This window comes from Ziziphus jujuba, chromosome 10, assembly GCF_031755915.1.
Source record: "Ziziphus jujuba cultivar Dongzao chromosome 10, ASM3175591v1".
NCBI lineage: Eukaryota > Viridiplantae > Streptophyta > Magnoliopsida > Rosales > Rhamnaceae > Ziziphus > Ziziphus jujuba.
Window position 1 is genome coordinate 6,175,066 of NC_083388.1, and position 130,865 is coordinate 6,305,930.

The window sequence follows — 130,865 nt, forward strand, 5'->3', positions numbered from 1 at the left end:
GCTTTCCTACTTGACCGATGCCTTGAAAGTTGAAACCAAATTCAGAAACGACCAATTTGATGAACAATCGGTTGCTTGGCCTTCAAGGTATTTCTCTGTCTCTTCACTGATTTCACATACTCTATTCAGCCACTTTCAAACTTGAGTTTCAATTCCATCAATTGGTTGCTTGCCCTTCAAGGCATTTCTCTGTCTCTTCACTGATTCCACATACTCTACTCAGCCACTTTCAAACTTGATGAACCATTGGTTGCTTGGCCTTCAAGGCATTTCTCTGTCTCTTCACTGAGACCACATACTCTATTCAGCCACTTTCAAACTTGAGTTTCAATTCCATCACCTTTATTCTTCTACCATCATCAACAGAATGCCGAAACCTGTCTTTCAAATGTCTCAAATGCCGGGTCTGGCTTCTGAGGCTATCAAGGTTATTTGCTCTTTCCTCTCTCAGTCTCACTTGTCTCTCATAGGATCTCATACAACAAACATTTGCACTTCTAATCAAAAAACGATAATTTATTGTTGATTTAAAAAACTATTTTACATCAAAATATACTAGAGGTTCACTAACACACACAAAAAATTGACATATAGCCAAATTCACAACATACATACAATGGGAACTGTTCAAATCCACCACGCACAACTGAGTCAAAATATAATAAAGAACTACAAATTAATAAAGAAAGGTCAACCATATCAGAATTGTTGGCCATGATGTCTAGAGTAAGTATTCTGAGCCTGTATCAACGTTAAACAAAGTTTTACACTAAAATGTGATCTTCGAAAGTACAACTTCATATAGATTAATCCGCTTTATTACCGGTTTCAAATCTAACCAATAAAAGCCCAAATTGAGATCTGGGTCTTCCTCTTTTAATTACAACCATACGCTACCACTCAGCAAACCAGCTCAGCCTCTCTGTGACAGCCAATCTTGTACCCTAATATAAAACAGAATAGACAGCAAGAGCACCTTTAGCTTAGGAAACTTATGCATCACGTAAGAGCAGCTAGCTAAATAAAATCTCTTACATTCTTAGGTTTTTTTTTTTTTTTTTTTATCCTTCTAACACAACGTGTTTTTTTCACAAAAGGAATCACTGCATAAAATATAAATCTGTGTCTACTCTGTAGCTTAGGGAATTTGCACTTGTAGCCTTTATTTTTAAAATGTTGCAATGAAATTGAGATCTTCTATTTACAATTTGTTATGAATAGTTCCAATCCAAATAATTCAAATTGCCTAACAATATGGGGATAATGTTCCAAAAAATGAAGGTCTAAAGTCCAACTTCTCCCAACCTGTGGGCACGAAAAATGCAATTACAAAATGATAATAATAGTGATAAACAAATTGGCAGATAGAGATACGTGAACATGTGGAAATATATTGTACACTCGATAGCCTACAAATTACATGAACTGGCCCTCGACTGTCTCTGCTTATTCATTCAGGGATAGAGAATTTTGGTCCAAACACCTTCACCTTTCTTTATGTGATTCTTTTCCTTTAATTAAGTTGGCTCATGGTGCGTACGTGTGTTTGCGTGTGTGTGTGTATGTACATATATATATATATATATGTGTGTGTGTGTGTGTGTGTATATTTCCAGCAGTTATAAGTACTATAATTTTTCTCAGATTAATAGAGCAAGGAACACTAAATAAAAAACAAGCTCCATGCTCATATACTCATATTTAATTAATTATTTTGAAACACTATTAATGGTGATGAACTGAATTAATAAGATTGCATTTTCTCTCTGACCCAATCCCTCTTATCAAATGCATGCCTCGTTGATATATCTCCACCACCACAAACATCAAATTTGTTTTCTTCAAGAAATTAATCAATAAATCATCATCATCATCATCAAAAGAGATAATACATACCATGTAATGTTGTGTTGTGATGGGGTAGCAGCAGCTCGATGTTCCTCCCAAAGCTTTTTTAGAGTTGTATTAACATCACCCTCCAAAAGCTTCTGGTATTCCACTTCATCACGCGTAAACCAACCATGTTTAATCGTTATTCTATACAGCCTTGGGGTGTATACAGTACCATGAGAAAAAGTCCTCATCTCAGGGCATTTATTCACAATTAATTCTTCCAAATTCGGAAGTCTTATTATGTTATTTCCAGAGTAGAACTTTCCGAGGCTGCACAAGGCATCAAAATGTAAAATCTGCAGGTTGTCAAACGCAATCTCGTTTTGGTCTGTTTCAACATCACATTCTGCTTCATGATTATTCCCAATTATTTGTGTCATTCTTCTGCAATTGCGTACTGTTATTTCTGTAAGTTGTTGCAGACTTTTAGCCGCTGCTGCCGAAGCCATTAAATTTTCCAATGCATCGCAGTCTGATACACTCAAAGTTGTCAAATTTTGGAAACTCATTGAAGAAGTCATTAGGCTCTTTAATCTCTCACACCTTGACACTTTCAGAACTTCCACAACCCGAAAGGTTTTGCATGTTTGGACACTTTCGTCACACAGATGCATCAACTTTGGAAGTGCAATCAAATCCAATTTTCTTGAAGGCATGAGTATGTCATGTGCTTCATCAGAACTAATTAGTGATTCCATGAATAGAATGCCAATACGAACATGCTCAAGATGTTCAAGTCCTTGAATGAATTTGAATGAAAACTTAAATGAGTCAGAGATTATGGAAACCAACTCTATCTTCTTTAGCTTCGGAAAAGGCAATGTTGAAGACTGATCACCATGCCATATCTCACTAATGACTTCCTTATTGCGAATCTTCAGTACTTCTAAGTTTGGGAATTTAACCTGATTATTAAGATATTTAATATTAAATAAATAAAAATAATTAAAAAAGAAAGGAAAGAAAGAGAGGAAACTACCTTATCTTTGATGAAGAGATGTTCTTTATTGACTGATTCTATTTCTTCATTTTCATTGTCAATGTGACATGGAAGAGAGTTGCTAACGAAAGTCTCCATTTCTCCACAATTTTGCATATCTAGTTCTTCTAATGATGGAAATTCAATACAATCTCCAGCACAAAACCTCTTAAGTTTTGGAAGGAAACATAGCTTAAGAGATTTAAGTTGAGGGAACAAAATCTTTCCCAACTTTTCGTGTCCTGCTGATTCTACGGAAACAACCTCTCTTATGTTTTCACATCCACCTATCTCCAGCCAGTTTAAATGCACGAGACTTCCACACAAAGATGAAGGCATTAGACTTTTCAAATTATGACAGCCATTCAGAGTCACTCTTGTTAAATTATTATCAAACTTTTCAAGAAGTCGCATGTCCCATATTGTTTGCAAACTATTAAGTGATCGCAAATCCAATTCCTTCATGTTGGGGAACTCAACCTGTGGAATAAATAATAACCAATCGCTTATTGTTTGAAATAACAATCAATCACTTAATTAGCATGGCACATGGGCTTAATTATTTAATTAAGACAATGCAATGAATTAAAAACGACATTGATAACTAATTCATATAAACTATACATGTGGGGAAGTTTGCATTGCTTAAAGGTTAATATTTGGTGTTGCTACTCCAAATAATAACAATTCTATAATAACTATAACTCATTATAATAAATAAATTATCAAAATAAATTTATCTTTTGGCCAAATCAATTTCCTAATTTTTGTTTGCTAAGAAAATAAATTTCCTAATTAAAAGCATAGTTTAAAGCAAATATATTTTCAATGAAACTAAAGTACCTTTTAGTCAAAATTTACTTTGTGATAAAAATTTACAACGTATAGCATTAGGTTATAAAACATTTTGTTATCTAGATCTACGCTTGCCTTCGGTAAAAGTGTAGCCAAACATAGCATTTCATATTTGGCCCCTAAAAAAATAAAACAACATAACATTTTATCACCAAATTATGGTTGTGATATCAAATATATAACATCTTGTCACAACATATATATGACTGCAAAATATACTTTGCATTGGCAGCAATTCCACTCCATAAATGATTAGACAAATATTAAGATCAAGTATAAAAAAAGGAAAAAGAGAAAATTAATTAAAAAAAAAAAGTAAACAGGACTATAAACACTTATAAAAACAAGTAATACAAATATGAATAAAGACGATATTTGCGCTCACTAAAATCTATTTGCACTCACTAAAATCTTACACACTTCACTTTTAGCTTTTATAAAAGTTTTTTGAATCGACTAATTTGACCTCACCTAAAAATGGAAGTTATATATTTAAATATATACATCCCAGTTCAAATAAGGTTAATCTTAACTTATTAAACTAAGGATAGAAAACTTAATCTGAGGGGTGATTCAAAAAAAAAGCCATAAATTAAATACAGAAGACAAAACCATAAATTAAATATAGAAGATACACACACATACATATACACTACACATACATACATATATATATATATATATATACACACAATGAACTACCAACATAGATAACATAGCTTGTCGTATGTCCTTATCATAAAGTTTTAAGGGCATATTTACTATATCAAAATTATATATATATATATATATATATATCAATTAGCTATACAAATTAAGAAGATTAATCATTTGATTGAAGAGAAATTGGCTAGGTTGACAAATATTAATTACTTCCAATTTCATCCTTGAATGCTTATAATTTGGTAGCAATAGCATAAATTAATTAAGTTTGAATAGGAGTTTTGTCATTACTCTACACTAGAAGAAACCATGATGTGTCTAGTCTTCGTTAACTCTAATTAATTAACATCCAATACCATTCATAATAGAAATGTTAATAATTGTTAATGGGAGATAAAACAAAACATCTTGTAATCTATATCTATGCTTGCCTTTGGTAAAAGTTTAACCAAACATAGCATTTTATATTTCGCCCAAAACAATATAGCATTTTATCACCAAATTATGGTTTTTTTTTTTCTTTTTGTTTTATTCAATCACCAAATTATGGTTGTGATCAAATATATAGATTCTTGTCACAACATCTGTATTAGTGCAAAATATACTGAATTGGCAATTCCACGTCAAAAAATGGTTGGTCATATATTTATGTAAGTATAAAAAAAAAAAAAAAGGAGGAGGTGGCAAGAAAATTAATAACAAATATAAACAAGAATATAAAAGCATCTTCAATGACTTTGTTTTCTATATGCCACATAGGCTGAGAGAACTTCTAATCTATGTGGTATAAATGTTTATTTGATAGATGTTCAATTCAAAAATAATTCACCAATAGTTTTTTTTTTTCTAAATCTCAACTAATTAATCATATATATATATATATATATATACGTATTTCCTTAAAAAAGAATAATAATTAATAATGATTTATCTATCTATTTTTTCTTATCTAAAAACATCTTAATAAAGAATATTTTGATAGGTCAGACTGTCTAACAGATGGTCTAAAATAGATAATCTCTTTTACAGTGTTAATTTTATTTTTTACCACATCAGTTTGATAAAGTTCATACACAAAACTATTGGGGATTTTTTTGTTTTTTTAAATCTACGTCTATATTTATCATGTGGCAACAAAATATAACAATTCACAGAACCACGGGAGATACTCTAAACACTTACAAAAGAACAAGTAATAAATATTGATATAGATGATATTTGCACTCCACTAAAAGTTTCCACAATTTACTTCTAACTTTTATAAAAGTTTTTTGAATCAACCAATTTGATCCCACTTAAAAATGAAAGTGATATATATACATATATAGCTTTAATCTAGTGAATTATTTAGCTTACCTTATGGTCTATGATATGATATGGTACAATATTAAATGGAGGCAAAAAAGAAATTGCATAAAATTTTCATTTTTTTAAGAAAAATTTAGTATGAGACACAATTTAATTAGCTGCTACTAAGGGATTCACTTTTCCCTATTAGATTTTTAATATTAAAAATAATAAATAAAAAGATGTTGAAAATTAATATTATTATTTATGATTTACCAATTATACTCCTATACAACTAACCATAAGGTAAGCTAAGTACTTGACTAGTTCATAATTGGATATATATATATATATATATACGGACAGGGTTCCTATATAAAGCTTTTGGACAAAAGTATTTAACAAATTATCTAATCTTTTTAATTTATCAAATCTAAAGGTTTATATTTGTCTTTCTAAAATTCTTAAATAAGTCATATTCATATCCAAACAACATTTATTTTTAACCTAAATTATTGATTGCTTCCAAAATAATATTTCCCTTTCCTTAATCTTAATCATCTATCTCTCTCCTTAATCCCCCATTTCTTCTTCTTTTTTTCCATTTTTATTTGTATTATTAGTATTATTTTTTGAAACAGATCCTTACATCCTTGAAACCTCTTTACAATATACTATTGAAATAATTAAATGATGAAGTCGAACAATCCTTTATATTGTCAACCAAAGAAACACTTCTGATATATATATATATATATATTAAACTCTTTTTTTGAAGAAAAAACATGTAATTTTTTGTGCCAAAAATCACAAAAGCCATGAAACTCTTCTCCTATCTTCATATTACACACACACACACACACACACACACACACACATACATATATACATATATATATATATATATACGGAAATTCTATGGTGAGGACGGTCCGCATGAGGACGGCAGTATTAGTGACGGTTTTTCATAATATTAATGACGGTTTTTTAGAAAATCGTCACCAATACTATGAAAAACTGTCACCAATACTATGGTCCGCATGAGGACCGTCCGCACCATAGACGGACTATATATATATATATATATATTGTTCTTAATGAATAAAAGGAAATATTTATGTGTTAAAATTAGAGATTAGAAATCAAATAAGAGACTAGAAAAAGATTAAGCGAGAATGGAAAGTGATTTTAGCAATAATAAATAATTTAGGTAAATAATGAGTAATGTTTGAATATGAATATAAAATATTTAAAAATTTTAAAAAGATAAATATGAACCTTTAGTTAAACTTAATTTAAAAACTTAGATTATTTGCAAATACCTTTGTCGAAAAATTTTGTAGGGAAACGTTACTTTATATATATGTGCAGCACTTCTTGTACCAAAGTTTTTGACCAAATTTATGACAAAATAATAACCATTGAAATGGTCTAACTTAATGTTAGATAAAACATGGGAAGTTATACATATATATATATATATATATCTATGTGTGTGTGTACATCAAGGGATAATTTTAAAACTTGCCTTTTAGTTTTAAACTTTTGCACATTAACCAATCTATTTTCTTTTTTTTCTTTTTTTTTCACAAACTTCCTTATGTAGTTCGATTTTTTTTTTTTTTTTTGGCATACTTCACTATTTTTGGTACAATTGATTCATTTTTTCAGAATAAAATATAAATTGAATTATAAAGTGGAAAAACATAATAAAAAATAAAAAAATCATCATCCCATTGATAGACTAAAACAAAACAATTAGATTATATAATGACAATATTTAAATTATAACACCTTTGGAAATTTAATTTTTGAGCCATTAGTTATTACATTTTTTTATTATTAAATCTGAAAATATACACTCTAAATTAATAAAACCAGAAATAAAAAATAGATATGATAAAAAGGCAGTTGATATTTTAATAAAGTAACAATTAGTATTTGTTCACAAGTAATAATTAATATAATTTTGTTTTTCAAGTGAGAGCAAAATTAGTTTATTTTAAAATTTAAAAAAAAAAAAAAAGTGGGAATGCAGTATAAAAATATATAACAAACACAAAGCAAGAAGGAAAGGAAAAAAGAAGAAATTACCTTAGAATTGAAAAGAGGTTGTTTATATGCCACCGTGCCAATTCCTTCAGCTTCATTGTCAATGCTTGTTGACTTGGAGTCCCTGATGATTGTTCCAAGCTTTGGAATCGAGCTTAGAGAAAGAAATTCAAGTTTAGGGAACAAAATATTTTCCAGCCTAATTTCTTCCTCTGATTCCTCTGTACTGCAAACTATCTCTTCCATGACCTTACAACTTCCAACATTTAGGTCTTCAAGATGCAAAAGACTTGTAGCCAAAGATAATGGTATTAAAGCCTTCAAATTATCACACCCAGACACTCTAATTTTTGTTAAATTACCAAATGCTCCTTGGTCAACCAATGTTTTCTGATAATATTTAAGTTGACCACTCCATGCTTTTCCGATATTGAGGCTCAACAATTCGAGGGACTTTAAGTTGGAAAACTCAACCTGAGGATTCAATATTCCACAAACAAAACCATAAATTAAATACAGAAGAGACACACACACACACACATATCAACTAGCTATACAAATTAAGAAGATTATAATTTTGTTGAAGAGAAATTGATTTACTCAACAAATTCTTACTTTGAATTTCATTCTTGAACACTTATAATTTGGTAGCAATAGCATAAACTAATTAAGTTGAATAGGAGTGTTGGCAGTCTACACTTGACTAGAAGAAACGAAGGTGTGTCTAGTCTTCATTAACTCTAATTAATTAACAAACGATGCCATTCATTATAGAATAATGTTAATAATCGTTACATGGGACATAAAACAAAACATATTAATTACTTCTGAGCTAGCCTAAGCAATAATTATTTTGACATGCTTGTTATAAAGAATACGAATAGAAAATAATGTGTATGTAGATAGAGCTTGGGATATGGTGAGCACTCAATGGTAATTAAGCACCACTTATTACTTAACCTAGAAGAATATGATTTCTATTATATTATTACTTGACCTAGAAGAATATGATTTCTATTATATACATTTTTTTCTCAGTATTTTATCATCCTTGCTCTTATATTCCAGTCCCTCTCTCATGTAACATGAAAAACAACCCTGAACATGGAAAAACACACCATAATCTGGAAATTTTAAATGTGCAAGATTGTTTTTACATGATGAATGACAGATCACCAAGAATAATATTAGAGTAGAGATGAGAAAATACAGTAGAACAATACAAGATAAATCTTTTTTCTTTCGGGGTTAAAAAGGCGCATACCATAAGCATTTGTTGTTTAGTATAGAATGCTCACCATATCAAAGTTCCATTTATGTATGAGAAAATTTACAGCAATTATCTAAAAGGGTATAAAATATATATATATATATATATACCCAATTGATTAGACAGATACCATGTATACATGTATACAACTTTGCTGTAGTGGACTGCACACATTCTATTAATGTTGGTTGGATGTAAAAAAATAATTCAGCATGATGGATACATCCCACCAAAATTTGTGGGATGTGTGTTATCCAGTGTCACAAAATTGCACATACACATTTGAAATTGGGTATTGTTAAACGACACACCGCGTGCCTAGTTGGAATTATATTTTTCCAAGAGAGTTAAGGTATGCTTTGGTAGTATTTTTCTATAAGTACTTCTATAGTAATATTTTCTTTAGTGGTACTTTTGTCAAATAGCACTTAAAAAAAATGAAAACAAAAACAAAATGATTAGCGGTTACAAATTGTATAAAGAAATTTCAAAACTCAAATAGGATAATGTTAAACAAAATGTTTTAATTAAAAAAAAATTGTTATTTTTCATCACCATTGGTGACCATTACTAGTAAAATCTATACTTACGTGTCAATTAGTAATAGAGTCACGGTGCTAAGGGTTATTTTCCATTTAGGGTTTTAGTTGTAAAAAATCAAAACTGACTTACATGCATCCAATTACTAATTGATATGTAAGTATGGATGCAGCTAAATATTTACTAATAATAATAAATAGCAATATTGTTTAATTAAAACATGAAAAACCTTTTGTTTTGCCCCTAAAGTGCTTTTATTATCCAAAATGCACTACTTCTTTTCACCAGTACATTGCCAAAATGCTTTTAATTCTTAAAAGGCACATCAATCACATGAACTCAGCAAATGGTCTCTTGCTAGGTGGCCATCTTTTGTACTTTGATATTTTCCAAAAAAGTTAAATGTTGTTAAAAAAATTAAAAAAAAAAGTAAAAAAAGATGGATTCGTTAATAAATGAATAAAACTATAATTTTTATATAAGATAAAACTATAATCGTTGTTTGTAAATAGATTGTTTATATAGATAGATAGATAAGATAAGAGATTAGAAATGTCATTATGATTGTAATATATAACTTGACAAATAGTTTGATTAATATAGGGACTAAGCAACTAAATATGAAATGTAAGAGAGTGGGAAACGTATTTCTATAATAGAAAGGCTACTTAATTTGCCCTTTTATTATTACCATCTTGTTATACTGAATTACAATATTACAAAATGGCAAATAAACCATGTAGGCTTAGAATCTTAAAATACATAACATTCAATAAATTATTGGAGAATATTTTCATCAAGACAAATTCGTAGAAAATATTTATTCAAGCAGGCCAGAATTTTGTTCAACCAATAAAATTAAACTTAAAATTAAGTTAGAATCCCCAGAGCATAGCGCATATATATATATATATATATATATATATGTATAACGTACATTGAAGAGGTATTAATTTTTATTCTTTTTGAGAATTTGAAGAGGTATTAATTAGAGAAAGAAATGAACACCAAAGAAACCATACATGCAGAACCAAACCAATTCCATTTGTAGACCTTGGCAAATAAGAAATATTATGAACATCAAAAAAGAAAAATTAACTATAAATCGAATTTATAGAATAGATACATATTACATACCTTTTCATTAAAAAGAGGAATGGAGCTGGTATTAGTTGTACTCTTCGGTTGACGATCAGTGCAATACTGTAGAAGGTGCGGTAATTTTTCCAACCGTAATGAGCGCAGACGAGGAAACTCAATCTTATCATTAATGGCTTCATCGTTGTCAACTATCTCCTCTATCATCTCGCAATCCATCACTTCAATTTCCTCAAGCAATTTGGCTATGGAGAAACAGAAGATACTCTTCAATCTGTCACATTTAAATACACCAAGTCGCCTCAAATTGCGAAAAGAGTCCGGTGCGAGTCTTCCATGGCAGATCTTTTCCAACTTCACCAATCTTGTAAGTCCCAAAATCTCCAAATTCAGAAAGGCAGTTTGTCCAACCGAGTTTACGATGTACAGAATTCCAGCGTTATTTGCAACTCGAAGATACTTACAATGTGGAAAGCCCTCCTTATCTAATTCATAAGCAACACTATTCATCCCCTCTAATCCCTTTAGTTCTATCGCATCAGACCTTCTTAACAAATTTTCAAGCCCAAGCTCATCTAATTGACTGCTTCTTTCCAGCTCCATCGACAACATTCTGTTATAAGTTCCAAACTCCATTTCGGGATGACGTGTCAGGGAAGGTCTAAAACACGATCCCAAGTTTATGGAATAGGTTTCCAGTTTTTCCCCAAAGATGTCTTTTGGTAGAACATTAACATCGGGAATGCTTAGATTTAACAAAGAGCTAAGTTGAGGTAGATTTTTTAGCTCACTGAGACGGGCATTTCTTCTTTCACGGCCATATACTCCTTCAACCTCCCAGTTTCCAAAGCTGTAACTTAAATTCAGCCATTCTAGATTTCGCAAACTCCCCAGGACATCTGATTGAATAACTTTAAGTTTCTCACATTCTCTTAAATCCAACACCCGCAGTCGAGTCAGTTGTCCGATTTCACTTCCCAACTCCACAACTTGAGAGTATGAAAGGTCAAGAATTTCTAAATTTTTGAGCTCTCCAATTAGAGATATGTTGCCCAATCTGCATCCATACAAACGCAATGTTCGTAGATTCTGAAGAAAAGGAAAAGATGAAGGCAGTGGATCCAAATTAACAGAACTCAGATATAAAACTCTGAGCTCTTTCAATCCTTCCAAAAATGGATCTGCAAGTTGACAATAAGAAGATTCAATCAATAATAACTGAAGCCGTGGACCTTCCAATCTTTCAGCTGGAACCTGCTCAACGACATTTGTGCAGCTAAGGAGTGAAATTGCAATGGCATCTTTGAATTTTTTGTGGTCACTCCTCCTCATGTAGTCATCCAACTCATCAAGATTTCTGATATTATACCAACGCCTCTCTTTGGATGCAATATCTATAGCACCATCACGGATCACATCATGCAATTTTACAGGGTCCTTTTTTGGTTCAAGTAATTCTAGTTGGGACTTGCCATCCAAGAGAAGACTAGAACGTTTAAGATTTTCAACAAGCGTAAACATCCTATTTTTTGCCACTTTCAAATTAGGAATAGGGCCTTGAAACAAGCCCAAACCTAAAGCATATTTCAACAACTCATCAGCACTGTCTATGTTTTCATCTTCTGGAAATAAACTACAGAGCAACAACAATGACTTTGCTTCTTCACTTGGCAGATGATTGTAACTTAACTTGACACTGGAGTACACTCTTTCATGCATTCCTTCGATGTTATTTGGACTTGACATTCGTAACTCATGCAAGGCATTCTCCCAAACATGGCAAGGTTGCTTCTTCAATGCACTTGCTACTACCGTTATCGCAAGCGGTAAACCATTACATTCTTCAATAATCTGAGTTGCCAAATCTGGAAGCTCTGGTTTTACATCTGAATCCTCTGCTGTTTTATTAAATAAATCCATGGATTCACTTGCAGATAATTTTCCAACCTCAAAAGTATTTTCATTTCTCACATCATTCTTTACAGCATTATAAAATCTGGATGTCAAGAGAATCTTGCATTGTTTCTGATCACCCCCAAATGATATACCAACATCTTCATCCAAGTCGATCCTTTTCCACACATCATCTACAATTATGAGGATCATCTTCTCTTGCCTCAATCGACTTCGTAGTCGATCTGCTCTCTCAGATAAGCTTGTCTGATCATCAAACTTAAGACCTAGCTTGCCTGCAAGTTCTTGTTGAATAGTTTTACAATCTGGTTACTGGGATACAGTAACCAGAATAGCCTGAATGAAAAGCTTTTCTTCCATTGCTTTTCTAGCAACTTCTTTAGCCAGCATGGTTTTACCAACGCCTGCCATCCCATACAATCCAATCATATTAACATTAAGATCTCTCAGTGCCTCCATCATCATCCTCAATGTTGGTATTCTCGAACCAAATTCCTCGTAACCTTTGTTTCTGAGCGAACTTTGTGGTTTGGGACGGCAAGAAACCTTCTGACCAAACCCGTCTGCAACTTGAATTTCACTGGTAATGCGCTGTACCATCTTCTTTGCTTTTCTGCTCAGCCGATGTCGCCACATCAGGTTTGGAAATGAAACATTTAAACACCTCGTATTTGCTCGGCATTCGTCTCTTCGAAAATTTTTAGCCTTCTCAGTGACCCCATTTGCTCTGCTAAGCCACTGTTGAACAGCAGTAAAGATTTCTTCATCGTTTCTCATGGCCTCGTCCACAGAACGTTGAAGCTGGTCTTTCGTATTCCCCAACTGTTCAATTTTGGACTTGAGCTTGTCTATCCTGCGTTTATAGGAAAAAACATAGCCAATTTCTCGACCAACTGGTGCCACTGTGTATTCACCAATTGTTGCAAAAATTGCAATCACAACCTCCATTTATAATTCCAAACCTTACTTTTCTTATCTTTTTTCACCTCCCTGACCCTGTCACGTACTGTAGCTCTCTATGTCTCTCTCTATTCGCTTCTTTTTTCTTTTTTCTTTTTTCTTTTTTCTTTTTTTCAATTCCACACAAACAACTAAAAAGATCCAGCATAAGAAATGAAATGACGCTGATCAATACACAGCGTTAATAAAAATATGGAAAAATAAATGAGAATAAATAATACCAACAGAGAAAGAGACTGTTATGGATATTGATGAATTTAGAAAGTTGAAAAAACAAACATAAACTATGCATTATCGACAACTATTTTTTTTTTTTTTTACTTTTTTTTTTAAAACTTTTTCAGGTAGTCTTTAGCAAAACAAAACAGATCTAAGTGCACAAGTGTTACCTTCTTTTTTTCTCTTTTTTTCTTTTTTTGGGTTTTTCATACAAGCAGCAACAAAACCAGGAGATTGGAAATCAAGAAATGAAATGATGCTGATCAACACACAGCGTAGATGAAAATATGGAAAAATAAACAGAGGAAGCTGAAATTACAGGTATGAACCATGGATTACACAACAAATCCACGGCCGCCCCTTTTTTTTTTTTTTTTTTGTAAAAAACTTTTTCAAGTAGTCTTTAGCAAAACAAAACAGATTTAAGTGCACAAGTGCTATCTTCCTTGTTTTTTCTTTTTTTTTCTTTTTTTTTTTTCCTTTTTTTGGGGTTTTTCAAACAAACAACAAATCAACAGCAAGGAGACTGAAAATCAAAAAAAAAAAAGAAAAATAAAAAAGGGAAAAGTGCATACGCTATTTTATAAAATGGGAGAGCCGCTGCTTGCCTGCAAATTAATTCACTCAATTGAATCACAGAGCAACCAAAGATAGTCCACGCAACAATTTGAGATCAATAAAATAATGCTGAGAGTGTGTGGGGACAGCTGACCCCACGCTGACTTTTTTTTTTTTTTTTGAAAAAGGGGTAAAATATCATATATCACATTAAATCATTATACACATCAGCACAAAGCAAATTGAGAAGCCACTGTAGGCCCTCCTCAAGCCATGTTTCTAAATTAGAGATCCCCGTAGCATATTTTCCAATACAGTGGGCTACATTATTTTTTTCCCTGGACTCAAAAGAAAGTGTAAGAGTTGGCCATAATGTTAATAACTTGTGTAGTCTTTCAACCAAAAAACAGTTCTCATCCAAACTAGCTTCTGGTAAACCCACATTGACCGCACAAACTGCCCCCGACAATCACTTATAATTTCACCATGGACGAAACCAGCTTTCATGCAGAAATCTGTTGCCACACGAATAGCTATGAGTTCAGAATACATGACAGACCAGGAAGCTTCAAAAGGTTTTGCCATAGCACCCATCAATTCACCAGAAGAATTCCGCACTACCATGCCAATCCCAACTCTGTTTTGTCTAGCCAGAACAGAGGCATCTACATTTATCTTAAAATTACTTCCATGTGGTGGCTCCCACCGTTGGTGTGCTCAGTTCGGACGTTGGATATTGGTACTCATCATAGCCTCTTTAAACTCCACATGCAATCTCGAAATAGAGTCCAATAATTGAGTATCAGATTTAATACAATTGCCATGTACGAGGTCATTTCGGTTATTCCACAAACACCAACATGCCCATGAAAATTTCTCTAGTTGGAATTCTGGACACTGTGTAAAAACATAGAAACATAAAGCAGTAAAAGAATAATAGACACCATACTTCAGTTCTTTATAGAATTCTAAATGCTTCCAAATATGGGTCACATGCATACAACTCCATAAAGCATGTAATGTAGTTTCCTCAGCTTGGTAACATAATGGACACTCTTTAATATCAGTTATGTGACATGAGGCTAGGGAAGATAGACAAGGAATAGCATCCTGACATGCACGCCATATAAAAACCTTAACCTTGTTTGGAATTGATAATTTCCAGATACCTTTCCACCATATATGAACAGTCGAATCACTGGGGCCACTAATTCGATTTCCAACCCCAAGCTTCCTAGCTTCCCAATAACCAGTTCGAACGGTGTAGACACCCGTACGACTAAATTTCCATGCAAAACGGTCAGCCTTATCAGCACCATCAAATGGGATATTTTTAATGACTTCAACCTCATCAGTAGAGAAAGAAGCTTGTAACAGATTTAAATTCCAAGCTCCAGAATCAGTAAGTAAACATGCCACTATAGCATCCTCTGGTAAGATTCTAGGAGACAATATTCGAGATGGGCCCACCCCTGGCAGCCAAGAATCTTTATATATACGAATGGATTTTCCATCACCAACACGCCATATCCCACCAGTCTCCAGAATTCTTCTCCCCCATACAAGACTACGCCAAGAATGGGATGGTTGGCGACCAATACCTGCTTCCCAAAAGGAGCATCGTGGGAAATACTTTGCCTTCACCACTCTTGCTAGTAAAGAACTGGGATTTCTAACGATTCTCCAACACTGTTTTGCTAGCAAAGCACGGTTGAATTCATCTAGGGATCGGAAGCCTAGTCCACCTTGAGACTTTGGTTGTGTAAGTTGCATCCAATTTTTCCATGGAAGACCTCTCTTTCCAGCATAAGAACCCCACCAGAATCGGGTCATTAGACCAGTTAAATCTTTTATTAACTTCTTTGGAAGTTTGAAACAACTCATTGTATATGTTGGTATAGATTGAATAACAGCCTTAAGATGAATCTCCTTCCCTCCCCTAGAAAATAATTTTCCATTCCAACCCTCCAATTTATGCCACACCTGTTCTTTAATAGACTGAAAAAGCTCAACCTTTCTCCTACCAATAAATGACGGTAAACCAAGATATCTATCATGACCACAATTACGTTGAATTTTGAAACTCTTGAAACACAATATTTCGAATCGATTGTGGTGTGTTAGGACTGAAAGTTGCCATCGTCTTCTGCATATTAATCTTCTGGCCTGAAGCTCTTTCATATAAATGGAGAATTGATAATATTTGCTGACAATCACTTGGGGTAGCATGGGTAAACAAAATAGTATCATCAGCAAAAAATAGATAAGAAATTGGTGGAGAAGACGGTGCAATTGATATCCCAGTAAGTAGGTTGGAAAATAAGGACTTCCGAAGTAAGCAAGAGAGTCCTTCAAAGACAAATAGGAAAAGATAGGGTGATAAAGGGTCACCTTGCCGTAAGCCATAAGTAGGTTCAAAGAAACCCTGCTGTCTGCCATTAATCAAAAGTGAATAAGAAACTCCAGTAACACAAGCCATGACTAGGTTTATCCACCTTGCACTAAAACCCATTTCTTGCATTATCTACCGTAAAAAATCCCATTCCACCCTATCATAGGCCTTACTCATATCTAATTTAAGTGCCATAAGACCGGTTTGACACAAATGTTTTTTGCCAATAAAATGCATGTGTTCAAAGGCCACTAAAACAGTATCTGTGATTTGCCTTCCTGGAACGAAAGCACTCTGTTCTTCCGAAATAAGCTTAGGCAGAAAAGCCTTTAGACGATTCACAAGAGTTTTCGAGATCATTTTATAGATAACATCACATGAACTAATTGGCCGGTAATCAGAAACATTAGAAGGGTCATTAACCTTGGGCACTAAAGCAATTAGAGTGTGGTTAATGTTGCCCATATCTGCTCCATCATTGAGAATCTGTAGACATGCTTCAGTTATGGTTGCTCCAATGGAAGGCCAATAATGTTGATAGAACATTGCAGGAAAACCATCATGTCCTGGAGCCTTTGAAGGATTCATTTTAAACAAACCGGTTCTTAATTCATCTTCTATAAACGGTTTGCAAAGCTCGGCATTCATGAAATCCGTAACGCGTCCCCTTACTCCAAAGCTTAAATCACTCTCAATATGACTTCCTTTAGTAGTAAACAGATCCTAGAAATAAGCCATGAAAGCCCCAACTACATGCTGCGGGCCTTGAAGACCATAACCCATTCAAATCCATTACACCTCTAATCAAATTCCGTCGACGAGGAGAACTCGCATGAACGTGAAAATACCTGGTATTTCGGTCTCCTTCTCGTAACCAACATACTCTGGAACGCTGTTTCCATCGAGATTCCTCCTTATCAAGTAAACAATTTATTTCATCTTCAACCTGATGGAGTTCCCTCATATTATCAATAGTTGGTGATTTATACTGGAGGTCTGATAATGTTTGGTAACAACATGTGAGCCGTTGATTAATATAATTAAATGAATACTTATTCCATCTTCTCAGTTTCTTAGCACAGTTATTTACTTTTTGAATAACATCATGCATAGTGACAGTTCCACTAGGAGTAAAATTCCACTCCTCATCAACAATATTTGCACACTCAAGTTCTCCTAACCAAACCGATTCAAAATGAAATCTATTCCCTGGACGAAGGTCTAGTTGGGCACTACCATCCAAGAGCAAGCATAATGCCTGATGATCAGAAACAGAGTTTGGAAAATGCTGCACAACACCACAAGGGAATAGATTTTGGCCTTCAAAATTGGCAAAACACCTATCAATATATTCTTGAACATTTGCAGTTCCACTCCTTTTATTATTCCAAGTAAATTTATACCCTATATATGGTATTGAACATAAGAAGCAGTAATCCAGTACCTTTCTAAAGCCATCAACCTGCCATTCCATACGTGATCTCCCACCCAACTTATCAGTAGGTTACAAAATCTCATTAAAATCCCCAATTAGGAACCATCCCAAAGTACAGATCAAATTTAATTTTTCCAATAACTGCCAAAAGAATTGCCTCAATCTGGGCTTAGGATTTCCATAGAAGCCCGTTAATCTGAAAGGCCCCTTAGATGGGTGAACAACAATTGAATCAATGTGGCCTGGTGAGAAAGATTTGATTGAAACATTTAAACTTTGTTTCCATAGAAGAGCCAAACCACCATAAACCAACACAGTCAACACCAAACACACCAGCCATACTGCTGTAGAGACGAAGCCTCTCAAGTTGTCAAGAAAAAAGTTTCGTTTCCATCAAGAAAACAATATCGGGGTCTTGAGTTTTGAGCATTTTGGTAAATACTCGGAATGTCCGAGGGTTCCCCAAACCTCGGACATTCCAACTCAAAATTTTCATGACTCGTGGTGGGGCTGTTTCTCAGTCCCCACCACGTTTTCAGAATCAACATTCTTAAGTTTTAGAGCAGGACCTCTTAGTCTCTTCGAATTTCGTGGTCTGCAAAGAGCAAAGCTTCCAGGTCGTTTGACACCCACAAAAATTTTTCCTGCTAGTTGCAACTTAGAAGAGGAAAACACACTCATTTGTTCTTCACTCGAGATTGTCTTCAAGAGCTGTTGTGTAACAAGAGCCACATCTTCATTATTTTGGGTTGAAACAACGTCTATAGGCACAGGCACTAATGTATTCATAACTTTGTGATCAGGTCTCAAATTAGACTTCAACGACCCCGTTTCGGTTAAATCTGCCACATCAGCATATGGATCTGGAAGGAGCAGTTGCATGTTATCACCCTCACAACCACTTTGAACTGCAACCGTCCCAGTAACAGCCCCATGCACCGCCGCCGCCTCTTCCCCACTACCAGGACCAATCTTAGCAATCCTCGACGAAGATACAATTGGTGGATTACATTTTGCACCAGAATTTGATAGAACTAAAGAGTGAGATGAAACTTCATCATTTGAAATAGTTGGAAGAACAGGTTTCCGCCGAGCAGGTTTCCCACCAAAAGACAGAGGCACAGAATGATTTGCACGCAACCATGCTCCATATTGTTCCCCACAACCAGCATCTACCATATCGCAATCTTTTTGGGTGTGTTCCAAAAGTCCACACCGGAAACAAAAATCAGTTAGTTTTTCATATTGAAATTCCACCCATACCTGGTCATGGTCAGGCAAAGAAAGTCTCAGTCCTCGTCGTAGAGGCTTCCGAACATCCAGTCGCACTCGCACTCGCATAAACTTGCCTAAACATAAGCCTTCCTCATCAGAGTTCACCATAATACAGTTACCCAAATGGGAGCCAATCGTTTCACCAAATAACTTTGTCATATAAGGCAGTGGCATATTATGAATTTGAACCCAAAAGAGTGCTCTATGTAATGAAATGTAACGAGGAATGGCAGAATCCACGCTGACTTTGAAAATTTAAAAAAAGTATATATTTTCAAAGTAGTTACACCCGCACTATCCGCTTGTAGTTTTACTTTTCAATTTTTCAAATTGGAACGTTAATGAGCGGTTGGACTAGTTCCCACCAACTTAAAGAGTTCAAAGTCCAATTACAAAGTTGAGGGCCAAGGTAAAGAGACAGAGCTTTACCGTCTCTGTTTATAATTTTTATTATTATTTTTTTAAAAAAATATGTTATTCACACATATACGGTTTGATATAAATATAAAAATATTTTTTAGATTTATAATAATATCATCCAAATTTTGAAGGGGTTTAAATTTCCTTTATACATTTATTTAAGATAAATTACTTTCAAAATTCATTTTTTATTTCTTTTTTTTTTTTGCAATAATTAATTTGAAATTTTCAAAATTTTGTTAATCTATATTTTAATTAATTTTATTTAAACTAAATGATAATATTTCAATATAAAAAATAAAAATAAAAATAAAAACTGTGGTGATTTTAAGAAGACAAGTTTTTTAACCTCTATATTTTAATTAATTTTATTTAAATCAAGTGATAATTTTTCTATATGAAAAAAAATATATATGTGATGATTTTAATAAGACAAGTCTTTTTAACCAAATGATAATTGTCAAATATATTTTACTAAATAAATTATAATTTTTTAAATATATTTAACTAAGTATATTATAATTTTTCAATATATTTGTCAAATATATAATTTACTTAAGAAAGCTTATGTGATTAAAATTATCATATAATTGTTTTTATAAAATATTAAAAAAATATATCACATAATTTAAATAAAAATTAACTCAAAATATTAAAAAGAACTTTAAAGTTTTCAAATAAAAGGAATTTCTATGGATTGACTTCAATTATACTCGGTCTAGGGATTTATGATCCTCTCACACTCTATGTCAACAACCATGAACTGATCATTTAAACCTTGCATTTTACATATTAATTTAAGTCTAAATCCATGCACATGCACGTTAATATATATATATATATATATATTTGAGGGAAAAAAAAAAAAAAAAAAAAAAAAAAAAAAAAAAAAAACACCAGGACGAAGCAAATTGTGATAGTAAGTACTCAAACAACTGCTAACCGCTGCTTATTGTTTCCAGCGTTGTTTTTGCTTTCCTATACAAACTTGCGTAATCAAATCCCTTTTTTAAAGAATCCCTTTAAAGATTTGGACTAATTGCATTCCACAGTCTTATTACTAGAAGAATCATTGAAGTTGACGAAGAACATGCCATTTCAATCTTCATTCTTTTTCCTTTTTTATTTTTTTTTAACCTGACTTTTGTGATCTTTTTGTTTGCTTTCTTATCCCTACTTTCGTTATATTTCTATATATATACACATATAAATATATATATATACACATCAGAGGTGTGTCTACGGTTTTTTATACGGATTTGCATGTGGATTGTACCATAGCAACGGCCCATATCAAGTATATATATATATATATGGGTTTTTTGGAAAACTAGCCACCCCGTAAATTGTTTTTTGAAGAATAGCAAAAAAAAAAATTTTTTTTTTAAAAACTAGCCAACTTAGGACAAAAATACAAAGGGTTGGAGCATGCGTTAGGGGATTTATATCACACATAAGACCCATGTTGGCTGTTGATATGACTACATTGAAAGGAAAATACAAAGGATAGATGTATATTGCATCAGGCATGGATGGCAATAAGCAAATATATCCTTTGGCTTTCGGCATTAGAGATGGAAAGAACAAGCAAGCATATACATGGTTTTTCCAAAACCTCAAGGATGCCACTGGAGACTTCCCGAATTTGGTGTTTGTGAGTGATAAACACCCTGCTATTGAAAAAGTACTATGCAACGTTTTTCCAAATGCATACCATGGGCTATGCACGTACCACATAAGCAGAAATATTAAAGCAAATGGACATGCAAAAGATAAAACAATAATACAATGTTTCATGCTGTAGTGTTGGATATTATAGGCAAAGATGTACAAATCCATTGTCTTATGCTTCGAATTAGAAAGTTTTAATTTAGTATTATGGTTTAATATCTTTTGATAATTATTTTATATTTTGGATATTATATTTTCTACGCGATGGTAATGATTTGTTTATGTTGTGATAATGGTGTAGTATGTATTTAGTCTTTTTTTTTTTTTTTAAGAATTTAATCCCAAATGAAAATAGGCTTTCTGAAGTTAATTTTGAATCTTTAGTTTATATATCATTTTATGAAATGTCCATAAGATTTTGAAAAGAAAAACAAATATATATCATTTTTCTTTTCTTTTAATTGGTTATTGATTTTAAAAGTCAATGCATTTTTTGTTAAATCCATCTTCATCTTATATAATATTTGTCTCCATTCTCAATTTTTTTACTCCAATATTAATTTAAATAATCTATTACAAATTGATTTTTCAAATGGAGGAAATTAGTTTCCGATATGAGAAAATATTTTTCGACAATTTCCAACAGGAGAAAATGTTTTCCGACATGAGGAAAATAATTTCGGCTTGAAGGAAAAATTTTCCGACAGGCAAAAAATTATCCAGAGGCTTGAATTGACCTATATATATTAGAACTAGATTTTCCAACTGGCGGAAATTAGTTTTCGATAGGAGGAAAATGTTTCCGACAGAAGGAAAACATTTTAGACAATAGAAAAATGTTTCCGCTTGAAGGATGCGTTCCTAATCTTAAACTAAAAATGCAATTAAAGGTGAAAATTAACAACTTTAACATTTATGTCTAAAGAATTCTAAATTATTTAATTTATAACGGCATGGACAGTCCATATATCACAAAGAGTTTATAAGTGATGAAAACATCAACATGGAATTACCCATGCAAATATTAGGGGCCATTGAAAACACAAGGCAAATCAGTTTTACTCTTAAAGTTGTCAAAGAAGGTCTCCATTACAGATTAAAGACCATAAAAATAAAATTAGCAGTAAACCATGAAGTTGAAATATAGACTTGTAGAAACTTGCTGAGATTTATAATCACTCTGCAATATAATTGATTTGCTGCTCAAAGAACCATCCCTTTGTAAATCAATGCTTATGGGAGCCCGAGTTGCACCATTTTCACTAGTTGGTTGAAAGTAAATGAGAAATAAAACTTCAGAATAAAGAAGAAACTTCTATGCAGTTCTATCAGATAGAAAAAATAATCAAAAAGGATCCCACTCTTAAAATACAAATTCAACGTACCAAAACAAGATGTCCAATTAGACTATTCAAAACTGCTAATTTACCGGCATCCTGAATATTATGAGCACCAAAAAAGGTTCAAAGAAGATACATAAGGATCTCCAAACAGTTAAGAAAACAACTAGTGTAATAAAATTGTCAAGATTTAACACTTTGCAATATAGACTAATCATCAAATAGCTCCTCACAATCCATAAGGAAAAATAGCTAAAGAAACTTCAATGTTTCAGAGAACCACCAATGCGAGCATTGTACTTCTAAAAGAGGGAAAAGATCATGATATAATGGTTGGACCCATTTGATATCATTTTCCATGCAAAAACCAAGTTTGCAATTCAATAGACGAAACAAGTTGTGCTGTCCAACTATCTCGGAAGGCAACAACATTTAATTCCTGAAAAATTGAAAATTAAAAAAAATAAAATAAACTAAATTAAACTAAACTTAACAAAACTATACTGAAAAAGAACTCTGAAATCAAATGAGTAGGAGAAAATATAAGATGTCCTTAAGTTCGAAGCTATCTTCCACTGCAATGACCCATTTCCTTTCTCAAATCCTCAGTTCCTCGCCAATAAGATAAATTTCGTGAAGAACCAACCTCAAAACCGAAGTAGTTATCAAACCTAACCACATGAACCAACATCGCTAAAGATCCAAACACAAACCAGATTAAAAGATATATACATTAAACAGAGAAAAGCAAATCCAACCAATTTTAATGAATCAATCAGTGCTGTCTGAAAGTATAAAGACCCAACCACCCGAGCTACTATGCTAACACAAAAATGAATCAAAGCTAAGAGCGAAAAAAAATAAAAAAATAAAAAATAGCATCCATAATTTATCGTATAAAAACCAGAAAATCGGTGATAACGTAGAAAAGGACGAGGTTCGCTCACAACATTGCCGAGAACGACAACATTTAGGAAAGTAGAGACATGTTGAGAGGAACCGCTCAAACTGGAATTCTCATCAACTGTGGCGACGATGGTGTTGTGACGATGGTGGCGGCGACAAATGACAGATTGGAGTAGAGCCAACAATGGTGTGTCTCTCCTCTGTCTCAGAGTGGTAACAAAGATCAAGTTTTTGAAAGGGAAAGAAAGGAAAAGTAGAAAGAAACCCTAGATGCGTCGATGGATTCGAAGGTAGAGGAAAGAAAAGAAAACAAAAACAAGAAAAGAAAAAAAGAAGTGTTTTGATAGAAAAAGAAAAAAAAAATAAAGAACAAAAACCATTATGAAAAGGCATTTTCATCCAGATGAGTAAAAAGTGGGCTACTTTTTAAAAAAGCAAAAATTTTTGCTATTTTTAAAAAATGGGTTAATGGGATGGTTATTTTTCAAAAAAACCCTATGTATATTTCATAAGAAATCCTTTTTTGTTTTTTGTTTTGTTTTTGGATTTTTTCGAAAAATAGCAACCCCATTAATCCGTTATTGAAAAATAGCAATTTTTTTCTTTTTTTTTTAAAACTAACCCATTTTTTACGTTTTTGGACGAAAATACCCTTAATGAAGATATTTTTTTCTTTTCTCTATCAAAACGCACGTGTTTTTTTATTTATTTTTTTTTTTTGTTGCTTTTCGTTTTCTTATTACTTTCCCTTTCGACATAGGGCTTCTTTCAACTTTCCCTTTCAACAATTAGGGTTTCTTTCTACTTTCCCTTTTGAAAAGCTCAATCACTGTCACCACCCAGAGGTAGAGGAAAGATACACCATCGTCGTCGTTGATTGCTCTGGTCCAACCTCTCGTTCGCCGTCGTCATCTTCATTGCACTACTGTCATCTTCATCACGCCACCGTCGTCCAACCAAGACAAGTCTTCCAGGGAAGAGATAGAGAGGTAGGCAATTGGCATAACTTAAACCTCGAGCCGATGGGTCTCGCTTTTGGTATTGTGTTTGTTATTGTTAATATGGTTGGGTTTGTAATATGTATTATGCATCTGAGTAAGATTTTTTTTTTCAATTTTTAAAAGGTTGCCAAAATAATTATAAACCTTTGCTTTCTTTGTTTTCTAGATTTTCTTGGGCTTACTTTCTTTCCTTGATTTATAAACCTTTGTCAATATTTAGGCAATGAAGAGCTAGTCTCTTTGGAAATATCTAAATGTTACGTGGAAACAATTTAATCCCATTTTCATATTCATCCATAAAAAAATATAAATAAAAAATGTTACTGGAAATGGAGTAGTATCTTTGAAAGGAACTCTCTCCATTTCAGAACTCCTCTGTTTTATTTATTTATTTATTTTCCTCTGTTCCTCTATTTTCTTTCATTTGTTGCCAAGTGTTTGAAAAGTAATTGAATGTTGCAGTGTAGATAGGTAATGTTACATTTACTATTTAAATATGTAAATTTTGGAGAGCAGATTGAAAAATGGAATGTGATTCAAGAAGGAGGAAAAAAAAAAAAGATTGAAAATTGGAATAGTATTTTTCTTATTATGAATCAGGATGTGGATAAATAATACAATATTCAATAAGTTTGATTTGTTCACGCACTTCCCCATTTATCTAATGTCCACATCTCAATGACAAATTATAATTTCTTGTTATTTTTGTTTTGTTCCTTGTTAAAGAATCTAATGGTTTCTGGCTAGTAGTATTATGGACGTCGAGCTATTGTCTTGTTAACTTGATAATAAAATGCATCATCTAAAATCTTGTTATTGCATCTAGAATTTCTTTTAGTGATTCATTAGTTTTTCAAATTATAACCCATTATTTTGCCTCGTCTTTTGTTTCATGTACCCTGCATTTGATCAAACCACTAAGGAAATGAAATATAACTTGCAGTTTGGATTTAATTCTTGATGGTGATATTTTTGAGTGAGTGAATCTAATAAAAGATCGCCTTCTGCCTTGGAGTCATTTTCTGGTTTTAGCAAGAGATTGTTTTATTCCCTGGTCAATTTTCTGCTGGAAAAGAGGTGGTTTGGTCTAGATGGTCATATATCCTACACTGGGTGGTTAGACTGAATTTACATTTCTTTGTTAATAACCCAACCCTTTTTCTTTTTACTCCCTTATCTTTCACAAATAAAAGTAATAAGCAAACAAATATACAATTTGGCATTGGAATGAAAGCTTGTTTTCATCCATGTGTATACATATATATTTATATATATATATATATATATATGTAGAAAAACTATTGTTTTGAGTTTGAGACCATAATTTAAATAAATTATACAACATCCTAAATTTTGTATTTTTCTTAGTTTTTGCAAAGGTTTGGTTTAATTTATGGATGTTGATTAGTAGGGTCCTCATGATTGGCACCATCTTAGAACTTAGAAACTTTATTGGATCAAAATGTTAAATGTTCAAAGGAGAGAAACTTTAACAGTAGGGTTTTGAAACCAATTTTAGACTTAAAAATATCTTCTACTAAAACTTAAACATCAACCAGTAGGAGGAAAAAGTCATTAAGAAACACAAATTTATAAGGAGTCACAACTTTTTTTTTTTTAAATAAAATATGCTAACACATGGAAAATATTTTGGAAGCTCTAATCATTTGGTTGTTGGGAATATGATCAAGGAAGGAACAAATTAGACAACTCATGAAACTATTAATCTAGATATAATTCTTTTAGTCAATCTAACATAAGACTGGGCAAAACCCGACTAGGACCGACCAACCCATCCGAACCGAACTATTTGGGTCGGTTTGGGTTGGTTTTTAAGTCTTAATCGGGTCGGTTTGGTTACAGATGCATTGGATCCGTGGTTTTCGGTTCGGGTTACAGGTGGGTAGAAAATTTACCCAACCCAAACCGAACCGACCCATACCAATCGTCTCTCGTCTCTTTCATTTCCACCTCTCCAGGAATTTGATGCTTGAAAATTTAAAAGAAAATCTCTTGCTCTCTGCCAATCGAAATCTCTTGCTCTCTGCCAATCTGCCTTCAGGAAATCTCTTGCTCTTTGCCAGTCTGCCTTCGTCTCTCCTCTCTTTCCACCTCTCCAAGAATTGGATGCTTGAAAATTAAAAAGGAAATCTCTTGCTCTCTGCCAGTCTGCCTTCGTCTCTCGTCTCTTTCCACCTCTCCAGGAACTTTTCTAAGGTTAGCCATTTCTCATCTCAGATTGTATTATTGCTTCTCTCTCTCTCTCTGTGGCACCATCGGGCATTGACAACTAATCGGACAGCTTCTTTGTTAGGGTTTTGTTTTCATGCTTTTTTTTCTCATTTGTTTCTCTCTCTTTCTCGCAGATCTAGCCAGTGGTATTTGAAGAGAAGGGTACCATTCGAGCTTCAATGGTAGTTTCTTAACATCACTGTGAGTTTCTCTCTCTCTCTCTCTCTCTAAAAACCCTAATTTTATATCTTTTTGTGAAGCATTTGTATGGCAAAATCAAATTTTTTTTCAGTTTGTAAAGTAGGCATTCAGTGATTTTGTTTTTCAATCTTTGTGTGTTTTGTAATAAAAGTGCGAGATTCTGGAAATGGAAATGTGCGGTTGTGACTGTTTGGTTGCTTAGAATTTCGGATGATGAAAAGAAATACCTTTTTTTTTTATATATATATTAGGATTTTTCTGCCCCTGATTCTTTTCCAGTCATACAATTACCAAATATTTGTTTTTCTTGTGCCTTAGTCTAGTCTGGGGTGATTTGATTTCTTAGATTAAGCATATTATGTTTCTTTAACCTTAAGATATTAGACTTCCATGTAGAACTTTGTTCCTCAACTTATGGGCATCATGCAGTTGTTGTTCTGCATTCGATGCCCTTTCCGAAAGTTTTCCTATTGGAATGCATTTCGAGTGCAATTATATGTTGGCCTAATATAAACCATAGCATCTAGTGCATAAATTTTGTATTAATGTCTCGCAAATCAATTAAATTGGCATACTTTCTAGCTGATTTTCTGTTAACCTGTATGAGCACTGTTCGATTAATGAGTCTTATGTATCATTTCAATTTCAATTTTGGGCAAAATGATTATATGACACCTGCCTACACAATCAATCCGTGGACGTCTATACAGTTCAACAAATCATTAAACATTTGTTTAGATTATATGTATATATATGCTGTTTTCTATTTAGTAGGGAAAGAAAAGACATAAAAAGTTTTATATTTCTTTCTTTTAAAGTAAATATGTAAGGGAAATTCAGATATAAAATGGTTTGCACATGTTTTTTGCAGAGAGGAACAACTTCATTTGTTGTTTTTCTTCCTTACTTGGGTTCTAAATAAGAAAATGGCTATCATTTAAATTTTAATTTTTGCTCTTTGATTACATTCATTGGTAATTAACTAATTGGATACGAGGAAAGATTAAAAAAAAATATATATATATATATATATATATCTATGCATTGTGAGAACTTTCTCCTTTAAATTCATATGAATTCATTTTAGATTTTAATTATTTGTATAATTATCCAGATTTACAACATAGGTTGGTTTGTTAGCTAACTGAGCTACTCACTGTTGGTCTCAACTAGAAAGCATCCTGAGAGGAACAAGAAGGATAGGATTCCAAGTTCCGTTTGATTTTGGTGGTTGAGAAATTTGGAGGTAAGTTATTAGACTTTTTTCTCATTATTTTTGCATCAATTTGTGAAATTTGAAGTTCATTAGAAGTGGGAAGGTGAAAATTAGTTTTGGAAAGTGTAGTGAAGCTTAGGTTGTGAAATTGTTTGCTGTGAAGTTTGGAGATTGTGAAGTGAAATTTGTGTTATTTGATTTCTATGAAGTTATTATGAACAATGTGTGAATCTCATATTGATTGCATCCACAACATCAAAACATCAAACCATTAAATGTGTCATCTGATATGCATCTAAAAACCCTTCACATTTTTCTTCTATTTGATATGGACTTTACTCCTAAATCTTTTAAAACTGATCCTAAATTTATTTTTCATTTTTTCTGTTTTTTTCGATTGAAGGATTTGATTCTAATGTGTCAACAGATTTTTTTTTCTTTTTTTTGTCCTTTTTTGAGTAAACCGATAACCAAAAAAAAAAAACAAACAGCAAGCACCTTAATGTAGTAAATTAAGTAAAACTAATTCTTTTCACATGGATGTGCATGAAATCTTATTATATTTTTTGTTTTCTTGTTTCTTTTTATATGTTTTTCAATAGATTTTTTTGTTTTTAATAGGTTATATATGGATGAGGACCACAATGATTTGTATGATATTAATGAATTGAAAGAATATCTAAATGAATCAGAAAAAGCCGAGTCTCAACCTTCAAAATCGGATAAATCTTATAAGACACAAAAGAGAAAGCCTTTTAGGGCTCCATCTTGGGTTTGGGAACATTTTGAAAAAATTCCAGATAGTGATCCAAGTAATCCTAGATGCAAATGTAAATATTGTGGGGTAGATTATGCATGTGATACTAAGAGGTGTGGAACTAGTACGTTACAGAATCATTTGATGAACCAATGCAAGAAATACCCTAATAGGACAGTGGAGAAAAGCCAACAAGTTCTTTCTTTCGATAGTAGTAGTAGTAATTTGGTGTCTACAAGTACAACATTTAGTAAAGAGGCATGTAGGCTTGCATGTGCTCAAATGATCATCATAGACGAGTTGCCATTTAGCCATGTTGAAGGGGAAGGGTTTAGAAAGTTTTGTAATACTTTGAACCCTAAGTATGAACCTCCATCTCGTAGAACAATTTCTAGAGATGTGTTTCAATTGTACTTAGATGAGAAAAAAATTTTGAAAAGTGTGTTTTCATTGAGGAAGCAAAGGGTTTGTCTTACGACGGATACATGGACTTCCATTCAAAATAACAATTATATGACTCTTACCGCTCATTTCATTGATGATGATTGGAAGTTGCATAAGAGAATTATAAATTTTTGTATTGTCCAAAATCACAAGGGTGAGACAATTGGTAAGGTTATAGAAAATTGTTTAATTGAATGGGGTATTGAAAGGGTTTTCACAATAACGGTTGATAATGCTTCTTCAAATGATGTGCCTATTAATTTTGTGAACAAAAGATTAGATTATTGGAAAGGAAATGTTTTGGATGGTAAGTTTTTGCATGTTCGTTGTGCTGCACATATTGTAAATTTGATTGTGACATTTGGATTAAGGGAAATTCATGATAGTATTGCTGGAATTCGTAATGCTATTAGATATGTTCGATTATCGCCTTCAAGGTTAACCAAATTTAAAGAATGTGTAGAAAAGGAGAAGATGGAATTTAGAGAAACCGTGGTTTTGGATGTGTCTACTAGGTGGAATTCTACCTATTTGATGTTGAATTCGGCTTTGAAGTATCAAAAAGCTTTTGATAGGATGGTAGATGATGATGGTTTTTTTCTTGGATATTTTGAGGAGGATGAAGTTGGAAGGAAGAGAGCTGGGCCACCTCAAAGTAAAGACTGGGATAGTGCAAGGGTTTTTATGAAATTTCTTGCTACTTTTTATGAGATTACCTTAAAATTTAGTGCCTCTTTGACTGTTACTTCTAATATATGTTTTCATAACTTGAGTTTGATGTATAATGCACTTGTTGAATGGAGTAATAGTCAAAACCATTTGATGGCCGATATGGTAAAGAAAATGTTGACAAAGTTCGAGAAATATTGGGGTTCACTTGGAAATGTCAACAAGTTGTTACTTATTACCGTTGTGCTTGATCCACGATATAAGCTAGAATATGTATCATATCTTTTTGAGGATGCTTATGAAAGTGGTATGGTTGAATCTTTGACTAAGGATGTGAAAGATACTTTATATAATCTTTATGACTTTTATAAAGAAGTTGATTCTATGGATGAGAGTTCTAAAGTGTCTAATCCTAATGATAATCAATCAATACAAGCACAACAAAGTGGGATGATGGTGGATTCAATGGATGATGGAAGTATAGATGATCGTCGGTGTTTGAAAGAATCACAATTTAAAAAAAGAAAAATGGAGAAAAATGTATTGGAAATAAAGAATGAGGTTGATAAATTTTTGTTTGATCCATGTGAGGATGTGGAGAATGAGAAATTTGATATTTTGGCTTGGTGGAAAAATAATTGCACAAAATATCGAATTTTATCTCAAATTGCAAGAGATGTATATGCCATTCCAGTTTCTACAGTAGCATCTGAATCTGCATTTAGTACCGGAGGACGTATTCTTGATGCATTTCAAAGTTCATTGGGTCCAAAGATGGTGGAGGCTTTGATTTGTTCACAAACTTGGTTGAAATCAAATCCTATGAGATATGATTATAGAGTTGAAGTACCAATTGAGGATGTTGCATATTATGATTCTATTGAATCAGGTACGATTTTTTTTTAATTATTTGTAATTTTATTTTTATCATGTTTTTTAGAGCTTTTTAAATTTTTTTAGCAATATTTACAACGTCTTTTTAGTATTTATTGATTAATTTAATATTATATTTTAATTTGTTTAGGAGCATCTTGTGTTACAAAACAAAATCTACCTCCATCTAATTGATCTATGATTGCTTGGTAAGTTTGTTGTTAATTCCAATTATTTTTTAAATTAGATAATATTTTAGTAATATACTAAATTGCACTTAAGTTTATTGATTGCTAGTTACATTTAATATTTAATGTGTAATTTTAATGCTTGTTGAAGGATGAATGGAATATGGCTTTGCATGGCATATTGTGATAATGGGATTGTGGTTGATGGTGGTTGCTCGTGGAATGAAGTGTGTGGAATAAGACTATTTAAAATAATTTTTATTTTTATGTATTGTTAGTTTATTAAATTCTAAGTTAATTTTGAAGTTTAAGATATCAAATATGATTGTATTCTATTTTATAACTAATATTGGTTGTAAACTTGTTGGATAATTTATTTGTTGTTGTATGATGTATTTGTATAATTAGGTGATAGCTATAAACTTGTATTGTAGTTGTATAGTTTTATGTTGTATTATTTCACATGTTTGATGCTTAATAGTTAGTTTATTTAGTATTTTTACTTAGGTGAATGTATATTAAAATTATTTAAGTTAGATAATAGTTTGAAAAAGATATTTAATTTAAAATATAATGCATGAATAATAATATAATTAAAGATTGATAATTAAAAAGGTCTAAAAAAGATTTTAAACAATTTTGGCTCAATGTATCAAAATTCATATCTCAAAATAGTAAAAATAAAAAAATTTGGGCCGAAACCCATCATAAGGTCCAAACCGGCCCAAACCAAAAATAAAAAAATTTGGACTGAAAGTGAAGCTCATCATGAGGCCCAAACCAGCCTAAACCAAAAATAAAAAAATTTGGGCCGAAGCCCATCATAAAGCCCAAACCGGCCCAAATCGTGAACCCAACCCAAACCGAACAATGATCATTCAGTTCGGTTTTGTATCCAATCCAAATCGAACCGATCGGTTCCGTTTAAAAAAGTCCACAAAACCGAACTGAACCGAACCGAGCCCACCCCTAATCTAACGTATGTGACCTTTAAGTTGCTTACATTATGGTATAAGCAATTTGTTCTATCCACATGTGAGCATGAGGTCTTTTCTTTTTTCATTTTTTTACATGAAATACGTCAATATCATTAAGATGAAATAGCAGTACATGAATTCAGCAAAATGAAATTAGAGTATTATGAGTTAATCATGATAATGCCTCCTCTGTCCAGGTCTCATACTGAGACATACTGAGAAAATAATGAGTAAGCTCATTGAGTAAAGCTGTATTAGACCCTGTCAATCTTCTTTTTAAATTTGCAATTTTTTCACCTAATTATTTTTTCTGATGCACTCTAAGCCACGTGTTATATTATCTATGGACCATGGTCCACAAAATCTTTTTTCGTTTTATTAATATTTTATTTTTTGGGGGAAATTTGATGAAAGGATCGTAGAATATTTGAAAGTCAATTTCTTGTGAAACTGAACCTTAATTAAAGTATCAGAGTAAAGTAATTTTTGGTAATAGTATATAAGAATAGTTATTGATACATATAATTCTTTTAGCTTATTACTTTGGTCTCATCTTAATGAAATCAGAGAGTAATACCCGAAGATGTGAAAATTTCTGACTTTGAATTATTTTTCTTTCTTTTTTTCCTATCATATTAATAGAAAATTTAAAATATAGTCATTTTAGATCTAACAGATTTAGATTTTTTATTCTATTTTCAATGAATTTAGGTCTTTTCCTACCTCAGTGTTTATTTAACTTTCACACTGATAATAATAATCTGTCGGTTACTTTTTATTTTTTATTTTGCTTGTATGGAGTTGGTTTACTTCTTCTTATTCTTCTTCTTATTATTATTATTTCTGCTCATTCTTTGCTCATGTTGGAAACGTCTATGACAAGCTGATTGCTTTTGTATTATTATTTAAGTATTTGACGCCTTTTATTCTTTCATAGAAGCTAGAATCTATAAATTTCCTTGGCATATATCTATAAAAATTATAAGAGATGTATAGTGATATTATTGTCGTGATTAATAAATTTTTTATTGTAAATTCATTTCAGTTTAGTTAACTAATTTTAGTTAAACTAAGAAATACATAAATTTTTAAGTTTTGTTACTAATATTGATTTCCTATATTTTTCAGCATTGTCGGAGCAAGTGATGGACCGAGCAGAAAATTGAAGCACAAAATTTGTGTTCGTAGAGTTACAAATTATGCTAAGAAAATTACAAACACTTACACAGATAGAGAAAGAGAGAGATATAAATAGATACAGAAGCATTGGTGGATTTTTGTTCCCCATTAATGTAAGTTGCTTCTCTAAACAAAATAGAAAATATTATGCAAACTAATTTCACTTTAATGTAATGAACTTATCATTGAACCTTTACTTGTGCTGCATTAAATGGTGTTTCAAAATTGTTGATAATTTTCATAATGGATTATTTAAAGATGATAAGTCATCTCTTTATAAATTGCTCAATTTTGAACCTTTGTTATTGTGTTACTTGGTGTGACGGAAATGTTTATGTTGCATGGTTGGAATGTGAAATATGAAATTAAAACTAGTATGAAGTTGTGTTTTTGTTGAATTTAATGGGAAATTTGAATGTGAAACCATAATGATTAATATGTGTTAGAACCATAGGTTACCCTTAGGAAGCAATGTCACATGCGCGTGTTTGGTTTGTTGCCTAATGTATAATGTATACTAATATATAGAAGATATTGTAGCTTTTAAATCCACATATGTGCTGGTTCAAAAAGTTTCTTTAGCCATTTTCATTATAATTTTGCACAAACCCCATTAGATGCATGTCATTTGTAGGTTCCGGAAAATTTTTCGCCAAGCGGAAAATTTTTCCTCCAGGAGGAAATGTTTTCCTTCAAGAGGAAATTTTTTCCTTCAAGCGAAAAATTTTCCTCCAGGCGGAAATTTTTTTCCTCCAGGTGGAAATTTGTTTCCTCTAGGCGGAAAAAACATTTTCTCGTGTAGGAAAAAATGTTTCCTCCTATCAGAAAGAAATTCCTCTTGGTGGAAAGCATTTTCCTCCTGTCGAAAAGAAATTTTCTCCTGGCGAAAAGTGTTTTCCTCCTGTTGGAAATTATTTTCTTGCTGTCGGAAAGAAATTTTTCTCTCGTCAGAAAACAGATTCCTCTAGTTCGAAAATTATTTCCAATAGATACATAAATATCTTTTTGTTCTAAACTTTCAAATTGTAATTGCTTGGCGGAATTTTCGTTAGATTTTTCTTTTTTACTATTTAATATGTTTTTGGTCCTTTCGATTTTCCTGTCCATATGCAAGTATATGTTATGATTTATTAGTTGTATTTAATTTGCAGATAAATGGATTCAGAATACCAACGAAGGTTTTGGAACTCGGAGATATCAAGGGAAAAGGTTAATTGTAGATCTAACTTCTGGAAAGCCGTGTCGGATATTAAGTTCAAGCTTACTCTAGATCAAATAAAGAAGTTCAAGGATAACTATTTAGGCAAATTTTTGAAGGCCAACGATATACAATTTAGTGGCCACATTGTGAACAGCATGCTATGTAGGCAATGTGTTTGCGACGATAAGGATTCTATGGTATTCAATTTTGGAGGTCGTGGTGCTAGATTTACACGGAGAGACTTCGCCATAATTACAAGTCTATGGTTTGGTTACGAACGCAATAGGCAGGTTAACATCTCTTCATGTATTAGTGACATGTATTTTGGGGGAAAGCGAAAGGTCTCTAACTCGGAGATAACCGATGTGTTCATGACCACATAGTGTCAAGACAATGATAAAGCCAACGATAATAGATTGAAGTTGGCGTTATTATATTTCCTAGAGACAGTTCTTCTAGGCAAAGAAAGCATGGCCACCGCACCCTATAATCACTTGGAGATGGTGGACGATTTAGAGTACTTCAATAACTATCCATAGGGTACTTTATCATACACCACCACCATTAGATCGTTGAAGAGTACTTTTGAGCATAGAGCGTCCATGGCTTTAAACAAGTCAAAGAGTTATAGTCTTTGTGGGTTTCCTTTGGCTTTCATGGTAAGTTTATTACACTATTATTTCAAGTTTGTTACACTTGTATATATGGTGTGTATTTCTTCACTTATTCATTATTCATTTATTGTTTGACAGATTTGGGGTTTTGAGACAATTCCTTCGTTATGTCAAGCATTTGGAAAAAAGTTGCCGAACATGGCATTCCCTCGAATTCTTAATTGGCATATTTCACAAGTGCCAAGATTTGAGAAGGCCACTAAACTCTTCCATCGTCATGATGTAAGTACATGAGTTCTTCCACTTATATATATATATATATATATATATACATTCCAACTTAGTAATATTATTTATAGACTTTTGCAGTATTTGTAGTAATATTAGTATTACTTAATAATCACTTGATGATAATCCCTTTTGTCTTTTGCAGGATCCCGTTCATGTATGTAACTGAATTTGAGCGTGTATATATTAGCAAAATTCCATGGGACGTACATCATGACACTATTCCATACAATGTTGCACCTACTGTCGAAGATAAACCACCACAAGGAATTCATGGTGAAAGAGATGAAGTTGTTCCACTGACAAGTAGTGGAAGAAGTAAGAAACGAAAACAGGCATCTGTGGAAAGTAAGGGTAAAGGAGGAAGGCGACGAATGGGAGATAAGCCGACAGACCAGCCTTCATCATCGACTATGGGAGTTGCTGCTCATGTTCGTGTTAAACCATCGACTCCATCCCAACCTCCATCGACTCCATCCCATGATGAGGTTTGTATAAATTGTATGAATGTTTATCTTTTTTATTATTGCAACTACTAATCATTATTGTTTCTTTTAGGTACCTTTGAGAGAGAGATTAACTATCCTTGAAGGTGAAGTGGCTAATGTTCGGCAGACGTTAAGGATTTAAGAATCGCCATGCTTAGAGAGTTTGCAAGTTTGGAGACCAAGCTTGATAATTTAATGAAGCACCAAGGAGTGGGAGTTGGTGCTGACGGTTTGGGAGATGGGATGGAAGCAGACGTTGAAAAGGATGAAAAAAAAAGAAGAGTTTGATCCCGATGCGACCCTCGTTGATAGACAGTCACGTCCATCCGTTGTAGGTGATACAGGACCAAGTGTTAAGATTATCGATAAAGTGTCTCCATCAAAGTTTCCGGCCAGGAGATGTGCAAAAAAGGTAGTAGCTGCTAAACAAAGTATAGATATTGGGAGGCGGGATAGGAAGGCGGCAACAGCTATTAAGACTCTTTACAGTGTTGGAGGCTTGCGGAAAAAACTAGAGCGCACTTGACCTGGTCCATCTTCTACTTTAAAGTTTGACCCATACAGATCGGTTCCCACTCGACTTGTAAAAAATTTTGACCAATTTATGAAGTCTGGTCAGGCAGCAAAGGTCGATATGAACATTTTGTCTGCGAGTACAGATTTTTTCCAGTTGTGTATAGCTAGTGAGAGGTGGTTGAATCATGATGTAAGTATTTTTTGATCAAGATTTTTATTTTATAATTTGATAAATTCTATAGATTGTCGTTAAACTGCATGGATGTAATTTAAAACTAACTCGTCTTTCAATGCAGCATATGGAAGTCCTGCCTTTTTTATTTCATGTACATGCCAATCGATTCCCTGATGTTTTTTATCCTAGTTTTGAGGTGATAGATGGAGGATTTTTGGTAAGTGAAGAAGTTTTAAAGGCAGTGTCCCATATGTGGCTATTGTGATTTTGGGTAACTAATAATCTATTTTGTTGTAAGTATACATTGAGCAGTGTTATGGAAAGTTCATCGCCAATCCATCTAATTACCAATTCTTATATGCAATTTAAGAATATATATTGGGGATTCGAATGAAGGAGTCGAAGCCATGGAAATGCGTAAATTATGTACAATATACATATCCAAATTGTGTAATGTTAACTATTCATTTATTTATGTGTCTTCCTTTATTTGTTGTGCTAATTGAAATCCTGTAATGTACTGACAGTTATTGATTCCACTAAACAAGTGCAACATACATTGGCTTCTAGGGCACGTGGACTTGAAAGAGCATCGTATGACTGTATATGACTCAGATAAGGCTGACAACCGAAACAAGGGAGAAACGTATTTTAAGAAATTATGCATTATGTTACCTTATTTACTGCGGTCTGCATCCTTTTATGAGAAATGGATAGATCTTGTAGACTCTATTGATGAGTTTACATATGAATTGGCACAAAATTCCTCTTAGCAAAATAACAAGTAAAGCCCCTTAACACTTACATGTTTGTTGAATAAATATTAACTATTGAATATGGTTCTAATAATGTTATTGTTTCGTTACAATAATTGTTTTTTTGTAGTGGTGACTGTGGCATGTTTACACTCAAGACCATGGAGATTTTACATGCTAAATTACCAGTGACATTCACACAAGATGACATAGAGTTCTTCAGGACGAAGTATGCATATGAGGCTTACAACAAAGAACTAACCATATAAGCTGGATGGTGATGCATTTTTCTTTCCTTTTGTCATATTTATAGATGTATATCCTTTATTATATTAGATTTTTAATTGTAAAGATAATGATAGCTTATAATGTTAATTTAACGAAGATAACGATGTGTTATTGATGTAAAGATAAGTAATTGATCTTATAGAAAATGTGCCATGTTTATTTATTAGAATTCCATTATTTACAAACATCTTACGAGCTCAATTGCATATTTTGAAAATTTTTCTGCTTGTCGAAAAATATTTCCTCCAGTCGGAAATTCCATACGGAGACCAAATGAAGCTTCTGGATAATTTTTTGCCAGGCGAAAAATTTTTCAAAAATTTTCCTCCAGGCGGAAATTGTTTTCCTGCAGTTGGAAAAATTTTTTTCCTCCTGTAGGAAAATATTTCCTCCAAGCGGAAATTGTTAAATAACATTTACTCCTATCAGAAACTAATTTCCTCCACTTAGAAAATCAATTTCTAATAGATTATTTAAGTTAATAGTGGGGTAAAAAAATTGAAAGTGGAGATAAATATTATATAAGATGAAGATGGATTTAACAAAAAATGTATTGACGTTTAAAATCAATAACCATTTTAAAGAAAAGAAAAAATTATATATATATTTTTTTTTTTTCAAAATCATTTGGACATTTCATAAAATGAGATGTAAACGAAAGATTTAAAATCAACTCCAGAAAAGCTTCTTTTCATTTAAGATTAAATTCTAAAAAAAAAATTGCTAACAAATCTTCCACCGTCGAGTAGAAAATATAATATCCAAGATATGAAATAATTATCAAAACATATTAAACCATAACACTAAATTAAAACTTCCTAATTCGAAGCATAAGACAATGAATTCGTACATCTTTGCCTATAATGTCCAATACCACCGCATCGGCTATATCTACGTCCCATAACATCTTCACCTTTGGATGGTATGCATTGCATCCTCGACCTACTGGCTCGCCTATGTTTCCATTTCGATGGAAGAACAATACGACTTGCCACATCATCCGAAGCATGCCACTGTTTTTCATCTAACACAGGGTAAATGGACTCAGTATAAGCTGCATGATATGCATCCGCGGTGTAGTAATGAGAACACATGCCATAAAGAGCAATTTTGCATTCTCTACGAGCGGCAATACAATGATCACAAGGATATTGATCAAGATTGAAGACTTTGCATGAGCATGTTTTTTATTGGAGATTAACTGTATCCTTCAAACTCCCACCTTCCACAAGAAATTCATACATATTAACAGCCTTCACACGTAGTCCGATAGACTCCAAATTTCATAGTTTGAGTTGCTCTTCCATATGGTCACTCACAGGCTTCGTCAATTTTGCACTTGCAGTACGTCGCTCATAAAACCACCTTTGCAGTAAATCTTGTATGTGCTCAATTAATGCTACTATTGGTATCTCTCTAGCATCTAGCAAAATACCATTCAAGCTTTCTGCAATATTGGTGGTCATGATAGTATACCTTCTACATGGAGAAAGAGAACGTGCCCACCTTGTAGGGTCACATGATTGAATGTACTGGACAGCCCTACTCTTTTTTGCCTTAATTTGCCCCATATAAAACTCAAAATCTTCAACCAAATATGCACTAGCTGCGAGCATGAAACATTGTATTATTGTTTCATCTTTCGCATGTCCATTTGCTTTAATATTTCTGCTTATATGGTACGTGCATAGCGCATGGTATGCATTGGGAAAAACTTTGCGTAAAGCCTTTTCAATAGCGGGGTGTCTATCACTCACAAACACTAAATCTGGAAAATCTCCAATGGCATCCTTGAGGTTTTGGAAAAACTATGTATATGCTTGCTCGTTCTCTCCGTCTCCAATTCCGAAAGCCAAATGATATATTTGCTTATTACCATCCATGCCCGATGCAATATACATGTACCTTTTGTATTTCCCTTTCAATGTGGTTGTATCAACAGCCAACACGGATCTTATGTAGGATATAAATCCCCTAATATTTTCTTTAATCTCCATAAAAAAAATATACAAAATTGTTATTATCGTCTTTTTTGATACGTGTAAGAGTTTCAGGGTTTTTCGACGCTAACTCATAACAATAGGCAGGCAACTTAGCAAAATTCTCCTCTGGAGATCCCCTAACACTGTTAAATGCATACTCTTTACCTCTCCATACTTTGTTGTAGCTTATATTCACCCCATATTTCTGCAAAAAATCAAGTTGAATTTCTTTGGGTTTGTAAACACGTGCAATCCCTTCATATTTAAATTTAATACATTGACTAATAACCCAGCTACTGGCCTGCTTATGTTCACGATGCATGATATCTAATGAGCAACTGTGTGCATTATCAAAAATTCTCACAACAAATATTTCTCCATTTTTAGATATGGTTGCAGGTAGTTGCCATTTACAAGTATTTTCCAAGCATACAACCTTATACTGTCGTGTAGTTGATCGTGTCACCTTGAGCTTCTTATTTTCACGCATGCAATAGATACTCGGTTTATTCTATAAGTCATGTTTGTTGCGAAATAATTATCCAACTACAATGCTCTCATAGCGAGTGAACTTTGACGAAAATATGGCCATAGAACCACTTCAGTTGCTCAATGATATATGGTCACTTGTACCACGATGAACCCTAACATCATCAACTCCTTCATCGTTCATTTTAGGATGCATATCATTATCATTGTCCGGCAACTTATGATCAAAATCTACATCATTATGATCAACATCATCCCCTGCTACATTGTAATTCTCATCATGATCAATATTATGCAACTGCTCATACTCCTTATCGTTAGGAAACTGTTCAGCATAGTCACCTCCAACATTAACTCCTTCGTGGATGTTAAATAATATCCAGGCCCCACGAACATCAACTTGATCTCTAAACTAAGTCTCTTAAACCATAACTTCCTGAGATGTAGCCTGAATAGGTTCAATACCGGAAACTTGTGGTAGACGAACGCCAATTGGAGGACAAGCAAAAGAATGAAGATTACTCCTACTATCCGAAGCAAAGGCTGTTTGATGAACATTTCTAGATACATGTTCAACTTTCGAAATCACCTCAACATACAATGAACGCATCATTGTAATCCCTCATTCTTGAAGAAAGCATTGCACATCCCTATCACAGCGTATTTCTATAGGATCCAATTTTTCTGCACATCGTCCATATATCCATTTTAGCTTTAGCAAATATTCATTTCGATCTATCTCAATAGAATTGAAAATCTCATCCTCTAACTCTGATTTTGTGCATCTCTTGCTGACGGAAACCATTATATTTTTACCACTTCGATATTCCCAATTACCACCATCATTTTGTACCAATATTCCATTGTATAAAACCGCAATTACAATATCATCGTCTTCCATTTTACTACAAAATTAAATGGATAACGTTAAACTAAATCAATAAATATATAAAAATTTGAATAATACTAAACAAACATATTAACTGTATTAAAAAAGTCGATCCTGTTTTTTTTTCCGCCAAATATAGCGTTTTTCTACTGGCGGAAAACTAGTGGAAAATTAGCGAAAAACTTGCAAAAACTGACAAACTGAAGGAAAATGACAGAAGTTCATCTTTTTCGCCAAATTTCCTCCATTTTTACTGTTTTTCTCGATTTTCCAGTTTTATACAAATTTTCTCTCATTTTCCAACCATATGTCACCTAAGTATCTTTAAACTCATATATAACAGCTCATAAATTAATTTCTTACATATCCATATTAAATAAAAATCTTAAAAATTCCAAAACTAACAAAAAATACAAGAAAAAAGAGAAAAAAAAAAAAAAAAACATATCCATATTTCCTCAGTTTTATCTAATAAGAAAAAAGATAAAATTTTTACCTGATTTTAGTTTCAGAAATGAGAAAATACAAAAAGATGAGAGTGAGAGTAGATGAGATGCAAAAAGTGTTTGTGGCCTGTTAGAGAAACCCTTGCATAAAATATGAACGGGTGTGTAGAGGAAGAAGGAAAGGATAAGAAAAAACATATTGTGTAATTTTTAATATGATCAAGAGTATTTTTGTCCCAAAATGGCTATTTTTTTTTTTAAAAACAAAATTTGCTATTCTTCAAAAAACGTATTACAGGGTGGCTAGTTTTCGAAAAAAATGTTTTGTGTTTTCCTTGTTTCATCAAAGCCTAAGCCTGAAACCTGGGCTTGTTCTTGGCTTCTTGGCCTTATTCCCCTTTGGGCTGGATATGAAGCCCTGAACTGAATTCGTACGTCCAAGTTGGCTCAGCCCGGCTCAGTCCAATATCTCGCTAAGCTGAAGGATCTGCTCCCACATTGAGGTGCTCAAACTAAAAACAATGTTTCACGACCAAAAAAAAAAATTCCCAAAATTTCATTTTTCTTAGTGATAATTGCTTCACGTTGAATATACGTATGCGATTCAAGTAATATATCAATGAATTTATCATTGATTAGACAGTTATATATGTGTATATGTAACCCTTATACAGCAAAATACATATATTGGAGTACACCTCAAACATTTTTATTTTTATTTTTTTTAGTAAATCATCTCACACATTTTTTAAATTGTTAATTAACAAGTAAATTCTAATGTACTGCTATCTGTCTTCTTTACGAGAGAAAATTCTTACAGTATATGATCATTAGTTTATATTCTTAAACCCGACCAATAACATGCATGTTGCCAATGCCATGTCACTCAGTAAAAATTTCTTTTGTTGTGAAATGACAAAGAGAATTTATCCTGATCAATAAATTATTTATTCAATTTTTCCAGCTATGGTAGCTTGCATGATTGCATTAACAGACTTGTTTAAATCCAAAATCATTCAATAATTAGTTACCACCGACTTTAACTCCTTAACGGCCTCATATATATACTTAATAGGTACTTAAGCTTTGTCAAGTAATTAAACGAGAAAGATAATAGTATTCATCTGCCGAATTAAAACAAACTTGTTAATTGTTTAGTTAAAATATTGTAAAATTCATAGTTAAGTCATACAGGTATTTTTGCATATATATATATATATATATATAACTTTATTATGGTGGCATGGACAATCCTTCCATGCTGAAAAACTATCCATTATGTGTAGTCTATATGAAAAAAAAAAAATGAAAAAAAAAAAGAAACAGTTTTTCCAACGTTGCAAAATTGTTCACGTTCAATAGAATAGTATTTTATATATATATATATATATATTTATCATACAACATAAAATCAAGTAAAAAATTTATTACATCAAAATTGTATATATATATATATAATTTTACTATCAAAGTATCTTAATTTTTTTTTATAGTATGAACATTAATATGGTTTTCTATAATATATTGCGTGAAACACACATCACTGTAAATGTGGAGACATGCGTTTTCGATATCAGAACTTTATATTATACAAATATATACATATATATATATACATTTATATCTATATATATATATCATTTTGTCTGTAATCTGTTGTTTGTTTCTTCAATTCAAATAGTAAACATTTGACGGTTTCAATTCTATAATAATTTTATCGGTTTACTTTACTGTATATCTTATTACAACAAATTCCAAGTTACGATATTTTTTTCTCTTTTCTAACAACACATCCAAAATTATATTACAAGAAATCCCATAAGAACATAAATGAAATGACAGCTTAACCAAAATCACTGTTAAAAAATATTATTAGAGCTGGATCCATAAATTATATATGTTAATTTACAACCACCAAAAACCAAAAAAGTAAAAACTCCACCAACTCTAATAAAAACCTTCCGAATAGTCATACACCAAATGCCAACATCTCCATTTATATATGGGTTTGCAATTTCAGAATAGTTTTCTTCTTCTTTCGGCAATATGTAACATACAATCTCCACTAATTTATATATCTTCCTTAATTCCTCAAAAATCAAAGACTCTTTTGAAGGCAATTAAAGCAATATTGCGTAAAACATTCACATATGGACAATACAGCAGATATTCAGCAATCCCATCTATATATAAAGGAAAAATAAAATAAAATCTCAAAACCTGGGAATGTAGAAAGAACAGAAAAAATCAATATTTTTTTGTTTTTTTTTTTTTCTTTTTCTTTTTCCTATTCTATTCTCTCTGCTTATCTATTATGCAAAGGATTGGGACCAGTGTGGATTCTTCTCTTTTCATCACCGAAAAGAGAACCGTCACCATCTTCAGTATTTCTGTCTCCTCCAAAACCAGCACTAGATTCAGCAGAAGAAGAACTTCTAAGCTGATGATGATGATGATGATGATGATCGGAGGCAGCAGACCCAGTTTTGAAGCTTGAAAATTTAGCGGACCCATCATCAGAAATTGAAGTTTCTAACAATAAAAACACCAAAAGTAGCACTGAAACAGAAAAGAAAACAAACCCTTTTCTCATACCCATCTCTTTCGCTCTGATGCTCCAGAACAAGATGCATGGAATCTTTCTGTATGACTAGCTCAAGACCCTAGAAAAAAGAGAAGAGACAAAGCCGCTCTTTGTTTGGATTGGATCTGATATTATAAACCAAAAGGTTCTCTCCAAAAGAAAACCGTTGGAAAAAGTGGTGCAGCTTGAGACGAGAAAAAGAAATGAAAAAGGATCTGATGGTTTTTTTTTTTTTTTTTTTGTGTAGAAAATATGTTTTGTTTTCCTCCTTTGTCTCTCAGAGAGATGGGGTATGAGCTTCTTGGAGTCCGAGCTCTGACAATGGAGAAAGAGACAGAGTCAATGAGGAGTGAGAGTCAAAATGCATTGGTTGTGGTGCTTGAAAGAAAGAAGAGAAATTTGGCTTAGAAGAAGGTGTGCTACTGCTATTGGAAACCAACTTCAGAGAGCTCTTTTTTTATTTTTCTCTTGGGAAAAAAACCAAGCAGGTGGCAGAACAGAAAGTGAAAGGAACTTCTAGTGATCTATTCTTAGTTTAGGGTGCTTCGTCCTCGTCTTGTTGCTATGTCTAATGAGAGAGAGAGAAGAGAGAGGAAATGTTGGGTATTTGTCTGATGTCAATCTTGGGTCATGGTGTGATATAAAGCATTTTTGGATTTTTCCTTTTTGTTTTCTTTTTTTCTTTTTACCTTTTGTTTTGGCTGTGAGTTAAAGTCGACTGTTGCAATGATTGTGTATGTTTTAATTATAGTTATAAAGTAAGTATGAACAGAAAGCAAAAATGCATATTTGTAGGCATAAAATTAACACTTAATTTGGCCTCTGATTAAGTAGTTATATATGATCTTTTTTTCATGTGCACATTTTTTAGTAAAAAAAATTTCTTTTGCTTTCCATGCAGGTGATATGTTAAAAGAGGATTAACTGACTAATTAAGTTTGTTTGCTAATTGTAGATATAACACAAGTTTTTGCTTTTTTGTGACATTTCATTAATATTTATTCATTTATTTTCGTTAGTAAGATCAAACTTTTTTGTGGTAATTAATAATCTTTAATTCATTTTTTATACATAAGAAATTATATCTAAATCTTATGAAAAATGCATATATATCTCATGTCACCAAAGAAATTTTAAACACTTTACCCAAATAATAGTTGTAGTATTTTACTCATGCAAAACTTCTATCATGTAGTATTCTGGATTTATGATATAAATATTAATTAGACTAGACCATACTAAATAATATATATATTATATAATATTATAGTGTAGATATATAATTTTCGTCAACTAAAGCTGACTCAGTTAGTATTGCCTTCGGTATCTATACATACAAGATGCAACATTTCATTGGGCTTTAGCAGTTTTTCAACTTTGCTTTTTTGTTTTTATCCTTCCTTTTTTTTTCACTTTTTTTTTCTTTTTTTTTTTTTGGGTTAGGTGGATCATATAATTATCAGTTTTTTTGTGCCGAGAGACTACTGCACCGATCATAACTGGGAATTAGAATGAAATTAGATATTCTAATTACCTTTTTGTCTTTCTGAAAATTTGTTTTGGCATATACCTTTAGTATATATCTTTTAAGTTTAGGACCTAGATATATGGCAGAGTACTATCACTTTTAAATTGGTCAAAGAGATAGAAGTTGAGATGTGGGTCAAAAAGTAGAGGACAATATGTATTTGTGGAGTGTCTTTTTTCCTCGGTGAAAATGATGTTGTCTTCACTCACTTCATATATATCACTTTGGAAAAAGCCAATATACATGAAAGTCATGGCTAATTGACTTTAGTACCCAATTAATGATCTGAAAAACTTGGCAGAATGTTGTATATACATTGAAATTTTTTTTTCTCTTTAGAGGATTACTTTTTATTGTTTTCTTCACCATTGTCTTTAATGGTTCATCATAACTAGTATATTTTTGTAATTCTCAAACATATACATCTCAAAAAAAGAAAGAAAAATATTAATGCATAAAAACAGCCCATGGGAAATGAAGGATGCTTTTGCCAGTTGTGTAGGCCACCATAGTTGATTATATATATAGATGGGTTTTGACAGCCAATTCTTTCACTATTCAAAGAGAAGACAAGTCTTTCTTACAATATACAATTACATCAAACTGGGACAAAAAACATGAAAAAGTAGTAGCCTTGTAACATACTCTTCTTTCACACAATTTTCTTTTTCTTTCTCTTTATATAATCTCATGATTTTCAAAAATATATTCTTTTAAAGTTTTTCAGTTTTTAAGATTTAACTATCACTTTCTCCTTTTCTTTTCTTTTTCTTTTTTTTTTTTCTTTCTTTTTCCCCTCTGTTTATTCTATATGCCCTGGAGTAGCCTAGATGTCTGCATGCACTAGATACTTTGTTAGATTCGGTTTAGAGTTGGGAAAAAAAAAAAAAAATTGCTTTCAACCCCAATTTAACAAAACAACAACAACAACAAAACCAAAACTAATGTGCTTGTTTTGGTCAACAAAAATCAAATGCCCTTTTGATCAAGAGCATAAGAAAAGAAGGCCTTAAATAGAAAGTGTGAATCCAACTTCCTCAATCCCATACCCTGATATCCACGCGGATATCAGTTATAACCACGCTTGGTGCCCACATGAGTTTGTGCTCTTTACAACTATATACTACTTATGCTCTTACACATATACACGTTCAAACATTATTTTCCTCTATCTTCTTCAACACAATTCAGAGACATTCAGCATCAACAATATCCTCCAAACAAATTCAATAAGTTTACATATGAACTTTTCAATTGGTCATATGACCCATGAAAATTGAGCTTTATGACCTAACAAAAGGGTTATAGTTGAATGTTGATGATGATGATGATGATGGAGTATTCCCACCACTCTCATCAAAGTTGAGGCAGCAAAGGGAGTGAGTGAACATTTAGTGTGAGAATGGTAGAGAAATAGAGCTTTGACTGACAAACAACCAAAAAGATGAGACAATGTGTTATTGAGTACATTAGGGTTATCATTAAGGGAGAGACTCTCCATTATGAATTGGTGACCAAGCAAAGGTTTTTTTAATCAGCCTGTCCTTTTTTCCTTTTTCTTTTTCCTTTTTTTTTTTTTTTCCTTTTAATATTTGGTCAAAGTCATGGTGCTCTACCATCATTGGGATCTCAACTACTTCCATAAAATGTGACAAGAAAGAGAGACATGGATTTTCCCACATTCATCATAGCTTCCCAAATAAAATTTTCAACACCTTTAATTTTAGGTAACTTGGCTGTGTTTTTAGGGTACCATGCCTTCGGTAGAGTCAGTACGTTTCAGGCCTGAAATGGACCAGCTTGCCTTATTTTTTGTGATAATTAATAAAGATACTAGAAAATAATTTATTTCAAAGTATATTTTTAGACGTTTATGAAATCAATATAAATAGAAGTTATATCTCATGAAAATAGATAACAAAATTAAGTGCTAGAAAACAAAATTAAGAATAAAAAATAAAAAGTGAATTTGTATCAAATCAATGTATTAAAACCAGACAAAAAGTCATTTCAAATAATAATAAGAATAATAATAATAATAGAGGTGATTACATAATAACCCCATGTTAAGTACAGTGTCAACTTTTTATTTGGCGAAAAACATTTGAGTCAATTTAATAAACTTTCATTTGCAATTGTCTACCCCAATACGAAACTTTTCTCTGGAAACAATAATCCCAGGGAAGCCTTTTCCTCTCTCTAAAATCCCTCATGCCCATGCTTTGAATCTGAAATATTTATTTAGATTAAAAAAATAATGACTGTTTAAAACCAATATAGTCTGACCTCGCACTTATACACGTCAGCAAATTCCAAATAGTAACCTCCTTATAATATGAGAAAACAAGGAATACCATTCTTTTTGCACCTTAATCCAACATTCATGCAACGTTAACATTTTAATTATGTAATAAGCAATTATAAGTATTCTCCACCGAAAGAGGAAAACGAAAAGACACGGAGAGAGAGATTCTGGTCATGATTTAAATATTTGCTTATATTATATTGATTTCATTGATTTATATTATTTGTGTGGGACATCAAAACTTAAAAGACTAAATATGGTACACTGATGTTTTGTTAACTGCAATAGGCAGCTAAACAAAATAACTATTCCCCCCTCAAAAAAATAATTACTAGGTTCATGGCTTTGGATTTATTCCTAAAATGAGGGGGTTATTTATGTAGATTTAAACTTATCCACCAGAAACTTCTTATATTTTAGAGGCATCTGCGGTAACTCGGCTCAAGGCAATAGCAGTCTTCGAACCAGATGGACGGCCTAATTGCTTGCTGATGAAATCCCCAGCTTTCATGAGCTTTACCAAATCCACATTTGTTTTCACACCAAGTCCATTGAGCATGTACACCACATCCTCAGTGGAAACATTCCCTGAAGCTCCTTTGGCATATGGACACCCACCTAAGCCTGAAATGGACGAATCCACTACACTTATCCCCATCTGTCAACACACAAAATAAAACTCCGTCAGATATCTCATCCGCTTCACATCTTACAGAAATTAGCTCTGATACTAATTATATTTAAACCAAACCACCACCACCACACCCCCCCCCCCCCCCCCCCCCCCCCAAAAAAAAAAAAAAAAACACCCAAAACCCAAAATAAAATAAATAAATAAAGGTAAAATATGGATCTGACTCTCGTTTCTATATTTGTTTTAGGGATAAGCATACCCTTCCGATAACATATTAGGTATAGGGCAAAGATATGATGCTGAGTTACACAAGTTACGCCCCTACCATTCATTCTATACAAGGCATGATAGCCCAAAAAGTTAAAAGGTAAATGAAAGGGGGTTGATCCAGAGGAATTGTATCATCAATAGCATAACTCCAGAAGGCTTTACGCCTGTGTTTTAGTCACTATGTACGGCATATATTTCACATAGTATAATCTGGAATGGACAGGTTAGGCGTGTAAGAAGGCTTACTTGGAGGGATACCAAAATGTTTGGAAGAGATTGTCCATAAGTGTCATGGAAGTGGACAGCCAGCTTCTCAACAGGAATAACAGCCATGACAGCTTCAAGCATGGGAACAACAGTTCCTGTATGAACAAAAAAGAAAAAAGACAAATAGGGAATTGACTTTAGATAAACTGGGACAAAATTGTACTTGCGAAAGAACAAGATTAAACTCAAACAACAGACGAGAAGCCATCTGTAAAGTTAGCCAAATCTCATGGAAGCAGAACAAACTCTAGGTAAAACATCTGCTACGAGAAGTCTCCATTTAATATACTGTATTGTATTTTACAGGAGAAGGAAGAAAAGAAATCATCTTTTCTGTATGACATTACCAGGCGTAGCAACTCCAATTGTGTCACCCAGAGAAATTTCAAAGCAGCCCATGTCATAAAGTGCTTTTGCCACATATGCCACTTTTGATGGTGGAATTTCTCCTTCAACAGGACATCCAACAACACATGATACATACCTAATCAAAGTTGGTGCCAATTCATTAATCTCAGAGCAGCTTAAAGATAATGTAATTTTCTCCACCATGGGAGCAATAAATCATAATCATTGCGTGATAACATTTGACACGTATACATAGAACCAAACTATAAGCCATAGTAGTTTCATATTATATTATATCATTTTAGAAACTAATACAGATCTCCTGTACCAAATCGCATAATGACAACCAAGTCAGCAAAATTAAAGATTCTAACCATGAAATCATAAAATTATGATAAGATAGAAGCTCTACCACTTCAAATGAGCAAATAAGGACAAATAAATGGCCAAAACCCCAGACAATCATTATATAATCACCTATTGGGATACTGCAAAGGGAATCGAGTGTACATGCTCAAAGAGAGAGAGAGAGAGATACAGAGATGAAATGGGTAACATACCCTCGAACAGGAATTGACAACTCCTTCGCAGCACTAGTAACAGCAGAATAACGAGCAAGACTTTCTTCAATGCTACAATTGATGTTTGACTTTGAAAATGATTCAGAGGCTGATGCAAAAACTGCTACTTCCTTTGCACCGGCTGCAACAGCAGCTTTGAAGCCCTGCAAGAAGTTGATATAGCATGTTAGAGAATCCCATTATATAAACATGGTACTATTTGAATTCTGCTCTCCTCAATATCACTCACTTTTAGATTAGGTGTCAAAACAGGCAATCTGGCACCATCTAAATCACGAACTGCTTCCATCACATCCTTTGCATCCGCTAACTAAATAAAACAAAAGAAAGCAAATTAAGGCAATTTATATTCAAATCAAATTAGTAATATGCTGGTATTTTAACTTAAAAAGTACGCTCTGTGTGTGTGTGTTTGTGAGAGAGAGAGAGAGAGAGAGAGTAAACCATCTGAAAAAATATTGCAACAACTCCAGAAATATGTTTAAATGAAACAAGTCTTAAGTTTCCAAATCATACAAGTGAGCTATACCAGAAAATAATTCATGAACCTCACATTAAACACTCCAGAAATGGGGTTCTTGAGGAAAACAGAGTTCAACCATCTATGATTGTTTGGTAGCACACTCAAAACATAAGCACTCAGAAGTAAGAATTAACTACTTCAACAAGGGTCTCCCATAAAATTACAAGCAACAAAGCTCTTTTCTATAGAGGAATCTTTTAAATGAAGCCTTCTTGATACCACCAACAAAACACTAGTTATTAGTGTTATTACCATTATCACTATCAGTATCAAATTTTGTGTTTCATTAATATTCAATCCATATGGATGCATTTAGATTGAGCTTCATAAATTTTTCAGGTTTACTATTACTAAGATTTTGCACAAAATTGAAAAGACTATAAATTTAGCAAGTTAATTAAGTACATAATATCAAATAATTACCTGAGGAACCCATTTTGGTGATACAAAACTTGTAGCCTCAACAACAGGTAATCCAGTGGATACTAGTCTACGAATCAGCTCAATCTTTACAGCTGTAGGTACAATATTCTTCTCATTTTGTAGTCCATCCCTAGGACCCACTTCAACTATCTTTACAAACTTTGGTACACCTTTCAAAAACTGTTGTGTTCATAAAGATAATTAGAAGATGCATATATGATGTACAAAAATTGATTAGATCAAGAAAACCTATTAAACAGAATATTATAAAAGGAGCCTTGTCTGGAAGACACTAAATACATGGCTTTGTTTCAGTTATTGAATCACCTTATTTGTTATTTTCTGTATTCCTTTGTCATTGCACTTGGAGTTATACTGATGATCTCGGGAATACCATGGATCACAACCATTTCCAAGGACAACGTGGTTCCTGCCTAAGCTCAAAGTCCTTCTGTTGAAGGAGTCACTTTGAGAGAAGTCTCTTGTTTGTCTTATCCAGGGGAATGCCTCTCTTGTACATTCTTCATAATCTTCACTGCAAAAGAACAGATATTTCGGGTTATATAAACAATAAAAGATGGTATTTTAGGCACCAATATAGTGACTAAAATATTAAACATTTAGACAATGAAAATGCGATATTAAAAAAAAAAAAAAAAAAAAAAAAAAAAAAAAGGGAAGAAGCAATTATGACCAACATATTTACCTTAAGAAAGGACTACAAAGAAGTATAACAAATGAAAATGTGATATAAAAATAAATAAAAAATAAAAAAAAAGGCAAGAAGCAATTATGACCAACATATTTACCTTAAGAAAGGACTACAAAGAAGTATAACAAACATTTACCTTTAAACTACAAAGAAAATGAAGGAGGTTACACACACTTTAAATACTTCCTTTTCTTTGATAACTTTCAATGGCGTCATTTTTTATGCTATGACCAGATCAATCAATAACCAATGTTTAACAGATACCAATATACACATGCAAAGGTACCGACACATGCACACAAGTATTAAGACACTCGTAGACGAAGGCAAGGGCATATTTATACAACAAAGCCATGAACACTGTACTGGCACAGATAAGCACATATATCCTCAATAAAGATGGAAACACATGTCAAGATTATTTATGCCATCAATAGACACATAAAACATGCAAATACATATCTGCATGAGAAATTAGCTCCAAAAAATTTAGATTATTATATTACTTACTTGCAACAATTGGATGTGCTGCAACTTCTTCCTTCAATCCAGCGACTCCCTAAACCCATATCATCATCCCTTGGCCGGCAAGCACCTGATGAGAATCTTTGGATCCTTTCCATGGTATTCATGCTAGGCAACTTGTCAAAAGCAAGTGGCTCTTCCAAGCTTGACATGGTGGAATGCAGATGCAAAAGGCTGAGCAAGAATAAATGCAAAACAGCGTAAGTGCTCTCCACAGAGATATATAAAATTATTTCAGGCTTTAGCAGCTGGAATTAGATCAAGGTCAGACCATTAGGCACTGGCTAATCTCCAAACAAATCTTTCTAAATTTATTAAAATGATTGGAAGTTTCGGCCTTTTGTTCGTATTAATTTTTCTTCCAGAAACTAGAATGTACTTTCTAATTCCTTAAGGAAGCATCATGAAAATCACAAAAAGTACAAATGGCCACCCGCTTTACATAATTTAACATGACATTACCACTAACAAGCTCAGCAGATGGAAAGCTTTCAATTCCATAACCTTCACTTACTCATAGCATATCACAGACAAGTAAACATACTACTATTTACCATTTTAAATCTAACATTTTGTTCTAGCTATGTCAATATTCTATAAAATGATAGGCCATCCAGTCAACACCAGCACCTTAATGGAAGTAATTCTTCTCTTCTTCAGCCCTGCCACTATTGTACCTTCACCTTCACCCAAACAATGCTTAACTTCAGTAGCCATTATAATGCTTGCCAAGAAATCTGATGTTAAACCAACTTCTATCTTTTATCATCTAAGATATGCACTTGCTTCTAATATCCTTCCCCGTTTAGGCACTCTATGTCTCATTCTTCATTCAAACAAAAGCGACCAAATATTCATATTTTTCATTAACATTATGCAACGATGATGAAAGATTCATCAGTTACCATACATAACCCTATAGATTCTTCACTTCTTTTCTGAAAGGAGCTTATCAGTCATCAATGCTCCAGAAATAGTTTAAGCCACTGTATCAAAACTTAATATTTTTAAAATGCCAATATACTTCTAGTAATGGGGAATAGAAAATACACTTAGCGAGGTATATTCACTTCCTACGTGAAAAACTGACCTGCTAGTGGACATTTTGTAATAATGAAATATGAGCAGCAAAGTAAAAGTGTTAAATTGAAAAAAAAAAAAAAAAAACAAAAAAACAAAAAAAAGGGGCGATTGTCCCCCTAGATTTACATACATATTCTATTAAACTCGAACAAACTCAATGGCATTGAAATTTAGTTCATATTCCAGAAAAAAGCAATGATCCATAATCAAAATTGTAACACAAATAGAAAGCACTAAAAAAATTAAATACCAAATTGAACTCTTAAGACAACATTAATTTATACTAAATTATGAAACTTTGTGGTCAAAATTCTAATCTTCCAAACAAAGAAAGTAGAAAATAACAGCAAAAAGCAAAAACCAGGGGAAAAAAAATAAATAAATAACCAAATATTTGCAGAAAAAATAATTCCTTTTGCAGCCAAACAGAATAGAAACCAAAACAACTAAATAGAAAAGGAGAAGGAAAACAGACCTGAAATTCCTTCCTTGAGAAAAAAAAAAAAGCTAGGGAGGGCTTCTGACAAATACAAAAGAAACCCTAGAAATTGGGAAACAAATTGGGGAATTCAAAGTTGAATGGAACAAAAAACAAAAAATTGAAAAACTTTGTCTGCAATTGGAAATTAAAAGAGGCGTTTGGAAAATTGGACGGACAGAGGAGGAAGAGAAGGTAACAGAGAAACGTGACGGAGTTGTTCCAGCCGCACCCCACCAAAAAAAAAAAAAAAAAAAGGGGCTTTGTTTGGTTGGTGGAAATTTGGAATGCCCAAATCCCAGAAAACACCTTTTTTTTTTAATTTTATAAATTAAAAAAAAATCTCAGAAAAACGAAATTAAATTGCTGTATTTGAAAATCTGTGATTATTATAAATTGTCCGTCCAATTTCGTTTTCAGAGAAGGAAATTAATTAGAATTCGAAGCACTTCGTGTTTCATACGCTGAACCAAACAGTGGTACTTTGCGTGGAAGGGGTGGTAGGTAGTTTTCAGTTGGGAGTTGGGTTGTTCTCCCATTTCTTTATTATTTTTATTTTTGTATCTGCCTTTTACTTCCTCTCCGATCCAACCAATTCTTTCTCCATCAATCCCGGGAATAGACTCTTCTAGACTTTTTTCACACCATGTCTTTTCTATTTTCTTTTGACTTCTTTGGAAATTTTATATAAATTTTTTTTTTTTAAATAAATAAATAAATCATATCATATCAATTTTCTTTTCTTTTCAATTTTTAATGAGTGTTTTAATAATATATATTTATAATCTTTAATTAAATTGGAATATTTTCCCTTTCATATATAATTTGCAATGAAAATGAAATTCAATGTAAAACTCAAGTTAAAAAAAAAATACAAAAATATTTATCCATTTGTCAATTTCGTTAATGTGTATTTTATTTGTTTGTTTATTGGGTGTGAATTTATATTTTTATAGAATAGTTAAGAGTTTGATTCGACTCATAGATGATATATCCCCATCAAGTCATATTACATTAGGGAACTTATGTTTTTGGATAACTTTCAATCACATGTATTGTTTTTCTGGTTTTCTTAAAACACGTTTTTATTCTTGATAACAGATATTATGCCCTTTTATTCTAAAAACACATCTTTATCTTAATAAAAAAAACATGTTTAACTTTCTTATTTGACTACCTTAGTGGAAAGTTGTCATGGTCAAGTCAGGTGATTCTCATTAAACACTACTTACTTTAGTTTCATTTATTTTTTTAATTTCTTTTAAAAAAATTAAGCCAACAAAACAATTAATATTTCCTGATCTCAAAATTAATTTAGCAAATTCCAAAAAAAAAAAAAGTAAAACAAGACTCGATCTCTGTTTTTATTAATTTTATTTTATTATCTTTTCAAATTTATATCAAACATATTTTTTATATTCTAAAATATCGATTCAATTTAAAAAAAAAAAGAATAAAAACTTATTTTATATCACCAAAAAGTCTTTTTTTTTCTTTTTTTTTTTTGGCTTTTGTTTATAATATTTGCAGGGTGAGAGGGCGGATCTACCATTTAATAACAATTGGTGCATGAAAAAGGTCTATGCTAGCTAGCAAGGTTTAAACGTGTGGTTCTAGAAGTAGAAGGTGCCACGTCAATTCTGCGTTTGGTCAAGTGGTTGGTACAGAGTCCTTCAATATTGAGAACGGCAATAAATGGGGTAAAACGCGTCATAAAAATCTAAGAAGTACACCACACCCAACGATGCCACGTGTACGAACAGAATACAGATTCTATACTTGGACATTATTTTTTCTTGGAGGAAGTTTTTCAGACGTAAATAAATGGTTTTTTTTTTTTTTCCTTAATATGTTACCTGTCATTGAGAATTGCGAATTGAAAGAAACTTGGGGCCATGTTTTATTTATTTATTTATTTATTTTGATGAAAATGAGGCCATGTTTGATGCAAAAGAACAAATAAAAGACAGGTTTTTTTGAATATTGATGAAAATAATATGCAGCTTCTTGGTGCATATTTATAATATCCATATGATATATTATGAGGAAAAAGAGAGGGTTTTATCGTGATAAAAGGAAAAATGCCATAAACACCCCCCAAAAAAAAAAAAAAGGTAATTGGTGATAATCTATTGGGAAGAAAAGAACGGCCAAAAAAAAAAAAAAAAAAAGGTAATTGGTGATTACCTATTGGGAAGAAAAAAATTGAAAAAAAAATGGATGGTTATTTCAAACATAATTTAAATAAGCAACCAAAAATATATATATATATATATTATTGATATTTCCCATTAAATAGGGCTTGAAAATTGATGTATTCATACATTAATGCTACACAATTATAGTATGCCTTGTTGCTATATAGTTACGAAATATATATGTACGTAATTTATAAATATATAGATGGTATTGATAAATGCTATAGACATAAAATTTTACATGCTATTTTATAGACACTAAATTATAATTTAGTGGTATGTTTGTTGAATTGTAGATGAAAATATATAACAAACTCGATTAATTAAAATTTGAAGTGAAAATATTTTATAAGTAAGGTCCATAAATATTTAATTAAATTCATGTGAGGTTAACACAGTCAATATACATTTCATATTTAGATATATTTGAAACATCGAAAATAATATATATATATATAGTTAATTATAAAAAAATACATTTTCAAATAATTTAAATTGTTTCTTTTACTCTTTAAATAATGTTTTTCTATAAATCAAGCTGCATCACTGTTTTTACACGTGCAAATAAAAAGTTAATCTGTAACAGAGAAAAAAAAAAGGAAAAAAAAAAAAGACATTTTAGAAACAAATCGTTTTGATACTCACTATCTGAAACATAAAATTTTAATGAGTATAAATTACTAATTAATAAATATATAATGCTAAAATATTTATAATTAAGTAATTTATGTCATTATCATAATTATTCCGACAAGGACAATCATGTTAACTTTTTTATCTGTTCATAAAAAGCAATAAAAAATGGAAAAATAAACTAATGCTTAAAATAAAAAATTCCTAGTCCCCAAACTAAGAACCAAAAAACGACGAACTGACCAGGGTGATGAATAATTGGGTGGTGGGTGACCCAGGTCCAAGCCGAAACGTCACGTCGTTTCCAGCTGCACCATACTACACCGACTGAGCTATTACAGGAAAGATTGCGTGAGCGGTGACGTAGCCAATTGGGTCCCACAAAAGATTTCAAAGGGGATGTCGCGAGGCGCTCGAGGCAAAAAGATTTGTCGGCGGCAATGTGAACTGAAAGTAACGGCAAGCTTACCACTTGTCGTTACCTACTTTCCACATCCCAATCTCATACTATGCGCACCCCAGAAGAGTTCCTTCCAGAGAAACGACAAAGAAAATGGGTAAAAAGTAAAAACATACGGCTTCATATGTAGCAGAATAAAAAATATGATGTTTCTCCATTGTTTATTCCGTTACTTAAAAGCTAACCTAACCCTCTTGGCTTAGTGATTTGGGTAGTTTAACTATTTCTTTTTATTTGTTTAAATAATTATCATCATCTTTTTGTGTTTGTATTTCTCACCTACTCTATATAGTTTTGTTGACAATAAAAAAATATTTTATTTTCAATTATTTATATCCAATATGATATCAAAGTTAATTGTAATTACTTGTGACATTAGAAAAATAAAAAGCAGGTACATAATTTTAAGTAAAAAAACACTTTTTTGTTTTAAATTAATTTTTCTTATTAAAAAAAAAAAAAAACTACCAACCCCAATTAGAGGCCTTTAAAATTTAGCAACAACTACGAATCCTCTATTTTATTATTATTATTATTATTTTGTCCTTGTCATTTACATGATACAAAAAGAAACATACAAAAGACAAATTAAAACAATATTAAGCCACAATTTTTTATTTTTTTTTTATTGTATGTATGTGCGTCTACGTTCTTGATAAAATATAAAGAATACCAAAAGAACGAAACATATGCTCCTAATTATTCGAAAATAAGACTAAATGTTGCAAGACCACCTTCTGAATTATTACCACACCCCGCCCCCCCCCCCCCCCCCCCCGGGGGAAAAAAAAAAAAAAAGACCATCTTCTAAATTGAACAAGCTTCATAGTTTTTTATTGAATAAAATTAATTTGATTTCTGATTAAGCAAAAAATCAACATAAAAGCAACACCATTAATGTGAATAATATAATAACAATATAATATATATATATATATATACTTACCAGAATTTGGATATCACGAGGCTATTCTACTCTACTCTTTTTTATTATTGGATATATGCGATCTTCAAATATATTATTATCCTTAAGAAGGAAGAATTGAAAGATGAAGTTAAAAATCTAGATTAAATTTATGCATTTATTTTAATGATTCAATGAGAATCAATACTATTAAATAGACTTTCATCTTCATCTTCCAGTTCCCCTTCTTATGAATAGCAAATATCCTCTTTCTTGGATAATTTCTCCACTATTCAGACGCTTTAACCGTTAGAATAACTATATTATCAGCGCCAAGAAAACAACTAATAACATAATAATTGAAGAAAATAAAATAAAATAAAATAATCTGACATGTACAACAAGAAGACAAAAAAGAAAGCACATAAAAAAATAATCCTAAAAAGAGGAACAGAATAAGGAGAGAGGCAGAGGAACACAGAGATTATATAGGCAATGGAAAACTAGTTGCCGTAATTAAGTTGGATTAAGACTCTTTTAAAGTATATCAAATCTTTAAATTTAATATCTGAAAAAAAAAAAAGTTTTTTCGATAAATAGCCACTTTACAATTGCATTTTAGAAAAATAGCAAATTTTTTTATTTTTTTAAAAACTAACCAATATTTTACCCGTTTGGACTAAAGTACCCTTATCTATATTTTTTCTTTTCTTTTTTTTTTTTTGTTCTTTTCTCTATCAAAAAGCCTTTTATTTTTTTTGGTTTCGGTTTTGTTTTTTTTACTTTCCCTTTGAAAACGTTTGAAAACGCAGCTAGGGCATTTCTTTACCATCCCGGCAACCATTTTCACCGACATTCGTCTCCCATTCGCCGGCATCGTCCTCGTCCATTGTTGTGTCGGCAAGAGTCGTTCGATTGAGAGCTACCAGAGACAGAGGAGACACACAAAAGGCAACGCCTTCCATACCGTTTGCCGCCATAATCGTCCTCGCACCACTATAGTGCCGTTCGCCGTCATCGTCCTCCCACCAGGGGCTAGGTCGCTTATCTTTCTCTTTTTAATGTGTTTCATTTCTGTTTTGTTTGTATTGGAGCCATTTGAAACATCAAAGCATGTTCCTGTGTCCAATTGCATAAGCAGATAAATAATTTCATGTGAGCATTATGATGCTTCTGTAGTTTGTTTTCGTCAGGTGAAGAAATAAAATATGGTATTTGTTATAGATAATTGTTTTATAGTTATTTTATCATAGTTCCCAAGGGCATCTTTTGAAATTTTCAGGCAGGGTATTTATGCTACCGCTGGGTAGAGAGAGTTATTATTGACCACGAGCAAATTAGAAATACCAACTGCTAAGTTTTGGGAGAAAAAGAGGATATGTGGTTCCTTTTGCCAGCTTCGAGCTATGAAAGGTGAGCTTCTGTTTCGTACTTTTAACTCTAATTTCTTGAATCTTGAATTGTAAGTTTGATGAATTATTAGGAATGAGAAATCTGATCACTTGAGTGACATACAGCATTGTATCTGATGATTTTTTGCCCTGATCTGTGCTGTCTTGGTTTCTTTTTTGGCATGACAAATTGGGTTCAACAAAACTAAATAGCATGCAGATATAGGAATGATGGATGTGGCTGCAAATGACCTTAATGCCTGTTATAGATCTCATTAACGGTGCTCTACCAATGCCGTACTTCCATTTGTGTCCCCCCTTTGGTTTGGGAAAAGCTTCTTCTACTGTTTTCTGTCATTTTTCCTAGCCTTTCTTTTTTTGTATTCTCAGAGCTCTGAAATTTGATAAAATTTCCAATATGGTCATTCTAGTGTATGGACAACGGTTTATGAAATAAATCATGGAAGGTGTTTCTAGAGTTGCATCTATCTGGACTTCTCAAATTTCTCCTTGCAGGTAGTCTGGACGGTTAACTATTATGCAAGCTAGCACAAGAAAAGTAAAGAACAAATCCCGAGTACCGACTGAACAAAATCACCTCATGTCGGGATGCTATAACAACAGCCAGTAAAAGGAGGTCAATTTTCTTCGTATTTTGGGTCCCTCTTTTATGCTTTACTACTTATGTCATATGTTATCGACTGTTGATTCAATGTCTGAAAATCCTGATATGCACTCTCTCGGTCCAGTAGCTAGAAAAGAAGATTGGCTATTTTCATCTCTGCCATAACTTCCATTTGACTGTTACTTTTTATATTCAAACTCACAAATAGTTGGTGTCTGAGAATTATTCTTGCCTTTTTTGCATGTTATTATGTGATTAGGCCATAGATGGATCATGGATCAGCTTGATGAGTACTTCTGTGAAGTTCACCTTTTTCCTTTTGAGGTTGGACTTGTGTATTGGATTTCTGAAATGTGGCTTCACTTTGCTGTTTGTGGCATAGGAGAAGATTGGAAATCTGCCTACCTAATTGTTTATGTGAACTTACGGGTAGGGAGGTTGATTTTTCTTTCTTGCAAGGCTATTGATTCACTTGTATCTAGGCTGCATTATTGTGATACTGATAGGTCATATTTAGGCAACCAGAACAGAGATTTTAACTGGAGTGTTAGTTGTTTTTCTTGGTGTTCATGTTGAGATCTGGCTTATGACTGGTTAGACATAACTAATTGTATGGATTATATTTGTTTAAAAGGGTTTATGCTTCTTGTGGTTTTTTTCTGTTGGTGGAAAATTTCCAAATTTCTCATATGCTCTTGTTCATAAGCACATCTTACACATATAATATGCTAAATTTGATTGCTGCATGGTTACTAATATTGATTTTCTATTTCTTTCAGCATTGGAGGAGCAACTGATGGACTGAGCAGAAAATTGAAGCACAAAATTTGCGATCGTGGAGTTACAAGTGCAAGCTGATAAAATTACACATACACTCACAGAGATAGATAAAGAGAGAGAGATATATATAAATAGATAGAGAAGCATTGGTGGTGGTTTGTCCCCCATTAATGTAAGTTGCTTCTCTGTACAACATAGAAAATATTTTGCAAACTAATTTCGCTTTAATGTAACGAAATTATCTGAAAACCTTTAGTTGTGCTGTATTGAATGAGTTTTACAATTTTGAACCTTGTCATTATGCGCTATGCTTATAATATTGTTTTATTTGGTGTGACAGAAATGTTTGTGTTGCATGGTTAGAATGTGAAATGTGAAATTAAAACTATTGTGAAGTTGTGTTTTTGTTTGAATTTAATGGGAGGTTTGAATGTGAAACCATAATATATCTATAGGTTATCTTTACGAAGCAATGTATAATGTACACTACTAATGTATAATGTATTATGCGCTGGTTTGAAAATCCCGTTAGGTGTATGTTATTTTGGTTCTGGAAAATTTTCCACCCCGAGGAAAATATTTTCTCTTTTTTTCCTCCTGGCGGGAATTTTTTTACTTCTGGAGGAAAAAATTTCCTCCAGGCGGAAAATGTTTTCCTCCTGGAGGAAATTTTTTCCGCCAGGCGAATTTCCTCCAGGAGGAAATTTTTTCCTCCAGGCGAAAACCTTTTCCTCCTGGAGGAAATGTTTTCCTTCAGGCGGAAAACATTTTCCTCCAGGCGGAAAATTTTTTCCTCCAGGCGGAAAAATTGTCCTTCAGGCTTTTCTCGTGTCGGAAAAAACGTTTCCTCCATCTGTTATGTTTTGTTGTAGACGACCGCCAATTGGAGGACAAGAAAAAGAATGAAGATTACTCCCACTATCCGAAGCAAATGCTGTTTGATGAACATTTCTACATACATGTTCAACTTTTGAAATCACCTCAACATACAATGGAGGCCGCATCATTGTCATCCCTCCATTCCTCACTTCTTGAAGAAAGCATTTCACATCCCTATCACATCGTATTTCTATAGGATCCAACTTTTCTGCACATCGTCCATATATCCATTTTAGCTTTAGCAAATATTCATTTCGATCTATCTCAATAGAATTGAAAATCTCATCCTCTAACTCTGATTTTGTGCATCTCTTGTCGACGGAAACCATTACATTTTTACCATTTCGATATTCCCAATCACCACTATCATTTTGTACCAATATTCCATTGTATAAAACCGCAATTACAATGTCATCATCTTCTATTTTACTACAAAATTAAATGAATAACGTTAAACTAAATCAATAAATATATAAAAATTTGAATAATATTAAACAAACATATTAACTGTATTAAAAAAGTTGATTCTGTTTTTTTTTTCGGGCCAAATATAGCTTTTTCCTACTGGCGGAAAACTGGAGGAAAACTGGCGGAAAATTGGCGGAAAACTGGCAGAAAACTGGCGGATAACTGGCGGAAAACTGGCGGAAAACTGGCAGAAATTTGGCGGAAATTTGCGAAAACTGACAAACTGGAGGAAATTGGCGGAAATTCATCTTTTTCGCCAAATTTCCTCCGTTTTTACTATTTTTCGCGATTTTTCAGTTTTACACAAAAATTTCTCCCATTTTCAAACCATATGTCACCTAAGTATCTTTAAAATCACATATAACATCTCATAAATCAATTTCTTGCATACCCATATCAAATAAAAAGCTTAAAAAACCCTAAACTAATAAAACTTACAAGAAAAAAGAGAAAGAGAAAAAACAAAAAAAACACATATTTCCTTACTTTCATCTAATAAGAAAAAAGATAAAATTTTTACCTGATTTTAGTTTGAGATATGAGAAAATACAAAAAAATGAGAGTGAGAGGCGATGAGATGCAAAGAGTTTAGAGAAACCCCACGAACAGTTTTGTAGAAACCCCATCCCCACGAACGAACGGCTGTGTAGAAGAAATGAAAGGGTGTAAAAAAAACCTTTTGCGTAATTTTCAATATTTTCAAAGATATTTTTGTCCTAAAATGGCTAGTTTTTTTTTTAAAAAAAAAATTTGCTATTTTTTTAAAATGCAATTGTAAAGTGGCTATTTATCGAAAAAACCTAAAAAAAAATTTGAAAATATACAGGAAGATATGGAAGATGAGGCCCAGTCCAGTATTTAATGAGTTCTCAAGCCCATCATGAGGCCCATAACAAAATGTGAGACATTAATGGTTAAAAGTCGCAGGAACAAAAAAGACGCAGACTTCGCACAAACATATTAGCAGATGGAAAGAGAAAAAGAAGAAGAAGAAGAGGAAATAGTGTGCTTAGATGAGTCTTTCTTCATCAATGACAAGTAATATTCTCTCTCTGTCTCTGTCTATGTTTGTATATTTTATATAAATATGTATATATATTGAGGGGACTAAGTATTTGTATGGTATTTGAACTGTGCAGTTACCAGCTGACGACGTTTACATTTGGGTCCCAAGTCATTCAGCTCTTCTGTCTCCACTCTGCTTCTAGTATGTTTCTTCTTCAACCATTTTTTTTTTTTAAATTCGAATATAGTTAAAGTGGTATATGCTCACAATTTCAATTTGCCCATTGAGTTTGATCTAACCGTTATGTTTAATTTTTTTCAACTTTTCGTAAGATTGAGTTACTAGCTGAGTTAATAAGCATCATACAGTTATATATATTTGATTCATTTTGGTCCTGCATATTGATGCTATAACATGGAAAGTATAACAATTTAGAAAAATAGAAGTGGCTTGATAGATAGGGAAAGTCTGGGTAAACTTAATATTAAAGAGAAGCTTATCTAGGTTGGACTTTGGATGGTAAACTCGTACGGCTCTTGAGGTTCTAGAGGGATTTCGAGGGGTGATCAAGGTTGGATTCCTTGCACTGTTGCTATAGAAATAGAATTGGATAGTAAACTTGTACGGGTCTTGAGGCTCTAGAGGGATTTCAAGGGGTGATCAAGGTTGGATTCCTTGCACTGTTGCTATAGAAATAGAAGGAGATTTGATGTCTCATTTTATGAATTTGCAGCAATTTAAAGTTGAGTCTTTTAAATTGAAGAAAACAACAGATACACCAACGATGCTGCTGAGTTTGTTTCGTTGTATGAGTTTCAGCATGTATTCAGCAAATAAATAATAATAATAATAAATCAAAAAAACAAAAAAACCAAAAAAAAAAAAAAAAAAAAAAAAAAGAAAAAAGAAAGAAAGAAAGAAGAAGAAGCTGCCGATTACTTTGCTTCCGTTGGTACATATAGGTCAATTTGGAGCATTTAGTGATATGAAATTGTTGTAAACAAATGATTATGCAATCTATGTGTTTACCGGTGATGATAGAATTTATTGTCTTTATTCTGCATTTAGGATAAATGAAATGACTTTTGATATGTATGTTTTTCCGTTTTCTATGTGTTATGCATTTCCTGTTATAATGGTACTAGCTATATCTTCTGCAGCTGATTTCGATCTGACAGGGCAGTTGGTATGGCCTGGAGCTATGCTTTTGAATGATTACATATCAAAGAACTCTGAACTGCTGCAGGGCCGCTCTGTTATTGAACTGGGCTCTGGTGTTGGTAAGTACTTGTGAAATACGATCTTTTGTTTTTCAGAGGTACATTATACTTATTGCTGAAATGCATGTGATGATCAGAGTGTGGAAAAATTGCACCTGTTACTTTTTTGGTGTTTGAAGAAAGTTAAATCCTTAAATGCATATGAAAATATTTGGTTTTGGTTGCCTAAAAGTGCATGCATGTTATTTACTCTTGCATTAATAAACCTCTGAGCAAAGTATGGCATAAGGTGGCTAAACTTTAGCTGATTTGTAACAACATTTTCTGCATTAAATGGACATTCATCGGAGAACTTAGGTATTAGTTATGCCTGACCTTCTAACATGTGGAAGGTGAGTTTTACAGCTATCAGCGTGCCAAAATTAGATAAAAGAGGATTGGGCTACATTATGTTGGGTAGAATAGGACATATGATTTTCAATCAAATGCCAAAGAGGAGTAATTTAGGGCTGTTAGTAAAGTGGTCGGTGTTCCATCGGAATTAGAGACTATTCAAGCCCCTCTTACCTCCCCCATGTCCATATCTTGACTTATTTCTTCAATAATAATGCCTATACGGCTATATTATCCTCCAAAAACTGCCACTTGCCTCCAACAACAACCAAGGTAAGCCTGAGAGACAATGCAAAGTTGTATGATCACCACTTCTAGGCATCCTCAAGTGTAAAACCTTTTAATCAAACAAATAATGTAGAAATTTTGATTTAAGTGTTGTCTGTTAGACAGAAAAGGATTGGCAAGATTAGAGCAGCAAGGCATCTGGTTGAGTGGCATGTTGTCTCTGTCCTGCTGCATCCTTAAACAACATGCATCAATTTAGAACTTGGACAGTCCTATTCAGTCTTTAATCTGGCTCGGCAAAAACTGCATGGGGTACTAGACTTTACAATATTTAGCAGTGAAGATAGACTCTTACATCCTGGTTCATTATTACATCTATTCAGATTAAGGGTGTATCATTTCATAGCTTCAATTCTATGTTTTATAGTTGCCTTGCCCCTTGCACTTATGCTATGGGTAAAAATGTGTTTCTCTATTATGAGAGGACCCATTTACAGGAAACGTGTCCTTAATTTGTAATATTAGTTGACATAAATTTTTTTTTCTTAGCTTTATGATTGAATGTTTTACTGTAGTACAATTGCTTGATGGGTGCCTTTATATTGCAGGTATTACAGGAATACTTTGTAGCAGATTTTGTCGTGAAGTTGTTTTAACAGACCATAATGAGGAAGTACTCAGGGTAAGGTTGTGATATACTGTATCATTACTAGGAGAGTTTGATAGGTTGATTAAAGTCTTCATAAATTTTGAGTATTTACATAATCTATCTCAGATCCTGAAGAAAAATGTGGAATTGCATTCATCATCTCAGAATCATAATGGTAGTTCTGGTGAGAGAAATACACAAAGGAAAGCAAGTTACAAATGTGAAATTAATCTGATATTTTTTTGATCTCTTATATGCAGGATTAGCCGCTGAAAAACTAGAATGGGGAAATTCTGAGCACATCTACCACATTTTAGAAAAATATTCAAGAGGATTTGATCTTATTCTTGGAGCTGACATTTATATCCAGACCATTTCTTTTTCCTGAAATCATTTTCAAGCAGCGCAAAAAACTATGGAGTTGCTAATTTTCAATAAAGGGTGCATTTTGGGGTCCTGAGATTGGTTGGGCTAGTAATATGTTCTAATTTGAAGCTAAAAACCTTGCTTTCTTGATCTTAGTTATTTGAAATTGAAACGTTACATGGAAATACTTAATTTTATAGTTTGAAAAGATAGGATTAATTGTTTTTTTGACATTTGAATGTGTTATGATTAGATATAGGATTAATTGTTTTTGACATTTGAATGTGTTATGATTAGATCTATTTACAGGTAATAATGTTGTGAGTATAATATTTGTATCTTTCATTGAAATGCTCGAAAAACACATAATTGAAAACAAGAAAAGTTTAATATTTCTATCGTTAGAATTATTGGAATATGTTTATATCTTCATGAGTTCTGTTATGGTCCCCTCACATACTAAGATACTCCTCCATATGTGCATAAAACTATCTTAAGTAGGAAATCAAATACATGCATCCATCAATGCTTTGCACCATTGCATTTGACTCTCTTGTGGAAATAAGAGATCCTTGACAATGCATAAGCTTTCAACAGGCAAGCATTCCTTTGCTTTTTGACACAGTGGAAAAACTCCTCCGATTTAGAGGACAAGGACAATGCAAATTCATACTAGCCTACATATCCCGAGCAAAAGTGTAAGAAGCAACTCATTATTGCCTTGTTATTTTCTTTAAATTTTTCAAACCAAGGTTTGAAAAGGCTTCATTTAACGTGTCTCATTATCATATAGTTATTTTATATTTAACACGGTTCTATGTCCCATTTATGCACTATCAGATGTGTTAAGTAAGACTTGTTACCAAAAGGAACAAGATGCAATAAGTAAGAATAAAGGATCATGAAGATATACTATTAGATCTTCATGATTGCATCACTACTTTATAATATCATGCTTGTCGATGCTGTTGTGAGATACCTTAATTGTGATCTGTTATTCTGGCTCAAAAGTTGTAGCCTGCATCTTTAAATTCTTAATGTTGTAAGATAATGGCATGTCGGCTATGTGTTTCTTCCAGTTTCTAGTGAATTTCTTTTTATTTAATGGAGTTAAAATTTTTCTCATTGAGAAGCATGGATTCAATGGTAATCAATGAAGCTACACGGCATGGGCTGGAGATAAACGAAATAGCTGGGACTCGAAGTGTCGTTGGAAATCTGGGAGGAACTATCTTTGAGGTCACCCTTTGAGAGAACCATGAACTTTTTTTCTGATAAAACACAAATTTTCAGTAAGATAGATAGTGTTAGCTTTGTGCAAGGGAGGTGGAGGGAAACTGATAGTTGGGTGAGCAAGAATAGAGGTATCACATTGTTCAGTGAGAGCCCTACTATGATTTTGGGAAATTGTCTGGCTATCAACAGGATTTATGTATGACTACCCCTTTAATTCATGGAATTTTGTAAGTTTTGGAGATCATTCTTATTTTTAGTTTTAACAGAACAGGTTTTGGTGTCCTTAACTGTATAAAATGGGGTTATTTATTTTATGCAGAAGGCAATGCATAGTAATTTAATTGTTGGATTGTAAGAAAATGTTTGGTTTATTTGATTCGTGAAATTATTGGTTGAATATTTCGATAAAAGGTGAGAGGGGACGCATTTATTGATGAACATGTGAGATTAAATATATAATAAAATATCTTCAGAAAAAAATTGGTTTAAATATATACCTGATTTTTCGATATTGGCCTAGCAAGTAGCAACTCATTTGAATCCTCTACGTGTATAGCGTTTGCCTTGGCCATTTTATTTGCCCTCCAAAAGCTTAGTAAGTTTATAATTTGATTGATTCATTATCAATTGCATGTTCTTTTCCTGATGAAATATCAATTGCTCTTTACAGTTGAGGAATATTCAAGTCATCTTGCTAACATTACTTTAGCTGCCTATAGGTAATAGAGCCTACAACAACTTCCTTACTAACCATGTAGGAACTCCTTTTTCTGTGAAAAATTTCAAGTGGAATTCTGTATGCAGAAATGTATGCTCCCAAAAATAAAATAAAAAAAATCTCACATTTTGATTGGTTTCTAAGATGATGCTTTGCATCTCAAATGTAAGTTTATAGGATGGAATTTTCCTTCTAACAAAATAAATATTCTTATCTACATAAAATTACATCAACAAAGGATATAAGGGTAAAAAAAAAAAAGAAAAAGACGCCCACAAATAAAAACATTCAACTAAGGAAATAATCAACATAATATATATTCCATTTTCCAACTGATTATCTACTACTTCTGTCAGCTAAACCCAAATGAAGGAAAATAATCTGATTTTCGATCCTTTCCAAGTTTCAGTTTTTGTCATCACTTCATTACCACCACTTAGCAAATTCCTTATGTCATGATTGAAATCCTTAGATAGTCCAACATAGATAGTCCAACATTGATCTTTCCCTTAGCTTTCGGAAGAACAAACCTGATTTATCTGAAAATAGCCAAGCCCAGAAAGCATAAGTGTAACAGAGGTTCCTGTAGTTGCTAACATCGGTCACTCATCGTCTGTTAAAAGCTTCAACCATCTTAAACACAATTTGTCTACTACAGCTTTAACACTTGAAACAAATCTCCACAAAATCAGCCAAAGGTACATAATATCTGCAGTTCTAACATGATAACCAGTATTGGCTTAAAAATAAGAACCCTATCTACCAGAGCAATCCTAAAGAGATGCAACTCCAGTTTGGTAGTTTAACCTGCATCAGTTCCAAGATTGCTCTGTTCAAAATAATATAAAGAGACCAAACTCACCAAAGTTTCAACATCATATAAAGAGACCAAATTCACCAAAGTTTCAACATCAATGGTGTACTTTAATAGAACAGACCTCAAAAATCAATAGCTGAGAACACCAAAGACCAACATGCACTGTTGCCATGCAAAACATTTTTATTTGATTCCATAATAACAAACCACCAGAATAGCCTGTATAGAATCCCATTGGCTTTGCTTCAGAACTCCCTCTAAGAAAAAAATTAATTTCCCTGGGTTGAAATCTAGACTATAGCTTAACCTAGAAAGTTTATCCCTTCACCTAGATTGTTCCAGATTAGTTTCCAGCATCATAACTTGATAACCATAACCAGCATAGTCAAATACCATAGTTAATTTTCCAGGGCCCACTATTTTGCTAGTAAGCAGAGGGAAATCGATACAATGAAATCAAGTTTTTTCTCCTTTCTTTTTGTGTTTGTTCTCATCTTAATTTGTAAAAAGGTACAATAACTTCTTTGTGACATATGTGGCTGAAATACAATAACCAACAGGGTCTATAACAAAGGGAAAATGTGAGGTTAGAAGGGAGGAGTGAATCTGTACACAGACATAATCTATATTTTCAATAGAATATTTTACCCAACAAATTCTAAATGGGTTAAGTTACATTGAATGTACACAATTGGAATTTCAATGACATGACATGAAAAATTTATATCGTTAGTGAAAATTGATCATACCAGTCTTATGAATTTAAGAGAAATAGCCAAGCACTAAAGGCTGAAATCTCTGAAAGCCACATCCTTGATCGCCTTATAACTTATCCCATCACACTCAAATGACTGACGCCAGAAGCACAAAAAATTTATATCCTGGAGCGATGTAAAAATAGAGATGCCAGGGTGTTCTCCAACTTTAAGACACTATTTTCTCTAAGGTTAATGAAGAGTCCAACTTCATCTCCATGTCTTTGCCATATGCAGCAATGAGTAGAGCCTCAGCCCTCCCTGACAAAATCAGAAAATATTAAACCAAGATAGAGGCTAATGGAAAATGAATCCATTGAAATGCATAGAAAAGTAGGTGAATAAGTTACAACCTTCTGTAACAAGTTCACAACATTATAGCTTAAAGATATAGAATAAAATCAAACAATTAAGGACAAAAATTGATCTTATTGGCCATGGTTTATGAGGTTATCTTGATGATTAGGGAGTGTTTTTTCTTACAGATTTTGTCTTGCCTCTCAAGCTCACAGAAAGAATACTTCTGGTATACAAACGCAGAGTGATAACTGAGTATGTTAAGTGTGGATTGTGTTAGCTTCATATAAACAGTTGAAACCATTTCCTATGGACTTCTTAAGTATTGGGGTTGACTTTTACTTTTTTTCTTTGCATCTCTTGGACTCTTCAATACTTTATACTAGGTTTTTCCCCCTTGGTGTTTTTTAATGAAATTTTTGTCAGTAATTTATCAAGATAATTATGCTAGAGAATTAAAGAAACATAATTAAAGAGACAAAATGAGTACCGTGATCCTTTTTCCTTTTCAACGAGGAACTCAACAAGGGAAATAATGAAGATGCAACCCTTCTGCTATCATCCTAGCAATCAAAATATTCAGCATTCTGTTATAAAATAGTATTTGAATAAAGCAACATTAGATATCCAAGAGAAAAATTTATCAGAGGACACAATTTCGAAGTAATGCCGTCACCAAGGACGGTAAATCAAACATAAAGGGCAAGGAACTGGCGTTTAAAAAACAATTAAAATATCTTGAACAAAAAGTTCTCCAATGTTCATCACTACATGAATACATCCCTGTGAATGCACATGGATACAGAATACGCATGAAACAAGGTTCAGCAAATTCTCAAACAACATCACATAGAAACAGCAGGAATACGTTGACAGTCAATATATTAGTACCTACTTACACATCTATGAGTAAACAAGCATGGTCGTAGATAATGGATTGTTGAGAGATTGCAGGAGTAGCATTACAGAAAATGAAAGTGTCAATAAACATCTTACCCATCTACTGCCAAGCTGCTGCTAGTTTAACTACAGGAATAAACAAGGCTTCACCACTTACATCAAAGGTTCAGATCAAACAAATATTACCACCTAACTGCAAAAAGATTCTCTACCTCAAATTGTATAAGACATAAAACTTTGAGAAGAGACACAGTCAATGAGAGTTCACAACATTGCATCAGCATATTATTTTTAAGCATATTATTGTTAACACCAAATCTTAAAAAATACACTTGTATTGCAACAAGTTTCCCAATTGTCAGAATAATCTAGTCAAGTGATAAACTTCAACATTAAATTGTTGATCTTCAACTCACTTTCTTTCAGATTTGAAGATTTAATATACTAATGAGTTTGAGTCCTTTAAATAAGCCCAAGGCATAAAGTTAGGACAAACTTACCTTTGAAGATCTGGTTCCAGAGAGTTCAAATTTCCTCTTCCACACAAGAGATGGAACTGGAACAACAGAAAACCCCAATGCAACTAAGATCCCAATCCACATTCCATATCCAAACCCTCCACTCCACCACCCCTTCATTGAAGAAAAAGAAAATACTCTCAGAAGAATATTACAACAGGAACAGTTCTCTTACTCTTATAACTTTTCCAAAAAGAAACTCAAAGTAATATCAAGAATCTGTGAACACTCAATGGAAGACATTACAAGAGGAAAAAGTTGACCTCCTCTTTATTTATATTTTAAAAAAAAAAAAAAAAAAAAAAAAAAAAAGAGAAAAAAAAAGGAAAAAAAAAGAGATGAAAATATCATTAGAAAGCAAGAAATTAAACACTAGCAGCAACAAGATGCAGAAACCCATCCTTTAGATGCATTTCTGAATTACAGAATATCATTTAACTAAGATTTACTATTTGTGGACACGATCTATGAAGTTAAAATTAGCTTGTAAAGAGCTTGACTATATTCTTAGAATCTTAGACATTTGAAGCTTCCGCCATCATGGAAGGCTTGCATACATAATAGGGAAAATCAGCCATATTAAACAACCTTTTGAATATCCTTTTATCTTTAAAGGCTGCTCTGCTACCTAGAGTAGAACAAGAGGTGAAGGTTGTGGACAACTGGAAAAGTTAAGGTAGAGCTGGAGACTGGGATTATGTAAATCTAGTATGGTATTTTAAGAATCTCACACACTCTCCTCTTATTATGGCTTCTTATTCACATCTCAAGGTAGAAAACTTTATTATTTCTCTTCTATTAATAAAAATTCATGTAAACTACCTATTGAAGTAGCAAGAAACAAATGAGCCAGCAACAGCATCCACATAACGATAAGTTACAAGGGAAAAAAAAAAAAAAAAACAAGGCACAATTTAAGAGAGAGATAGTCATTTAAGAGAGCAACATAAAAATCCAAAAACTTTTCTGCTTAGACTAACCTGCTTCCCATCTTTAGGATAAGGAATTGATTGCTCTATATATGCTGTAGTGCCTGAAGGAAAATACAACCAACTAATTCTGAAAGAAATTTAAGCATAAAAGGGATTTCAAGGAAAAAAAAATTGAATATAAACAATAGCTAATATAAATTAAAAATTGAACCCAGTAATTGATGAGGACCAGATGATCATATAAAGCCAAGTATATTAGGTCATAAAGTAATTTTTCGGTATTGATTATTTATCACAAATAAGGTGGCCAACCACCATGGTTTTAAAGCTATATGCCTTGTAAGATCAAATTTATCATCCATCCACTCATATAACTGTAATAAATTACACTACACGGTAGTACATGATATCAGATAATATAAGACAAAAGAGATTACCAGTGTATGTTAATCATTTTCAACCACTGTTTGATAACTGAGTCAAGCCCTCTACATTGTACTTTTTCAAAATTTTCCCCTAGTCCCGCTACCACCGCATTTTTTTTTCCCCCATTTTTCCATCTCAAATTTACAAGAAAACATTCTTTGAGACATGAGATCCTTTTGCCACAATTAAGTACCAATACTTTTCCATGTTTACCATAGCAATCAAGTCAAATGACAAGAAATGCATAGTGTGGCCTGGATTGGGCCAGTTTGAGAAGAATTAGGATGACACACTCAGAACATAAGGGAGGAAGGGAATGCCACAAAAAGTAATTTGAAATATTAACACTAACATATTCAAAGTAACAGTTTTAGGCAATTCGAATGCAAATTTACAACAGAAAATAGGAGGAGACCATGATGATCCACAGATAAACCACAAATATATAAAGGGAGGCTAAATATAAACGCTAAAGTGAAGCAGTTGAAAATGAAATATGAGAGGCGGACAATTTGGCAAAAACATACCAATGGGAGCACCAAAACTGCAAAGCAACTGAACAATTGATTTGGCATCTAAGCGTTTTCGAACTCTTTTACCAACCAATACTTGTAATTGCGGAGAGTCAAAAACCTATAAATTCACCCAAAAAAAAAAAAAGGAAAAAGGAAAGAACACAATCAAAATTCTGTCTGAAATCCATTTGGCACCATTACCAGTTCAAATTTAGAGCACATTTACTTTTTCCAGCAACAATTTGCAATCTTTTATAGTGAATTAGTTGTCTAATATGTTGTCAATACGGAATTTAGTTGCTTGAAGTTCAGTTGATTAACAGCTAAAACTTTCTAGTCTGCTGCCAATGCTAAAAAAAGTAATTTAAAAAAAAAAAAAAAAAAAAAACCTGAGCAGAATCAGCAGAGTCGTCGCCTTTCAAGAGGGCCAAAGCACCGGAAACATCCGGGTCGACCCCAATAACCCAATTGGAAGCCGAATAGGAGCCGTTGGATTCTCCTCCATGGCCAACATAGGTAGCAGTAGAAGTAGAAGTGGAAGTGCCTTGAGGGAAGGGACAAGAGAGAGATGCTAACCAGTTTTCCTTGAGCTGGGCATCAGAGACTCCAACTCTGACTCTCACAGCACGGCTTCTGAGAGTAGATATGGGGTTTGTCGAGGGAGCTGAAGCTGCGGAGAAGAAGGCTCTGAGATGAGGATAGGTGAAGCAAGACTTGGGGTTCGGTCGGAGCCTGGAGGAGAAGAAAAAGGTCATGAATTGGGGTTGGTGGTTTCGCGGACTTGTTACAGTTTGGATTTTGATTTGGAGGGCTTCCATCAAATTACGATTTTTGGAAGCGGGAGACAAAAGGCTTAAGCCACTCTGTTTGTCACTGGCTCACAGTCACACTCTTCTTCTACTTTTTGTTTTTATTTTTATTTATTTCGGGACAAATATTACAGCGTTTGAATTTCTTTATTTATTTTTTGGGGGGTAAATTGTAGGGATATTTTGTAATTTCAAAACAAAAAAAAAATCCTAATTAAAATAGAATATCTAAGGGCAAAGTAGTAACTAAAAAAATAAAATCAGAACCTTATTTTATTTTTCTTTCAAGAGTAAAAAAGAATACAATACAAGTGGCTTTAGGACTGTACCCATATATGATTAAGTGAGCATATATCTGCGAGGATTTAGTATATTTTTTATAATAAATAATATTTTTAAAGATAATTAATAAAATTAGAAAATATTCTTCAATAAAATTTTTTATTTTTATTTTTTTTATAAATATTTATTATTTTATTTATAGTTTTTTATATATAAATTATCTATATTTTAAATATTATAATAATAGTATAGAAACATAATCCTACGTTCAATTAAATTTAAAATAAAAACTAATTTTAATTCTCTATATTTATAAAATCAAATCAATTTTTTATATAAAAAATTAAAATAAAAAATCTATTAATTTTTTTTTAAATATTATATCTCTAAAATAAATAATATCACACATTTAAAAAGTAGTTGAAGATGTTCTTAAATCTTTAAAAATATAAGCCATTGAAAATAGTTATTTTACAAATAAATAAGTGCATTTTCCAATTGAATACTTGGATTAAAAGTTTGCCATGCAAAAGAGACGTTCAAATTCTCGAATTATTCTCTTTTTTTTTTTTTTTTGAAAACTGAAAATTCATAAAAAGCAAAAGTGAGGGCAATAAAACAAAATTTCGATTCAGATAGCTACCTCAGGACGCTTCCCCCGAATCAAATGCAACAAAAAGGAACTGGACAAACAACAAAGAGTCACATAGCCTAAGAAACAATTATTTGCTAGACTACGACAACATTCCAAGATAAAATCATAAATCACACTCATCTAAACCATACTAATTTACCAACAACTCTTTGGCCTAAGTCTCCCAAAGTGCTCCATTTGATAGAATTGAAGCTTACTAAAAACATGTTGTCGAGCATTTGTTGTCCCAATGCAATATTCTTGAACGATTAGAAGTACACGGCTCTTCAAAATTGGTCAATTTGAAAGTTCTTTTTCAAAGCCATCAAGATCCAAGTTCAGTAAAAAAGAATCCCCACGTAGAGATTTGCCCCGTTTACATTACTATTCTTCTCCTATTATACAAAAGGTAGTTTTATTTATTTTTTTTATTAATTTGTTAGAAAAATATATATGTGTATATATATTTTAAATTTTCTTTCTTCTTTCTTCATCACCAAAATATAAAAACAAAAACAAATAATACAACCTGATACCCAAAGCGAAAGACCAAAGCTGCTAAATCTGGTTTCCTCTTTATTTTATTTGTTAATCCTATTTTTCATTTGTTTCTTAGGATTATTGGGTACCATTTTTTTTTTTAAATCTCTATAATATAGGCTTCTTTTGACCCAAAAACCTTTATTTATTTATTTTTTTATATTTCTTTTTTGCAATTTTTTTTTCAACTTCAAATAGATATATATACACACATATATATAAGAATATAATCTTTTGGTTCTAGAATTAATATGGACCAAAATTATATCTTCTTAAACGACAGTATATGCTGACGTAAAATAAATAAAATAAACGACAGCAACATTTTTTTAAGGAAAAAAAAAAAAAACCAGACATAACCGAAAAGACTAAACGGAGTAATCATGTGTTGGACCGGAGATGCTAACGGGGCGTGAATCGAACTGGGCTACCGCCTGTGTTCACGTACAGGGTAGTACTCTGAACGAGAGGGAGGCAAGTGAGGACGTTGCTAAGTCGAAGAACAACAAATCTATTTCATTCGTGGCTTTCAAATATTGTTTTTTGGGGTGTTTTTATTTTTTATTTTTTTTAATTTTTTTGCAGCAATTTGTATCTGTTTGTAAAGCACTAGCATTTCTATGTTTCAGTTTGTTTTCATAGTTTTTGGGTAATTTGTTTTCAAAAGTGACCGGCTCTGAAGATTACCTTCTCAATTGCCCTCTTCCCTTTGGCACATCCATTCGTTTTTCTGGTTAATTAAGCTTGGAAAGAGATTTCTTTATGGGTGATTCTAAAGACCCAGGTTTGGAACTGTATGATATTTACTTTTGCTCTGCGTAAGCTTTAAAGGTATAAGAAGGTAATTTTGTTGCATAAATTGCACTCTTTTCAGCATATAGTACTAACCGATTTAGTATTTTAATAATTTGTTTTGAGTATTTATAAAGTATATATTGAGAGCTAAAAATCTAGGATTTTGTGTGAACTGTGAAGTACTTTCTCTGTTTTCATTTTTGGATATCGTTTTTTGTGGCATGGAATTCCATGTGTGAGAAATTTCCTAGATACTTCTTCCAATTGTTGGGCATATAGGATTTAAATGTTTGCATGCTTTTAAACATATGGAAGCTGATTTCATAAAATTCGAACATATATACCATTTTTATTTTGTTGCTGAATACAAGCATCTCTGTTATTCACTGTGGCATTCTAATAATGTAATGTATTCTAATATTCAGCAGATGGTCATCGATTAATGTTATTAAGTCTGAAAGGGCCGTGTTCTTCAGCTTGGGTTGGTTATTTTAGACATGAAAATAACGAAGTCGATGCCAATTGTGGCATTCATTAAGTAAATGATTTGTGCATGCATCCCTGGCACAGACGATGATTTGGAGAAGGCTATTTATATCATAGGTAAGTAATCATAACTACTCTTTCTTAATTGTTGGGGTTCTCTTATAAATGTTAAACATTTTTTTTTTTTTTCCTGTATGTGGAAGTGCTGTTTTTTTTATTTTTTATTTTCATTACACCTCAATGTAGTTTCCTTGTGGATGTTTTAGTCAGCTTATGCTAACTTATTTCTGTAAAATAAGTTGAACATCAATTTCATAATTTCTTTTTGTTGTTTGATAATGACATGATTTCTTTTCACAGAGCTAATTTGATAAGACTAACGAAACGTTAAAATAGAGGACCTTCCAGCGAGTTTTTTCTGACTAATTTTGTTTATTAATTATTAGCTTTCTTATTTAAGCCACTTTTTGTATTTTTTAACTTGTGGATGCAGTTATTGAGTAAAATTATCATGCATCTTTGATACTAAAAGATGATGATATGATTTTATATATATATATATATATATATATACACATATATCTGTGTATTTCATATTGAATCATGTGGCTTGTGGTTCCACATGACCAATTTGATAGTACTGAAAGGATGTTAAATAACAAAATGCAGAAGATAAAATTTAGGAGAATAGAGTACAAAAACTTCTCTGCACTATCATTATTTGCTTGTTGTTTTGCAAAATTTTTATTATTTCGTTATTTTGTTTCCCAAATAGGCATATCACTCTTTTCCCCCTTACCCTTCTATGTACTTGATGAATGAAGTTAAACAAAATGCAAAAGATAAAATTTAGAATGTAACGGAGAAGACTGCTTGTTACTATTATTGCTTGTTAATTAGTTTGTTTCACCAAAATAAATCAAGGATTTTTTCCTAGGAGGGGTATCATGCTTTTCCTCCTTGTTATCTTTCATGTCTTGCAGGTTATATATAGTTCTTGGAGGAATAATCAAAATTCTATGAGTTCATGTTGAGAGAAAGAAATTTAAGGTATTGATTTCTGTTGCACCTCCCTCTCTTATGCAATTATTAGTCCTCCCAATAAAGCACATCTCAATACTGAATATGTATTTTTTGAGTATTTGTTGAGACATCTTCATTTTCATGCTTTAGTAATATGACTTGAAGCATATAATTGCCAAAATGCTTGCAAGTTGAGTTCTTCATACCATGAAAACTTGATAAATGTATATATGTACACACACACACACACACAATCACATATATATATATATATATATATTTTTTTTTTTTTTCTTTATTATTTCATCAGTACAAGCAGAACTTATTGTCATGCCTGTTCATATTATCTTTTGCAAGTTAATATAGTTGTTCATGCTCCGATGCTCCCAAACATTAAAAAGAATTAGCTCAGTTTTTGTAACGTTAAACAGATGAACAATGCTGTGGTCAAAATGAAAAGATCTTTTGTCAAAAAGGTTTTAGGAAAAAATAAATAATGTTGATTACGAGAGTAAAAATCTTCCGTTACGAATAAAAGTTATGACTAGAATGCGTGATAGACTTGCCTTCCTAGCCTACTCTAATAGAAAATAGAAATTTGTGCACTTTTTGTTTAAAATGTATATCTTTATCCTAGAAATGAATGCTAAAGTCTAGTAAAAGAAAAACAAATCTCTTCGAGCTCACTAATTAGTCATTAGAGATTTCCTGGCAAAATTTATTGTGCATGCTACCGACGTTTTTCCGTTTTTGGGTATCCCACTAAGGTCTTTAATGAATTTCCTTTTTTCAAGCCATTTTTTACCTAATATGCCCGCAAGAGGTAATTTTGCATATTGAGGGATGCTCTAGCAATTCATTATGTTATCTGGCCAGATTTCTTTTATTGCTCATGGTGGCTTTTCATTTATGATTTTTGGACCTGTTTGAGTCCTACTTAAGAAGACCTTGTAAGACCAATTCTTCCCAAGTTCATCCCTTTGGCTTTTCAATTATATCATTCTCCTACCATGGATAGACCTGCATATGCTACTGTCCCCCCCAGTGTACAAGTTCAAAGCGTGGGTAGTAATATGCATAATCAGAACCAACCTTCCTCCCTTGCGAACAATTCTGCAGGGATGAATCATGAGAGTAATTTAGAATTTGCTTCTAACGTAGCTACTCCCCTGCCTTCCTTGTCAAATGACCATATACCTTTTCAATCTCAACCGGCCCCTGGGGTTGGCCAGTTGAGTCTAAACCGATCCGTTGCAGAATACAGAAGAAATCAACTCAGTGCTGATTTGTTGCACGTTTCTCGCACTCAGGGTACTGGGAATGGTTTTCTCATGCATAACCAAGCATTCCCTGCTCCAGATTATGTCAATGAAATAAGGTTTGGAAGAAGTCAACTTTTAAATTCTATTCCAACTAGGGACCTGTCTTCCTTCTTGAATGAGCAAATCTCTATTCAAAATCAGTTGATTTCTGATTTAACGAATGTCCACTGGACCTTGTTTGGGGGAAATCCAGGGACTCATCCATATGTGTCTTCTCATGATCTGTGTTATCAGACTTCATCTCCTAACCAACCTGCAGATCCTATTAATTTTGTTGTTGCGGAGTACATAAGCAATGGAGATGTTGCTCGTTCACCAATTAGCTTGTCTGTTCCAAGAGTTAATAATCCCATTTCCTTCTGGAATCAGCCTAGTATTGGCACGGAACAAAACTTGGCTGAGTTTAGCTTTCAATTGAGCAACCCACTCTTACACCACCAGCCTGCTCAAGGTATGAACAATATGCATTATGGTCCAAACCAATCCAATGCAATAAGGGCCAGAAGGCATATTAACAGGAGGAACTCTGGTCCCTATGCATGTCCTAGGTGCCGGAATGAATTTGCATTCTCTCAAAGCTTGGCTGCTCATTTGAGAGAACACACTATGTTGGATGATCAAACAAACTGGATTACAGGTTCAACATCTAGAATGATGAACTCTGATGCACACGCATTCTTGCTGCCCACTAGATCGCCTTTTCCTCCCATGTCTCTCAATAATACAAACAGGGGAGATCGGAACATAAACTTTTCAGATGGAATGTCTAATAGAAGATTGAATCCATTAATCAGTTTTCGAAGGGAAAGTGATAGCATGGCTGCTCCAGAAAGATCACTTGGAAGGAGTAATGATCATCCAACAGTTGTGGCCCATGTGCATTCTTCATCTGCATTGGACTTGGCTGCCAATGATGGTTGTGGGAAAGAACCAGCGCTTTCAGAGCAAGCATCCCTGGAAAAAAATGCTCCAAATCAAGGGCAGCCAGCATCTGATGTGGCTACAAAAGATAATATCCCCAGGAGTGTCAAGGAAGAGTCCAGTGACTAGGCAGCTGCTTTTTAGATCGACTAAAGTGCATTTCTGCCTCTCTCATGTTTGCTTTTGAAGCTTTTAGTCCCTAATAAAGATCCAGGGTCCTTTTGCTGGATTGCGTCTTTGTCGTTGTAGTCAAGTTTTGTAGTTGTGTCTTTGTTGTTGTTGTTGTTGTTGTTGTTAAGTTGCTTATCTTTCTCTTTTTAATGTGTTTCATTTCTGTTTTGTTTGTATTGGAGCCATTTGAAACATCAAAGCATGTTCCTGTGTCCAATTGCATAAGCAGATAAATAATTTCATGTGAGCATTATGATGCTTCTGTAGTTTGTTTTCGTCAGGTGAAGAAATAAAATATGGTATTTGTTATAGATAATTGTTTTATAGTTATTTTATCATAGTTCCCAAGGGCATCTTTTGAAATTTTCGGGCAGGGTATTTATGCTGCCGCTGGGTAGAGAGAGTTATTATTGACCACGAGCAAATTAGAAATACCAACTGCTAAGTTTTGGGAGAAAAAGAGGATATGTGGTTCCTTTTGCCAGCTTCGAGCTATGAAAGGTGAGCTTCTGTTTCGTACTTTTAACTCTAATTTCTTGAATCTTGAATTGTAAGTTTGATGAATTATTAGGAATGAGAAATCTGATCACTTGAGTGACATACAGCATTGTATCTGATGATTTTTTGCCCTGATCTGTGCTGTCTTGGTTTCTTTTTTGGCATGACAAATTGGGTTCAACAAAACTAAATAGCATGCAGATATAGGAATGATGGATGTGGCTGCAAATGACCTTAATGCCTGTTATAGATCTCATTAACGGTGCTCTACCAATGCCGTACTTCCATTTGTGTCCCCCCTTTGGTTTGGGAAAAGCTTCTTCTACTGTTTTCTGTCATTTTTCCTAGCCTTTCTTTTTTTGTATTCTCAGAGCTCTGAAATTTGATAAAATTTCCAATATGGTCATTCTAGTATATGGACAACGGTTTATGAAATAAATCATGGAAGGTGTTTCTAGAGTTGCATCTATCTGGACTTCTCAAATTTCTCCTTGCAGGTAGTCTGGACGGTTAACTATTATGCAAGCTAGCACAAGAAAAGTAAAGAACAAATCCCGAGTACCGACTGAACAAAATCACCTCATGTCGGGATGCTATAACAACAGCCAGTAAAAGGAGGTCAATTTTCTTCGTATTTTGGGTCCCTCTTTTATGCTTTACTACTTATGTCATATGTTATCGACTGTTGATTCAATGTCTGAAAATCCTGATATGCACTCTCTCGGTCCAGTAGCTAGAAAAGAAGATTGGCTATTTTCATCTCTGCCATAACTTCCATTTGACTGTTACTTTTTATATTCAAACTCACAAATAGTTGGTGTCTGAGAATTATTCTTGCCTTTTTTGCATGTTATTATGTGATTAGGCCATAGATGGATCATGGATCAGCTTGATGAGTACTTCTGTGAAGTTCACCTTTTTCCTTTTGAGGTTGGACTTGTGTATTGGATTTCTGAAATGTGGCTTCACTTTGCTGTTTGTGGCATAGGAGAAGATTGGAAATCTGCCTACCTAATTGTTTATGTGAACTTACGGGTAGGGAGGTTGATTTTTCTTTCTTGCAAGGCTATTGATTCACTTGTATCTAGGTTGCATTATTGTGATACTGATAGGTCATATTTTCTGCCCTTTTTTTTTTATTTTTTTATTTTGTAGATAGTACTAATTAGGTCTATACTTGCGCTTGAACTTTAGTAAGCTGTTTACCTGTGGCAAAAAAAGAACAAGAAAACTTATTACTTGTCGTACCCAAAAATTATTTTTTTTCTTTTATGATTTGTTGTACTCAAAAATTCTTTTTTTCTTTTTCTTTTTCATTTTCATTTTTTTTTTTTTTTGGGCTATTGTTTGACAGATCTCATTAGTTGCTATGCACCTAAAACTTCCTGCTTGGATCAAGATTAAAAAATAATAATAAAAATAACAGATTCCTGCTTGGACAGCAAGTATATGCCAAATATATATGTATTGTACACGAAGGAGGTCTTGGCTTATGGCAAATATGTCTAATAATAATATAATATATTAATAATAATAATAATAGTAAAAAGAATAAATTATTTGTCATGTGGATCAAATTTTGATCTTCTCAAGTGATTAGCAAAAATTTTTGTTCCAAACATCACCATTTTTCAAAAAAAAATTTTTTTTTTTTGGTTGGTAGGGAGCCTAACAGGTTTGCTTTTGTAGGTTCACAGATTTTAATGGAGTTTTGGTGATTTGATTAAATTTAGCGTCTCCGTGACAACTCAACTAATATCTTCAGTCCTTTACCCAAAAAAACTAATATCTTCAGTTCTGAATATGTGGCAAATCTCAATTCTGTTGTGGGTGCAAATTGATTCTCTTCTAAATCGTTTAGCAAATCAAAAAACTTTCAACTCAAAACAAAATACACTACATTTCACAGGCTAGTTTCTTCGTGACTATTAGGTACTTTATGAAAATTACAAAGCTAAGTATCTTAGACCTTTGGCATACATATTCAATTATTTAGATGCAAAAGACAACTATTTGGTCATGGTTTTGCGGCCGAAGAAATATAATATTATCCATAAATTACTCCTGAACTTGTGATAGCAGCTATTAATTTAACGTTATTATTAATACGATTGTGAGCAAGCCTTCTGATGTGGATAGAAAGAGCCATCCCCAAGAATTTCTCATCCATTTCTTAATTTTGCTTTTAAGTTTGAAAATTAGTTTGGAAGAAAGGAAACCCATTTCTGAATATAAGTGACTGAGTCTTCTTTCCTCCAATTCAGGATTAAAAGCCTCTTCACTCTTATCTATTTTTTCACTCCAAAACCGTTCTTGTTTTGAACCAGTTTTTTTCTGCTTTCTGGACAAGCAAAAGCAAAAAGGTTTTAATGGAGACCCCAAATGATGTTTCCTTTGCCAGTGCAGCCAGTAGTCCAAGCAGGTTCAGCCTTGAAGGTATGATATACTACAGTGCCCCAACTAGTCCTAGCAGAAAGGTGTCACCAAATCCAAATTTATTTTTTGGAAGCCTAACTGAACCAACAACACCAAGGACTTATGAAGACGCCAATTCCAATCTCGATGACTTCGAATTCGATACCAGTCATCGTTTGGATCATATCAGCATCAATATGGTATCGAAGCAGGAGTTCCACAGCATGTTCAATAGAGAAAAGCAGCCAAAGGGGCGTGGGGACTCCCTTCCCACCATGGCATTTGCTGATGAGCTGTTTTGTGATGGCAAAGTCATGCCTCTTGCACCTCCACTCAAGCTTCCACCGTCCCACAGAGGCCACATCGACAACATAAGTGGTAATTTCAGCTCCACCGCGTCGTCCCCGAGATCACCGAGTTCGGTACTTAAGCTTCCATTCTCACGGCGGTGCTTGTGGAACGATGATTTTGATCCTTTCATGGTGGCATTAGAGAATGTCAAAGAAGAAAAGAGAGGGAAAACAAAAGCAGACAATCACAGACGGGCTCGGTCTTTGTCACCCTTAAGGGTGACTTCCAAACAGAAGTCCAATGGGTCTTTGGACTTGAGCAATGAACAAAACAAGCAAATGGGTTCTCCTCAGAGACCCATTCAATTGTTGGGATTTGACCCAAATAAGCAGAGGAAACTCACTGTCTCACCTTCTACAAGGTTGGCCGATGTTCCAGAAGTCGATCAAAGTCCAAAAAGTTTGGTTGCGCCCAAAGGACTCATAATTGCAAGACAACTTGAGAAGATGAACAGCGAGACACCCTGCAAGCCCAATAAGACATCACCAGGGCCCAAAGTGGAAACTGGTGGTGAAAATGAGATGGGTAAAGAGGGTGGAGGGTCAAGAAAAAGGGTCAGCAAGAGGAAGAGACTGAAGAAATTTCTTTTGAGGAGTTTATCACTTAGTAGCAAAGTAAATGACGAAGAGAAGCTAAATAGTGAAAGCGTAGCTTCAAGGAAACCAAGTTTTCTAAGGAGGTTTAGTAGCTTTAAGTCTGAAGAACAGGCCCAAGATTCCAATGGGGATAAAATGGTGCCTCATGTTGCAAAAATGGCACTTGTGCATTACAGGCCAAGGTTTACTCTTTGCTTAGGTTATACGACAACTTGATGAACCAGAGTCATGAACCCAAAAAAACAAAACACGAAAAACCAAATCTTAAAATGTTTTATGGGATTTGTGTGTTAATGTCCTTGTGTGTGGGTATTGTCTTTGTAATGTTAACAGTGCTTGTGTTTCATCAACCCCATGTGTGGGGAATTCTTTGTATTCAAGAAAAGTGAAAATCTCTGTCGATGTATATAATATTACCGATTTTATAACTTCATAGTCATGCAATTTTTTATTTCTGCATAATTTTCTCATATTCAAACATTGAGAACTTGAATGCTTCCTACTTTCTCTTTTTCCTTCTCTACTGATTTCTTATTTAACATAGCCATGACTCTCTAAGGACAAATGCTAATTAAGTGCCTTTGGAACTCAAGAATTAAATAGGAGTAAAATTGAAATCGATGCAAATGTTATTATGGAGTTTAAAAAGAAAGCATGAATAAGACTGAAAAGTATGTCTCAGTTTCCAGTCCAGCACAAGAAGCAACCAAAAAGAGCAAATGGTGCTGAGACCATCCTCCAACCAAACCAACCCTCAATGGTTGGGATGTAAATGTTCTTTGATTTGAGAGCCCCTTTTGATTCCATATTTGATCCACACATCCACTTCCACTTACTAAATTTGAGCAAATCACTACAGTAACTACAGTTTATGGCTACTTAATCATCAATATACCAATCAGATTACACTACAAACAGTGAAATTACTGTTTCTTCAGTACCTCAAAAATTCTAGTCAAATCAGTAATCAGCAATCAGCAATCTGAGAGAGAGAGAGAGAGAGAGAGAGAGAGAGAGAGTATTAACAAAAACATGAAGGACTGGTAAAATAAACTTGTAAAATTCTGAATACTAATAATGTTCATTGATTGGCATAGATGAAAAGAAGCGAGAAAATTTTCTGAATACTAATAATGTTCATTGATTGGCAAAAGGAAGAAAAGTTATCTTACAGCCACAAAAGTACAAAAACAGTAGCTAGTTTTCTATGTTCTCCCAAACAGACAAGGGAGCCAACTAATGGTTTTTTTTGTGATCGTGGGAGTAAAATATGATACATCAATGCTGCATCAATCTGCAGCAATATACATTATCAGAAATTGCATAAAATAAATCTCCGACGAAAAAATAAAAAAAAAAATTAGAATGGGAGTTTTTCTTTTTTTTTTTTTTGGTTTTTTTTAAACATGGTCTCCACATTCATGAAGAATCAGAATCCCAGTGTCAACTTTTCAATCTCACTTTTTTTTTTCCTTTTTGATAGAAAGGCACTAAACTTCCCATGCTTTGATCGCACGGGCCTAATTTTCTTCTGAATTCTGATTAAAGTGAATCATTATATTCCTGCTTTATAGAAGAAGTCTATTCCAAGACTTCACTTGGCCACAGCCGCCTCCACATCGAAATCTCTTCCTCGTTGCTAAGCTTTCTAATGCCACCATAAAACCCATCTGCCTCATTTCCTTCCTCCCCATGGTCTTTCCTATTGATGGTAGTATGTCTCCACCGTGAACCAGGCGTGTACTGGTTGAACTCAAGCACCACAGTGTCTGCAAGCAAAAACTCGGCGTCAAAAATCTTTTGATATGCTTCCACCAAACCCATTTTCAGTAAGTCAGCAACTAAATAGGGTAGAGTACATCTGTAAGCATCTCAAATCATTATATCATTCATGATTTGACGCAGTTTTCCTTAATTAATAGTTTAATAGCATTTAGTATTTTTATAATGTTGCTGCAATCAAGTAAGTAAGCAGTATGAATTTCATCCAGTTATGATGAAAAATTTAACCCACTTGCACTTCGTTATATCACTTCAGAAGAGTAATTAAAATAGTTGACTCAAGACATACAATGACATCAAAACAGTGACCCAACTCTGGTATTTCCCTATGCAAAGTGAAAGGCAATTTAAGAAATATAATATTTGATTTATCTGCGTTTGGTGCCAGAAACCATCTTTCAAAAACATATCATTAAGGAAAAATTACATATACATTTTTACAAAAGTTTAGCAATTGTCTCACATCATCAAAGAGGAAAAGAAACAGGAAAAAAAAACAGTAAATTGCTGTTATTTTCTCTAGAATCTTGATATTGAAGGCACAAATAAACTGTGTCATACAGCTAAGTTTAGCAAAATTAATATTCCATTACCATACCCTACCCAAACACCCTGACAAATTCGGTTGACATGATCGGAAGATGATAAAAAGATGGTAAAAATCATATTTAAAGGAATCTTCTGTGGCTGAAACAATGAAAGTGATATCTATAAAAAAAGTAAATTTTGAAAATTTGAAAATAAGAAGACAAAGATAATTCTGATTACCTAATCAGAAAAACAAAAAAAAAATTATTACTAAGATATTTGTAAGGGTGTCTCATGCTGGTGGGAAACTTAATTAGAAACAATTAAGATCTATTTGCTGACAAAGAAGATAAAGAAATGAAACAAAAAAGTTGGAAGCTTATAATATAATTTAGTCCCCACATAGCACGAATATTCCAACTAGGCAAAAAAAAAACTATGGGGAACACTGAGTTCTCTCAGTATGGTTGGCCATAAATATTCTGCTGAGACAGAAGTTATCACAATGTTGGTGGAAATTATGACATACTGACAATGATATGTCTTGGGGTCCACTCAAATAGCATAAAGGGTGGTCCACCTATTGAAAATGGACGTCAGGAAAGAGATCTGGCCAAAACCGGGTCTAATCTGCGAAAGTAAACTTTCCATTCATGTCATCCACAACTTGAGAGATGTTAATGGCTTCTTTGCAAGAATATGATAATCTTAATCAGAAACAAAGACTCTGCAAACTTTAACACCTTCAATCTGTCTTAAATGGAGGTGGGTTTTTCCTATTGACAATTTCATACATGTGAAAAAAAAAAAAAAAAAATTGAAGAAAAAAAGTCATTTTAAATGCCTTGTCCAATGGCAGAGAAAATAGAAAAACATGAAAAAGGTTGGAATCTGAAGACAAAACAGTTCCGGTCATATTATTTGTTAGATTCCTTAAGTATTATTTTTCTAACATCATCTAAAAAGTCTATCACTCACAGCATAAGTCCTACTTGCAGGAGAAGGAAGATGCAAACAACTCACCACTCTCATGACAACGGCAGTAGTTTTCATTCCCATCACATGGTTCCAAGTGACCTACGACACCGTACCACCAACCTGAAACATATATAACACATCTCCGTTATGCAACTGATTGATTTCCATACATTTATTGTTCATGCTTTGGTATAACATTATGCTCAAAATACCTCTTTTTTTTAAGCATATCTAATTTTTTGTTTTTACCATTCAAGATTCTAATTGATTATTCTTTTTTTTTTTCTTTTTTTTTTTCTTTTTGGTTAATAATTCTAATTGATTATTTGGTTGCTGGATTTTCCTTTAACTTTGATGATTAGATATCACCATCCTCTGAAAGTCACTAATGCAATAATCAAGTTTGAACAAGTATTCCCTAATAGAAATCAGGTATAACTTTTTCTTTTTTCTTTTTTTCTTTTTTTCTTTTTTTTTTTTTTAAAGAAATAAAAATTAGATGTATGACGTGTAGAATCATCTTTCTGGACATTGCAGTCAAATCTTCCTTCTTTGGCAAAATCCAAACTATTGGTAGGAAGAAAATTAAAAAACAGAAGATAAAATATATCTGGGAAATGGAAAACAATATGCCATGGAATATTAATCCAAGATACTTTTGAAACACACACACACACAAAAAAATAAAAAATAAAAATAAAAAAAAAAGAAAAAAAAAAAGAAAAAGAAAAAAAAGAAAAAAGAAAAGCATCTAAAACTCAAAATAATTAAGAACATGTGCGAAGAACAAACCGTAAGGGAATTCTTTGTTTCTTCTCCACTGAATCTCAACATGGTCACCAGGGCGTAACTCATTCAAGCAGTCAGAGATATGAAGATCATGATGAGGAGTATCAACAGGTGGAGCTCTTAGCCTTTCCCATGGTACCCCATTCTCAATTGCAGGTGCCCTACTTCCATGAGGTGGGTACCTGTAACAAACAAAACCAGCCTCAAGTTAAAACTAAACTACCCTGATCAACTTCAATAAAACAAATTGAAAGCAAAGAATCATAGAATTTTTATGGAAGCAAAAACCAATAAATATTAAATAATAGAATCTTATTTGGAAAAAAGTGGATAACACAGAGAAATCAATTGAGCACCAAACTCTAAAGAAGGCTATATTTGTGCAATTACCTGGCTTGGAAAGTGTCAGTGCGCGGGTCATAGCTAATCTTAGCATCATAGCATGACAACATGAATCCAACATGCCCATTCTGCTAAAAGAGCCAGGAAGAAAACATTGGTGAAAAAAAAAATCCAAAAAAAAAAAAAAAAAAAAAGAAGCAAAAATCTCTGATTTCTATAGAAATTAAAGCAAACTAATAAGAAGCTTATTGCTCTGAGGTCTAAGATTAAAGAAAAAACAAACCCTTTACAAAAATGATAATCAGTCGGTACCTCGCGGTTATAGACTTGAGCAGGGAAAGAGAATCTTCCTGTCTCAAGAGCAAGATACCAAGCCATGACTGAATGAATTGGCAAAGAACTCTTCTGCTTGAAATTATCATCTGCTTTTGATTTAATCCATGAAAAAGGCCAACCTAGAGAAAGAATTCTCAAAAGACCTTTTTGCTTGGCTTGCTTGGGATTACCGAACTCTGTTCTTGTAGCAAGATGCCCTTGCCACGCTGTGTAAGCAACTGGACCAATAATTCTACCCCATTTATGCTTCATGTGCTTCTCCCAGAGATGGTCACTCATACATCTTTCCCTCAAAGAAGTACAAACACCAGCCATGCTACAGAGTGCATCAGGGGGAAGTCTCTCAAGAATGCATTCCAAGGCCAACTCTGGCAAATCCAAAACCGACATCTCAGGCACCTCCTCAACATTCTCCACTTTACAAGTTACAGTCTTCCTCTTCATTGACATTTTGGATGGAATTTGGAAAAGAAAACCACTTGAGAAGATGTATTTTGTCAGCTCAGATATGGTAAGGAAGGATATCTCTTTCCAGAAGAAGGGTGACAACAATCTCATCTCAGTTGCCCATGAGGGTAGTGGTTTGAGAGGAAGGGACTTTAAAAAGATGAGAAAGGGGACACAGGTGATAAGCAAGTAAAGTAGCATTAGAAAAGGAGAATTTCCTTGTGGGTCAAATTCAAGTTTGGTGTAAATGATAAGGTAGGAAGATCAATGGGAAGAAGCAGCTGTGGAAAATCAATTGTAAACTAATATATAAAAAAAGAAACTATATTTATACAAAATATAATAAAAAAGAAGCAAACTTGAATTGTCTACTCTTCTCTTCAAAGTTTCCTTTCTCACAAACTCGTAAAAATAAAAAAAATAAAAAATAAAAATTATAAAAGGAAAAATGGGATCTTGAACAACCCCATTCAATGCTATGGGTTTTCTTTTTTATTATTTTTATTGGTTTAACGAAGCCCACCAAACCCAAAGGGTGGGCCTCCTCGTCAAGGACTAATCAGAATAAAAAGAAGGGTTATTGTAGACAACTCGGTGGGACGATGCCTTAACCAATCTAGAACTCAAAGGATGCTTAAAAACTCTTTCTTTCTCTATATGATGATCTTTCTTTAAGAACCCAACCGTACAGACAAGTAAAACAGCTGTCATTCAAAGAGAGGGAGAAGGGGGGTGAGAGAAAAAAGAGTAAATGGGGTTCTATTGGATGAACCCAGGAAGCTAATGGAGAGAGGTGGGGCACTCTCAGATCTGTTATGGGTTTCTGACACCTGGAATTCCCAAGAAAAAAAAAAAATGAAGATAAGTCTAGATGCAAAGACCCATATCTCCAAAATCCGTGAATTTTCTTTGGAAACAAACAAATCTTTGGAAATAATAAGGTGGTAAAAAAGATTTGGGTGGTTGGGATTGAAGCAAATATTAGGTGAACCCCAACACCCTAAGATCCGTATAAACTAAATAAAAATGACCCCCCACTCCAAAAGGACAAAGACAGGAGGATCTGAAGAAGGTGGTGGTATTTGGGTGTTGTTGATGTAAAAGAAAGATAATAGATATTGATAAAGAAGATGGTGAACGTGAAGGTGTGGGGTCCTCACCTCAGTCCATCATATTCTTCATCAAAAATTAAAATCGTCAAAATCCTTCTCCACCCACAAACTTCTCTTTCTTTCTCTCTGAGGCAAATTAACAAACAGGTAGTCGATGATGAGATAGAAGTCTAAGAATTATTATTATTATTATTATTATTTTTTATGCCATTCAAAGAGAGGCCAAGGTTAAAGATTCAATTTTTGGAGGGTATTCATCCTTTTGTGTGGATATCGAACAAACTTGTTGCCTCATCATCAAAACCCAAATTATCCCTCATCTCTCTCTCTCTCTCTCTCTCTCTCTCTTTCCTATCTTTCTTACAACTTGGAGGAAAATCCGTGTAACCAGAAAAGGCTACCTTTGGGATGACGTAGAATATATACATATATATATATATATATATATAACGTATAATAATTGCAATTTTGCTTCGATCATGGTTAACAGGTTTTGTCAGTCTAAAAAGACAAACTCCAACCTTAGCAAACCGATGAGTCTCTGATACCAATGTGATTTATACCAAAAAAAAATATGGTCTTTTTTGAGGTTTTGGATTGCAAATTTTTCTTTTTTGATAAATTCCTGTTTTTCTTTGGGTTGGTCAAATTGCAAAGACCGTGTAGCATGTCAAAGATCCCCGATGGTTCCTTTGTGACCCTTACAATAAGGTTTTACAAAACATATATATATATATATATATATATAAAATATATCGTGTAATAATGAGAAAAGATATAATTTTTACAGCCTCAATGTGTAAGTTCAAGATGTTTCTAAAGTTTGCATTCCATAAAGTAAGGGCAAGACAGTCTCACGTGATCTGCATGGCAATGTCACGTGATTTGTATGCGAATGCAATGTTTTCCCTTTTAAAACCTTTAATTTTGTCGCGTTGTAAAGTATTCGCAATTCATTTCATACTAACAAGAACAATAATTGCTTATTCACCCTAAAAAAAAAAAAAAAAAAAAAAAAAAAAAAAAAAAACAACAACAACAATTGCTTTGAAAAAATAATAATAAAATTAAAAAAAAAACACAAATAACAATAATTTTAAAGACATAATAACTTTTTTTCTTTTAATTTTTTTTTGTGTGCCTTATTAGTATTTTTTTAAGAAATAAAATAAACAACATCTTTGTCCTTCTGGTGACAATTTGCATTGAAGAAAATTATTCCGTTTTGAGTATCTTGTGCTTGATGTATCATATCATCTTTTGTCCTTATTTTTAAAAGGAGAGAAGATATTAATTTTTTAACTATACTATTTGATTAACACCAATATAAAAATGACATCATGGTTATCACAATAAGATGAAAATATGAGGACAGAAAAATAGAAATTTATTGTACGTCGGCCAAATGCTCTTTGATCTTAGTAATTGAACAAAAAGTGCAAGAGCTTTTAGGGCTCAAATATCACTTACCTTCTCTCTGTATATAAATATATATATATATATATATATGAGAATTACAATGCAATACAATCTATTTTGCTACGACAATACAATACAATCTTAATTTAAAAGGAAAAGAGAGACATGATTCCAACCCACTATATTAAAAATGTGGATATGAAACTATACCACTAGCTGGATCAACCTTCTATATTAATCAAAGTACGGCTTACTTCTAGCTACATTAGCTAGGTTTCTACTTCTTTATATAGGGCTAGAGAGCATGTCTTACTACATTATATTTTTTGATTTTTATTTTTTTTCCGTTTTTGAAAGGGGTCTTCTATCAATTGGGAGACTTGAGGTTCTCCAAAATGGTTTATTTTATTCTTCTTACTTGCTAGACTAAAACTTGACTTTTGCTTACCAAAAATAATAATAATAATTGACTTAGGGTAATTGAGAATTTATATTAACGGGTTGGCCATGCACGCCAAACTTTCCCCGAACAGGTGGTCTTCGAATGTTAGGTCAGGCAAATCAAGTGTTCAAAGGGAGACTAACCTGACGTGGAATTTATGGTATTGGACATTTTACCCGACCACTATAATATTATCTCCAAAGGCCACCTAAATCACAGAGAGAGAGAGAGAGAGAGAGAGAGAGTGAGAGAGAAGAAAAAAAAGTTGATAAATATATATAAACAAACGAAATGTGAAAAAAAATAAGTTGCTTGGCTTTAAGTGGTAAGGTAGGTGATATATCAAACACTCCCCAAATTTGACCCTAAGCCAATTAATGTTTTGATGACTCAATGCCCGTAGCGTGTGGGGAAGCATGCATGCTAGCTAAGATTAGTCCATTCTTTTTGTTTTTTGGATCATATAAGACTACTCATTGACAATTAAGCCACCATATACATACACACATATAAATATATATATATATATATATTATATATTATATATTATAGAAAGCATTGTCAATGATGGGTAGATTATAATATATCACAATTAACACAAAATCATGGATACTTAGACACACGGATCACGAATATCCACCACAAAAAACGTTTGCTGATCATGTCACAGTTGTGTTGCATATAATATGTACACACACACACACACACACATATATATATATATATATATGAATTATGATAGTTGTTCTATCCGAACTTATATGTGTATATATATATGATAACTGTTCTTTAAAAAAATTTTCTCAGCATATAATGTATGACATAATGACTTAATAAATTACTTGAGTAGCACATTAATTAATAATTTTAAAATTAAAAATCTAATTGGGAGTGTGGTAATCTTAGAGCATCTTCAATGGTAAGTAATATGAATTATTTTCTATATGGTATATAAATTGACAATGTTAATATATAGGTAACATAAATATATAGTCAATTTAAAAATTATTCTCCAATGATACTATATAAAAAAAGCTATTAATGGTTACTAATTGTTGCATCTTTTTATTAATCTTTTTCTTTTTAGAATTGGCTTTTGAAAAAAAAAAATTGCTTTTAAGATTTTGATATTGGAGAGTATTTTTTAAAATAGTATCTATATTGCTTAGAAGCATACATGCATAACCCATTAAAACACTTACCATTTTATCGTATTTATTATTATGATTTAGAAGATAGTTTGAATATATATTAATTACTTAATTTCTTAAGCGAATATATTTTCCAGCTGTCGCATATACAGTGATATCTTTTAGATACAAATATTGTCATTGTAAATATTTGTCACATTAATATTAATTATATGGAGGCTTACATGCCACATAATAAATATAGGTAATGATATGTGTATATTGATACTATTCATATGATCAATTTGTGGTATGTGCTAGAACACATGTCAAAACTTAGTACAAACAATATATCTAATTATAAGATTTTGTGGAACATATAAAATGTCCATGTATTATAAGTAGTTTCCAATGTTTTGTCATTGTCATATAGACTTACAAAGGGACTTGCTAGCTTAGGCTGATAAGGAGGACTTCGTCGTAATAGCATTTACAAGGAGATTCACAATTCCACGACCAAAGAAAGGACATATATAATCCCATCCAAGTCTCTCTTCCCTTTAATTCATAAACCTTTCCTTCTTCCGTCTTAACCCTTGTGCTAAGAGATCCTTGCACCATAATGCCCTTTGAATTTTCTCTACTGTTACATATTAGTCATTTATTTTTTATTTTTTCACATTTCATAATCCTCTTTTATTGTGCTGCTAATTTACTAACCTAAGAGATTATTTAGTCAGACAAGCCTACCACAACAATCATATATGGGCTCATATGATAATAACATATCATTTCAGCATATATAAGAGCATCTTCATCAATGATAATGTCGGTTGTAAAAATAGGTATGCAATTCAAGTAATATAAATAGTATTTTAAAAATTATTCTCTAATAATACTGTCTAAAATAAATATCAAATTAATGTGGCCTATAAATTGTTAAGGTGAATATTTATTTTTAGAGACTCTGTTACATATTTTAGATTTTTTTTAAAAAGCAAAATCTTTCTTATCTTTCAAAGAATTACACCAAAAAAACAAAAAAATTAAAGTTCAATTCTTTCAAAAAATTTTAAAAAATAATAAAATATATAATTAATTAATAGCTATAAATAATATTTGCGTACATTATTTTAGATTTATCTATATATTTGTTCCATCTAAAATTTAAATAACAGCAATTTCTATACCGAATATAGAGCAATCGATACTCAACATTGGAGACACTCTTAGAGAATCTACAATGGAAGTGTAGATTATAAAAACAATAATGTTACAGGTACCAAAATGCTCACAAAATTTATTTAGTAAATGACATGTATTAAAATATTATTGGTTGACATATTCATATAACTTAAATATGAAAAAAAAAAAACCTTAAATATATGAGTGAATTAAAAGAACAAATCAATTAAGTGTTTCTACATTATCTACCATATCATTTGATAAATTAATTTTGATGAATATTTTAGTAAATCATGAAAATAAACATGTCTCATAAGTAATATGAATAGGGAAAAAATTGACATTGTCGATTAACTTAAGCAATCCACATAATCTAATTGAAATCTAAAAATATCTTTAATAGTGAATGTGGATTACTCTTTATGTGGTATAAAAATTTGCATTGCTAAAATCTATATAGATAAATGCACAGTTAAATGTAAAATTGTTTTTAAATAGACTATTAAGTAATTATATAATTTATTAATTTCTTTTTGAAAGAATTACCTTTTAAAGGAGAATTTTGTTTTCTAAGAAATTTTAAAATATCTAATAGAGTGTCAAGAATTTTGACAATATCTAGGCTATATAAGTTTGATATTCATTTTGGATATTGTTTTTGAAGAATAATTCTTTAAAAGATTTTTCATATTTCTTAAATGATATATTTATTTTCACAATCCAAATATGCATTGGAGATACTCTAAGTTAGCACTTCATTTATGAACAAACCAATTTCCTTAATAAAAGCTTACTAACAAATTTAGTTGCCCTTTAAAAAATAGTTATGTTATTTTATTTCATTTAAGCATTTTTTTAAAAAATTAGTAAACTTAAAAAAACAACATATAAAGTAAAAACATAATTACCCCTTCCAAAAACATAAACAACATATAATTCATATTTTACCCGATAATTGTATAGTGAAAAAAGATGTTTAAATATTGTTTTGAGCTTACCATGTTGAATTTAAAGAAAAACTCCTTTAAACTTCTCTTACAAGCGCTAGTGCTGCTTTTGTTATTTTATTTTATTTTATTTTTTCCCTAAAAAGGAGAAACTATATATATATATATCTGCAGTGATATGACCAAACAACTTAAAAAAAGATAGAATTAAAAATATATGATCTTTTACTTGTTATAATCTATATTTATGTTAGCTTTAAAATAAATTAATAAAAAAATATTTATAATTGTATTTTTAAGATTGTTTAAGAAATAAATGAATGATGTAATTATGTCTTAGTGGGAAACTATTTATACATATGGAGAGGGTTTTCCATATAAAGATTTTTAACAAAGTTATTTGACATATAATTTAGTCCTTTCAATTAATTTAATGATTCATATTTGTTTATTAAAAACCCTTAAATATCCCATATTCATATCTAGACAAAATTTATTTTTTTTACCAAAATTGTTATTGCTTTCAAAACATTTTTTCTCTTCTTTCCCTCTCTTCTTAATCCCCAATCTCTAAATTTCATACAACATGGACATGCTAAATTATATATAGGAAATATTTCATTTACACCTCTTAAAGTGTAAGATAAAAAAAAACATCTCTCAGATTTATAATAAATTATTCATATCCTTTCGTGGCAATTTTTTTTTGGGGGTAAATGATATTCTCTTTATGGCAATTTAAATTACCCTTATATTTGTCATCAAATTAAATTATTTTAAATATTTTATTCTTCCTCCTTTTTTTTTAACAAAATTTTATTTTTTGGTAATATTGCAAAAAATTAATTTGAAGACTTGAAAAAATTAGTAATTTATATTTTTAACTAATTTTATTTAAATCACGCGATAGTTTTTCAATTAAAAAAATATATATGATGATTTTAATATAAGTTTTTTTAACTAAGTGGTTATTTGTCAAATATATTTAATTAAAATGTATTATAATTTGTCAAATATATTTACCTAAATATATTATAATTTTTTGAATATTTAATTAAATGCATTGTCAAATATATAAATTACTTTAAATTATCATATAGTTTTTCCAAAAACAAATTCACATAGTTTAAATAAAATTTTATTAAAAGTATAGAAAAAAAAACTTTAAAGACTTCAAATTAATTATTACAAAAGAAAAAAAAGAATAATATTTTAAAAGTAATTTGATTTTACTAAAGATATAAGAGTAATTTAAAATGACTCTAAAAAGTGTAGATGATTTATCTAAAACCCATGAGATATTTTTACATTTATAAATCTCAAGGGATGAAAATGAAATATTTCCTTATATCTAATATATACTGCTCATATTGCAAGTAAACCATGGGTAGGGGCAAAAAGTAGCAGAAGAGAGGTCCAAAATATTACAATTAATTAATTTGAATTTTTATCCAGTAGTAACTACTTCTAGGTTTACCAATGTGATTAAAGTAAATTAATGAATAAATAATATGCATATATATTGCTTTTCCAATCGTCTTCCTTCATATATATATATATATAATTTTAACAATCTAACAGCTGTATATAATTATTTTTCACACTTTTTTTTTTAATAAATTTCTCACTATATAAATATATATATATATATATATATATAGATCGGTATTTGATATTTCTTAGGGGGAGTTGATGTGGTCCAATCTTTCATGATGTAGCACTATCTGGTTCGTGAACCTCTCAAAAATTATTATATAGTTTATTACAAATAATATTAATGGGGTTTACATAGTTTTTCTGACAACTCCCAGCACTACTCGCATCAACAATTCAACATGCAATATGCTAGCTTTATGATGAAAGGGACTTGGCAATCATCAATTTTACGAATTACACAATGCCTTTCTAATTGAATTTTTCATTTGCAATACACACATATGTATTATCATTTCAATATGGACCACGCTCCTAAATAAATGTTGGTGCTTGAATCAATTTGATGCTTTATACTATATATTAATTTTCTTGTTAATAAATGATAATATAGAATTTGAAATATTCAACTATAGTAGACCCACCTATTCTTAGCTAGACATTATTGTTGCATTCTATGTTGCTATCGGCGAGATTTATTGAGGTTAGGGATCTCTTAAAAAATAAAAAACATATATTATTAGTAGGGTATTTTTTGTGGTCTAAGATTTCATTTAGATGAGCAAGCTAGATGGTTTTATGTGAAACGTCCACAAGTTTTTTGGTATTTAATTTAATAGTTTTACTATTTGTCACGATTAATGATAATTATTAATTTATGTAATAAATTTAATTAAAACATTTAATTATATTATTTTTTATAATAAAATTTTAAAAATAATTTTTTAAATAGTAATCATTTAAATTACTATTTAATAATAATTAATAATGATAAATAGTATTTTTTTTATTTTTTTTTAGTTTAAGCATGCATATAAGTAATTTAATTAATTTTGTTCCTCAAATCTTTGTTATCACATAAATAGAAATAGAAAAATGAAAATAATAATTATCCTACAAATAGCAATTTATCATGCACATCAATGATATATATATATATATAATACTTTCAAGTATATATAGAGTCATTTAAATTTTGCTACACATATTTTCTTTTCTTTTTTTTTTTTTTTTTGGAAGGAAAATCTTGTTTGGCACAAATAGAAACTAAAGTACCCCAAAAAAAAATAAAAATGCGAGGTTATTTGGTGGCTAAGATAGAGAGTTATTAAAAAAAAAAATAATGATGAGCCGTAGTTTGTGGGCATAGGAATAGGATATTGATTTAGACATTAGTATATTGGATCCACACAAGGGAAGGCCGGTACAAAAAAAGTTGAGGCCATGAGCATGTTGCTTGTCTAGATTTTCTCAAGCCCCTTTTTTTCTTTTTTTTAATTTGCATTGAGATACCAAAACTGGACGATTTGTCCCTCAATTATTTTCTTAGCCATTCATTCACAAACAAAAAACAAAAATAAAAAATCTTTGCTTAGCCAATCATTTAAAAGGAACTAATTAAACCTTCTATATATAATATCTCTTAAACATGTAATTAGTTGAAAGTTGGAACTAACTACATAATTATTTTGTTTATGTAGTATTTTAGGGTATGCTTACCTCATAGAACCATTTCTTCAACTGGACTATTTTAGTTCAGTACTATAGTGGGAAAAAAAAAAAAATGAAGAAGAATCTCGTTCGATTGAATCTCATCTTTTAAAAGCAAATTCATAACTACAAATTTAAAAACTTGTTCGGTTGAATTGAATATCTCATATTTTAAAAGTAAATTCAAACTAATAAATTAAGGTCCGTTTGATAACAATTTTATTTTTTATTTTTTAAAAAAAATTATGTATAGTTTTAATTGATAGTAGATAATATTTAGTAGATATATCAATTAACTATAAATATTAAATAAAAAATAAAAAAAGCTAAAACTAAAAACCAAGATAATTTTAAATTGTTTTTCATTTTCTGTTTATATTTTTTTCTTTTTACATTTATAATTAATAAAATGTTTTAGTATCATAAACTAATATTAACAAACTATTAAAGTAGATAACCATATATAATTTGAGAAAAAAATAAAAAATGAAGTTGTTGTTAAACAGAGCTTAAATCTTTATTTTAAATTTGAAGGTTATCATGACTTAATATTTACTGTATGTATACATATATTAGCTCAATTTTATTTTGAATAAATATATTTAACTCAGTTAGGTCATGAGAATAAGAATTTATTTTGTTTTTTAGGATACAAAAGCTTGATCATTATTATTTTTCTTTTTTTAAAAAAATAAAAATCAAATTTCAATATCTCTCACTTAACTAAAAACAATGCATATTTATAGGTTTAACCCAATAACTACAATCATTGAAATTTCATATTAGATTCTGGACTCAAATCCTGGTTAACATTCCACTCTCCCAATCATAATGGTGACTAAAACTAAATACAAATGTTACTTAACATTGGCACTTCGAGCTTGTAAATTCATTTCCTTCTAGTAATATTGTGGTTAAGCATTTTTTATTTTACAATAGATAACTTATAAGTCGTTAAGTAAGTAGGTGAGGAAAATTAAGAAACAAAAGGGAAAAAAAAACGACTTTATACAATGTAAACAAGAAAGTCATTTTTATGATTTAAATACTATATTTTCCCTAAAAACTAACATGTAATTTTACATTAATAAAAATCTTAAAAATTAAATCTAACCACCGCTCTCAATGTGTAGGTAATTCTACGCTTAGTTTGTTAACAACTCACATTGTGTTATTAATTTACATCCACTGATAAATTATCACATCAAATGTTATGTCAATTTTTTTGTCATTTATAAAAATATCCTTTTACAATTATAAAAAAATTTCACAATCGTCATTCCAATATTTCAAATCCACGACTTCCTAAATGTGATATGAATTATTTACAACTAAATCCAACTCACTTGATGGATGCGATATCATTTGGTTTAGAGTTTTGGTGAAATTTTTTATCTATATATGTATCTGTGTGTGTGTGTGTGTGTGTGTGTGTGTGTGTGTGTGTGTGTGTGTGTGTGTGTGTGTGTGTGTGTGTAATAATTAAAAATTTTAAAAATTTTAAAAATTATTGACCATGCGTTCATGTGTGTGTCCCAACTCTAGAGTTAACGTGCGCATTAATGTTTGCTTCTTATATATGTCCATTTCAAACGGATTAAACTTAGATTAGATTTTTATGGTTTTATTATATCAAACCATACATTTTTCTTAATCATTTATAACAATTTCCCCCCTCATCTTAATATCTCAAATTTACAGCTTTACATATGTAAATCTTATTATTATTATTATTATTATTATATTTATTTTTTTTTTTTTTAAAGATTTGAGATCAATAGATACCTTTACCTACCTTGGTTTTTTTGGCTAATCAATATACAATAGATATCTTCCTCTAAACAATGTCCACAAAAGAGGAAAAAAAAAATGGATATAAAATTTAAAATAAAAATGAATCTTTGGAGCAAAAAATAATAACAATAACAATTATTGGGAACAAAATCTAATATAATATATATATATATATATATATATGTTCTAGATCAATTCGTATTGAGTTCTCGAAGAACAGTATAGTTCAAATTTCATTAATTTCCACATCATATTTTATATAAAATAAAAAATTTAAATGTACAGTATTATTGCTTATGCATTAGTTAACAATATTATCACTAACTATATATATATAAATACAATTAAATATATATATATATATATACACATATAATCATCCTACACTTCTAGAAGTATATATTTATTAGGTACCACATCCTATGCACGTCCCCAGATATTTATCTTGCAACTAAATAGATAAAACAATAATAATATCCAAAAACACTAATAATAAAATAAAATAACATTTTCATTCATAATTATAATACTGAAATTGAAATCTTTTGCTTTGAAAATCCTTTAAGCCATATGCATCCACCAAGAGGCGCACGGATTTGTCAATGGGTAAGAACCATATAACACAAATTCAACGGCAGATTCAGTGAACAATGATGTGGAGGCTTTTAGTTGTGGATAAAGATACTGTGTCTTTATTTTTTTTCTTAATTGTTTTGATTAATTATATTTTAGTATCTTCTAATTTCATAATATTACAATTTAAATTTTTAATTTCAAAATCTATCATCTTGAGCAATTTATTTTTTATTTGGTACATATTGAACCTTCTGTTAATTACTTAATGGTCATGTTTTTTTAACCTTAATGCAATTACATATGGATTATGAGTTGATTCCTTTGCAAAAATGAATTGGATGTCTTACAGTTTTCTAAGTTATACAAAGTGTTCTCAACATGATTCTGTGTTGGTTGATATTGAATATCTTGGTGATAATTTGATTAACATTCACCAAATAAAAAATAAAGAGCTCAATAAATTAGGTTTTACAACTAAGAACCTAAATCGCAATATCGAAAAACTAGAGGGTACAAAAATGTGCAAGTAACTAATTTTTTTCGTTTTCATTTCTGTTCATTAACAACAAAAACAAAAACAGCAACAATAATAATAATAATATTTTTTTAAAATGAGATAACATATAGTTAGTGGTCAAACATGAATAAAGATAAAATAAAAAACTAATAAGAAGAAGAAAACAGAAATCTCTGTCCGTTTAGTTGTAGCTAGTTTGCAATTCACTTTTCAACTTTGCCTTACTTCAAAACCCCATCATTTTGTCCCCCTATACAAATACATTACACATCTACGGCAAAACACAAGATAATGGCATTAATTTAAAAGGATTCTATTTTAAGTTCTTCTGCAACAGTACTAGTTCTTTCTTGCCTTCTTTCTTTTAAGAACAATGATGAGATTCTTTGAAATTTTTTTGTTCAAACATATATATATATATATATATATATATCTACACTTCATTTTATATGGCCGCATAGAGTTTCAAATTTTAATTATTATACCCACATAATGAGCAATTGAAAATGAACAAAACCCTGCTATAACACCAACTCGCTCAAAATTAGGAACTTAGGAGGGACTCAAATTTACTGGCTTTTTATTCGCAGATCTCTGCTCTGCAACTGACCAGTTGGTACTTGCATGGCTTTCTTGTTAATTCCCGTATTTTTAAATCAATTATATATAATTATAGAAATATTTTATCGATAATTATTATTAAGAAATTATATAATATAATATCGTATAAATAATTCATTTCTAAAAAGAAAATATATAAATAAATAACTTATTAGATAAATTAAGAGTTTTTGATAACTTAAACTCGGCTCAGTTTGTTAATACTCAAGCAATTGGCGAATATAATATATATTTACTCCACATCTATACTTGCCATGGTAAGCAAAAAAATAAATATAAATTCCGAACTATGTTACATAAATATATATATATATATATATATATATAATATGATATAATAAGAGATTTATGAAAATAAATCATAAATAATAATTATTTATAACTGTTAGATTATATATCTAATGATAATGAATATTATTTTTTATAATCATTTTTCATAAATTTCTTATCACATCAAAATTATAAGGTATTCTTTATAAATAGATAATTTATACCATTTGAAAATGGAGGCCTTTATAAAAGTTTCGAATCTTCAGAGACATCCAACATTTAATAAACACATTTTTCTTCACTGCCTAGCTTAAACCCAGCCTCAGAATGTTTCCATATATCTTTCCTACTAACGAATATTATGACTACACATAATAATTTATTTTATTTTATTTATTTCTTTGTTCATTTGTTAAAAAAAAAAAAAAAAAAAAAACTGAAATCATTGCATTCACAAACAAATGGCTGCACGACACATATGGCAGCCAAACCAACCAAATTAAACTAAGAAAATTTAGAACATGTCCATTTCAAATTCCGATTACTAATTTAATGATCATGTGGAATTATCTATGTGCACTTTTAAGTCCAAATTGGAGGCTTTTCTTTTCCACTGCAAAGATTGTTTATTATTGGGGGTTATAAAGCTCTAGTGACTTCTATAAAGCTTTTTGATCCAAATGGTGATCCATGATCCTTTTTTCATTGGTTGAGGGATATGCTTGGGCAATTATAGCATAGAATATTTTGGCAAATGTCAACAATTAGGCCACTTTTATTCTTTTTGCAGCAAACAGATGGTTGCTAGATTGTCATCAAAGTATTAGAGAATAAATTTTAAAAAAAAAACAATTTGGGATTCTAATTGATCAACTACTTATTTATAGGTTTATGCTTTTTTCTTTATTTTATTTAATTTCCTCTTTGTTAGTTATAGATTTTGTAAAGGAGGTCAACAATAATGGTTCTACAAAAGAAATATGCTTATATAAGCTTCCTTGAATACTATTGGGTATGGAGGATAAGATTAGGCCCACCTGGCGAGCTTAAAGAAAAGCTATTCAACATTGACACCTTGAAAAAGCAGCAATCTAATGGTGGGTATAGTGGGGCAAACGTGGCTGAAAATGGAATTCGTGGCAAAAGATTATTGTTCCCACCAATGCCAAAACCCAAAAAAATATACCACACTATAAATGAAATTTGCAATGCAAGAAAAAATACCACAGCATAAATGACATTTGCAATATCAATATGCTAGACATGATATTTAGCACATTTTTTTTTTTCCCGTAAAAGAAAAAAACAAGGAAAAGAAAAAATTGGTCTAACAAAAGGACCATTGCTGGACTTTGCTGGGTGGGGAAAAAAGTTAAAAAGAATGCCCAATACAAAACTTTAAGGCAACAGAAAAAGCATAGACAAAGCCATATATGTAATTGCATATCGCCATGTATCACTATATGTGACATTGTAAAAGGAAACCCTAAGAATCTTATCCAATTGCATATGCTTAGCTCAACAAAAGAAAAAAGACCCATCTTTTCCTATGAAAAAAGAAAAAAGAATAGAAAACATTTATTTATTTATTTATTTTGTTGTTGCTGTTGTTGTTGTTTCTTATCAAATAGTCACTAGCAGCACTCTCTCTTTTGCCCTTTCTTTTTGATATGTCAAAAATCCCTCCATGGATAATGGAAAAAAGAATATAGGATAGAATGGGGATATAAACATTTAGTTATTTAATCTTTAAAAAAAAAAAAAAAAAGGATTTAGTCATTTATTTACAAAATAAATAAAAAAATGCTAAAACAATATTGACCATGGGATTGAGCTAATTGGCACTTAGGGAATATTCCCTTTTGGTTACTTTCAGATTTCCATTAAGGCATACTAGCTTTTGTTGCTTAATTGTCTCCTAAAGCTTAAACATTCAACCCATTACTCAAACCAACTTTAGCATCAGCTTCTGGCCCCCCCGTATGCTTTTCTTAATATTTACATATGAAGTGGAATTTTCAACCCATCTTAGTGCTTACTCCACGATCTTCATTTTGACCATTATTTTGTTTATAATTTTTATTTTGCTAAGATTATAAATTATATGATATTACTAAAAGACACTTGTTAAATTACACCAATTTTGTTCTCGAGAAAAAAATTACACCAGATTTTTAGTGCCTTTGTTACGTCTAATTGCAATTTTTGTGGTTCATCTTAAGAAAGACATCTATTTAAAAAAATAGAAAATCTTAAGAGAGGCACGAGGGGTCCAAAAGCAAACCAAGAAGCCCAAATCATTAGAAAAGTCCAATTCAAGATGAGCCCAAAATAACCATGAAACCAGGGTGTTGGGCCAAATTTCCCCAGAAACAAGTAAAGTCGAGCCCAACATTGAAGGTTACCATTGTCAGACAACCCAATTCCGATAGGCTTCTTTCTGATTGTCCGATTCCATGGACCTTGGTAACGCATACAGGGCCCTTTTTTTTTTTTTTTTTTAATAAGATTTTCCATAAAACACATTTTTTGACCTTTTCAAATCACCAAATATAAGGAAAAATTAAAATTTTCTTTTTCAAAATGAATATCAGATCATAACAAAGATTAGCAAAAATATCATAGACCCTTCCCAGGTTTGAGAAAATATTATTAACTCATTTGAGATTTCTAAATTCATCATCCAACCCTAGGCCTTTAATTTCATCTCTTAAATTTAACAATTAAAAGGTTAATTTCATAAATATATTTATATTTGATAAAAAAAAATGTAAAGAAATTTTTTAAATCACATAAATATTTGGAGTTTTAAATTGCTTTACAATTTCTAATGAATATTTTATATATATTACCTCATTTCATGGTCATAATTAATAATATAAATATGAATATTAGAATTTTCTAAATTGGTAGAGTTTCATCTTTTTATGTAAGATAGGTAATATATATCATAATTTGTGGCATACAATGATAAAGGATAAAATATTAAATTAATATTTACTCTAATCAACATAAGGGCACAATGAATTTTTTACAATTTAAATTGGTCAAAATAGGAATTCTATTAACAGATGTTAACGTCTAGGGGTGAGTGATGAATTTGTAAACTTTGTGAGAGTAGATGATGTTTTACTAAACCCGAGGTCTATGAAATTTTCATTTTATCATGAATTTATTGTGCAGAAACAAATCCATTTCTTTCTTATTTGAAGAATTACTTTACATTAATATTTATAATTTTCTCTTTTTTAAATACAATGATAGGAAAAGTATACATTCTCATATTTTCATAAAAGTTTATGTTAAGTTTGTCCAATTGAAATTGGGAAAAATATTATAACGGGGCAAATTTTTTTTTTTTTAAATAAAATAGTGATGTTAATAATATTACAAACACTATCTAATCTATCAACATATTTATCAAAAATACATATATTATTATATGATTGGTTAATATATTAATATAATTTAAAAATAAATAAATAAATTTTTAAAAAAATTAATGTTATTAAATATAAAACAATATATTTTTGATAGATTAAATTATGTCTATAATATCAGTATTCGATTCATCGTCTAAGGAATTTTTAGTTTTTTACCGTTAGACCGTACCTAGAAATCACTATGATACCCATAATGTGGCAGTTTGTGGTTCATTACGTCTGGACTAAATTAATTATTGCCATAAAATTGCAACAATGAAACCAAAAAACAAAAAGGCAAGTTAACAATAATAAATTATGTGAATAATTAGCAAAAAGTATGAAGCTTATACTTGAAGATTGGAAAATTTCGAGGCATGAAGAAAGCACACTAGTTAAATCACAATCCCAAAGCAAAATTTGCCAAAAACACCTTTTTTTTTTTTTTTTGGGAGCCCTTTATTGCATGCTTAATTGGCTACTGTTTTCACCCTTTTTCATGGCCATCTTTTTCTTTCTTTTTCAGAGGAAAGAAAAAAGGTAAAACATATATTCCACATTATGGAAACGTCCAACTCAATGCCTGGAATGATTGCCCAATACCCTTCCCTTTCCACTAACGTCCTCTCCTCTCAAAAACTCCATTATTTTCTTCTTCTTCTTCTTATTATTATTATTATTATTTTTCTTTTTTTCACTTTCTTTCATGGATATTCTTTTTCCCTTTTTTTTCTCCCTATCATCTGTTTGTTTTTCCAAGAAAATTATTTTGATTGAACAGGGGATTGGTAAATTATGATAACTTGATTCATACACCCATTTCAAACTTTCTTATAATTAATTAAGAGCTTGTTTTCAATCAGGTTTTGTTCCCTCAAGTACATAAGCTAACATGTGATAAAAGCCTTGATTAAATTGAGTAAATTCACCCTGCACCAAAAAGAAAAGAAAAAGAAAAGCATGGGGGCAAAATATATTTGATTAGTCAAATATTAATCCACACTTTTTAATGCAAAAAGTAAAATACGAACCCATGATTACCCTACAAATGCACCATAGGTCCTAGTATTTTCTTTTAACCCTATGTTTTGTATTTAATTGGGTGATATATTAAATATTCAGAAATATAAGTCGTGAGAGTAGCAATTAATAATTCCAGTGTGGTGTAAAAAAATCACTGTTTCTTCAAATATTTTGATTTCGAATCCCCCACTTTAATATATAAAATAGCCATTAATTCACCTTACTCTTTATATACGTATATTCATGGAGATATATAGAAAGTTTTTTTTTTTTTTTTTTTTTGGCTGGATTAATAATATAATAATTTTCGTCTGAAGAGGATGGGCCTGACTCTAATCATTTTAAAAGATGTTAATCTGCTAAGCACACCATTAATAAGCCAACTTTATCTGTCGAGACATTGTAAATTAAGCGAATAAGAACACAATGGTTTTTTGTTTTAGGTAATTTTAATTTTTGGTACATAAAAGAAGACAGTGGGTAGGAGATCAGAAATCCCACATGAATATTACTGGAAGGTTTGGGTTCAGAGCTCAGAGACTGTGGGTACGTGAAGACTTGGAAAAACAAGTTGAAAAAGCAAACAAAAACTTTATGATCTTCTTCACTTTGATACAGATATGGCTTTGAGATTTGCCCACACATGCATCAAATAAATATTACAGATACAGATAAAAGAGAAGCTAAAAGACAAGCAGTCCATTGTACTATCCTCTGAACTCTGTGTGTCATCAAGGAAAAAAGCATATTTACTGTTTAATTAGACAATTTTGGGTTTTATGCTTTCGGTGGGAATTTACTTTTTAAATTTATATATATTTTTTAAATTACTGCACCAAGGTAGGTGGTGGTTCACACTACAGGACAGTAGTATTATATATATTGTATATTTTTTTGTTTAATAGAATAAGTTATAAAATATATATTGACCAGAGAAACTTAGAGTACCAGTACGAAATTAATTTAGTTAAAATAATTCGATAATTTTCGTATTAATCGATCAAATTTTGCCACAGAAGCTTCCTAAAAGCATATTGCCAACATGCAGATAATTTCTTTCTTTTCTTTTTCTTTTCTTTTTCTTTTTTAACTTTAGGTACAATATATTACTAACAAAAACAAGATTGAGTTTTGCAATATTGTCCATGATCATGGCTGCACCCCCAAATATTTATATATGTATATATATATATATATATTATATAGTTATCAAAATAATTCTAGCATATATCGTTGATCTCTTATTAGACATAATAAAAATTTATCCGATCAATTTTTTAAATTTATTTTTTTTTTCAAAAAAAAAAAAAAAAAAGGCTGCAAGGAAATTTAACTGTTGTAAGAAAGGACTTTAGTTTAATATTATCATCCAAAAGACTAGTTGCTACTTGCCATATATAATAACGTGCAATATCTATATATATTCAATCAAAGTCCAAGATTTCATCCTCTTTGAAATATAATGAAGATTCCAAAAGATGATTAATTTACTCATGACAGTCACAAAGCTAACTAAAATTGAAAATTATCACCGTTTATCTACATAGCTTTATAACTCCTTTCCCAACACAAAAAAAGAAAAAAAGAAAAAAAAAAAGCTAATCAACGGATACCGTCCAACCCAGTGGTGGTTCCTGCTGATCCAACGGTTCAGGGTGCATTCTCTTTTTGCCACTTAAAGAGACCCCAAACAGTTTTACTGTACTACCACCATTGCCTTCCTCATCAACACTCACTCCTGAACAAGTCTTATTATTATTATTACCAGCTGGACCGCAGCTTCTTCTCACAACACCTGAGTTAACAAAATTGCTCCTTTCCTGAAATGAAGAACCAAGCTCAATGAGTTTAGCAGCCCCACCACCATTAATGTTGTTAGTAGCTGAAGTAGTACTACTAGTGGTAATTCTCTGCTGGTCGTAGCTCAAAGCTGGTTTGACATGGTTTTGGATGAAGAAGATGATGTCATTGTAGAGGCTCTTCATGTGGGTGAGTTCTGATAAGAGCATGAAGTTTTTTCTCCTGAGTCTTTGATTGTCTTCTGTGAGTGCTGTTAGAATATCGGTATTACCTGCTGAAGAAGGTTTTGGAGATGGCAACAATGGAGTAGTACTTTGTATCCAACCCAAAGTAGTAGTAGTTTCATGAAGATTATTATTATCTGCATGTGAAGGTTGGGAAAAATGGGATTGTTGGTGGTGGTGGTCTTGGTGGAAGTGTAGTTGGGAATAATGGTGGTGTTGTTGCTGTGAGGTTTTTCTTCTGTGAATCTCCGTTAACAAATGCTTTGCTCCTTTCTTGAAGTACTCGTTGGCGAACTCCCATCTATCTGCTACTATCTTTTTGAATCCCTGCAATTATATATATATATATATATATATTATATTTCCCATTTGCTTATATAACAACAATTAAAAAGAAAGATTAATGGAAAAAAAAATTATAATATATTTTTTAAGTAAATTTCTTTGGTGGAATGACAAGTCTTGAAATAAATCCCTTTTTTCAACACTTTGAGTGGAATGTTTTGTTGAAGAGAAAGAGAAAGAGAAAGGTTATTGATGATCATAATATTTGTCTTTTGAGAAAAAGCTTTTAATAAATAATTAATCAAAAGAATATTAAATCAACAAAACAAATTTTTTTTTTTTTTTAAATAGTTTATACACCTTTTAAAAGATAACACAAGTATCGATTAGAATTCTCTTAGATAAACAATAATATGGAAGAGAAACAAACCGTAAAAAGAAAAATTAAAAAGAAGAAGAAGAAAATTGATGAAATCAGATCCATCATGGTTTGAAAGCAAAGTGAATTCAGCTGATATAGAGAAATAAAGAAATAGAGTGCATATGGAAGAAAAAGAAGAAGAAGAGAGATGGCAACTATATGTCATGATTCATAGATATAATATATGGAAAGACTATCATAGAGACTGTACAGAGAGCATTAATATTCTTCCTTTTCACTGATTCAGATGCGAGAGACCATCAAACAAGTAGAAAAAAGAATGAAGAACATATTACAACAGAAGGAGCATGTTTAATTGCTGAACATATTACAACAGAAGGAGCATATTTAATTGCTGGTTTCTTACAAGATGAAAAAAGAAACCCATCTCTAGAAATGTTAACCATGAAATCATTGCAGGTCAACTTCAATCAACTCAGAGAAACCACCTCAGAAAAAGGGAAAAGCAGAGAGGAAAAAACATAAAAAGAAAATAAGCCCTTCATTGAAAGCCATTTGGCTAAGAAGAAAACAATCATGGTCCAGCCAGAACCAAGCAAGAAATTGATGTAAAAGAGTTTGTGTATTTATATATATGATATGCATGTAATGGAAAAAAGGAGAGAGAAATAGGAATCTAACATAAGTATTGAGCTGCCTAACAAAGCTAGAGAAATTGTTGTGCTTGAAATAATTGGGAAGGAGATCTCTAGCAAACTCAGGAGGCCTCCAAACAACAAAGGTGGATTCGTCTTCACCCCAAGAAACAATGTGATCAGTTCGAGGGTCATCAACAAGCTGGTATGTCTTTGTCAGGAATGGAGCAGGAACTGCCTTCTGTGACTCCACTGAGAACACCATGTTTTCTTCAGTACTACATGACCTCTCCTGCACTATGAAACCCATTTCTACTTCTTCTTGATCTTCTTCTTCTTCTACATCCAATCCTCTTCCTGCACAGTCTCTCATTGTCTTCCACTACTTCCACCTCCACCAACTATTAATCCCTCTCTCTCTCTCTCTCTCTCTCTCTCTCTCTCTCCTTTGCATAATAATAACTCTCCAACTTTATGAAGCAAAAACATATGACCATGTCACTAAAATAAAAGCTCTCTCTCTCTCTCTCTCTCTCTCTCTCTCATGCAGTTTCTAACTTTAAGAAGCATATGACCATGTCAGCCAAAATATTGAATTTTTCTAGAGTTACTATAATGAGATCCAATGTGTTATTGATTAACTCTTGATTGTTCTCGGGGTATCAGTAGACTACAGTACTAGTGTGAATGCGTATATTTGCGCTTCATGTGACTATATAGCTACCTAGCTATTCCTCTCTATCAGTACTCCATGCACTCTTTATAAAGTTTCAAATTACCTTGGTGAACCATAAATTACTAAATAGAAAAAGTAAACATAAAAAATCGTCTTGCAATTTCTTTTTCTTAATAAAAAAAGTATCATATACATATATATATATATATATATAGTTCAATATACTTTCCATTTTTTTAATGCACATTAGAATGTGGCAATTTCATAACATGCATGACAGATTTATCATTCATTATACAAATGTGATCTTATTTACTTGTCTAGAGTAAAACTTTAGATCTTGTCTTGTGTTGTATATGCATAAAAGGATATATATGCCAAGTCAATAAAAAAGCAAGTGTGTGCATAAAATATACATACATATATTATATGTATATATATATATATATCTGACAATATTTAACACTAATCCATCCAAGGAAATAGAAAGAACTTTGTTCATTCATTTACTTTGTACATTTTTATAGCAAATGGTAAGCACATGAGATCCCCTGTTTCAAATCAAATATATACTGTTTAAAAAATATCATATATGGCTGTAGTAGGAACATTCCTAAAGACATTTATTCATTTATTTCTTTGTATATTCCAAGGCATACCCGTGAGTTGGAGGCAGTGTAAGAATAAGAAAGTAATTTCTTAGTGGTTGGAGTAAGGAAGAATAAATTGATCTGCTGGTGTATTAAAAATATATATATATATATATATATATATGAAAAAGAAAAACCTACTCTGTTGGTGAAAATGATTTTCTAATTCCCATTTCCATCATTTTGGACAAACAAAGAGATGGGTTTCAATTCTCGAAGCTGCGTCCTTCTTTGAGAGAAATTTTGGTCTCTTGCACGACCTCTACAAGATTCCTCAGTGCCAGGGACCACATTCAAATTTCAATTTTCCCTTACTCTTCAACTAATTGGTGATCTTGCATTTTCAAGATCACCCTTTTCTATATAAACCTTCCTTTTTGTATTTCTTTTTGGGTATGTATTTTTGGTGTTTGCCTACTGAAACTAAACTTTCATTCTTCTTTTTCCCCTATAGTTCTTCTTGATTTTTATCTAAAATTATGACAAGAAAAAGGACAAAAAGAATGGTTATGTGTTTCTGAACAATAAGTTTTTGCTTTGAGGGCTGTACCATATGCTTGAAAATAACCTCTATATATACAGATTGAACAACTTTAGTAGATCACATTATAGCTAGAAGAGCATATTGATTAAAAACAAAGCCTATCGAAAACTATATATAGGATGGTTAATTAATGTGAAAATAATTTTTCATGAGAATGGGTAAGATAGAGACTAAGCTCTTACCTATGTATAATCTATATACACTAAATTTATCCAAATACAGCACAATTGACTTTGTTATGTTGCCTCTTACATCATCACCTTAAAAATTGAAGCAAAACTTTATATTATTGAAATATTAATGATATAGTAATTGTCAATGGCAAGTATGTTTTCTTTTATATGGAATGAGTTTCAGTGAAACTACATATTATATGTTTCATTTGCACATATTACTTACATACAAATATATATACTCACACAAAACATTCAAGTGTTATACAATGATTGGTTGGTCCGCTCGTTAGGAAACCTTTGAACTCCCTGCATCACTCTTTGGAATCCGAAGGTCCAAACTAGAAATTGAATAATGAGGAAGATTCTATTCCAAATTAATATGACCGACTTCTTCAGAGTTCAGAATATGCAGTGGACATGTTATGCATTACATCACATGATCTATCTCCATCTCCATGTGACCCACTGCTTTCCTTTTTACACCAATTAAGAGATCTAGAGAGAGAGAGACTCAAAAGAGAGAGCAAAAGCTTTTGTCTTGTACTAGCACGGATATAAATGCATGGCATGTGAACATATAAGCAAATCCCCAAATATGAAAAGAATTTTTTTTTTTTTTAATTTATGTAAAAAAGTAGTGGTTTTCTGAATCAAATAGGAGAAATAAAGATATAACAAAAGTTGGGTACTTGGTCTTTGTTCCAAGTCCATGAAAATGCTTAGTGCTTAGACATCCCTGCCAAAACTGCATGAAAGTTCTATCCTTTGAACTTTCTATATAAAGGGCAATGGTTTTAGCACACTATTCTAGCTTCAAAATTCAACAATGCTAAGTGCAAAGGAAACATATCTGATCATTAAATTGAAGGAAAGGTAGTTAATGGATGATATTAGGTAAGCCAACATATATTATTGGCTTTTTGGGTTAGGGTTTTGAAAGAGAAAATAATGGATGGAATAACACTGGGTTGTCTTGTGAGCGCCAAAATATATACTGTGTACATTATATAACAAAAGATGAACAGAGGATGGAAATTAAACCTCATTTCATGATCATTTTCTAGTTCCTATCATAGAAAAATAATTACAACGGTCACTAATTTAGCTAACATAAAAGAAAATATTTCCACAGTTCTGTCAATTTAATTCCAAATCTTCTAACTATTTTTATTTTTTTTTTCCAAAAAACAACCTTAAGAGTACTAGCAAAGGAACTTTTATCAAGTCTTTATGATGTAATTCTAACTGTGGAAAAGTATACGATTTTGTGTATGCATGATTTATTATACAAATTTGTGAAGTAGAAAATGCATGAAAATTCAAGTGCCAAAAAGTAAAATCATAAAGGTTGATCCATGGGAACATCAACAAAGACAAAAATAAATTTACCCAAAAAAAAAGGGGGACAAAAATAAGATTAAACAAAATAAAAAAATCCCCTCAACCTTATCTTGGCCGAATCATGAAACTTCACATGCTAAGGATCTGAGCCAATTAACTTTAATTCCATAGTGTATTTATATTCCTTAAAAGAGATGGATTTGCATATTGGATTTTCACATCATTACCTCTCATGCATTTGTCTGTAGTACAGTGTTCTAAAGAAGGATCACATATATATATATATATATATACACCAGAGTAAATAAAATGGGACTTTTAATCATAAAAATATGTATATATAGTATCCCCATTCTCTCTCTATTCTAGATCTCTCTTTTTATGTAAAGGGTCCCATAAATTAGTAGTATATTCAAGTATATCTTCAATAAGAATTTGAAGATGCTTGAGAATATCAAAGAGTGGTCAGAAGCAGCAATAATGTTATATTTATGAAGCTCTTGTAATGCATAAATTTATTGAAAAAGATGATAAAGTTGAAAAAGATACTCTTTAGTGATGGGTGTGGCTTGAAAGACAAAATATGCTTTAGAGTGGAACATCATCTACTTTCTCCCTAGGAAAGACAACAACATGGGTCATGCTCTGCAAAGCAATAGAAAATTCATTGATGCTTGTGTACTTAAAAGGATATGGAAAGCTTTCTCTCTACATTATTAATACTATGTGTATGTGTATGGGTACATATAAGGGTGTGCACAAACATGTGCGCCCAATGTTATCCCATTGACATGAAATTATCAGCCTACCTAGCTATAAGTTCAAGTGTTGTTCATATATAAAGAACGTTTTCTTTTTTGTTTTTAAATACCCATATAAACAAATATAGAAATGGTAAAGTTGACCAGTACAGCAAGACCTTCTTTGGCTTTATAAGCAGCTTATTCCCTTCAATTTACTACATTTCATTTAGATGACCCTATCTAAGTTTCCTCACAGAATATTTTCTCCGGTCAATCCAATGCTTTGTTTCTAAATTGGCATAAATTGAATCTAAATAAAATGAAATAAGAGCTAGATAGTGAATGCTTTATACAAATAGTGGTGAATTATAGTAAGAATTTGACTCGGTTTCAACTCACTTGGTAAATGAGTCCAGAATGAACTTGTGTTCATCCTAGCCAAATTAAACTGGGCTCACATTTTGGGCTGACAAAGCAGATGATTAGGGAATGGCCACAACAATTGTTCAGAATTTTTCTAGTTGTTCCTACTCTGCAAGGTCCTCAAAAGTCTTCTTCCACTTCAAAGCCAATTTTGGACGCCAACTGATAAGATATATTTTCTTAGACGAATTATTTATGTGTTTAAATTAAATCAATTCTTTAACTATTAATGTACTGCTATGTTAGTTGTTAATCAAAATTTGGTAAACAAAAATTTGAGATTGTAGTAGTACATGAACCAACGAAAAGAAAGAAGTGCAGATTAATGGTAATTGATGGTATTTCACATAAAGATTCTATTGAGCATGATTATCCTTCCAAACAGAGTAGGTATACTGGTATACACCACAAATACTAGTCAACATTAGCTCATTTTCTTCTACAAGATTATCTCCATTTTCGATAACAAATTTAATACTCCTATTCAAAAAAAATTAAAATTCCATTATATAACAGATTATTGTAACTTTAATACTAATTTGTACATGTTATGATATTAATACTAATTTGTACATATTATGATATTAATACTAATTTATACATATTATGATACCAATTTTTAAGCTTTTGAACTCTACGGTATTTTATAAATCAATTAATCTATAAATTCTTTTGGCATGGTCCATTACTTTTTGATTTTACATATAAAATATTTCAACGTTTGTCAAGTAAAACAACGCTTGAAAATGACAACCTCCCAAGCAACTTTCAAAAAGAACACCTAAAAGTATTTTTCAGATATCTTTACTATTTGTACCCTTATTATTATATCTTAATTTTTATCATTATTATTGTTATAGCATGGTTGTTTGGTTTTAGTTGGTCCCATCACAGATATGATCTATGTTACAATTTAATTAACTTTATAGTGTAACACTTTTTCTAGTTTAAAGAATACTCTATTTTTTAAACCCCCTCCAAAATGTTATTTAACTCATTGGATGGGGTCATTATCATACAATTCTGTAGAAACATAGCCAGATAGAAAGAGACAGAAAGAAACTCACGAATGTTACTAATGTATGGCTAAAAATTTTGCATGCATTAGCTGATATATAACTAACAAAGCATTAAACAGTATTAAGCAAATAAATCAAAACTGAAGATTAACCCACTTTTTTTTTGTCCCTCTTAATTAAGCAATGCCTATCAATATTCCATTTATGTGCATTTGGTATTCAAAAAGCAGGTAAACAATCAAAGCACCAATAGTTCAAATTAGCAAAAGCAAATATCCTTTGTTATTACCACGTTTGGCATTCATAGCTGACTGCTGAAGCCAAGCAAGTTATAGAAAAATCTATGTGGATTTAGTCCTGTGAAATCAGATTCCATTGCATGAACAGGAGGCATCATCATATGAGACATTCAAGAAATCTATCCGTGCATGAAGCAATTTCAGCATTTCCACTCTTCTAAGCCAATCTATGTATACAACATTTTGCTCAGATTTTGTGATTCTTAGCTATTCACAGGTAATCCCTACAAGAGCACACACCCTGGACGAAATGGTGAAAACTATAATCATCCCTTATTATGGTCTCCCTTTCTTCTACTTTTTGATATAGATTTTGCTCCACTGTGGCAGTCCCCACATATCCTCAAGATCTTGATTATTCTCAAGGGGGATCCAGCTGGAGTGCTTAACAACCCAAAAGCTAATGCTGGCTTTTTTGTTATGTCCACAAAAGAACAACTCTTTTTCGTCTTCTCTAACATTCTGCAACGCATAATCTGTGTAAAGGGCATACCCTATCTTCTTTATCTGCACACACAAGCTTTACATCTATGATGATATTTCTTTCATCATTGCATGTAAATATCTCCAACAATGAAGCTATCAACTTTTCTCTTTCCCTTTCCCTCAGTCCAACTGCATCCCAGAGATTTACTTGCCTTTCTTCCTTCATCAAACTTCATATTTTGACTGCATCCACCCATCTCCTGCTGAATAGTAAATGTTGGCAAGAAATATATAGTTTCATAAACTTTGTAGCTCTGGTTTGAAAAGATGCCAGGCGGCATATCATGCAAGGCTTGGGTTGCAATGAATCCCTCAGGCACCTATGATCCCCAAACTTGCTGCATTGGCTCTAACAGCATATCTTTAATGGACTCCAGAAATTCATCAAACTGCCGTGTCTGGGCCATTCGATCAACCATGCAAGCATATTGAGCTATAGCCAGCTCCATTTTATATTCTGTCTTCTTTATTTGTCCTCTCATTTACTGGCCCTGTGTGAATAGAAGCAGATAAAAGATTAAATTTTTGACAACCGACTTTCAAGGACCAGCATTTAGAATAGAAAATTAACCAATGAGTTAGAGAAATTCTGAGACCAAGTTGTCTCTCTTTATGCAATAACCATGATCTCTTTGCCTGTAGACATAAAGAAAAGTTGGTAAAGGATGAAATTACACTTGGGATGGTAATTGAATTTGGTGTAACTTCTAGGATCAGTAATTTCCTATAGAAATACAACGCTTCAGAAGATTCTGTTTATGTCATGTTGTCAGTGAAGTCCAAGAAACCATACTTGGTTTGTAATCTTTTTAATAACTTAATTTAGAAAGATATTTAAAAGCCTCATCAAACTTCTCTTTTTGAGCATATCCAGCAATTACTGATTTCATGTTACTTGATAAGGCATCACACCATAACATTTCGCAGTTTCGCACCTCTGATACACCTCCAAGCCTTCCGGAAATCACCCTTCGATGCATAACCTGAAACCATTATGTTCTGTTTGACAATATCCTTAACTTTCATCTCTGCTAACAGTCTTCCGCCAATGTCTATCCTTCCACATTCTACAAACATTTCAAGAAAAGACCTAATACAAGCATTCCCCTCATAAGGTCAGACCCAATATGCAACATCTAGTCGACGGGTCTTTTCCAACCTTAAACATGCTTTGAAAACCTTTGGGAAAATAAAAATGATCTAGTCTTATTCCTTCATCGATCATTAAAAAATACAAACTCATTTTCTCTTCATAACTACCTATCCAGCAATACATTTCCAATTTCCATCATTGACACGTCCAGCTAAAAACCTGCCTTTCAGGCATTTCATGGAACAGTTTCCGTGCCTCCTCAACAAAACCAAGTTTGTAATAGTCTCACTAGCTCATTGCCAGAAATTCCCACAATTCAACACACCAAACAGTCATATGAGAGTGATCTTGTAAACCCAATTCTAAAATTATGGAGTTGCAAAATTTTTGAAAGAATTAGAGCATAGATTTCACAACAATCTTCTAAGCAATGTTGCTGCATTGGTCCAAACCCCCACCCATTGTGGAATTGACCTATCAGTGAAAGACCCACCGATGTTCTAATCGGTTTCAGCAGTTTTTGAGAAATTTTCAGAATCTCTAACCGTTTTAGTGAATGGATGCCATTTTCTGGATTGAAAATGAAAGATTATTGTTGAATTGCAAGGCTTGAATAATAAGCAAATGGGGTTACAGTCATAGCCATTACAGTTAACCATTCAAAAGCCATACTCGAGCTATAAGATTTTTCCAGCTAAACCCCAGAAGAAAAAATGTATTTCAGAAAACGAAAGAAAGCAGATTCCATCCATTTTTGTCTTTTTTCTCACGTTTAAAATATTTCAGCATTGCTATTCTGGTTCTAAAACTCAGAAATATGGTCTTAATTATTCTCTTCCCCACGCCCCCCCCCCCCCCCCCCCCCCCCCTGTTTTTTTGGGGTACAGTTTTATGTCAAGATTTAAGTATCCAACTCTTGTTCAGTGTAAAGAATGATTTCCAACTTCCAAGCATAATTAAAATTCAAAATAACTATTATTTTTCAACTTCGAATGTATTTAATCCCAAACTAATTTGTGTTTTTAATTTGTAAAATTAACATAAAATTGATGGTACTCGATGAGTCAACTATATTAGATTTTATTTGCTATAATACAAATATATATATATATATATATACATATATATAACGATTTGATTTTATTTTTCTTCTTCTTTTTTTTTTTCTTTTTTTTTTGGCTTAAATTTATTTTTCTTCTTTTTGTACTTCGGCTAACTATATTACTTTATCCAATGCTCCTATCATATTGCAACAGTGTGTTCTTAGCGCTATCTATATATATATATATATATATATATGCATATTGCAATATTGTATTAAAATATACTAGAAGCCCAAAAAAAGTAATTTATCACTTGAGATGATCCATCTCCTTGTGTCCTTGCTAGACGGATTTTGTCATTGTTCTCACTAGGAATAAAAGTTTTCCATTTTCTTTTTTGTTGCTGTTATTATTATTCAAATAGAAGCTAACCTTTTTTCTTTTCTTTTTTTTTTCTTTGAACTTGGCCTTTCAATGTTTACATAGAGATAGTCAATTGGTAAAAACTAATAAATCTTGAAAAATAATCAAAATTTTTAAATTCTTCAATTTTCAATATATATATATATATATATATATATATTGAGTTAGATTAATATAAGAACGATTTGAATAATTTTATTATTAGGTATTCATTTATTAGCTTTTGTATAATATTAGAGCTACAATTTAAATTCAAAAAAATGATAAATATACATTTAATGACTTACTAAAACTACGGAAAATGAACAATGTTAGGATTCAATAATAAATAAATATAATTTTAAATCTCAGTTATTAATGCGATTCAAAAATTGAAAAAAAAAATTTAGACATTAATCTTGATATTAAAACATAAAAGTATCACTAATAATGAATATAGAATTATTTATGTGATATAAAAATTGACATTGTTTAAATTTAATTAGCATAAATGTATGGTCAATTTTAAAATTATTTTCTAATTATAGTATACATAAAAACTATTTATGCTTATTAATTAGTTGAATATTTTATTAGTTTATTTTTATTTTATGAAAAAATTAATTTTTTTTAAAAAAAAATATTGTTTCTAATGAAATTTGGAAATGTTTAAGAAACAATCTTAACTTGAACTTGATTGTGCATGTGTGTGTGTGTGTGTGTGTGTGTGTGTGTATAAAAGCAAAAAATAAAATAAATAAAACAGACCTTTCAATGAAACAAAGGAACATGTGAATGGATAGTTTTGCATCAACATTTTTTTCATAAATAAGAGAGGTGAAAAAAAAAAAGTAAAAAGATTTACTTTTATAGATTATAATAATATTCATTATTGTTTCGAAGTGCTTTCTCTTCCTAAAAATGATCTTTCTTTCTAAAAACCCCAGAAAAGTTTTAAGAATTATATGTATTTATATAAACCCTTTTTTCCTTTTTTTTTTTTTTTTTTTTTTTTTTTTTTGGGGAGAAAAATGTGTATGTATAAACTGAGAAGCGATTATTACAAAGATAAGAGTTGAAAACCCAAATATTAAAATATGAACAAATGTTTATGTTGACCTGCCACTGAAAAATGATTTCGGAAAACTTAGCAACATAATTTAGTCAAAGAGAGCGTTTAAATCGGTAATGAGCTTTTATCCCCAAAAAAAAAGGGAAAAAAAAAAGAATATTCTAGTTTAATAGACATATCTTTTCAACAACTTTTATTTTTTACAATTTTTTAATAAGAAACAATTAAATACCATTACCAAAAAAGCAATTTAATACCATACAACATGATTTTTTTTTTTTTTTTTTTGGCGATGCATACAACACGAATTGAAATTATATGATCATATTTTTATTCTTATTTGATAAAATTTAAAGAACAACTCGAAAACAATTTCATGGTATGAACCAGATTTAATATCAATTTTTTTAATATCACAGTAAAAATTTATATTTGTATATTTCCTCTAGATCCCAAAATTTAATACTTTAAATTTAAAAAATTACAACTACCATCCTACAGATGTTTAGACAATATTATTTTATTAGATATAAATGAAATAATAGAGAAGAAATAAAATAATTTTTTTCTAACCTTTGAAGAGATTAATAATTTTTTTAATCCAAAATGATTAAATTATATTTAAATCAAATTTCAAAAGAGATAAATAAAATTAACTTATATTTTTGTAATAAATCAAACTATATATATTTTTAAAATTAGATCGAACTTTTTTTTACAAACCAAACCGAACCAAACCGAATATCTTTATTAAAATCGAACCGAATATATTTTTTTTCCTTTTAGAAAACAACCAAAAAAGATCTAATTATCAATGCACATGTGTATGCTAGGAATTTTATCCCAGCTTTATCTTCATGTCAACCATTTTTATGGTTGTTTTGATACCTAGAGAGAACTACAGTACAAGAAAACTTGCAATTCAAAAAGTACAAAGTTGTACTCCCTCTCTCAAATAGTCCTCATATATTATCATGTACTATGGTGTAGTACAAGTTTAGTCAAGTACTCAATCAAGCAGGAGCTGTTGTTATATAACTTGGTATAAACTGAGTGAGCATCACAAGCACAGCCATGTTAAGAGGTAAAGGAGTCCCACAGGGGTAACCTGAGATCACTTGTGGACACCCCTCACCAACAGCCATTGTGGTGACTAGGTCGTCTTTTGTGCTTCATGTGTTCTCAGGTCGCCCCTGCAGGGCTTCCCTTTACCACAAACTCTGCTAAACAAGGGCTTAGCCCTCTGTGTGATTGCACCTCCATTGTATCCTGCAAAGTTTCCTCTTTCGAAATCTAGTTCAATGTCAAAGAGGTTTTTTGTAATCATTTCTACTTTTCTCCATGGCAAATGCTAAAATGTAGGATTTTGTTTTTCTTTCTGTTTTGGTCTAACTTGGAATTTCTAATGTTTGACAGGGTCATGCATGTGGAAAAGTCGAATAGTCTGCATTAGGCAACGCAAAAAGTTGGACGAAACAATGCTAAGGCAGCGCTATTAATGGTTGTAGCCTTGCTGCACAGTAACTTTGTAATAAATATGCAGCAGCCAAATTATTTTGACCTAAAGAGAGTACCAATACCTTATGTAAAAAAAAAAAAAAAAAAAACATTTCTTTTATTGTTCTCTAGCAAATAAATGTTACTTTGACAACATGTTTCTTGCAGTTGCAACTTTGCCATATGATATTGAATCTCTGTTACAATCCAGTACACCATTTTTCCATGCATTTGACCTTGTGCATCTTCCGGCTAGCAATGAGGCTTATGGTACATTCTTCACTGAAGCACATAAATGTATTAACCTTCACAATTACCAAGGCCAAACTATCTTTTTCGCTTGATGTCCATACCAGAAGCTAGACTTTCTGCTCATATATTGTCCAAGATTAGATCTATCCCAACTCAAAAAAAATTAGATCAATATCCTTACTGATGACTTAATGGCAAGTAGCTCTTCTTGCCCAACTTCCTTCCAAACGCCGCCTATCATCAGACGACCATTGACACCATCCATTAACAAAGCATCCTCATGATTAGATATGCTGTCCTCAACTGTCACCCTCTTCTTCTTGATACTAGAGTCATCTAGTAGCTGAATATCAGAACTAGCTTCTCTCTTTCTGTTACAATGGTTCAATTCCCAGTTACCTTTTGTTTGTGGTATTTCAACAACCTTGTTCTGGTCATCATTGTAGTCGAGAACAGGAAGACATCCAGAAGACCCAACAGCACGAGGCAACATACCAATTGGACATGGATTCCATGATCTTGCCACAACCCATCGGTTTGAATTTAGCACTTCATCTGCCTTCTTCACTATTTTTCCCTTCATCTGGTGAAGTTTAATCAACTCAAGCTTCTTGGCTGCTTGACAAATGGATTCATCTTGCTGGATAAGAAGATTCTTAAAATTCATATTAGAAGAATCATCTCCAATGACATTTGAATTTGATGAAACTAAGACAGAGAACTTGCTCAGTTTCCCAATAAGATGATCATTACCAATCAACTGCGCAAGATGGAAAGCCGAATCCATGACCTGATTGTTCCCAGAAGAAGCCAACATAAGGCACCTACGTAAAAGTTCCATAACTAATGCTTTAGACATAGTTGTTTCCGATGACGAAACTTTTATCTCACTGGCAGAATCTTTGTGATGACGAGACTTTAACTCCTTGAAATTTCTAACAAGCCATGTGAAAAGAGAAGAGAGGTGTTCAATATGACGACCCTCTGGCCTGTAATCTGGAGATATGAGATGATGACGATTCAGAAAAGGATCAACAAAGTAAAAGATGTGTAAACCATACCCAATTATTTAAATGTCGGAGCATATTTGCATCATTAAATGCTTAACCGGAAAAAAAGAAATGACATTATGTACAACTATACCACAATCGGCCCACCATGGTGCTGTAATTAAACTTTTAGTAATAAACAAGGTCTGCATCACTTTTTTAATTTGAGATTCATACTACCATTTCTGAAGGGAACATAACGATGTCCCATAAGGTAATTAACGATGTCTTATAACGATGTCCCACAATCGGCCCACCATGGTGCTGTAATTAAACTTTTAGTAATAAACAAGGTCTGCATCACTTTTTTAATTTGAGATTCATACTACCATTTCTGGATGGAACATGACGATGTCCCATAAGGTAATTACTCGAAAGTATCATGTTTGTGCATGTGCATTCATTTGTCATGTGTGTAAAAAATACGTGACCATCTCTTGTGCAAACCATCTTAAATCTCTTATAAGATTAGTTGAAGATCTCATGCTATACTTATCACTTAAACTGTCACCTAAGCTAATGTAAACTGATTTTCTCCCATAAAATGAACATCTAGACAAAGGCGAAAATATTCACCTCCACACATTAAATCATAGGCCATTAACAGCAGGAAGGGTTCAAACTTGATCTTAAGCTTAATTTGGCAGTTATGCTAAAGGAATTCCTTTGACCATATACTGCGTGCGACATCTAAGTAGCTTGTTTCATCAAAAAGCCCATATATTACTTTATAATTGCGCACGTGCGCACACACACACACACACACACATGTATATACATATAGAGGAAATAACATGTTAAGAGCACAATAAATTGTCAGTGAAAATCAGAATATGGTCGAAGGACACAACAAAGAAAAAATGGTCAAGCATAGGTATGGTTGGTAGTTACCCATTTCATATTTCATGGCATCATGAGTCTCAATCATGTCTAGAACTGCTGTAAGAAGCGTTAGAAGTAACTCTGGCTCCTTATTTGATAACTTCGTGATTACAAGCTTCCATTCATTCAACAATGTATCTATGTTGGGGAAAACTTGGGCATCTACTGGAGGTTCCAGCAAATCTGAGGACTTTAAGGCCTTCAGCAAGAGATCCAACAATACCAATACAACATCAGAGGAATAGGAAGCATATAACCCAACAAGATTTTTTAAAATCTTGCTAAGCTGTTTCTTAGAACCTGCAAGTTAAAGTATATCCATAAGCATATATATCTATACAAGCATTCTAAGCAAAAATAATACATTACAAGTATCTATAATGAACCTAACATCCCACAGCAATGAACTTGGTCAATTTTGCACAGCATGGACAAAGAGATGTTTCCCAGAGGTGTACAAATGCCAAATACATGAACTGTAGCATTATCTGGATCATGAACAGCTGATTGTCAGGCGATTTTGACATATAGTTTCTGTCAAAATTATTATTAATACACTAATACAGTTATGAACAGACAGCTTTCTTATTCTTATTTCATTAAATATCTAGTTATCCTAGTTGAAGCTAATTAGTTTTCCAAATATCATAACTCTCAATATATACACGAAGTTTTCATCGCTTTCCAGTTCATCTTCTGTTGTCAAACCAAAATGCTCCTAGAACGTGAGTGAAACAAGCATATAGCATCACTGAGCTATTTTACATCCAGAGTACAAATTCCAACACAATTGTTCATCTACCAGGCTGCAAATGTGTACATTAGATCTCACCTGCAGATTTTGATGAATGGAGCTTGCCTGCCACAAGTGAGAAAAACTTATTACGCCCACAAAGCATTTCATGATGTCTGAGACCTATATAAGAGTAAAACTGTAAAAGTTCAAAAGATACTAAAGCAAGGTAAATACAACAGCCCTAAAATGTTTTAATCTATTTAAAGCGTGAAACATTAAAAATTTCTTCATCACAAAAGAGGTAGCCTGTAACATCTTTCCAAGTGAAGAATTGCATGGCATTTAGACCATACTTCTATATCAGCAGTTGAACAGAAGAGAGTTGGTGTCTTAGAATAACGGAAAGATATATCCATGCACCTATCTGACTTCCAAATGTGATTGTGCATTAGATTGCTAACCTGAACATATTCTAAAGTAGCTCAACCATATTTCTCTAACTTCAGAACAAAAACCTATCACCACAAAGGAATATATTGGGAACAAATAAATGAATATCGAACATACATTTTACTAATAAGGGTAATTACAGCTTTATAACATGTTAAAAAGTATAAAGTTCAGTGTGCTAAATCTGTCCTATACACAAAAGTGATCTAAAAAGGGTTGAGGTAAAACCTTTATAGCCAGACATCAGGACCTGGACCTACTTCTATCTCATCAATTATTTTACCTTCCCTTAAGATATTAACAACAAAGTTATAACATATGACAGCCAATTGCAAGTAGGATATATGTTTGTTCAAGGTGGGGGAGGGGGCGTCAGAAAATTAAGATTAAAAAGAAAAAAATTTTGAAATTGAAAATGTGTATCGAGTTGAAAACGAGCACCAAAATGCATTCAAATGAAAAAATAAGTAATTTCACCCAAAAAAAAAAAAAAAAAAACAAATGAACAAGTAAGCACAAAAATCAAGAATGAAATCGGAAATCATAAATTTCCTGCAGTTGTTGAAGAGGGGGAACATGGACATGCACTAGATATGCAAATATGCAGAGAACACACGAAGGGTGAAGGAAATAGCTTTCTTTTCAGGAATAAAAAAAAGCAGAAAAGCCAACTGATAAGGGTATATGGATGATGGAGACATTAGAAGAAAATTAGATAGAGTATATGGATGATGGAGACCATTAGAAGAAAATTAGATAGAAACTTAAAATTTTTATACTTTTCATGGTAAGCTTACCGCACAGAAAAAAGCAATAAAAATATGGGGTAGACTTTCCACAGAAAGTTCCATATGACATAGATTGAATGTCCAAAATCAATTGGGAAAATTTTCAGGAGGTAATATTCAATATAATTTAAAGAGAAGGAAAATAGCATTTTCATACTCACGTTTTCCCTTCTCTGATGATGAGCCAGAATGAAGATGCTGCTTAGCTTTCAAGCAGAATGCCAATTCATGGAGTTTATTCTTTATTCCTTTTCTGATGTTAGCAATTCCATCACCCTGAAATGGAATTGCCTTCTTCTGAGGCTCCCAATAGTAAACTTTCAACCAATCAAGTGCCTGAAATCATCAAGACAAGAAATAATATTTACTATCTTCCCAAATTGAAATGAATCCCTTATTTTGGTTCCCCAATTAAGTGGCTTATCTATACAATTTTTTCCAAAGAAAGAAGACAAGTTGATTGCCACTGAAGTATTTAAAGACAAACACAAAAGCAAGAAGGTTCCATACTGATGTAATAACTGATAATGCAATGATATTTTTCCACACATTTAAAATAAGCGAACAAATTAGGGACATAGCTACCTCATTCAACATAGAGGGAAAGGATAGGAGATAAAGACCATTCTGGGATGGAGGTTATTTTGATCCCATAAACTCTTGAATTATAGAGAAAGTAGTTTAATCAAAGACAAATGCTAAAAGTTTAAAGTAAGTGTGAGAAGAATCAAGTATAACTTATGATTTGAAATACCAAGAACACATACCTTAACAGAGGCACTACGAACCACCTGAAGTGCAGGAAGCTCACGATGAGAACCCTCTACAATTATAAAAGGAAAAGAAAAGTCAAACCATCATTTATGGATAAACTTAAAAATAAATGGAATAAATAGGACTCGAAAGAAGGGTTTACAATAACAAAAAGGAACAGAAAAGTATATGATAGTGAAAGTTTCTTACCGTGTCGAACATCAATCAGCATACGTGGAATACCAATTTTGGCAGCAGCTACGGCAATGGAAACCTCAGTTTTCTTACGTGTTTTCTCAACTACACCATTCACAAGCCTTCACAAACAAAACAAGACAAACTTGTAAGTACGAATCGATATTCACAACTTGCTACCAACCTACAAGTAATAAAAAAGGATAATTACCTCATGATTGCCATGCAATACAACATTGCAAGCATTTCTTCTGAAAGCTCACCATCACTAAACTGATTAGCTCGACTACCCAGAGCATCATTAGATTGATCCTTTCTACAATTACCCAATTACATATATGAAGTCAGTTTCATAAATTAACCACAGTAGAAACAAGATTTGGGCATTAAGGACTACGAAGGATATTGGGATTCAAATAAGTTGTGTGTTTATAGTATGCCAAAATAGGAATGAAAGGGTAGGTTACCTAAAGTAAGGATCTTTTTGTTGAATTTCAACGATGGAAGCCGTAACTTCGACGGTAACAGGTACACATCCTCTGCTTCGCCATGCCGATATCTGTGAAAGCCAAAAGTGCAAGCCTTTTGAATATGAACTTAATGCAAAAACAAAACCCATTAACCATTCAAAAAAAAAAAAATTCGGAATCTCCTAATTTTTATAAAACAAATTTTACAGTTTCTTACTTTTCTAAGAGCGGAAGCCACAGTGTCCACAGAATCTGAGAAGAGCGAGTGGTATACGAAGAGCCATTCGTCCCACCTCAACCACGGCACCAATTTGAGGCTATACGATGATGATGAAGACGACGACGACGACAGTGGCGGCGACGCTGACAACCACTCGTGCTGATCAATGTCTCTAGGCTCATCTTCTAACGCCAAAACTGGCTCCATTGGAAATCTTGATAAGCTTGGAAGTCGTTTTGCTGCTTCTGAATGAGAGCTCGGAGTAAAAAATAAAAAAAAAAAAAAAAAAAAAATGGAAATCCCTCCCAAAAAATAAAACCCTAGATTTTCAGAGGGTTTTAGAAAAAGTAACTGTTCAAATACATATACAAACAACCTTTGGAAAAGAATTGACAGCCACTCTCCCACTCTCAGTTTCAGTTCAAACGGCTTCGAAAGTGTTTTTTCGTGTCTCTCTGTGTCTCTTTTCTCTCTCTTATACAGAACGCCCAGTTCAGTAGCCGTAGTAGGGCTTTAGGCCTCTTCGGCTCCGGTTCTTGGCAGCTGATTTGGGCTGATAATATATATTGGGCTTTTTTATTTTATTTTTGAAAAGAAAAATAAAAATTTGACCCAAAAAATTACTTAATAAAAATAGTTTATTTTGTCTCTAATGGTACCATTGTATTTTATGAGGGCGTGTTTGTTACGCAGGACTGGACAGGTCAGGATAGGACCCAGTCCCAGTTCGGTGTTTGGAAAGTAAAAATAGGAGGGGGACAGGTTTGTCCCGTTGATCATTTTATCCTAAATGAAGGGGATAGATCTGATCCATCTAGAGATTGGGTCACTTTTGTCCGACTAAGCTCTCTTCGAAGCATCTTCGATCTCGCATCACCATCCCCTTCGAAGCATCTCTGGTCGGTGAGCATGTCTTTTTCTTCTGTTTCGTCGATCTTCCATCATCATCATCTTGTTATTTTTCTTTGTTTTTTACGTTAATTTTTAGCTAAAAAATTATGAAATATTTTTGGAAAATGTCATATGTTGATCTGCGAAATAAGCTTCGATCTATTTATGTTAGGGCTTGATTTGATATTCAGGAGGAAGAAGCTTGATTTTGGAGGTTTAAACTACCCTTCGAAGCATCTCTGGCCAGTGAGTTTATCTTCTGCTGCATCCTTCCTCTGTTTCATCGATCTGCCATCATCACCATCTTGTTCTTCTTCTTTGTTTTTTTTAAATTAATTTTTTTAGCTGAAAATTTATTAAATTTTTTTGGGAAATGTCAGTTGCTTTGTCGATCTTCCATCATCATCATTTCATTATTCTTCTTCGGGTTTGTACATCATTTTTTAGCTCGAAAATTATAAAATTATGGAACCTGAAAGCAAATGTTGTTCAATTTAGAGTCTTCTAGAGGAAGATATGGCCATTTTACCAAAGAGGTGCTGGTTTGCACATGAACAGTACTTTTGTGCAAGATAGCTGGAAAACTTATTTATTTGTATTCTCTTTTATTTTGGATCTATATTTATGTTTTTGGGAAGGATTTCTTCGTTGCTTAATTCTTTATCTCTTTGGTAAATTCCATTAAGAGGTGAAACCTATGGATATGGTGAAATGAAATTAGAAGCTAAAACCTCAATTAATTGTTTGTTAATGATTTAAATATGTTCACTTGATTGCCTGGTAATACATTACATATCATTAATGACTTAAGCCAACCAGTCACTACTTTATTAACAAAGGGTCAAGAGACTATCATTCATTAGTCGTTGTTCTTTGACCAATGTTGGCAGTTAGAACTTTTGAATAAATTAGATTTTCTTACTGATGGAGCTTAAACATATAATTTTATTGAGCCACCCTCGAGTTTTGCATAACTATAAAAACGAAATAAGGTCATTCACTTTCATAATTGAACACTACAAAAAAATATAGGCCATAACATTTCTGTACTTTTTCTAGCTAAACGTTTTTAGAGATAGAAAATGTCATTATTATACTGTGAACAATAACCCAGTAGCTAAAAGTTTCTAGCTATAACTATTATCATTTGCCGTGGTTAGAAGTGTTTATCTTATTTATCATAACTATTTTTGTAGTTAAAACTAATTGATGTGGTTGAAAACTAACTGTTAAGGCCAACAATAATTTTAGGCACAAAATTCATCAATTCTGGGTCTGGACCTCCTAAAAGCTAGGCAAGAACATGCTTTGATTAAAGAGGAAAAGTAGAGAAAAAGAGAAAAAAGACTACGTTAATGATGAATGTGACTCAAAATGCTGATTCCCTCTATTAATTAGAAGGTCACGGCAAACATACTCTTTGCAAGACCATCGTTAGCCTTGGTTAGCCTTATTTAAGTGTTGAATTTCCTCTTTGAGTACCTCCACAAAAAGCTTCTTAGATGTACTAGATTGGTAGAGTACAGAGTCTATGACAGCTTCTTCCTTTATCATTCTCTCTTCTTCCATCATACCAACTGGTAAATATGGTGTCTCTTTTACAGTCCAAAAACCTCCATAAATCTAGATATGAGAAATAAGTTTTTTGCTTTGTCATAGGCATTTTGTTCAATTTACATCGATATTGCTGGTCTTAGTCCCTCTTGTTAATCTGCTGCAAAAGTTCGAAAAGAATAACATGGCAACCCTGCACTCTTATTAGTTAGCTAGGAAAATTGGGTAAGTGGTCCACACTACAAATTTGCTACGGCAAATGGCTAGTGAAGTTATTAGTACCCAGTTGCTTATTTATTAAACTTAGTGAGATTAGTCATTCCCACAGGAATTGAACCACTAGTTGGTTTAGCATGAAACCTACATACCTTAGATTTGTCAAGTCTCCTATAGAAGAAGGAAGCTCACCAGAGAGGAAAAAGACTACGTTAATGATGAATGTGACTCAAAATGTTGATTCCCTCTATTAATTAGAAGGTCACGGCAAACATACTCTTTGCAAGACCATCGTTAGCCTTGGTTAGCCTTATTTAAGTGTTGAATTTCCTCTTTGAGTACCTCCACAAAAAGCTTCTTAGATGTACTAGATTGGTAGAGTACAGAGTCTATGACAGCTTCTTCCTTTATCATTCTCTCTTTTTCCATCATACCAACTGGTAAATCTGGTGTCTCTTTTACAGTCCAACAACTGTTTTTGCTTCAATTTGAGTTTTTACAGCTGAAACTATTTTCATTGACACATATATTACTCTACAAGAGATAAAGCGACATTGTATTAATTAGATGCTCCAAAGTCATCATAAAAAAATTAAAAATAAATACCAAATAATAATAAATTGTATTAGCAGAATATTGCAGCATATAGTGCCATAGTCTTAATGATGATTAAGATTTAAGAACCCCCATTTGAAGCTGAGATAGAGATCATGATATATTTAATTCCAAGAAGCAAGGAGGCTTCAGGGATCAAAATTTCATTTCTTTTTTTTTTTTCCAACTTTATAAAAAGTCTATAAAG

The 130,865-nt window shown here is 32.1% G+C and overlaps 9 protein-coding genes and 5 long non-coding RNA genes across 39 annotated transcripts in view; 6 read left to right on the forward strand and 8 right to left on the reverse strand.

Moving 5' to 3' along the window:
• Positions 1–12,748, reverse strand: part of LOC132799748 (protein RECOGNITION OF PERONOSPORA PARASITICA 7-like) — a 13,192-nt gene extending 444 nt beyond the window's left edge. The window contains exons 1-5 of one of the 3 annotated variants that reach the window (XM_060812257.1): positions 10,677–12,748; positions 7,772–8,203; positions 2,873–3,352; positions 1,897–2,798; positions 1–473 (exon numbers count right to left, since the gene is read on the reverse strand). The exon at positions 1–473 is cut by the window's left edge and continues 444 nt beyond it. In XM_060812257.1, coding sequence (XP_060668240.1) covers position 473; positions 1,897–2,798; positions 2,873–3,352; positions 7,772–8,203; positions 10,677–12,743 — 3,882 coding nt within the window. In that variant the 5' untranslated portion in view covers positions 12,744–12,748 and the 3' untranslated portion in view covers positions 1–472. Of the gene's footprint in view, positions 474–560; positions 945–972; positions 1,306–1,896; positions 2,799–2,872; positions 3,353–7,771; positions 8,204–10,676 lie in introns of those variants that run through there. The other 2 variants (XM_060812255.1, XM_060812256.1) reach the window with 2 other exon arrangements.
• Positions 12,749–14,663: 1,915 nt separating this feature from the next.
• Positions 14,664–18,154, reverse strand: LOC132799665 (uncharacterized). Its single transcript, XM_060812100.1, has 6 exons — positions 17,564–18,154; positions 16,817–17,403; positions 16,616–16,720; positions 15,423–16,338; positions 15,052–15,185; positions 14,664–14,934 (listed from the first exon to the last, which is right to left on the reverse strand). The coding sequence occupies exons 1-6, from the start codon at positions 18,152–18,154 to the stop codon at positions 14,664–14,666; spliced, it is 2,604 nt and encodes an 867-aa protein (XP_060668083.1).
• Positions 18,155–24,491: 6,337 nt separating this feature from the next.
• Positions 24,492–35,557, forward strand: LOC132799779 (uncharacterized). Its single transcript, XR_009634661.1, has 4 exons — positions 24,492–24,716; positions 33,414–33,577; positions 34,616–35,324; positions 35,418–35,557. It is a non-coding gene; the product is annotated as an uncharacterized LOC132799779 (long non-coding RNA).
• Positions 25,072–28,836, forward strand: LOC132799782 (uncharacterized). Its single transcript, XR_009634664.1, has 3 exons — positions 25,072–26,945; positions 27,095–27,161; positions 28,276–28,836. It is a non-coding gene; the product is annotated as an uncharacterized LOC132799782 (long non-coding RNA).
• Positions 35,558–43,438: 7,881 nt separating the features above from the next.
• LOC112490567 (uncharacterized) lies at positions 43,439–44,965 on the reverse strand. The gene is made up of 2 exons (XR_003054766.3): positions 44,191–44,965; positions 43,439–44,087 (listed from the first exon to the last, which is right to left on the reverse strand). It is a non-coding gene; the product is annotated as an uncharacterized LOC112490567 (long non-coding RNA).
• A 3,221-nt stretch (positions 44,966–48,186) lies between these two features.
• LOC107410635 (hydroxymethylglutaryl-CoA lyase, mitochondrial) lies at positions 48,187–54,444 on the reverse strand. 2 transcript variants are annotated; one of them, XM_016018091.4, is made up of 9 exons: positions 53,854–54,444; positions 52,281–52,469; positions 51,386–51,593; positions 51,059–51,238; positions 50,342–50,422; positions 50,092–50,255; positions 49,531–49,667; positions 49,163–49,278; positions 48,187–48,670 (listed from the first exon to the last, which is right to left on the reverse strand). In XM_016018091.4, the coding sequence occupies exons 2-9, from the start codon at positions 52,445–52,447 to the stop codon at positions 48,422–48,424; spliced, it is 1,302 nt and encodes a 433-aa protein (XP_015873577.3). In that variant the 5' UTR covers positions 52,448–52,469; positions 53,854–54,444; the 3' UTR covers positions 48,187–48,421. The 2 variants fall into 2 exon arrangements, with proteins under 2 accessions (XP_015873577.3, XP_015873578.3); XM_016018092.4 differs by lacking the exon at positions 53,854–54,444 and adding an exon at positions 52,926–53,380.
• Positions 54,445–59,107: 4,663 nt separating this feature from the next.
• LOC132799575 (uncharacterized) lies at positions 59,108–60,546 on the forward strand. Its single transcript, XR_009634363.1, has 3 exons — positions 59,108–59,464; positions 59,959–60,079; positions 60,327–60,546. It is a non-coding gene; the product is annotated as an uncharacterized LOC132799575 (long non-coding RNA).
• A 2,529-nt stretch (positions 60,547–63,075) lies between these two features.
• Positions 63,076–67,606, forward strand: LOC107410619 (uncharacterized). Of its 2 annotated transcripts, none has more exons than XM_048469254.2 (8): positions 63,076–63,232; positions 63,334–63,401; positions 64,361–64,480; positions 65,650–65,723; positions 65,817–65,865; positions 65,951–66,052; positions 66,643–66,754; positions 67,190–67,606. In XM_048469254.2, exons 1-8 carry the CDS (start codon positions 63,162–63,164, stop codon positions 67,305–67,307), a joined length of 714 nt encoding a protein of 237 aa, XP_048325211.2. In that variant the 5' UTR covers positions 63,076–63,161; the 3' UTR covers positions 67,308–67,606. The 2 variants fall into 2 exon arrangements, with proteins under 2 accessions (XP_048325211.2, XP_015873553.3); XM_016018067.4 differs by having other exon boundaries at positions 63,077–63,232; positions 65,817–65,874.
• Positions 67,607–68,120: 514 nt separating this feature from the next.
• LOC107410618 (Holliday junction resolvase MOC1, chloroplastic) lies at positions 68,121–74,070 on the reverse strand. 4 transcript variants are annotated; one of them, XR_003054974.3, is made up of 7 exons: positions 73,560–74,070; positions 73,183–73,288; positions 72,278–72,330; positions 71,280–71,411; positions 70,370–70,442; positions 69,577–69,843; positions 68,121–68,549 (listed from the first exon to the last, which is right to left on the reverse strand). XR_003054974.3 is itself a non-coding variant. In XM_025071291.3 (6 exons), exons 1-6 carry the CDS (start codon positions 73,986–73,988, stop codon positions 69,752–69,754), a joined length of 885 nt encoding a protein of 294 aa, XP_024927059.3. In that variant the 5' UTR covers positions 73,989–74,070; the 3' UTR covers positions 69,435–69,751. The 4 variants fall into 4 exon arrangements, 1 of the variants encoding a protein (XP_024927059.3); XR_003054973.3 differs by having other exon boundaries at positions 68,121–68,817; XR_003054975.3 differs by lacking the exon at positions 68,121–68,549 and adding an exon at positions 68,824–69,390.
• Positions 74,071–75,404: 1,334 nt separating this feature from the next.
• Positions 75,405–84,474, forward strand: LOC112490755 (uncharacterized). Of its 11 annotated transcripts, none has more exons than XM_048468586.2 (6): positions 75,406–76,833; positions 77,700–77,766; positions 80,528–80,654; positions 80,846–80,913; positions 81,149–81,269; positions 81,517–84,474. In XM_048468586.2, exon 6 carries the CDS (start codon positions 83,021–83,023, stop codon positions 84,227–84,229), a length of 1,209 nt encoding a protein of 402 aa, XP_048324543.1. In that variant the 5' UTR covers positions 75,406–76,833; positions 77,700–77,766; positions 80,528–80,654; positions 80,846–80,913; positions 81,149–81,269; positions 81,517–83,020; the 3' UTR covers positions 84,230–84,474. The 11 variants fall into 11 exon arrangements, 10 of the variants coding, with proteins under 10 accessions (XP_048324536.1, XP_048324538.1, XP_048324543.1 ...); XM_060812211.1 differs by having other exon boundaries at positions 80,853–80,913; XM_060812209.1 differs by having other exon boundaries at positions 80,846–81,269.
• Positions 84,475–85,129: 655 nt separating this feature from the next.
• LOC107410625 (F-box protein At2g26850) lies at positions 85,130–90,419 on the reverse strand. 4 transcript variants are annotated; one of them, XR_007239189.2, is made up of 6 exons: positions 88,745–90,419; positions 88,481–88,563; positions 88,094–88,272; positions 87,347–87,421; positions 86,853–86,953; positions 85,700–85,782 (listed from the first exon to the last, which is right to left on the reverse strand). XR_007239189.2 is itself a non-coding variant. In XM_025070367.3 (5 exons), the coding sequence occupies exons 1-5, from the start codon at positions 89,414–89,416 to the stop codon at positions 85,595–85,597; spliced, it is 1,197 nt and encodes a 398-aa protein (XP_024926135.2). In that variant the 5' UTR covers positions 89,417–90,392; the 3' UTR covers positions 85,130–85,594. The 4 variants fall into 4 exon arrangements, 3 of the variants coding, with proteins under 3 accessions (XP_024926135.2, XP_015873561.2, XP_048324384.1); XM_025070367.3 differs by lacking the exon at positions 86,853–86,953 and having other exon boundaries at positions 85,130–85,782; positions 88,745–90,392; XM_016018075.3 differs by lacking the exon at positions 86,853–86,953 and having other exon boundaries at positions 85,130–85,782; positions 88,481–88,560; positions 88,745–90,383.
• A 17,800-nt stretch (positions 90,420–108,219) lies between these two features.
• Positions 108,220–110,746, reverse strand: LOC107410620 (heat stress transcription factor B-4d). The gene is made up of 2 exons (XM_016018069.4): positions 110,190–110,746; positions 108,220–109,168 (listed from the first exon to the last, which is right to left on the reverse strand). Exons 1-2 carry the CDS (start codon positions 110,514–110,516, stop codon positions 108,416–108,418), a joined length of 1,080 nt encoding a protein of 359 aa, XP_015873555.1. The 5' UTR covers positions 110,517–110,746; the 3' UTR covers positions 108,220–108,415.
• Positions 110,747–120,844: 10,098 nt separating this feature from the next.
• Positions 120,845–121,774, forward strand: LOC112490599 (uncharacterized). The gene is made up of 2 exons (XR_003054829.3): positions 120,845–121,422; positions 121,527–121,774. It is a non-coding gene; the product is annotated as an uncharacterized LOC112490599 (long non-coding RNA).
• LOC107410631 (pre-rRNA-processing protein las1) lies at positions 121,527–127,873 on the reverse strand. 6 transcript variants are annotated; one of them, XM_060812007.1, is made up of 11 exons: positions 127,400–127,873; positions 127,180–127,271; positions 126,924–127,028; positions 126,728–126,834; positions 126,532–126,587; positions 125,926–126,100; positions 124,988–125,041; positions 124,623–124,706; positions 124,177–124,278; positions 123,800–124,090; positions 121,527–122,855 (listed from the first exon to the last, which is right to left on the reverse strand). In XM_060812007.1, exons 1-11 carry the CDS (start codon positions 127,607–127,609, stop codon positions 122,023–122,025), a joined length of 2,109 nt encoding a protein of 702 aa, XP_060667990.1. In that variant the 5' UTR covers positions 127,610–127,873; the 3' UTR covers positions 121,527–122,022. The 6 variants fall into 6 exon arrangements, with proteins under 6 accessions (XP_060667990.1, XP_060667993.1, XP_060667991.1 ...); XM_060812010.1 differs by lacking the exon at positions 124,988–125,041 and having other exon boundaries at positions 124,623–124,649; positions 127,400–127,871; XM_060812008.1 differs by lacking the exon at positions 124,988–125,041 and having other exon boundaries at positions 127,400–127,871.
• Positions 127,874–130,865: the final 2,992 nt, after the last annotated feature.

Coding starts and splice junctions, on each gene's coding strand:
- LOC132799665 (XM_060812100.1), bottom strand. CDS start 18,154: ATGGAATGGCAGGTTGATGGCTTTAGAAAGGTACTGGATTACTGCTTC. Junction 17,404..17,563: donor GATGGAAACAGCGTTCCAGA/GTATGTTGGTTA, acceptor GCTTATTTCTAG/GATCTGTTTACTACTAAAGG. Junction 15,186..15,422: donor CAATTCCAAACAAGGTTAAG/GTTTTTATATGG, acceptor GTTTTTACACAG/TGTCCAGAATTCCAACTAGA.
- LOC107410635 (XM_016018091.4), bottom strand. CDS start 52,447: ATGTCAAGCTTGGAAGAGCCACTTGCTTTTGACAAGTTGCCTAGCATG. Junction 51,594..52,280: donor AGCACATCCAATTGTTGCAA/GTAAGTAATATA, acceptor GTTCTTTTGCAG/TGAAGATTATGAAGAATGTA. Junction 51,239..51,385: donor TACAGAAAATAACAAATAAG/GTGATTCAATAA, acceptor TGAACACAACAG/TTTTTGAAAGGTGTACCAAA.
- LOC107410619 (XM_016018067.4), top strand. CDS start 63,162: ATGGAAAGAGAAAAAGAAGAAGAAGAAGAGGAAATAGTGTGCTTAGAT. Junction 63,233..63,333: donor TCTTTCTTCATCAATGACAA/GTAATATTCTCT, acceptor TGAACTGTGCAG/TTACCAGCTGACGACGTTTA. Junction 64,481..65,649: donor TGAACTGGGCTCTGGTGTTG/GTAAGTACTTGT, acceptor TTTATATTGCAG/GTATTACAGGAATACTTTGT.
- LOC107410618 (XM_025071291.3), bottom strand. CDS start 73,988: ATGGAAGCCCTCCAAATCAAAATCCAAACTGTAACAAGTCCGCGAAAC. Junction 73,289..73,559: donor ACTCTGCTGATTCTGCTCAG/GTTTTTTTTTTT, acceptor GTGAATTTATAG/GTTTTTGACTCTCCGCAATT. Junction 72,331..73,182: donor CAGTTTTGGTGCTCCCATTG/GTATGTTTTTGC, acceptor ATTTTCCTTCAG/GCACTACAGCATATATAGAG.
- LOC112490755 (XM_048468579.2), top strand. CDS start 78,750: ATGGATAGACCTGCATATGCTACTGTCCCCCCCAGTGTACAAGTTCAA.
- LOC107410625 (XM_025070367.3), bottom strand. CDS start 89,416: ATGCTACTTTACTTGCTTATCACCTGTGTCCCCTTTCTCATCTTTTTA. Junction 88,273..88,480: donor ACTGACACTTTCCAAGCCAG/GTAATTGCACAA, acceptor TGTTTGTTACAG/GTACCCACCTCATGGAAGTA. Junction 85,783..87,346: donor CTGCCGTTGTCATGAGAGTG/GTGAGTTGTTTG, acceptor TTTTGCTTGCAG/ACACTGTGGTGCTTGAGTTC.
- LOC107410620 (XM_016018069.4), bottom strand. CDS start 110,516: ATGAGAGACTGTGCAGGAAGAGGATTGGATGTAGAAGAAGAAGAAGAT. Junction 109,169..110,189: donor TTAGGCAGCTCAATACTTAT/GTTAGATTCCTA, acceptor ATATAATTGCAG/GGATTCAAAAAGATAGTAGC.
- LOC107410631 (XM_060812007.1), bottom strand. CDS start 127,609: ATGGAGCCAGTTTTGGCGTTAGAAGATGAGCCTAGAGACATTGATCAG. Junction 127,029..127,179: donor CAAAAAGATCCTTACTTTAG/GTAACCTACCCT, acceptor GGGTAATTGTAG/AAAGGATCAATCTAATGATG. Junction 126,101..126,531: donor TTCGTAGTGCCTCTGTTAAG/GTATGTGTTCTT, acceptor TGATGATTTCAG/GCACTTGATTGGTTGAAAGT.